Source organism: Sphaeramia orbicularis, chromosome 1 (genome assembly GCF_902148855.1).
Source record: "Sphaeramia orbicularis chromosome 1, fSphaOr1.1, whole genome shotgun sequence".
Taxonomy (NCBI): Eukaryota; Metazoa; Chordata; class Actinopteri; order Kurtiformes; family Apogonidae; genus Sphaeramia; species Sphaeramia orbicularis.
In genome coordinates this window covers 14,837,405-14,950,165 of record NC_043957.1, presented here as the reverse complement: position 1 = coordinate 14,950,165, position 112,761 = coordinate 14,837,405, and the positions used below count along the sequence as shown (strand labels likewise).

At 40.1% G+C, this 112,761-nt stretch overlaps 3 protein-coding genes across 5 annotated transcripts; all 3 read right to left on the bottom strand.

Moving 5' to 3' along the window:
• Window positions 1–9,129: 9,129 nt before the first annotated feature.
• Window positions 9,130–36,366, bottom strand: LOC115434833 (phosphofurin acidic cluster sorting protein 1). Its single transcript, XM_030156987.1, has 24 exons — window positions 36,051–36,366; window positions 33,355–33,442; window positions 22,749–22,838; window positions 22,044–22,169; window positions 18,478–18,640; window positions 17,883–17,974; window positions 17,148–17,237; window positions 16,991–17,050; window positions 16,760–16,911; window positions 16,322–16,415; window positions 16,047–16,124; window positions 15,881–15,969; window positions 15,426–15,555; window positions 15,194–15,298; window positions 14,776–14,876; window positions 14,538–14,692; window positions 14,348–14,458; window positions 13,211–13,313; window positions 13,093–13,135; window positions 12,651–12,696; window positions 12,484–12,577; window positions 10,949–11,157; window positions 10,217–10,327; window positions 9,130–9,549 (listed from the first exon to the last, which is right to left on the bottom strand). Exons 1-24 carry the CDS (start codon window positions 36,173–36,175, stop codon window positions 9,425–9,427), a joined length of 2,580 nt encoding a protein of 859 aa, XP_030012847.1. The 5' UTR covers window positions 36,176–36,366; the 3' UTR covers window positions 9,130–9,424.
• A 14,662-nt stretch (window positions 36,367–51,028) lies between these two features.
• LOC115417361 (transmembrane protein 121-like) lies at window positions 51,029–54,365 on the bottom strand. The gene has a single exon (XM_030131292.1). It carries the CDS (start codon window positions 52,064–52,066, stop codon window positions 51,029–51,031), a length of 1,038 nt encoding a protein of 345 aa, XP_029987152.1. The 5' UTR covers window positions 52,067–54,365.
• A 584-nt stretch (window positions 54,366–54,949) lies between these two features.
• LOC115433868 (NACHT, LRR and PYD domains-containing protein 12-like) lies at window positions 54,950–95,308 on the bottom strand. 3 transcript variants are annotated; one of them, XR_003937448.1, is made up of 15 exons: window positions 95,146–95,308; window positions 82,428–82,704; window positions 79,823–80,059; window positions 77,296–79,207; window positions 76,827–77,000; window positions 74,787–74,960; window positions 74,493–74,666; window positions 74,172–74,345; window positions 71,336–71,509; window positions 70,912–71,085; window positions 70,585–70,737; window positions 67,051–67,097; window positions 66,888–66,958; window positions 55,744–55,843; window positions 54,950–55,310 (listed from the first exon to the last, which is right to left on the bottom strand). XR_003937448.1 is itself a non-coding variant. In XM_030155533.1 (14 exons), the coding sequence occupies exons 2-14, from the start codon at window positions 82,693–82,695 to the stop codon at window positions 55,796–55,798; spliced, it is 3,780 nt and encodes a 1,259-aa protein (XP_030011393.1). In that variant the 5' UTR covers window positions 82,696–82,704; window positions 95,146–95,308; the 3' UTR covers window positions 54,950–55,795. The 3 variants fall into 3 exon arrangements, 2 of the variants coding, with proteins under 2 accessions (XP_030011393.1, XP_030011315.1); XM_030155533.1 differs by having other exon boundaries at window positions 54,950–55,843; XM_030155455.1 differs by lacking the exons at window positions 54,950–55,310; window positions 55,744–55,843 and having other exon boundaries at window positions 63,847–66,958; window positions 95,146–95,306.
• Window positions 95,309–112,761: the final 17,453 nt, after the last annotated feature.

The following is a 112,761-nucleotide window of genomic DNA, read 5'->3' as shown; positions in this document are numbered from 1 at the left end:
ACAGTCTGTGGTTTGGTCTGTGTGTGCGTCGGTGGGGTAGGTCGGCTGTGGTTGTGTCTGAGATGGCAACGGTTTCTCCTCAAAACACCACCAGACTCTAGCTCAACCTCGTATGATCTTGGGCTCAAAGGTCTGAGCACAGTCGCAGCTTTCCAGATTTTGCAAGGATCGACAGGTTGGACTCGCACACTGTCCCCTGCTTTGAGACAGTCCAAGTCCCTTGCAGTGCGATTGTTGTATTTCTCTTGTCGTCTTCTGTTGTTGATAAGTCCGTGTTTGTTGTTTGTCACTTTAGGCTCCAACAGCGACTCCGTTGTAGGAAGAAGGGTCCGCGTCCTCCTACTCAAAAGTCTCTGGGCCGGGCTTGTGTTGAGGCCTTGGCTTGGAGTGTTTCGATGATCCAGTATAGCCAAGTATGGGTCTCGACCCGCAGCTGCGGCTTTCTGCATGAGTCGTTTTGCTGTTTTAACTGCAGACTCTGCCTTTCCATTGCTTTGTGGGTATCCAGGTGAAGCTGTTCGGTGTTCAAATTCCCACTTTTGGCTGAATTTCCTGAACTCACGAGACGAGTACTGCGGTCCATTGTCTGAAATCAGCACATCTGGAATCCCCTGTCGAGCAAAATGTGCTTTCAGCTTGTGGATTACTGTGGAACTCTTTGTGTCTGGTAGACGGTCGACTTCCCAGAAGTTTGAATAATAGTCTACAGTTACCATATAGTCTTTGTTATGCCATGAAAACAGATCAGTTCCTACTTTGGACCAGGGTCTGTAGGAAACATCATGGGGCTGCAAGGTCTCTTTTTGTTGTTTAGGTTAAACTGACCTGCAGATGTCACATTTGGAGATGAAGGTCTTTATCTGTTCATTCATGCCCTGCCAGTATACACATTCACATGCCCGTCTGAGACATTCTTCAACTCCCAGGTGTGATGAGTGTATACGGCAGGTAAGGTCGGCTCTGAGAGAGAACTGCTCTTTCTCCCCTGAACACAATACCGTCCTGGAAGCTCAGCTCATCCTGAAAGGTAAAATAGTGTTTAATGTCCTGATCAATGTCTCTTTTGTTCGTAGGCCAACCTGTTAGGATCAGCTTTATCAGTCTTTGCAACTTTCTGTCCTCTTTTGTTGCATCCCGGATAGCAGACAGTCTCTCTACAGAAATAGGCAGGTAGGTTATCATGTTTACAGTCTCTAGTTCTGACTCTGTGTCTCCCTGGTAAAAGTCAGGTAAGTACGCTCTGCTCAGTGTGTCAGCCAGCAGCATGTCTCTACCTGGCACATAGGTCACATCAATGTGGTATTTCTGCAGTCTCAGAAACATTCTCTGTAGTCGTTTTGGTGCACTAAGTAGTGGCTTTCTCACAATGTTTTCAAGTGGTTTATGGTCACTCTGCACTGTCACCTTTCTACCATAAGTATACTGGTGGAACTTTTCCATCCCAAATACAATGGCTAAGCATTCCTTTTCTATCTGGGCATAACCTCTTTCTGTGGGGGTCAGTGCCCTGCTCGCGAAGGCTACAGGTTTACCTTTCTGTGTCAGGGCTGCAACTAGACCTGTCTCTGAACCGTCACATTACAGTGTCAACTCCTCTGTCTGGTCATAGTATTTCAGTAGTGGTGCATCACTTATTATCTCTTTTAGCCTCTTAAAGGCTGTCTCGTGCACCTCAGTCCACTCCCACATATTGTCCTTGTGTGTGAGTTGTCTCAAAACTTCACAGTCATCTGAAAGGTGATCACAAAACCTTGACAGGTAGTTCAGCATCCCTACAAGTCTCTGTACACCTTTAATGTCTGTGGGCCTGGGCAAGTCTGTAATCGCCCGCACTTTCTCAGGGTCAATCCGAAGGCCCTCTGAAGTCAGCAAATGTCCAATGTAAGGAACTGACTCTCTCCTTAACTTAAACTTGTCCACATTTAACTTAATGTCCTTTTGCCTGCATCTCAGGAAAAAGTCTCTCAGGTTTCTGTCGTGACTCTCGTTTGCCTTTTCCTGTGTGTCTGCCTCCCCTGTGATAAGTACATCATCTGCGATAACATACACTCCCGTCAAGCCCTCCAGCGCTTGCATCAGTTTTCTTTGGAAGACTTCTGGAGCTGGGCTGATACCCATCGGCATCCTGAGCCAACGGTACCGTCCAAATGGGGTTGAAAACGTGGTGAGATAGCTTGACTCCTTGTCCAGTTTAACATGCCAAAATCCATGTTTTACGTCGCAAACAGTGAATACCTTGGTCTTTGAGAGCTCCGGCAAGATGTCATCAATAGTGGGAAGAGGGAAATGACTCCTCTTCAGCGCTTTGTTCAGTGGTTTGGGGTCGATGCAGATCCTTGGTTTTCCATTTGGTTTAGTCATTGACACCATACTGCTTATCCAGTCTGTACTGCATTCAACTGGTGTAATGATGCCTTTCTTCTCCAAGTCCTTTAGTTCTTCCTTAAGCGGTGCCATCATAGCTACAGGCACTCTGCGCTTTGGTAGCTTCACTGGTGGAACACTTTTGTCTATTTCAATCTTGTACTCTCCTTCCAGACAACCTATACCAGTGAAAATGTCTCCAAACTCAGTCTTTATTTTGTCCATGTTTAACAGTTCCTCCTTTCTTTCTTGTGTCTGCTCAGGACACTGCTTTGTCACTATGCTGTCTATCGCCAGGATGTTCTCATACTGAACTTTGATTAACTTCATTCCCTCACTGGCCTTTCTCCCAAGCAAGGGGATCCTGTCATCCTGGTCTACAACTTGGAACTCGAGTCTGTACAGTTTATCATTTCTTGGATTTCTGAGCTTGACTTTACACATTCCGAGTGGTTTTAGTCTTGTTTTATTGTACATCACTAGTACTTTTTCTGACTTCTCTAGTTGCGTTTCTGGATTCAGCAGGTGCACTGGTATCACATTACAAGTAGCGCCACAATCTATCTGAAAGTCAATCACTTTTTTATTCAACATCATACCAGCAAAGAGCTGTTGACTTTTGATGTGCTCCTCTTTCACTTGGTTTATGGTCTCATGTCTTTCCCACTCGTCCGTTATTGTCATGATGTCCTCACACGACTCACTTGACTCTGAGATTGTGTGTGTTGGTCTGCTTTTCTTACTCTTCTCCTGTCTTGACTTGCACTTTGAAGCAAAATGGTTCTCTTTCCCACATTCCTTACACTTCTTGCCATAAGCTGGGCATTTGTGCTTGCTTTTCTCATGTACGTTTCCACAAAAGTTGCAGTTGATCTCACTCTTCTTGTCTCTCCCTGGACTTCTTTTTATTGCATGTATTTCTTCCACTGTTCTGCCTTGTATAGTTTTGTTGTTCTCTCTTGACAGTTCTGCTGCTCTGCATATTTGCATGCACTTATCTAGTGTCAAGTTTTCTTCTCTTAACAGTCTTTCTCTCATAGCAGAGCTGTGTGTGCCACATACTATGCGATCTCTTATTAATGAGTCTTTTATGTCACCAAAGTTGCATGTACTGGCCAAAACTCTCAAATCTGTGACGTATTTGTCTATATTCTCGTCTTGTCCTTGGTTTCTGACAAAAAAAACTTGTATCTCTCAACAGTCTCGTTCAGTTTTGGACTACAGTGTTCATCAAACAGCGTTATCATAGAACTCACTGTCCTTCTGGTCGTCGTCCTACCGCTCTCCAGCGTTGTCAAAAGCTCCCTTCCTCTCTCTCCGAGGAGGTAGATGAACAGCTTTACTCTGGTTGTCTCCTCCGCGCCGGGCATAGTGAGGTCTGTGTACAATGTGAACTCTTCTTTCCAACTTTTCCACGTCTTCGCCAAGTTGGCAGAGTCCAAAACTAACGTGGGTGGCGGCTTCAAACCTTCCATCACGAAGTCCGCCGATCTCCGCTCCTCACGTTTTGGCTCCGACATTGGCCAGTCACTCGCTCGTACTCACGGGCTAGGCTAACAGCTATTAAGCTAGCGGCACTTTTCTCTCACGGCACAACTTTTTGCCTCGGGTACTTTCATAACCGCTGCCACCATGTTTCATTCTGTTTCTACTCACTTTGACGTAGACTCAACAGAATGGACGTTAAGCTTTAGTTGCTTCACTGTAACTTTATTAAACATCAGGCACATACATGTTACTTCAGCCCTCACTAGACCCCGGTGAGTCCCACACGGAATATGGTCCCCCTAGGAACATGTAATAATATATTCCGCTTGACACAGAGGAGACCAGACAGTGCACTTTAGAGAAATCATGTCCTGTTCTGGTTTGATAAAAATTTTGGAGGATCCACAGTCCTGGGGCCTCATGTATAAAGCGTGAGTACGCACAAAAACCTGGCGTACGCCCTTTTCCACGCTCACGTTCAGATGTATAAAGACTGAAATGACCGTGGAAATGTGCGGTCCTTCACGCCAAGTCCATAGCTGGCGTACGCATGTTTCTAGTGCTTTGGAACCTTTGGCGACACTTAGAGGTGACACTGGGAAACTGTTAATAATGTGACAAAGATCATTCCTTCGATTGATGTGCACATCGGAGATACACAGAAGAACAATGAACACACCGGCACGTCATCCTACTGTCAGAGCAGCACATCCACCACCAGAACCAGAACCAATTAGACCCTGTATCCATCAATGCCAATCCTGCCCGGGAGGACATTCAGCAACAACCATAGAAAGAGACAAGGACACAGAATTCATTGGTTGATAAATGCATTTACTGTAGTGTTCATGTCTGTGAAAACATTTATTAGTCGGTCCAGTCGCTCATTGACGCGTCTGATTGTCCTCACGCTAACGCCGGGGAGTCAACAGGAAGCCTCTGTGACAGGAGGATGACACTGCGTCTGACCGTCTTCTGTCTCATGGTTGGAAAATAATAATTTGAGTGATTAAACAGGAGTCAAAGTCTTTCATTTCCTCTTTGATATCCTGACATGATTACGCATGAACCATCATCTTGTTTGGCTGTGATCAGACTATTGTACGACTCGCAGAATAAACTATGTGTGACTTACACAAATACTAAATATATTTTTACCTTGGGGGTGATCCGCGTCGGCCCTGTGAGAAAAGTGTCACCCAAAATATCGTCAACTTTCTGCTCAAACAGGTTAAGTTCGTCTCTTTTGTCCTTCTGCCTGTTTTGGCCTCCGCTTCGCGTCCACCTTGACGTCATCGTCTGATCACGCAGACAGGGGAATCCCAGAGGGAATCCCACCTGCAGACCCCGTTTATACTGATTTGCATATTTAAATGTGGGAGTGGAGAGGGAGGAGTCAGGTATTCCAACATATGCGCTCAATTCCACGCTGATTGAGATGCATAAAGGAAATGTACTTGGATTTGGCGTACGCTCAGTTTTATATATCTGGATTTTTTTTGTGCGTTTGGACTTTTCTGGATTTGGGCGTAAACCAGGTTTCAGTATGAAATCCACGCAAGTCTTTATACATGGGCCGGACTGAGACTCATTTTCAGCCCTGGAGTTTCATACCTCAGACCGGCCCACTTTAGATCACGACCGATTATTATTAAAATCATGGAATTATAACCTTATATGTTAGGTCTACACACTGTTCTGCAAAGCCTTCTACTTCAGTGTATTTTCAAAAATATTTCCAATTCAGTGCAAGTAAAGGTTGCTTCACAATGTGGATTTATTTCAACAGTGAGTGCACATCGACATCTCCAACATTATTATTCCTCACAACACAACAATAACAGAATCTATATTTTTGTTCTTATAAGTGTTAACATTTTTCAAACCTTTGAAATGTTTGAAATGAAATGAAAGAATATAAAAAAATATTAAATTAAAAAAAAATAATAATAATAATAATAATTTAAAAAAAAAAAAAGCTTGCTGCACTTTCTAATAACGATTATTTTTGTATCCTCTGCAACAAAAGATTTCCATCACAACTTACTTGCGGTTTGTTCCATCGTTACTATTGAAAACTTTTGGTATAGTGATATTAGGGGTTTGATGAGGATGATAAGAAAAAACTGTCTGTATATCCTGTGACTGAGAGTGAGCAGAGGAACCAAAGCTAACTCAGAGCAGACTCATCTTCATCTGTGTCATTTGTGCCTAGTGGTTCAGGGTTGTGCTGTTGAGCTGCTCCTCTGTCATCAGTAGACTCTACTCTCCCTTTCACACTTCCTCCAGTTTCTCTAGACTCACCTGCACCTGTATCACAATAAAAAATAATATCTACAGACATTTGGACTTACTTTACTAATTAAGATATTTACATTGGCAAAATATGCAGCTTTATTTAATATTACTTTGTGCTATTGCCTTTCAGTTGTGGGCTTTGTGTATTTACTGTCTCACTTTTAATAATAAAAATTAAAATAGGTCAGGACTATCGTTTGGGTATAGAAAGTGGTTTTAGTAGAACTAATGCTTGTTCATACAGTCTGTTACAACAGCTCACCTTTTCCTTCCATCCTGACAGGAACAATCCCCTCATCACTACTGGCTCCTGGCTCTGCTTCTGACACTAAAGCACATTTTAAAAATGCTCATAATTGTCAGCACAAATCTTCTATTTTGCAAAGCCTTGGTGTCAGTTTCATTCATGTAGTGCTGAATCCTGGAGCATCTCAGAGCACCTTTCATACTGAACAGGCCTACACCATACTCTTCATTGGAGCCTATTTATTCTAATAATCTTCCCTCTATGAGCAGTCCTACCTGCCCACTCTGGACTTGTGGGCTCATGGCTGGTGCCTGGTGCTGAATGTTCTTTCTGACTCTGAGAAGCTACAAGACAAAGTTTCCCAGTTCTGTGGCGTCGCATCATACTATTATTTAAAATGCATGACGTTATGTTACACGCCACAATGCCACACAATTCACTGACTTGATAATTAACTAACTTGAAAGGTGGTTTACCCTGTTCATCGTCCTCATTAGTTGTTTCCAACCGGGAAGTCGTTTTTGTGACAAAGTTGCAGATTTTGTCACATTTGGCTGCGGTTGCTTCCAGAGCTTTCCTCTTTTTAATTCTTGCCTTCTCCACACCACCCTTGCTCTTTCTATTATCCATGTTTCAAACAGTAAACACAGCTGACCATCCACAGCCTACAGAGCACAGATCATATCTGCTCCACAGCTACAGTACAGAGCTACTAACCGTATGCAAGGACATGTTACGTCAGGTCATGGTGTGTCCGCAAAAAAAGAAGAAAACAAACAGTTTGCTCGTAGAGGGGTGGGGCCCAGGAACAGCGGCTGCAGATTACGTGATCAACTCAGTGCTATGACTGAACACCGGCCCCCAAAAAATAAATAAGTAAAATATTAAATACATATTTAAAGTGAACTCCAGCCCTCGCAGCCCAAATATTATACTGGCCCACTGGGAATTGTCCCGGTCCTCCCGATTAGCCAGTCCGGGCCTGCATGAGACCCCAGGACTCTTCTACTATGAGGTCATGCTGTTGGAATAGATGCATCTGTGGCTGAACATGGTCTGGAGGAAATATTCCAGGTGTTCTCTGTAAAAGAGAAGACAGGGCCGATTCTGGATCGTGTTCACATATGGCTTCTTCTTTACATGACGGAGTTTTAACCTGCAATTGTGGGTGTGATGGTGAACTGTGTTGAGACAGTGGTTTGTGGAAATGTTCCTCAGCCCATGCACTGATTTAATCACAGAATCATGTGTGGTTTTAATGCAGACTGATTGGTGAATCCTGCCATCATGAACTTTACTTCCACTCTGGTTCACAGTGTCTTCGCATACTTTTAACCAGGACTGTTTTTATCTACTCCACCTGTGGATGTCTCAACAGAATCAACCAGGAATTAATCAGAAACAACAGGAAACAGCTCTGTATCTGTATTATGAGGAAATGATGATTGATAACTGGACCAAGACAGTGATGTGCAGTGGGGTTCATGGCTGGGGAGGCACTGACTCTTTCAGAGCCAGATCTACAAATACATGGTGGCCTGAGAAACTGGAATAGAGAGTGAGCAAAAGGAATGGCCTGGGTATATGGGCTCTGCATCAAGTCAGCATACGAGGGCCGTTCAATAAGTTCATGGCCTCACCCAGAACAGAACAACACAGACTGATAATTTATATTTTATTTTTCAACATAATCTCCATTTACAGCAATGCACTTGGTCCATCGATGTTCAAGCATCACTATCCCATCACGAAAGAATGTAACATCCTGTATTATAACAACCAGTATTTCTGGGTGAGGCCATGAACTTATTGAACAGCCCTCGTAGGTAGACTGGCAGGAACTCAACAGGAAACCTTCAAAAAGAGCCATTTCAAACTAAAAATAAAAAAAGTTTATGGTCTTACTTTTATTTGTACATGAAATCCATGCGCCGATCCTGGTGAATTAAAGTGTATAAAAAAGAACGAAGATTATAAGCGCATGAATCTGTGGACTCACTGGCGCCATCTATTATGAGGCAGGGGTACTGTTTGCCTCCCCTAGTGACTTTTTCACTGCGGTTTTATGATCAATCTGCGATCCTAAACACATTACAGAAATACATTCCATACGTTATGTAGATTATGGAAGGATAGAGCACATAATCAGAGTGTTTGAAAGCATTTTAACTGCGATATACAGAGGGACAGCGACACAATATTTTCATCGGATACCAGCAGAGTTCATGAGGGGAGTAGACAGCTCCCCGGGAGGCACAGCACAGCGCTGCCTCACAACGCATCTCCTCCCTGTATTTGAACGGAGCATGCAGAAATTCTGCTGTTCTAATTGACAAAAAAATAAAAAATAAAATAAAATAATAATAATAAAAATATTGGATTCAAACGGAAAATGAGTTTATAGGACATACCAGCTTACAACTATCAACAGTTATTATATTTTATAGTCAAGTTTTTTTTCTTTTCAAGATTGACAAGGGAGGCTCTGTCTCCCCTGCCTCCTCTGACTGCATGTCACTGGACCAAGACCCTTTAAGATATTTTAGTAACTGTTCAAACATTATATATATCATTTAATACTACATTTTTCTCCTTAAATGTTGCTGTAGAGACTATGAGTGTCAGTTTATTTATTAAATTAATAGAAAATATGTAAGTGAATAAATCAACTTCATTTATTAAACATGAACCAGTTAAACATGATGGCAATTGGGAATGAAGAGAAAAAAATGTATTTTATATATTTTATTCTTTCATTAAAACCCTTCAGATAAAACTTTAAAACTATATTTAACAACTGATTCATACAATGTGTTATTATAGACTGAGTCACTTTCATAGTATTTACAATAATAAATATCCAGTAAAATACAGTAAAATTATACACAATATGAAGTATTCTGATTCTCACATCAGATAAGATGAGTGAAAGGTTTACTGCAGATAATGGAGATGAAGAGGAAGGAGAAGAAGAAGAGGGGGAGGAGACAGCCCTTAAGGACCACCCACTGGCAGGTCACATGATGACTAGGAGGAGCTTCCGGGTTTGTTGTAGCCAAAGACGCCGATGGGAAAGTGTTTGACGTGAGTCGGCCACTGAGCAGCAAGTTGGAAAAACTTCACATCATTCCACTCGATGCCATCCACGGACACTGGGATACACACAGTACTATGAATACTACTACTAGGAGTAGCAGGAGAGGTAGTAATAGTAGTAGTGGCAGTAGTGGTGGTAGTAGTAGTACTAATAGTAGTACTAGTAGTAGTAGTAGTAGTAGTAGTAGTAGTAGTAGTAGTGGTGGTAGTAGTAGTAGTATTAGTTATAGTAGCAGTGGAAGTAGTTACTAGTAGCAGTAATAGTAGCAGTGGTAGTAGTAGCAATAGTAGTATCAATGAGACACTGAAACACAATGTACCTGACATTACATATTTGTAATATTTATACAATTGATATTGATATAATTCCTCTGTATGTTTTATTTTATCAGGCTGATTAAAACAGATCTGAGTTGAGGCTAATGATGTTCATTTTGTCTTCTGTTTATGTAAATATACTATTTTCTTTTGTTCAGACAAGGTCTCCACCAGAGACCACCCAAGGCAGAGGAGGCACGGTCGGGTCGATGGGCTCTGATTGGTCTGTCAAGCCGACTAGCGGATAAATGACACATCAGCAGCCCGTCAAATGACACTTCTGAGGAAGACTGGAGTCACAGTCAAAGTTGTCAAGCTGGTAACATCTAAAAACTATACCTTGTCTAAACAAAAGAAAATAGTATATTTAGATCTGATTTGAGATCAGTCAGTTAGTGTTTTTACCTCTGAACGTGTGCTGATGCTTCGAGGTGCAGATCAGTCGACTAATCCCTTCAATCACCTGGCTCCTTGACTCCGCCTCCTTTTCCTTGGTCTTCTTACTGAGGAACATGACTGTCAGACAGACACCTTCATTATCATCACCATCATCATTTTCACTAATTGTTTTTAAACTGATTTTCATAGAGGTCACAGTCCAGGTCCAGGTTAATGTTTACTCTAACACCAGCTGTGATTGGCTGTCAGAGTTTATGCTGTGATGTTATGTCAGATGGTTCCAGAATGACCATCCTGAGACACTGTGGGCGTGTCCAAAAAGTCTAACTACTTACCTCCTATTTCCTTTTGATGTCCATGAGTGAAGATTTTTTTACTGTCGATTTTCACAAATCTGACTTCAAACTTTCAACATTTGAGCTGAATTATCTGTTTCTACCGTGAACTAGGACAAAAATAGGCCTCAGTTCCATAAAGCTGATATTATCCTGGACATTTGGCTATAAAACCCTTGGGTACTGTGTGATTTTCAAGTACATTAAAAAGATGAATTTAAGAAAGTGTAGAAATTGAGAAAACACCGTTAGACCTGAGTGGATTTAAAGGAGAAACTTCAACATGTGACCTAGAATCATCATCACCATCATCAGTTGAACCAGGTCCAGATCACAGCTGATGTGTCCTGTTCATTTCTGCATATGATGATGAAACAATGTGTCTGCGCCCCCTTCATCTCACCTTTCTTGTTCTTCTCCTTCGTCACCACCGTCATACTCATCAGATCTCCAGGACTCAGCCTTGACACCTGAAGGCACCGGAAGTTACTCTTCAGTGTGTTCTTTGTCCCCACATCCCTCCTCCGCTCACCTCCTCCTCCACCTGCCACCGCCGCTGTGCTCTGATTAGTCCAGTAGTCAACCTGCAAGCCCATCACCTCTCCCGGACCGCTGAGGAAGATGAGGAAGAGAAGCAGATGGCCACGTTAACTGAAGTCCACCTTTTATTTTGATAGATCAAAGCTGAGGATGATCTCTAAAGACGGCCTTACACTGTGCGAGTTTAGAGACGATTTCTCACTCGTGCGACTCTTTCTGGGATCGGGCCCGATGTGCCTCTAATCGTGTGTCGTGCTTCGTGCAGTGTACATAGGGTAAAGAGAAGCGATTAGCACCTCACGACCAGCAATCGTGTGTTCGCAAGGAAAACAGAGCTGTTTGAAATCCTGCTCGCTCCTCGTGAGTGTATCGTACTGTCAAAGCAGTGTCACGAACCGATGTGCCTCAAATTCTCACACTGTGCATGCGCGAACACAGACGCGTACAGTAGCGTACAAGCTAACAGTAGCTGGCTATTGTCCTAGTGCAGTTTTAGCTGTTGCAGTTTACCTCTAGTTCCTGGATGACAGCCCATACTGTCCACGTCCGGACAACCAATGCCTGCACCAAACACATCGTTGTCTTTTCTTCTTTTTTGATTCCTCACAGATAATGGCACATATTACCAAAGCAGCTCGTTGGTTTTTGTTTAGCACTACCATTTCGTGACTCACGCCAATGCACAATCGTCTATGCACTTTTACGGATTCCTTGGTATTTTAACGTTGTATTTCCGGATACAACACTCAAACGTGTCGTGCGTCCTGTGGTGTATGGTCCTACAGTGTGAGCAGTCAGGTCGCATACGAGCGTCGGTCCGTACAGTGTGAGAACAGGAATCGTGAGCCTGACTGTACGACTGATTCGCACAGTTTGAGATGGAGCTGCGTGCAACGATCGAAATAATCGCACAGTGTATGGCCGCCTTAAGAACTGTAACTGTCCTACAGCTCCACCTATAGACTGGAGGCTGAACTGCAGTGACAAAACACAAACCACCCCAAAGAAAACCTGACTTCAAACCTCTGGTGATTCTGTTCCACAAACAGCAGGTTGAAGTTGCTCATCTGACAACTCATCACCTCATGACGGACGCTTGTTAAAGGAAGTTTAATGAAGAAAATGCTACCTTGGCCACACCCAAACTCCTCCTCTAACCTCCTGGTTAACCTTCTTCTACTTGCTCCCCCCTTAGCCCAGTCCAAGCTCTCCTGACTCCGCCCTCTGACTCCACCCCCTCAGAACCTGTAAATGTACCTGTTGTCACACAATCATCAAAAAGAAAATTAAAATGACGTGTGATAGTGGATGATGATGACTCGTCAGTGACAGGTCTAATATGACGTGTGGAGGAGGAGGGGCCAAAGCTGACAGACAGACAGACAGACAGACAGGTACCTGGTGGAGGGGGAGGGGGGAGGGGTGGAGCTGATGCTGATTGGTGCTCCAGACTGGTAGGGTGGAGATCCCAGCATGACGTCATCAGAGTCCACTAAACAGAAACACAAATGTCAGAAACTCCAGCTAACCAAGGGGTATCATCTCGACAGGTGAGTCCAACCTACCTGAGGTGGACTGGAAATTCTGCTCCACCACACCAACCTTCACCAGCTGAGAACAAACAGAACAGCATGCGACCAGCATGTCATCAGATGGCAAATGAGTAAAAACTGAACCTGGATTAAAACCACAGACTGATTCTGTTTGATTCATCTACAAATAAAGAAAGAAAACTAGAAAAGAAAAGTCCAACTCCTCAAGATCATAAAACAAAACAAACATACAGGAAAACCGGTTCCTGAAGATAAATGAACAGAAGAATGTGAGCTTTATCTTGAGCTAATGAAAATGTAATTGTTGGAGTTGTCGGTTTCCATGTAATGTATCTTTATAAGTAAAAAATAACTGGTGAAAAGTGTAACTACACACTCACCATGAGGCTGGAATGTGTGTAACATAATAATCTATACAAATCACTGTGGTAAAGGTTAAAAGAGATGTTCTCACCCCGATGAATGGAACAAACTTCTGGTAGGAGTCGTCATCAAAGCTGAGGACAAACAGTCACATGTTAGTTGAGGTTACAGTTTTAGTAGGAAATCTGCTAAAGTGAAACATGAGGCACCTCCTATGTTTGCAGGTCAACATGGCCTCTGAGATCGGACACATGTGAGACACACAAGCTCCACCCACGTACTGTGACACGCGGCTTGCCACACCCACCATATCTAGATCAAACGGGACCACAGTTGTCAACACAGTGAGGTCACACAGGATGCTGTGATTGGTCCACAGGTGAGTCTGCTTCTCAAAGCAGAACAATCAGTGTCAGAGTCAATGAACCCCAAAACACCAAATATCATTATTTATTATTAGTACTTTTATTTTTTTAATCACTATTAGTATTTCTAATGTGTAGTTACCTGTTTTACTACTCTTTTTATAGTTGTTTTCATTATTTTCTTTTCCCTTTTATCTTCTAATTCTTCTTGTTAGTACATATGATGTTGTGTTGATACTGAAACCTTAATTTCCTGGAGGAATCAATAAAGTTCTATCTGATCTACTCTTGTATAATCTAATCTAAAATAATATAATATAATTGAAAATAATATAATATAATTTAATTTAATCAAATCGAATCTAAATTCCTATTTTTGTGGGACTAACAAGGGATTATCAGATCTTGTCTTATCTTTCCTTGTTTCATCTGTCTGTTTTATTTTGTGCATCTTTGTTTATTTCACTTATTTTGACCAATGTGCCTTCAGTTCTACCTCAAAAAAAAACCAAAAACATTTTATTTTCAGGGAACTGGTTAAATTTATTTATTTATTAACTTGGATTTACTGAGATCAGATTACATTATTTTCGGCTTATTTTTTCATTAAATGAGTTGTGGGTGAAACACATCCATTTTCACATATTAACAGATAAACTGTTAGACTGGAAAACATTGGTTGAAAAAAAATGTAACTATGACTACTAATTTTAATAATCATAATTTCTATAAAGATACACAAAAAAGCCACAAATGAGTAAAATGTTCTTTTTCTCTCTTAGAAATAAAAATATCTGTCATATGTACAGTATATCATGATATTTTACCTTAAATCTATATAAAATTGTAGTGAAAAATCACCTTATGTCAGTTAATGTTTATCATATGACATTTAAAATCTTTAAATGTAGGCGTGTTTTCTCATGGTGACATCATGCAGGCAGTGTTTTGTGATTGGTTGGTCTGTCAGGTGCGTTTTACCCAGAGGGGGGGGCTCCAGGCGTCCGAACAGCTCCCTCCAGCTGCTGTCCATGAACAGACTGTTGAATTTACCATCCAGCGTTGCCAGATACTTCGCCAGTGGGTGGGACCCTGGTCAGGTGATAGACACGTGGAGCATCATGAGAAAGTTTGCAGTGAGTTGTGATGTTCATAGAAAGTCTGAACGTACCGACAGGGAGGATCAGGAAGCGCACATAGCTCAGCCAATCAAGCGTCTTGCTGGCTAGCTGTTCCACAAAGCAGCCAAGGATGGTGTTCAGGTAGCTCTGGTCTCCGCCCACCGCCACTTTCACCGTGGGCGGAGTCTGAGAGTTGCAGTTACAGCTAGAAACACACGGTTGAACTGTGATGTGAGTCAATCAAAGGTGGGGTCGGGTAAAGGGGTGGGTCGATAAAACGACTCTTACAATCTCTGGATGCGGCTGATGATCGCACTGAAGGCGGCATGGACGTCGGCCGCCGAGATGGTGCACACGATTGGCTGGTCAAACAGAAGCTCTGACAGGTACTGAAGGGGGTGGAGTTTAGACACAACACACAGGCAGATGAAGAGGTGTCAGTAATAAATGTAATGTAGAGGAGACAAGGTTGAACGGTTGTGATTCACTGGTTCACTGAAGGCATTGAACTCGACATTAAATATTAAACTCGGTGTGTTTTGGGTTTTGGATTCATCTAAACCAAACTAATGTAAAATAGGGTTAACAACTTTGGTCACATTACTTTCCTTTTGTAAAGGTGTTTTACTCTTTTCGATTCAATAACTTTGCGACATATGGACAGAGAGATGGACAGACTGACATACACACAGACAGATGAACAAACCTGTCCCTGCCAGTCTGTGGTGTTGATGAGGATCACAGACTCTGGGATCTGATCGTCTGAGAACAGGATGTGGTTCAGCTGATCCAGGACCGACTTCCTGGCGACCTGCAAACAAACACACAGCATCCAATGGAAGAAGCATCTGAAGGTCAAAGGTCAACACCTTTAGGTTTTTAAAGCTGAACTAAACATCCTCATTCCTCATATCACAGTTTCATTTAGCGAGTCTCACCTGCAGCGGTGTTCGGTAGTCACATGACGTCTCGCTGTCCACGCTGCTCATCCGGTCAGTGCTTTTCGAGTTCTGTCTGTCCTTCATGGAGATGCTCCACGGATGATGAGATGACGGAACCGCTGTCCGACTGCAGAGACACAACACTGTACTGGAATTGACACACTGAAAAAAACACATCACAACTCTGATCTTGAATCATTTCAGGATTTATTACTTGGACGTTCACCTCAGCGGTTTTATCTGGTTTCTTGGCAAATCAAAAATATTACAAACAGATTCGTGAGCCTTTAACAAAACATCTTTGCACAATGTGTGACTTTTAATAAACACCACATCTGACATCATACGTTCTTACATTTGACCTAAATCATACCTGAAAAAATGATCTAAATTAAGCTCAACCTAATAGTAGAACAAAAGAAAACCTCAGTTAAATCAACTCAACACTGTACCTCGGTGACATGTGTGTCAGAGACTCGGTTTTATGGAGTTTGGCAGCAGGTCCAGCATCTGTTGCCATGGAGACGTCCTCCTCCACATCCTATGGACAGAACACAGGACAATGAGACACGAAGCAGTGGGAAAGCAGACAATTCTGTGACTCTGAACCAGACCCACCCCAGGACCAGAATCCTCTCCTCTGGACTCATCTGGGGGTCGGGGGCCCTGGGTCCCAGGGGATGGCAGCTCCGGTGCCTGGTAACAACCAACACACAGCAGTTAGACAGTGGCACCAGCAGGGGGTGGCAGAGGACCACTCCTACACCTGAGACACACAGGTCCTGAATAAAAACACTTCTGCACAACACAGAGCCTTCAATGAACGTCTGAGAACACTTTGGTTTTCAGAACATGGTTGGGTTGTGTTTCCTGGTGGGCGGAGTCAAACTTACCACCACGGGTTTTGAGTGGAGTTGAGTCTTCTGGTTGTGAATGCTGGAGAGCTCAGTCTGAGAACTGGACTGAGAAACACCCTCAAAGAATGGCCTGAAAACAGAACCCAAACCCATGAGTCTAAAGACAAATGAATGAATAACTGGATGACATCGTTATCATCACATCATCTGTTCACTCATATCAGTGTCACATGTTTATCTGTTATGTTTTATCAAAGGTTTTTTTCAATAATGTGCCGGTTTTCGTCTGTGATGAATGAATTAAAGATTTAAAATATGAACTATTTTATGCTTAAAATAAAGATTTATGTGTTAATAGGGATAAATAACAACAAAAACTAAAAAATATAGAAGGGAACATCGGTATCAGCAATGGGTCATCATATTGGCCCGGATTCTGTGGTAGCTGAACCTCTTTCACCCTGTGGTTCTGACCGGAGTTTGGGTTTGGGCGTGCTGATGATGCTGTCGTTGTCGTCCAGCTCAGGTCCACTGTCACTGGGGTTGTACACCTCCAGACTGTCATACAGAAGGTCCAGGTCCTCCTCTGCCTCCTGACCCTGACCCACTGGATCTGAGTCCAGAACCTGCAGGACATTGGTCAGTCAGCTGGTTTATTTCAGAGATCAGAGCTAAGATAACCGTTTCCTGTTAGTCTAAACAAACCTCATCAGACACTTTGAACCTCTTTAACAGAGCCACAAACTTCTGTTTGAAATTTGGCTGCTGAGAAAAAAACAGAAGAATACCCAGAGTAGTAACTGTATGATGATATGATGTATTACTACATTATTATGTTCCTGAGGATCTGATTGGCAGTCACCTGAGTTAGTGATGTCGTTTGGATCAGTTTCCGCTCTGACTTCTTTGTCTTTGCTTGAATTTCATCATCGTCATCATCCTCAAACATGTCCTGAGACAAAAATAAATAAATAAATAAATAAAATAAAGAGTTAAAACTGGTATTACAGTGACGACAGGCGGAGTTCACTGGTTTTATCCACATTAAACTAAAACATCTCAGCTGCTTTTGCCTTAAAAACAAACTTACATTTCAAAATTTCATCTCACAGCAGGATTTCATTAAACATCTACTAACACAGCCTGTTCATACGCTAATCCCATTTAAATTAGTAAAGTGAAGAAGAAATGCTAAATGCATCAGAATGTTAACAGCCAAATACGAGTAAATATAAAATGTCAACATATCCAGAAAATCCACATATTAGCAGCATTAGAGCTGAATGCTACATATGCTTATATCACTACCTGATCTGCACCATACATGTGGAAAATACTTTCTTATGCTCATATTTCTGATAATTGACAGCATTTTGTAGGATATAACCCTGCTGTCGTCAGTTTCTGAGGTTTACTGATGAACCTGAACTCAGATCTTGTTCAACAGGAAACAGTTCAATCATTTTAATGCATAAGATGAATCATGTTGCTCCAGTTTATGTCTGACTCTTCGTATATTAAATATCATATATTGATGGTCTTCATTGTCATTATTCAGTAATGGGATTCGTTGTATCGTTGCTGTGGGTTTAATGACCTGTGTCTGCACGGCATCGTCACTTCCTTCCTGTCCAGATGAAAAACTGTCATCGTCATCCTCCCAGTAGTTCTCCGTGTCAGGAGAACGATCTGAGACGAACCGACCAACCAGCAAACAAACAAAAAACAAAGAGACACAAAGGGAAGAGATGACTGTAAAAAAGGTTTTAAAGAGATTCACAAATTTAACAAATAAACTGATAAAGTTCAATAAACATGATGAATAATCTGTTCAGTTTGTTAATGTTAATGAAATTTTATCTTTATTTCATTTAGTTTGAGTTGGTTTTATGAGTCTGTAAGTCATTTAATTTTTCTTTAGTTTTAGTAAAAATGATCAGATGCAGAAATGAACGATGTGATTTAAATCTGATTTTATTGTTATTCAACGTGAATCATAAACACTGGAAGAAACACCAAACTGTGTTTAGTTGAGGTGCTTCTGTCAATGTAGTTTTGTTACTTTTATTCCTCATTGTTTTTTCAGTTCGGTTCAGTCTACATTCTGGTTCTGAAGTCGATTTCCATCTCACCTCCTCACATTAAACGTGCTGTTCAGCTCAAACACAAGGTCAGCATCACCACACTCTTACCCGAGGCCTTGGACTTGTTGCCGTGGTGACCGCTGGTGTCGTCCTGTTCAATTGGCTGGCTAGAGAGAGAGTGAACGCTCAGCTCTGCTGCGCGCACGGATGCATCCTTGGGGTTGCTATGGAGACTGAGGATGTGAGCTCTGTCTGTCGGATGCTGCATTACCTGAGACACAGAGAGGAGGCCCACCCCATGCCACAACACGCCATGCAAACACGTGAGCACATGAACACATGAACCTAACAACACATGAACACACATATGAGTGTGACGCTGCAGCTCAACAGATCAGGTTAAACACGAGCAGAAGAGAACAGCTTCAGCCTCTTACTGCAAAAAAACAGTGATGAGAATTAAGGAAATGAATGAGTCTGTTCACAGTCTGAGAAAAATAAACAACTAAAACTACAATGAAAACTAGCAAAAAAAAATGTAATAAAAGTATTGATTGCAACCTCATGTGATCAGAGGCAGCCATAGAGTTCAGAAGACATTGTGTTTTTTTATGTAAATTTTTCATGGCGTCGGATTTCACCCAGAGTAAAACCTATGATCCTGTGCAGAAGATAAACCAGCAGGTAGTCTGCTCCGGTTGGGGGCACTGTGAGTCACTGTGGCCACATTAACAGGTGAGTTAAAAACCTCATTAGTTTAACGTCATGGTTTTATCAGTTTTCATCTATAACTGGAGATTCAACTGGAGAAAAGATGCACAACAAGGTCAAAGGTCACCAACAATGAGTCTGTTTACATTCACATTAACACTGATCATTTTCTGATTTGTGTTTTCAGATTATTATTGATCATATAGAGTATAATCTGATTTTATATATATACATATATATATATATATATATATATATATATATATATACATATACATATATACATATATATATATACATATATATATATATATATATATATATATATATATATATATATATATATATATATATATATATACATATATATATATATATATATATATATATATATGTGTGTGTGTGTGTGTGTGTGTGTGTGTGTGTATACAGTACAGGCCAAAACTTTGGACACACCTTCTCATTCTTCGCATTTTCTTTATTTTCATGACTATTTACATTGTAGATTCTCAATGAAGGCATCAAAACTATGAATGAACACATGTGGAATTATGTACTTAACAAAAAAGTGTGAAATAACTGAAAACATCTCTTATATTCTAGTTTCTTCAAAGTAGCCACCCTTAGCTCTGATGACTGCCTTGCACACCCTTGGCATTCTCTTGATAAGCATCAAGAGGTAGTCACCTGAAATGGTTTCCACTTCACAGGTGTGCCTTGTCAGGGTTACTTAGTGGAATTTCTTGCCTTATTGATGGGGTTGGGACCATCAGTTGTTTTGTGCAGAAGTCAGGTTGATGCACAGCTGACAGCCCTATTGGACAACTGTTAGAATGCATATTATGGCGAGAACCAATCAGCTAAGTAAAGACAAACGAGTGGCCATCATTACTTTAAGAAATGAAGGTCAGTCAGTCTAGAAAATTTCAAAAACTTTGAATGTGTCCCCAAGTGCAGTCGCAAAAACCATCAAGCGCTCCAACGAAACTGGCTCACATGAGGACCGCCCCAGGAAAGGAAGACCAAGAGTCACCTCTGATGCTGAAGATAAGTTCATCTGAGTCACCAGCCTCAGAAATCGCAAATTAACAGCAGCTCAGATTAGAGACCAGATGAATACCACACAGAGCTCTAGCAGCAGACACATCTCTACAACAACTGTTAAGAGGAGACTGCGTGAATCAGGCCTTCATGGTCAAATAGCTGCTAGGAAACCACTGCTCAGGAGAGGCAACAAACAGAAGAGATTTATTTGGGCCAAGAAACCCAAGGAATGGACATTAGACCAGTGGAAATCTGTGCTTTGGTCTGATGAGTCCAAATTTGAGATCTTTGGATCCAACCGCCGTGTCTTTGTGCGACGCAGAAAAGGTGAACGGATGGATGCTACATGCCTGGTTCCCACCGTGAAGCATGGAGGGGGAGGTGTGATGGTGTGGGGGTGCTTTGCTGGTGACGCTGTTGGGGATTTATTCAAGATTGAAGGCAACCTGAATCAGCATGGCTACCACAGCATCCTGAAGTGAGATGCCATTCCATCCTGTCTGCGTTTAGTTGGACCATCATTTATGTTTCAACAGGACAATGACCCCAAACACACCTCCAGGCTGTGTGAGGGATATTTGACCAAGAAGGAGAGTGATGGAGTGCTGCGCCAGATGACCTGGCCTCCACAGTCACCGGACCTGAACCCAATCGAGATGGTTTGGGGTGAGCTGGACCGCAGAGTGAAGGCAAAAGGGCCAACAAGTGCTAAGCATCTCTGGGAACTTCTTCAAGACTGTTAGGAAACCATTTCAGGTGACTACCTCTTGAAGCTCATCAAGAGAATGCCAAGAGTGTGCAAAACAGTCATCAGAGCTAAGGGTGCTACTTTGAAGAAACTAGAATATAAGATATGTTTTCAGTTATTTCACACTTTTTTGTTAAGTACATAATTCCAAATGTGTTCATTCATAGTTTTGATGCCTTCAGTGAGAATCTACAATGTAAATAGTCATGAAAATAAAGAAAATGCAAAGAATGAGAAGGTGTGTCCAAACTTTTGGCCTGTACTGTATCTATATATATATATATATATATATATATATATATATATGTGTGTGTGTGTGTGTATATATATCTTTCTTTTTATCAGATAACAACAGTAATCCAATTATGAGAAATCAGATTAAAACGCCTGGATTTCTCACCAATACTGTCTTCATGCATGTTTACCTGGTAATCTGATTTATTTCATTCTTTTATATCTGCACATGTGGAAAAACAATTAAATAATAGAAAACAGAAGTGCCGTTAAAGACAATACACAGGAAGTTTGATTCTACTGTTACTTCATACGAATGAACTCCAAAAGAAATCCAATAATGGACTGAAACGTCTATACCAGGGTTTGTCAGTTATCCTATTTCTGAAGTACATGTAAACACATCAGATCTGGTTATTACAATTATCTGATTACTATTTTATATGGTCATGTAAACAGACTCAGTGATGAAAACTTCCTGCTGAGTTTCAGTCATGTGACCAACCAGTTTAGTAGATGTTATGTGTTCTGGATTTAACCTGTAGGCGAAACTCAAAATCTAGGATACACTAGGTTGCACTAATGAGACGTTCGTCATACTTCCATGTTTTTCACTTGATCTGTGAGACAAAAATAATCCTCACAGGTTGAAGAGGATCTTCACAGAACAAGAGGAAGTAGAAGGAGTAGAAGAAAATGACAAATGTGTCTCTGATTACAGACTAATTTTACTACAAAGCTGTGTGATTCAACATTTCTGCTGAAATTTTCAAGTTTTAGTCTTAAACTTTTCTTCTTCTCCTATGTGACCAGAGTATGGAGCAGATGATTGAACACAAAGAACCAAAACAAAGGGGGAATGAGGAGAATAACAATTATATAATAAAATAAAACTATGCCCATGTGGACTCTGTTACCCATGATGCCACTGTTGTACCTCGGCCATGTTGATGACCCCCACCGCCAGCGTCTTGTAGCCCAGGATGGTCCGGTTCTTGTACCGCTTCCTCCTCTGCAGCATCACGTGCAGAAGGTTGGCATCACGTTTCAGAAAGTGAGGATACTGATGGACAAATGGACGGAGAGCGGGTTCAGGTTCTATCGACCATAAACTAGAACACCTCAGATTTATGACCATGAAGAAAAAACACTAAAAGAAAAGTTTTAGTTTTTCACTTCATTTGACATTGACAGGACTTAATGAGAATTCTCTGTTCTCTCAAACTCAGGTATTTTTTTCTTATTTAATGAAAACTCTTTATTTGTGATGTTTGATGTTCTACAGCTTCAGTAAATCATCTGTAGAACCAGGTCGTTGAACTGGACCTCTGTCGGTATCACCCTGACTCAGCTCAGTTTTGGTTCCAGTGATCCAGTATTTGATCATATTTTCAAATTTAAAAATTAGATAAAAAATTTGAAAATTAGACATTTCCAGACAAAAAATTCTCCATTTCTGTTTGAAAAGAAGCCTATCATGGCCCTGGAGCAGTTTAATACCAGGTTTGGTTCTAATCCCGGAACCTTCTGGAACCTCCTCCTAACCAATCCAGGCCCAATCAGAATCAGCTGATTGGGCCTGGAGGAGGCGGTTTTACTCACATACAGTAAAAAAAAAAAAAAAAAAAATCAACCATCACACCTGCAGAGAGAACGTGAGCTCCAGGTCCGTTTCCATTGTCCCGTCTGGACGGAGAACATACTCATTGGACCTCAGAGTCCTCTTAGAACCCTGACGACAGGAGAACTACATTTAGACCTTAAACAGGTTAAAGTCCACCAGTAAGATAGAAACGACTATCAACGGAAAACTAAAACAAAGCAGATGTTAGAAAAGGGCTGTCAAACTCATGATAGTTCAGGGGCCGGACATATAAAATAATAACATAATAATATATAAACAATGTCAACTACAAACTTTCCTCTACGCTTTAGAGTAAAAAAAGTTAAATTACATGGTGAAAATGTTTACATCTACAAACTACCCTTTAAAACAATGTGACTAACATATACAAAATGACATTTCTTAAGAAAAATAAGTGCAATTTTAACAATATTCTGCCTCGGTTTATCATTTACACATGTGCATTACATCTTACAGATCACAGTGGATTCATATTTGTTCAAGTTATTCACATTTTTGGTTTGTTTTAGTGTAAATACATTAAAATTTCATGACAATATTTACATTTACAAAAAGAAAAAAATGGAGTTCTCAGTATTTATAGGTTAGTATGGTAATCTTATCTTACCAATGATCTTATTTTACTGGTCTGACACACTTTAGACTGAATTAATCTTAAGGTGGAACCTGAGGAAAAATGATAGGTAAGATCTTCAGTGTAATTTTTGCATTTCCCAAATTCATCCCACGGACCGGATTGGACCCTTTGGCGGGCCGGATTTGGTCCCCGGTCCACATGATTAACACCCGTGTTAGAATATCCACAGATCCACCAGACATTCTGATGTGCTCTGTCAGTAGATGAAGACCTTCTGATGTATTCTACGTGTTGATGAAGATGTTCTAATGTGTTCAATGTGGTGATGAAGACCTTCTGATGTATTCGACGTGTTGATGAAGATGTTCTAATGTGTTCAATGTGGTGATGAAGACCTTCTGATGTGTTCTATGTGTTGATGAAGATGTTCTAATGTGTTCTATGTGTTGATGAAGATGTTCTGATGTGTTCTACGTGTTGATGAAGATGTTCTGATGTGTTCTATGTGTTGATGAAGACATTCTGATGTGTTCTACGTGTTGATGAAGACGTTCTAAAGTGTTCTACATGTTGATTAAGACGTTCTTATGTGTTCTACGTGTTGATGAAGACGTTCTGATGTGTTCGACGTGTTGATGAAGACGTTCTGATGTGTTCTGTGTGTTGATGAAAAAATTCTGATGTGTTCTACGTGTTGATGAAGACATTCTGATGTGTTCTATGTGTTGGTGAAGATGTTCTGATGTGTTCTATGTGTTGATGAAGATGTTCTGATGTGTTCTATGTGCTGATGAAGACGTTCCGATGTGTTCTACATGCTGATTAAGATGTTCTGATGTGTTCTATGTGTTGATGAAGACATTCTGATGTGTTCTACATGCTGATGAAGATGTTCTGATGTGTTCTACATGCTGATGAAGACGTTCTGATGTGTTCTAAGTGTTGATTAAGATGTTCTGATGTGTTCTACGTGTTGATGAAGACATTCTAATGTGTTCTATGTGTTGATGAAGACATTCTAATGTGTTCTACGTGTTGATGAAGGTGTTCTGATGTGTTCTATGTGCTGATGAAGACGTTCCAATGTGTTGGACGTGTTGATGAAGACGTTCTGAAGTGTTCTACGTGTTGATGAAGATATTCTAATGTGTTCTACATGCTGATAAAGACGTTCTGATGTGTTCTACGTGTTGATGAAGATGTTCTGATGTGTTCTATGTGTTGATGAAGGTGTTCTGATGTGTTCTACGTGTTGATGAAGATGTTCTAATGTGTTCTATGTGTTGATGAAGATGTTCTGATGTGTTCTACGTGTTGATGAAGATGTTCTGATTTGTTCTACATGTTGATGAAGAAATTCTGATGTGTTTTACAAGTTGATTAAGACGTTCCGATATGTTCTATGAGCTGATGAAGACGTTCTGATGTGTTCTATGTGTTGATGAAGATGCTCTGATGTCTTCTATGTGTTGATGAAGACGTTCTGATGTCTTCTACGTGTTGATGAAGACATTCTAATGTGTTCTATGTGTTGATGAAGACGTTCCGATGTGTTCTACATGCTGATTCTGATGTTTTGATGTGTTCTATGTGTTGATGAAGACGTTCTGATGTGTTCTACATGCTGATGAAGACATTCTGATGTGTTCTATGTGTTGATGAAGAAATTCTAATGTGTTCTACGTGTTGATGAAGATGTTGTGATGTGTTCTACGTGTTGATGAAGGTGTTCTGATGTATTCTATGTGGTGATGAAGACCGTGTGATGTGTTCTACGTGTTGATGAAGATGTTCTAATGTGTTCGATGTGTTGATGAAGATGTTCTGATGTGTTCTATGTGTTGATGAAGATGTTCTGATGTGTTCTATGTGCTGATGAAGACGTTCCGATGTGTTCTACATGCTGATTAAGATGTTCTGATGTGTTCTATGTGTTGATGAAGACGTTCTGATGTGTTCTACATGCTAATGAAGATGTTCTGATGTGTTCTACATGCTGATGAAGACGTTCTGATGTGTTCTACGTGTTGATGAAGACATTCTAATGTGTTCTATGTGTTGATGAAGACATTCTAATGTGTTCTACGTGTTGATGAAGATGTTCTGATGTGTTCTACGTGTTGATGAAGGTGTTCTGATGTGTTCTATGTGCTGAAGAAGAAGACTTCCAAGTGTTTTACGGTGATGTACGTTTTTCTGATGGTTCTAGTGTGATTGCAGATATTCTAATGTGTCTACATGATGATAAATACGTTCTGTTTGTTTACGTGTTGAGAAGATGTTCTGATGTGTTATGTGTTGCTTGACCGAAATTCTAATGTGTTTACGTTTTGTTTTGGATGCAAGATGTTGTGATGGTTCTACGATTGATGACGGTGTTATGATGTATTATATGTGGTGATGAGACTGTGATGTGTTTACGCTGTTTGATGAGATTTATTCCATGTGTTCTATGTGTTGATGACGACATTTTGAAGTGTTCTATGTGTTGATGAAGATGTTCTGATGTGTTCTATGTGGTTATGAAGACATTCTGATGTGATCTACATTTTGATTAAGATGTTCTGATGTGTTCTATGTGTTGATGAAGACATTCTGATGTGTTCTATGTGTTGATGAAGACATTTTGAAGTGTTCTATGTGTTGATGAAGACGTTCTGAAGTGTTCTATGTGTTGATGAAGATGTTCTGATGTGTTCTACATGTTGATGAAGATGTTCTGATGTGTTCTATGTGGTGATGAAGACATTCTGATGTGTTCTACATGTTGATTAAGATGTTCTGATGTGTTCTATGTGTTGATGAAGACATTCTGATGTGTTCTACGCGTTGTTGAAGACATTCTGATGTGTTCTACATGTTGATGAAGACATTCTGATGTGTTCTACGTGTTGATTAAGATGTTCTGAATTGTTCTATATGTTGATGAAGACATTCTGATGTGTTCTACGCGTTGATGAATACATTCTGATGTGTTCTACGTGTTGATGAAGACATTCTGATGTGTTTTACGTGTTGATGAAGATATTGTAATGTGTTCTATGTGTTGATGAAGATGTTCTAATGTGTTCTATGTGTTGATGAAGACGTTCTGATGTGTTCTACATGCTGATTAAGATCTTCTGATGTGTTCTATGATTTGATGAAGATATTCTAATGTGTTCTACATGCTGATGAAGACATTCTGATGTGTTCTACGTGTTGATGAAGATGTTCTGATGTGTTCTACGTGTTGATGAAGACATTCTGATCTGTTCTACGTGTTGATGAAGACATTCTGATGTGTTCTACGTGTTGTTGAAGACATTCTGATGTGTTCTACATGTTGATGAAGACATTCTGATGTGTTCTACGTGTTGATTATGATGTTCTGATGTGTTCTATATGTTGATGAAGACATTCTGATGTGTTCTACGTGTTGATGAAGACATTTTGATGTGTTCTACGTGTTGATGAAGACATTCTGATGTGTTTTACGTGTTGATGAAGATATTGTAATGTGTTCTATGTGTTGATGAAGACATTTTGAAGTGGTCTATGTGTTGATGAACATGTTCTGATGTGTTCTTTGTGTTGATAAAGACGTTCTAATGTGTTCTACATGTTGATGAAGATGTTCTGATGTGTTCTACATGCTGATGAAGACGCTGATGTGTTCGATGAGCTGATGAAGATGTTCTGATGTGTTCTATGTGTTGATGAAGATGTTCTGATATGTTGTACATGTTGATGAAGACATTCTGATGTGTTCTACGTGTTGATGAAGACATTGTAATGTGTTCTATGTTTTGATGAAGACATTTTGAATGGTTCTACGTGTTGATGAAGAATTTCTGATGTGTTCTACGTGTTGATGAAGATGTTCTGATATGTTCTACATGTTGATGAAGATGTTCTGATGTGTTCTACGTGCTGATGGAGACTTTCTGATGTGTTCTAAGTGTTGATGAAGACATTCTATTGTGTTCTACATGCTGATGAAGACATTCTGATGTGTTCTACGTGTTGATGAAGATGTTCTGATGTGTTCTACGTGTTGATGAAGACATTCTGATGTGTTCTACGTGTTGATTAAGATGTTCTGATGTGTTCTATATGTTGATGAAGACATTCTGATGTGTTCTACGTGTTGATGAAGACATTCTGATGTGTTCTACGTGTTGTTGAAGACATTCTGATGTGTTCTACATGTTGATGAAGACATTCTGATTTGTTCTCCGTGTTGATTATGATGTTCTGATGTGTTCTATATGTTGATGAAGACATTCTGATGTGTTCTACGTGTTGATGAAGACATTTTGATGTGTTCTACGTGTTGATGAAGACATTCTGATGTGTTTTACGTGTTGATGAAGATATTGTAATGTGTTCTATGTGTTGATGAAGACATTTTGAAGTGGTCTATGTGTTGATGAAGATGTTCTGATGTGTTCTATGTGTTGATAAAGACGTTCTAATGTGTTCTACATGTTGATGAAGATGTTCTGATGTGTTCTACATGCTGATGAAGACGCTGATGTGTTCGATGAGCTGATGAAGATGTTCTGATGTGTTCTATGTGTTGATGAAGATGTTCTGAAATGTTGTACATGTTGATGAAGACATTCTGATGTGTTCTACGTGTTGATGAAGACATTGTATTGTGTTTTATGTTTTGATGAAGACGTTTTGAATGGTTCTACGTGTTGATGAAGAATTTCTGATGTGTTCTACGAGTTGATGAAGATGTTCTGATATGTTCTACATGTTGATGAAGATGTTCTGATGTGTTCTACATGCTGATGGAGACATTCTGATGTGTTCTAAGTGTTGATGAAGACATTCTATTGTGTTCTACATGCTGATGAAGACATTCTGATGTTTTCTACGTGTTGATTAAGATGTTCTGATGTGTTCTATGTGTTGATGAAGATTTTCTGATGTGTTCTATGCAGTGATGAAGACCTTCTGATGTGTTCTACGTGTTGATGAAGATGTTCTAATGTCTTCTATGTGTTGATGAAGACGTTGTGATGTGTTCTACATGCTGATTAAGATTTTCTGATGTGTTCTATGTGTTGATGAAGATATTCTAATATGTTCTACATGCTGATGAAGACATTCCTATGTGTTCTACGTGTTGATGAAGATGTTCTCATTTGTTTTACATGTTGATGAAGACATTCTGATGTGTTCTACGAGTTGATTAAGACGTTCTGATGTGTTCTATGAGCTGATGAAGACGTTCTGTTGTGTTCTATGTGTTGATGAAGATGCTCTGATGTCTTCTACGTGTTGATGAAGACGTTCTGATGTCTTCTACGTGTTGATGAAGACATTCTAATGTGTTCTACGTGTTGATGAAGATTTTCTAATGTGTTCTATGTGTTGATGAAGACCTTCTGATGTGTTCTACGTGTTGATGAAGGTGTTCTGATGTGTTCTATGTGGTGATAAAGAGCTTCTGATGTGTTCTACGTTTTGATGAAGATGTTCTAATGTGTTCTATGTGTTGATTAAGATATTCTGATGTGTTCTTTGTGTTGATGAAGACGTTGTAATGTGTTCTATGTGGTGATGAAGACCTTCTGATGTGTTCTAAATGCTGATGAAGATGTTCTCATGTGTTCTATGTGTTGATGATGTTCTGATGTGTTCTACGTGTTGGTGAAGATGTTCTCATGTGTTCTATGTGTTGGTGAAGATGTTTTAATGTGTTCTATGTGGTGATGAAGACCTTCTGATGTGTTCTACGTGTTGATGAAGATGTTTTAATGTGTTCTATGTGTTGATGAAGACATTCTGATGTGTTCTTCATGTTGTTGAAGACATTCTCATGTGTTCTACGTGTTGATGAAGACATTCTGATGTGTTCTACGTGCTGATGAAGACATTCTGATGTCTTCTACGTGTTGATTAAGATGTTCTGATGTGTTCTATGTGTTGATGAAGTTGTTCTGATGTGTTCTACATGCTGATTAAGACGTTCTGATGTGTTCTACGTGTTGATTAAGATGTTCTGATGTGTTCTATGTGTTGATGAAGATTATCTGATGTGTTCTATGCAGTGATGAAGACCTTCTGATGTGTTCTACGTGTTGATGAAGATGTTCTAATGTGTTCTATGTGTTGATGACGACGTTCTGATGTGTTCTACATGCTGATTAAGATGTTCTGATGTGTTCTATGTGTTGATGAAGATATTCTAATATGTTCTACATGCTGATGAAGACATTCTGATGTGTTCTACATGTTGATGAAGATGTTCTGATGTGTTCTATGTGTTGATGAAGATGTTCTGATGCGTTCTATGCAGTGATGAAGACCTTCTGATGTGTTCTACGTGTTGATGAAGATGTTCTAATGTTTTCAATGTGTTGATGAAGATGTTCTGATGTGTTCTACGTGTTGATGAAGATTTTCTGATTTGTTCTACATGTTGATGAAGACATTCTGATGTGGTCTAAGAGTTGATTAAGACGTTCTGATGTGTTCTACGTGTTGATGAAGGTGTTTTGATGTGTTCTATGTGTTGATGAAGACATTCTGATGTGTTCTTCGTGTTGTTGAAGACATTCTCATGTGTTCTACGTGTTGATGAAGACATTCTGATGTGTTCTACGTGCTGATGGAGACATTCTGATGTGTTTTTCGTGTTGATGAAGTCATTGTAATGTGTTCTATGTGTTGATGAAGACATTTTGAAGTGTTCTATGTGTTGATGAAGATGTTCTGAAGTGTTCTATGTGTTGATGAAGATGTTCTGATGTGTTCTACGTGTGGATGAAGACATTCTAATGTGTTCTACGTGTTGATGAAGATGTTGTGATGTGTTCTACATGTTGATGAAGGTGTTCTGATGTGTTCTATGTGGTGATGAAGACATTCTGATGTTTTCTACGTGTTGATTAAGATGTTCTGATGTGTTCTGTGTGTTGATGAAGACAGTCTGATGTGTTCTACGTGTTGTTGAAGACATTCTGATGTGTTCTACGTGTTGATGAAGACATTCTGATGTGTTCTACGTGTTGATGAAGACATTCTGATGTGTTTTACGTGTTGATGAAGTCATTGTAATGTGTTCTATGTGTTGATGAAGACATTTTGAAGTGTTCTATGTGTTGATGAAGACGTTCTGAAGTGTTCTATGTTTTGATGAAGATGTTCTGATGTGTTCTACGTGTTGATGAAGATGTTCTGATGTGATCTATGTGGTGATGAAGACATTCTGATGTGTTCTACATGTTGATTAAGATGTTCTGATGTTTTCTATGTGTTGATGAAGACATTCTGATGTGTTCTACGCGTTGTTGAAGACATTCTGATGTGTTCTACATGTTGATGAAGACATTCTGAAGTGTTCTACGTGTTGATTAAGATGTTCTGAATTGTTGTATATGTTGATGAAGACATTCTGATGTGTTCTACGCGTTGATGAATACATTCTGATGTGTTCTACATGTTGATGAAGACATTCTGTTGTGTTTTACGTATTGATGAAGATATTGTAATGTGTTCTATGTGTTGATGAAGACATTTTTAAGTGTTCTATGTGTTGATGAAGAAGTTCTAATGTGTTCTATGTGTTGATGAAGATGTTCTGATGTGTTCTACGTGTTGATGAAGATGTTCTGATGTGTTCTATGTGTTGATGAAGATATTCTAATATGTTCTATGTGTTGATGAAGACATTCTGATGTGTTCTTCGTGTTGTTGAAGACATTCTCATGTGTTCTACGTGTTGATGAAGACATTCTGATGTGTTCTACGTGCTGATGGAGACATTCTGATGTGTTTTTCGTGTTGATGAAGTCATTGTAATGTGTTCTATGTGTTGATGAAGACATTTTGAAGTGTTCTATGTGTTGATGAAGATGTTCTGAAGTGTTCTATGTGTTGATGAAGATGTTCTGATGTGTTCTACGTGTGGATGAAGACATTCTAATGTGTTCTACGTGTTGATGAAGATGTTGTGATGTGTTCTACATGTTGATGAAGGTGTTCTGATGTGTTCTATGTGGTGATGAAGACATTCTGATGTTTTCTACGTGTTGATTAAGATGTTCTGATGTGTTCTGTGTGTTGATGAAGACAGTCTGATGTGTTCTACGTGTTGTTGAAGACATTCTGATGTGTTCTACGTGTTGATGAAGACATTCTGATGTGTTCTACGTGTTGATGAAGACATTCTGATGTGTTTTACGTGTTGATGAAGTCATTGTAATGTGTTCTATGTGTTGATGAAGACATTTTGAAGTGTTCTATGTGTTGATGAAGACGTTCTGAAGTGTTCTATGTTTTGATGAAGATGTTCTGATGTGTTCTACGTGTTGATGAAGATGTTCTGATGTGTTCTATGTGGTGATGAAGACATTCTGATGTGTTCTACATGTTGATTAAGATGTTCTGATGTTTTCTATGTGTTGATGAAGACATTCTGATGTGTTCTACGCGTTGTTGAAGACATTCTGATGTGTTCTACATGTTGATGAAGACATTCTGAAGTGTTCTACGTGTTGATTAAGATGTTCTGAATTGTTCTATATGTTGATGAAGACATTCTGATGTGTTCTACGCGTTGATGAATACATTCTGATGTGTTCTACATGTTGATGAAGACATTCTGTTGTGTTTTACGTATTGATGAAGATATTGTAATGTGTTCTATGTGTTGATGAAGACATTTTTAAGTGTTCTATGTGTTGATGAAGAAGTTCTAATGTGTTGTATGTGTTGATGAAGATGTTCTGATGTGTTCTACGTGTTGATGAAGATGTTCTGATGTGTTCTACGTGTTGATGAAGATGTTCTGATGTGTTCGACATGCTGATGAAGACGTTCTGATGTGTTCTACACGCTGATGAAGACATTCTGATGTGTTCTACATGTTGATTAAGATGTTCTGATGTGTTCTACAGCGTGGGGAAGCAAAATCTACAATATTTTGAGGCAGGGATTGAAAGACAGTGTATGATCAATTAGTTTATTGAAAGTCATGAGAATTTATTTGCCACAAGAAAATTTACATCATAGAAAATGTTTTTATTCTATGTTTTCTCCTTCTTTCTCAATAACTGCCTTCACACGCTTCCTGAAACTTGCGCAAGTGTTCCTCAAATATTCGGGTGACAACTTCTCCCATTCTTCTTTGAAAGTATCTTTAAGAAAGTCGACATTGTTGTGTGATGTTCTATTGGTAGCATGTTCTAAAACGCCCCAAATAGCATAATCCAGAGGGTTTAGATCTGGGCTAGAAGGCGGCCATAAACATGACTCCCAAAAATTGCTAAAGTTGGATTTGTTGCTGTTGGCAACAAGTGTTTTGGTGTTCTTGTGTAAGATTTTAACTTCAAATCATATTTTACTGCATTTCTAACGGTCTTGTTGTCTACTTCAAGTTCAATTGCCATTTTTCTCATGGATTCTGTTGGATCCTTTAGGATTTTGGATTTGAGAGCTTTAATAAAGGCTTTGGTACGTTTTTTGTTGCTTCCTCCACTTCCAGACTTTCTCGTAATAGTTTTGCTCATAGTCATTCTCTTCTTTACATTATAAACAGTCTTCATGGACACTCCAACTATTTTTGAAATCTCCTTTGGTGTGACGAGTGCATTCAGCAAATCACACACTCTTTGACGTTTGCTTTCCTGATTACTCATATGGGCAAACGTTTCTGAAACGGTATGGATAATAGTGTTAGGTATGATTATGACATCAATATATGTTTGGTTTCAAAACAATTGACGTAGTGCCTGCTGAGAAAAAACAACTAAATGTTCATTGTAAATTTTGCTTCCCCACCCTGTACGTGTTGACGAAGACGTTCTGATGTGTTCTACGTGCTGATGAAGACATTCTGATGTGTTCTACGTGTTGATTAAGATGTTCTGATGTGTTCTATGTGTTGATGAAGATGTTCTGATGTGTTAAACTTGTTGATGAAGACGTACTCATGTGTTTTACGTGTTGATGAAGACATTCTGATGCGTTCTACATGTTGATAAAGATGTTCTGGTGTGTGAAAATCTGCAGAACATGATGGTTCACCTGGATCTTCACTGCGATTACGATGGAGCTGAGCTCTCGGTCCAGTTCTCTGAGAACCATGAGCTTCTTCAGAGTTAAACTGCAGAGCCTGGATGGGAAGGTGAGGACAGAGACATGAACCAGGAACATAGACCAGGAACATGGATCAGGTACATGGATCATTTCAGGTTCTCCGAGGTTCTCAACATGCATGCTTCCTGGTGGTTCAGAGAATCTCCAAAAGTAGGACAGGGGCCAGAGCCTTCAGTTATCAAGCTCCACAATTGTGGAACCACCTTCCTGCCTCGGTCTGGGAGGCAGACACCACCTCTATGTTTAAAGGTTAAAAACGTTCCTTCTTGATGAGTTGGAGCTGCTCAGGCTGCTCTTAGTTCTGCTGTTATCGGCTTAGACTGCTGGGAGACTCATTATGATACACTGAACTCTTCTCTACTCCTCCTCCTCTCTGACCTCCTCTCTGATTCTCTTCTTCTCTGACCTTTTCTTTCCTAATTTTCTCCTCTATTTACACCCCAGAGAATACATGTTACTGACTTGACTTCTTCCCCAGAGTTTCTGTACTTTATCGCCTCATAGGTTTTCCGTAGATCACAACAGGTTTTCCATGGACCGATTCTGGACCTGCTGCTGTGGTCCTGCCCCTCTCCAGCCTTCATCGTCATCACTCATTTATCCATATAGTTGTGATAGCGTTTATCAGACAGTTCAGTACATTTTAAAAGTATCATGGAGAATGCAGTGAAGGAAGAATGTCAGTGTTTTTCTTGATGCCATTACGGCTGAATAGTTGTTATTGTTAATTGTGTATCATGTATGTGTTTTATTTTGTTTGGACTTTGTATGGCTGCTACTTTGGCCAGGTCTCCCTTGCAAAAGAGATTCCTAATCTCAATGGGACTTCCTGGTTAAATAAAGGTAAAATAAAAAAATAATTGAAAAATATATGGTAGAGGTTTCTATTATTTGTACTAACTGTTGTTGTAGTAGTAGTATATCTACTGTTAACACTTCTTATGTAGTAGTAGTATTAACAGTCATGGACTTTTGTTCTGTTTTTTAGTAATTATACTAGCACCAGCTGATCTACTTTTGACAGTTCTAGTTCAATTATCTGTGCATCAGCTGCATCCATGTGTCTCCCTCTACTTCCCCCCCTTCTCCCCCAGTCTCTCTCTCTCTTTTTTTCTCCTCCTTTACCCTCTCTCTTTTACACCAACTAGTCAAGGTAGACATCCATCTTCTAGGAGTCAGGATCTGCTCCAGGTTTCTAACTGTTAAAAGGAAGTTTTTCTTCACCACTCTCACCAGTCACAAGTGTTTGCTCCTGGAGGATTCTGTTGGGCTTCTGTAAATTGGCTTCAGAGTCTGGTTTCAAGTGGCTCTACATGTAAAGTGCCATTAGATAACTTGTGTTATGATTTGGTGCTCTGTAAATAAAATTTGATTTGATTTGATTCTCACTGTTTTTGAGGGACATATTCTTTGTGTTGAACCCTTGTGTTTTTAGGGGGTTTTCTTCTGACTGATCTCGGATAAACCTTGTCTTCATCTTTGCTGCTCAGAGCCACAGGTTGTCAGTTCCTCTTCTAAGAGGATTATCTCTGACTGGGCCAGATCATTAACCCTTCGCTGACACTAATCCACCACAAACAGACAAACATGGAAGGAAACACATGTCTGGTAGATCTGATTCAGTTACAAGACCACAGACAACATCTGTAAACATGAAACCCACAGGACCATGTTCTCACACATCATTAAATTGGATACATCAGATGGAAGTTCAGTTTAGTTCATGAGCAGGTTTTAGTCTCCGACACTGTAGAAAGAGTTGAACCAGATTAACCCGCAAGAACATGTTCTTCACCAGATCCACAAACACCATTAACCAGCTGGTGGTCTGAGGAACTCAAAGTATGACTTCTGATGAAGACGTCTGCAGCTTCATTATGACCAAACTGAGAAGTTTTAACGTTTTTGAATCTGATGACGCTTTACAGACCAGTGAAGTCATGGTGACGTTTCATATTATGTTGCACGTTAAAGAATGGTTCTGCCATGTCACCCTCACCTTTGACCTCCATTCATGTTTTATCTAAACTGATGTCCCAGGAGGCTTAGTAGAGGGGTCAGGGCTCTGTGTGGATCTGGGTTTGTTTTTTAGACAATATTATAATTTTTCTGTGGAAATGAACTAGTAGTTTGCACAATCTCATCTCCAATATGTTTTTAATCACTAATATGAGATAAATACATAAATAGAGGATGCTGCCAGTGTTTTATCTATAAAACAGAAATGGTGGAAATAGTGACAAACAGAAACAGATCCATCCACATATGTTATAATAAATTAAATCTACTTTAAAGTCAGAGTTAACGTCAACCTCATACATGTTCATTCTTGAAATAAATCCACTTTTCTCATAAATCTGAGACAATGATATTCAATGAACTGAATGACTTTATAAGAACTTGTTGATGAAATGACTTAAGTTAATTCTGTTCATAAAAAAACCTACTTATCCTACTGTTTCATATTTGGATATCTATGTAGAAATGAGCTTTTTCTTCCAGATAAATAATGTTCAGGTGCAACATGTGTCTCCCTTTTCTTCTGGAGATTTTGTGAACTTTAATCCAGTGCAGATGAAGCAGCTGATGGACTGAACCAGAACCAGAACCCCTGATCCTCTTACCTGGGTACGCAGCTCGGAGAAGACCGATCCACCTCCCAGGTCGCGAACAGGTTCATGGGCACCGGGATGCGGCCGTCCTGTTCCCCGGGCACAGAGCACACGGAGCCGGCCCCCGCCGTGTCCATCGCTGGGGTCGAAAGGAAAGCGGTTCCTTCTCGGTCCGCAGCCACACACAACGGCGTCTCTCCCGGCAGCAGGTCGATCTGACGCCGCCTCCAGCCCAGGGGGGCGGGGCTCGGACGAAGAGGATGAGGATGAGGAAGAGGAGGGACGGAGGAAGAAGAAAACACACAAGGAATATATTCACGAGTATTAAGAACATAAAGGATTACATGTTGAACCCCACAGACCAGACTGCGGTCAAGCCAGCTGACTCTTCTTTTTCCGCGGTCAAGCCAGCTGACTCTCCTTTTTACGAAGTCAGTCCAGCCGCTCCAACATTTCCAGTGCTCCCGTATTACAGACTTTACGGTAAAAACACGGAGGTGGTTGAGAAAGTCAGCGCAAGGATGCTACAGCGTGGATCATCTTCCGGTTTTCAAAATAAAATGTGGGTTATTGATGGGCAATAAACAGACGTGTCAGTGTGATTCTTCACTGGTTTTTAACCATTCTATCGTCCGCGGTGACTTACCGTACGTGTTTGCTGGTAGCGGTGATTCAGGATACACCCCAGACCCTTTGAACAGATTAAAACATTTTGTTTCAATCTCTTCAATAAATGTTTATCTTGTATTGAGCTGCAATGCTAACATTTACAATGTTAATTTCATTAAAAATAGGGAAATTATTCAAATGTAATAAAAAGAGGTGTAACTCAACCAGCCCATGTAGTACTATGATCCTGCAGTGATTTGGGGTCAATAGGTCACATGACCTGCGAGCTATTGAGCTAAAATGCTAATATTTACATTTAAAAAATCATTAAAAATAGCAAAAGTGTTAAAACATCAAAACAATGACTGTAACTCATTCAGCCAGTACCATACTACAATCCTGCAGTGATTTTGGGTCAATAGGTCACATGACCTGCAAGCTATTGAGCTAAAATGCTAATATTTTCATTTTAAAAAATCATTAAAAATAGCAACAGTGTTAAAACATCATAAAAATGACCGTAACTCATTCAGCCAGTACCGTACTAAAATTCTGCAGTGATTTTTGGGTCAATAGTTCACATGACCTGCAAGCTATTGAGCTAAAATGCTAATATTTACATTTAAAAAATCATTAAAAATAGCAACAGTGTTAAAACATCAGAAAAATGACCGTAACTCATTCAGCCAGTACTGTACTACAATTCTGAGGTGATTTTGGGTCAATAGGGCACATGACCTACAAGCTATTGAGCAAAAATGCTAATATTTACATTAAAAAAATAATTAAAAATAGCAACAGTTTTAAAACATCACAAAAATGACCGTAACTCGTTCAGGCAGTACCGTACTACAATCCTGCAGTGATTTTGGGTCAATAGGTCACATGACCTGGAAGCTATTGAGTTAAATGCTAATATTTACATTAAAAAATTCCTTTAAAATAGCAACAGTGTTAAAACATCACAAAAATGACCGTAACTCATTCAGCCAGTACCGTACTACAATTCTGCAGTGATTTTTGGGTCAATAGGTCACATGACCTGCAAGCTATTGAGCTAAAATGCTAATATTTACATTAAAAAAATAATTAAAAATAGCAACAATGTTAAAACATCACAAAAATGACCATAACTCATTCAGCCAGTACCGTACTACAATCCTGCAGTGATTTTGGGTCAATAGGGCACATGACCTACAAGCTATTGAGCAAAAATGCTAATATTTACATTAAAAAAATAATTAAAAATAGTAACAGTGTTAAAACATCACAAAAATGACCGTAACTCATTTAGCCAGTACAGTACTACAATTCTGCAGTGATGTTGGGTCAATAGGTCACATGACCTGGAAGCTATTGCGCTAAAAGGCTAATATTTAAACTAAAAAATTCCTTAAAAATACCAACAGTGTTAAAACATCAAAACAATGACCGTAACTCGTTCAGTCAGTACAGTACTACAATTCTGCAGTGATTTTGGGTCAATAGGTCACATGACCTGCAAGCTATTGAGCTAAAATGCTAATATTTACATTTAAAAAATAATTTAAAATAGCAACAGTGTTAAAACCTCACAAAAATAACCGTAACTCGTTCATCCAGTACCATACTACAATTCTGCAGTGATTTTGGGTCAATAGGTCACATGACCTGCAAGCTATTGAGCTAAAATGCTAATTTTTACACTAAAAAATTCCTTAAAAATAGCAACTGTGTTAAAACATCATAAAAATGGCCGTAACTCATTTAGCCAGTGTACTGCTACAATCCTGCAGTGATTTTGGGTCAATAGGTCACATGACTTGGAAGGTATTGAGCTAAAATGCTAATATTTATATTTCAAAAATCATTAAAAATACCAACAGTGTTAAAACATCAAAACAATGACCGTAACTTGTTCAGCCAGTACAGTACTACAATTCTGCAGTGATTTTGGGTCAATAGGTCACATGACCTGCAAGCTATTGAGCTAAAATGCTAATATTTACACTAAAAAAATAATTAAAAATAGCAGCAGTGTTAAAACATCACAAAAATGACCGTAACTCATTCAGCCAGTACCGTACTACAATCCTGCAGTGATTTTGGGTCAATAGGTCACATGACCTGCAAGCTATTGAGCTAAAATGCTAATATTTACATTAAAAAAAATAATTAAAAATAGCAACAGTGTTAAAACATCAAAAAAATGACCGTAACTCATTTAGCCAGTACAGTAATACAATTCTGCAGTGATTTTGGGTCAATAGGTCACATGACCTGGAAGCTATTGCGCTAAAAGGCTAATATTTAAACTAAAAAATTCCTTAAAAATAGCAAAAGTGTTAAAACATCACAAAAATGACCGTAACTCATTCATCCAGTACCGTACTACAATCCTGCAGTGATTTTTGGGTCAATAGGTCACATGACCTGCAAGCTATTGAGCTAAAATGCTAATATTTACATTAAAAAAATAATTAAAAATAGCAACAGTGTTAAAACATCACAAAAATAACCGTAACTCATTCAGCTAGTACCGTACTACAATTCTGCAGTGATTTTGGGTCAATAGGTCACATGACCTGCAAGCTATTGAGCTAAAATGCTAATTTTTACACTAAAAAATTCCTTAAAAATAGCAACTGTGTTAAAACATCATAAAAATGGCCGTAACTCATTTAGCCAGTGTACTGCTACAATTCTGCAGTGATTTTGGGTCAATAGGTCACATGACTAGGAAGGTATTGAGCTAAAATGCTAATATTTATATTTCAAAAATCATTAAAAATACCAACAGTGTTAAAACATCAAAACAATGACCGTAACTCGTTCAGTCAGTACAGTACTACAATTCTGCAGTGATTTTGGGTCAATAGGTCACATGACCTGCAAGCTATTGAGCTAAAATGCTAATATTTACATTAAAAAAATAATTAAAAATAGCAACAGTGTTAAAACATCACTAAAATAACCGTAACTCGTTCATCCAGTACCGTACTACAATTCTGCAGTGATTTTGGGTCAATAGGTCACATGACCTGCAAGCTATTGAGCTAAAATGCTAATTTTTACACTAAAAAATTCCTTAAAAATAGCAACTGTGTTAAAACATCATAAAAATGGCCGTAACTCATTTAGCCAGTGTACTGCTACAATCCTGCAGTGATTTTGGGTCAATAGGTCACATGACTTGGAAGGTATTGAGCTAAAATGCTAATATTTATATTTCAAAAATCATTAAAAATACCAACAGTGTTAAAACATCAAAACAATGACCGTAACTCGTTCAGCCAGTACAGTACTACAATTCTGCAGTGATTTTGGGTCAATAGGTCACATGACCTGCCAACTATTGAGCTAAAATGCTAATATTTACATTAAAAAAATAATTAAAAATAGCAACAGTGTTAAAACATCACAAAAATTACCGTAACTCGTTCAGCCAGTACAGTACTACAATTCTGCAGTGATTTTGGGTCAATAGGTCACATGACCTGCCAACTATTGAGCTAAAATGCTAATATTTACATTAAAAAAATAATTAAAAATAGCAACAGTGTTAAAACATCACAAAAATGACTGTAACTCATCCAGCCAGTACCGTACTACAATTCTGCAGTGATTTTGGGTCAATAGGTCACGTGACCTGCAAGCTATTGAGCTAAAATGCTAATATTTTCATTTAAAAAATCATTAAAAATAGCAACAGTGTTAAAACATCAAAAAAATGACCATAACTCATTAAGGCGGTACCGTACTACAATTCTGAGGTGATTTTGGGTCAATAGGTCACATGACCTACAAGCTATTGAGCTAAAATGCTAATATTTACATTTAAAAAATCATTAAAAATAGCAAAAGTGTTAAGACATCCCAAAAATGACCGTAACTCGTTCAGCCAGTACGGTGCTACAATCCTGAAGTGATTTTGGGTCAATAGGTCACATGACCTGCAAGCTATTGAGCTAAAATGCTAATATTTATATTAAAAAAATAATTTAAAATGGCAACAGTGTTAAAACATCACAAAAATGACCGTAACTCATTCATCCAGTACCGGACTATTATCCTGCAGTGATTTTGGGTCAATAGGTCACATGACCTGGAAGCTATTGAGCTAAAATGCTAATATTTACACTAAAAAAATCATTAAAAAGAGCAACAGTGTTAAAATGTCACAAAAATCACCGTAACTCATTCATCTAGTACCATACTAATATTCTGCAGTGATTTTGGGTCAATAGGTCACATGACCTACAAGCTATTGAGCTAAAATGCTAATATTTACATTACAAAAATCATTAAAAATAGCAACAGTGTTAAAACATTTTAAAAATGACCTTAACTTGTTCAGCCAGTACTGTACTACAATTCTGAGGTGATTTTGGGTCAATAGGTCACATGACCTGCCAACTATTGAGCTAAAATGCTAATATTTACATTAAAAAAATAATTAAAAATAGCAACAGTGTTAAAACATCATTAAAATGACTGTAACTCATTCAGCCAGTACCGTACTACAATCCTGCAGTGATTTTGGGTCAATAGGTCACATGACCTGCAAGCTATTGAGCTAAAATGCTAATATTTACACTAAAAAATTCCTTAAAAATAGCAACAGTGTTAAAACATCATAAAAATGACTGTAACTCGTTCAGCCAGTACCGTAATAATATCCTGCAGTGATTTTGGGTCAATAGGTCACATGACCTGCAAGCTATTGAGCTAAAATGCTAATATTTACACTAAAAAAATTCCTTAAAAATACCAGCAGTGTTAAAATGTCACAAAAATGACCGTAACTCGTTCAGCCAGGTCATTTTTTTGATGTTTTAACACTGTTGCCATTTTAAATGATTATTTTAATGTAAATATTAGCATTTTAGCTCAATAGTTGGCAGGTCTTGTGACCTATTGACCCAAAATCACTGCAGGATTGTAGTAGGATACTGGCTGAATGAGTTACGGTCATTTTTGTGACGTTTTAACACTGTTGCCATTTTAAATGATTTTTTTAATGTAAATATTAGCATTTTAGCTCAATAGCTTGCAGGTCATGTGACCTATTGACCCAAAATCACTGCAGAATTGTAGTACTGTACTGGCTGAACAAGTTACGGTCATTGTTTTGATGTTTTAACACTGTTGGTATTTTTAATGATTTTTGAAATATAAATATTAGCATTTTAGCTCAATACCTTCCAAGTCATGTGACCTATTGACCCAAAATCACTGCAGGATCGTAGTACGGTACTGGCTAAATGAGTTACGGTCATTTTTGTGACGTTTTAACACTGTTGCTATTTTTAATGATTTTTTTAGTGAAAATATTAGCATTTTAGCTCAATAGCTTGCAGGTCATGTGACCTATTGACCCAAATCACTGCAGTATTGTAGTACGGCACTGGCTGAATGAGTTACGGTCATTTTTGTGACATTTTAACACTGTTGCTATTTTTAAGGAATTTTTTAGTGTAAATATTAGCATTTTAGCTCAATAGCTTTCAGGTCATGTGACCTATTGACCCAAAATCACTGCAGGATCGTATTACGGTACTGGCTGAATGAGTTACGGTCATTTTTGTGACATTTGAACAATGTTGCTATTTTTAAGGAATTTTTTAGTCTAAAGATTAGCATTTTAGCTCAATAGCTTCCAGGTCATGTGACCTATTGACCCAAAATCACTGCAGGATTGTAGTACGGTACTGGCTAAATGAGTTACGGTCATTTTTGTGATGTTTTAACACTGTTGCTATTTTTAATGATTTTTTTAGTGAAAATATTAGCATTTTAGCTCAATAGCTTGCAGGTCATGTGAGCTATTGACCCAAATCACTTCAGAATTGTAGTACGGCACTGGCTGAATGAGTTACGGTCATTTTTGTGACGTTTTAACACTGTTGCTATTTTTAAGGAATTTTTTAGTGTAAATATTAGCATTTTAGCTCAATAGCTTTCAGGCCATGTGACCTATTGACCCAAAATCACTGCAGGATTGTAGTAGGATACTGGCTGAATGAGTTACGGTCATTTTTGTGACGTTTTAACACTGTTGCCATTTTAAATGATTTTTTTAATGTAAATATTAGCATTTTAGCTCAATAGCTTGCAGGTCATGTGACCTATTGACCCAAAATCACTGCAGAATCGTAATACGGTACTGGCTGAATGAGTTACGGTCATTTTTGTGACATTTTAACACTGTTGCTATTTTTAAGGAATTTTTTAGTTTAAATATTAGCATTTTAGCTCAATAGCTTTCAGGCCATGTGACCTATTGACCCAAAATCACTGCAGGATTGTAGTAGGATACTGGCTGAATGAGTTACGGTCATTTTTGTGACGTTTTAACACTGTTGCCATTTTAAATGATTTTTTTAATGTAAATATTAGCATTTTAGCTCAATAGCTTCCAGGTCATGTGACCTATTGACCCAAAATCACTGCAGGATCGTAGTACGGTACTGGCTGAATGAGTTACGGTCATTTTTGTGACATTTGAACAATGTTGCTATTTTTAAGGAATTTTTTAGTGTAAATATTAGCATTTTAGCTCAATAGCTTCCAGGTCATGTGACCTATTGACCCAAAATCACTGCAGGATCGTAGTACGGTACTGGCTAAATGAGTTACGGTCATTTTTGTGACGTTTTAACACTGTTGCTATTTTTAAGGAATTTTTTAGTGTAAATATTAGCATTTTAGCTCAATAGCTTTCAGGTCATGTGACCTATTGACCCAAAATCACTGCAGAATTGTAATAGGATACTGGCTGAATGAGTTACGGTCATTTTTGTGACGTTTTAACACTGTTGCAATTTTAAATGATTTTTTTTAATGTAAGTATTAGCATTTTAGCTCAATAGCTTGCAGGTCATGTGACCTATTGACCCCAAATCACTGCAGGATCGTAGTACTCCATGGGCTGGTTGAGTTACACCTCTTTTTATTACATTTGAATAATTTCCCTATTTTTAATGAAATTAACATTGTAAATGTTAGCATTGTAGCTCAGTACAAGATAAATATTCATTGAAGAGATTGAAACAAAATGTTTTAATCTGTTCAAAGGGTCTGGGGTGTATCCTGAATCACCGCTACCAGCAAACACGTACGGCAAGTCACCGCGGACGATAGAATGGTTAAAAACCAGTGAAGAATCACACTGACACGTCTGTTTATTGCCCATCAATAACCCACATTTTATTTTGAAAACCGGAAGATGATCCACGCTGTAGCATCCTTGCGCTGACTTTCTCAACCACCTCCGTGTTTTTACCGTAAAGTCTGTAATACGGGAGCACTGGAAATGTTGGAGCGGCTGGACTGACTTCGTAAAAAGGAGAGTCAGCTGGCTTGACCGCGGAAAAAGAAGAGTCAGCTGGCTTGACCGCAGTCAGACCAGACCAGGGCCAGATCAGACAAGACCAGGGTCAGTCTGTGTGTTCTGCTGTTTTCAATCAAAATGTGGATGTGATTGATTCATTAAATGTATTAAAGAATTAATAAAGAATTAAGCCAGTTTTGGTCACGAACCTGCATACGACTCCTTTAACGTCTGCTAAAACTCAGTGGTGTATATTTAGTACCTGAGCCTTCAGTGGGTACTCACTCAAATGATCCACTTCTTAATATCACTACTGTGATGTCACTATAATAAAAACCATCGAAACTATACCAAAAAATGTAAAATAACAAGGCATGGGCATTTCAATTATTGAAGGTGTATATTGTTATTACTAAAGCAAGAAACCCAGTTAAGACAACTACAACCACTACACTGTAACTGCAGCTGCACCATGTACATCATCTGGAGAAGTTCAGAATCAATATTTATCTAATAACATGACAAAAATACGGAAGCTGAGAACGGCCATGGCTAATACATAATTTTATGGTCGTTATCTCGTGATAACGACTTAATTAACTCGTTATCTCGAGATAACAAAGTTCGTTTTCTCGTGATAACGACTTAATTATCTCGTTATCACGAGATAAAGAAATTTGTTCTCTCGTGATAATGACTTAATTAATTCGTTATCACGAGATAACAAAGTTCGTTATCTCGTGATAACAAATTAATTTATTTCATTATTTCATAGTAGAAGATGCTAACAGGTACCACTTCCTCCACATCGCTGCCTTCAACAGCTGTTGCTGACATGTGCTGTGCAGTTTATTAGAAAATGTCTTACTGATTAATTTTTCCCTGGTCTACAAAATAAAAATGACATTTTGTTCAAATTCGACAAAAGTACAATTTCAAAGCTAAGAACAATGTATTTATCCTTTCCTGTAGCTCCCAAAGCCAAGGAAACACACTTCAAAATAATGAATGATATCTACCCATCAAAAGAGTTACTTAGACTTCGTTTCAATGTACAGGATAACAGTTGTACATTCTGCAATACCGATATTGAAACAACAGACCTTTTATTTTTCTTTTGTCGTATGGTGCAAGTGTTTTGGACAGACTTACAAAATTGGTTTAAAGAAATATTTCCTTCATCTACATATTATTTTACAAGAGATGACATAACATTTGGTGTTCTGGTAAATAACAAAAAAGAAGAACTCTGTATTAATGTGATTTTATGTATTGCTAAATTCTGTATTCACAAATGCAAATGTCAAAAATGCCCACCCAACTTTTGTGTTTTCAAAAATGAACTCAAATTGTACTTGAAATCCTTAAAATGTATGAAAAGACCAAAAGCTGTAAAACTTCACTCTTATTTATGTGACATTCCCCTGGATTCAAATGAACAATGAACTAACCTCCCCTTGCAGACTGATTTTTTTTCTTTTTTCTCTATCTCTCTATTTCTTGAAATTTAATTGTTCCCATTCGTTGCCGATGCAAATTCACAATGCCATGTTTGTTATAAGGCACTGTTGTACTGTTATTTTTGAATGTTTTGCCAATAAAAAAAAAAACGTGCTGTGCAGAGCAGAACACACATTCAACACCAAGTTACCGGTAAGTTACAGTAACTACAAGTTCTGTTAGTTTGGTTACTGCGTGTTTAAGGATCAAGGGGTCATATGTTAGTCTGAACAGAAGAGAGTTTGACCAAGTTACCAACTAACATCTATCTGGTTGCTTCAGCTAACGAAGTGTTAGCTACTTGCTATTGCTCCAGTAATGCTCATGGACACTTCACTGTCAGAATCACAACCTAACTTCATGTTAATGTTATTGAGCTGACAGACACCAGTCGGGCTTTTCTACCCTTATGACCAAATGTGTTAATGTGTTACAAGACGAGACCAGTAGGGAGAGCTCTATGCTAATGTTTAGGCCAAGAGTCACGTGTCTTCTCAGTCATAAAGAAATGTGGGAAGAAGAAAGACGTGTCCTTGCATCTATTCATTATTATTCTCCTGTTTCAGGTATGGTAACGTTATAGAAATGATAGAAAACAGCCTCAAGTAAAAATATTTAGAAGTTTAGGCAATTGCAAACTAGTTCTTAAGAATTGCAAAGTGTTGTTTGGTCTATACACTTTATTACAGAAACAGCTTGTTGGCTAGTTAGCATCCTACCACTATGTTTATTACACTGAATTAGCTTTGCTAGCAAAGTTAGCATCCTAGCGCTAATGTGTTGAATAGGAGTTGTATGCTCGTATGTGCTGGACCTGATTGTGTGGTGTCATGCATGGTCATTTATTTGTTAAACTTATATTCATGTCCATGTTGTACAATTTAACTGTAACATAATTTCAGTCATAAAGAAATGTGGGAAGAAGAAAGACGTGTCCTTGCATCTATTCATTATTATTCCCTTGTCTCAGGGCATTGACACACTGGCTTATGTAGGCTATCTTAAATGTAGCGGGATGTGTTGTGTAACGTTTAATCAAATGTTTATTTATTCCCCCTAATAGTGCTTTGTGTCGTACATGTCATATGTACGCTGTGCTTAGTGGTGCAGTACAGTGCGTTACAATTGTCAACTCAAAAGCAGATGTGGCTATTAAATACGAGGGCTGTTCAATAAGTTCATGGCCTCACCCAGAAATACTGGTTGTTATAATACAGGATGTTACATTCTTTCGTGATGGGATAGTGATGCTTGAACATTGATGGACCAAGTGCATTGCTGTAAATGGAGATTATGTTGAAAAATAAAATATAAATTATCAGTCTGTGTTGTTCTGTTCTGGGTGAGGCCATGAACTTATTGAACAGCCCTCGTAAGCTGGAATTATGACAAGCCTTTTGTATTTACAGTTAATGAGGGGCCAGCAGTCAAAAGGTGAACAACTTTTTGCAGCTGGTCACAAGTATGACTACATTAACTTGTTTTGGGTTTTTTTGTTTGCTTTTTTTATTTTACAGATCATCATGGACCAGTTTCTGTCAGGCTTGAGGGAAAGGGCATTCTGAGGAGAGCCTAACACAAATGGCAGAGGACAAGGTAAAGTACACAAACTGAGTATCTCTCTCTCTCTCTCTCTATCTATCTATCTATTTATCTATATCGGCTAAAATTTACTTAGGGGGTCAAATGAGTGGCCATTTTTGTAAAAAAAAAAAAAAAGTTGTAAGAAATGCATTGAACTGTGTTGAAATAATGCTAATACATTTGTGCACAGACTACTGATGTTATTTGACAGTGGAAGCTCTATTTTCAGAAATATTAGATTTTGAATAGCATGTGTATGTGAAAATTTTTGCTGGTGGACGGACGTGACAGTGGACGGACATGACATTACCCATGATGATCTGGTCAGTACCAGTACTTTATTAGTAATAAACTTATATTCTTACTATTGCTAATTATCCTCTTATTCATAAATGTTAGTATTATGGATCTAAAACAATAACAGCTTAACAAAAACACAAAATGTGGCAGTGGACGGATGTGACATGGTTGTTATGGATCCCATCATACTGATGTTCGGCAGCCATGTCACCGTTTCCAGAAATGATCCCTGTGCAAAAACTAGTATCATAATTATTTACTGTATAGTTTATCATCATACTAATGATTTAAAAAGTGACGTGTGACATTCTTAATGTATGTATTGGCGTAACATAAGCAGGATGGATCAACACGATACTCCATATTGCAACCTGTAAAAATAAAACGTGATATGTAGTATATAATCTTGTAAGAAAAATTGGGGAATCTAAAATAATAGAATATTTATTTTTCAGGTAAATTCAGTTAAAATATAACTTGGCCATTTGTGACATGAATATATAGCATTAATTGTGATGAAATTGGACATATTTGACCTGAAAACATAGTTCATATGACCATCAACATGTTGCAACAGAACTGAAATCCTGTAAATTTGCATAACTTGCATTTACCAACACAAAGTTCCTTTGGGGATTCACTTATATTGATTTGTTATGCACAAAGACATAAATAAGACCTCTAAGCAAATTTTAGCCGATATGTATGTATGTGTGTGTGTGTGTGTACATATATACATATATATATATATATACATATATATATATATATATATATATATATATATATATATATATATATATATATATTTTTTTTTTTTTTTTTTTTTTTTTTTTTTTTTTTTTTTTTGTTGAGATGCAGATTCACTCCTTAATGTTCATTTACACAAAAAAGATTTACATTCTTATGGTGCAGATGTTTTTGAAGAGTTTGTCAAATATTGTTCTTGTACATTGCACTGCCATAGTACACTGTATCTGGATAAAGTTCAACAAATACTGTAATGTGGTGTGTAGCTGCCTTATTTTAGGCATGTGTACCTTGTCATATTTACCTTATTCCAATACTCAGTTACAGTAGTTGCTTCATTCTGACCTCTAGATTATTTCACAGATTAGATGGTTTACTGTGCTTACCAGGCTGCTGGCCACTAACATTTTATGACTGGCAGTTTGTGAGTGAAGAGTCTTAATCCATGAAGTCTTAGGCTACTCCTAAGTGTGTTCCACAGACGTCCAACATGTACAGACATTTGGCAGATTTGACAGAGAGGTATGAGGTGTTCCCCTTGTGTATAATTGTCAATTGCATTCTGAAATGTATTTATTATTTAATGCCTGTTTTTTATTCATGTTTTATCATTCTGAATATTGCATTATTTTAATGCCTTGAGTTTTTTGTAAATACTGATGTATGTAGTGCCTTGCCATGTCCTGTTGTCTCTATGAGAAATCGTATTTTTGCAATAATTAAAAAAAGAAAACAAAATTATCAATTGTGTTGATGAAAACTTGCATGTTGAGTGATTCCTGTGGGTGCTTTCATTAAGTCTGTTGTGTAGGTTACAATGGATTGACTGAGAGGGGCACACGAGTTATTCATCAAACAAGATACAATTTATTTGAATAATCTGTAAAGTCAAAAACCATACAACATACATGCATATGTACACACATACATACATACACACGCATGTATACATATACATACACGTGCATACATACACATGTATGCCATTTGTGTTAGGTTCTCCTCACGATGCTCCTTTGCCTCAAGCCTGACAGAAACTGGTCTATGGTGAGCTGTAAAAAAAAAAAAAAAACAGGAATATAGTCATACTTGTTAGCAGCTGCAAAAAAAGTTGTTCATCTTTTGACTGCTGGCCCTTCATTAACTGTAAATATAAAAGGCTTGTCATAGTTCCAGTTTATTTAATAGTCACATCTGCTTTTGAGTTGATGATTGTTACGCACTGTACTGCACTACTATGCATAATGTGCATCCGATACATAGGACACAAAGCACTATTACGGAAATAAAAAAAAAAAAAATTGAACATTTAAACGTTATACAACACATCCTGCTAAATTAACGTTACTCTATATAAGCCGGTGTAGAAAAGCCCGACTGGTGTCTGTCAGCTCAATAACATTAACATGAAGTTAGGTTGTGATTCTGACAGTAAAGTGTCCATGAGCATTACTGGAGCAATAGCAAGCAGCTAACACTTCGTTAGCTGAAGCAACTGGATAGATGTTAGTTGGTAACTTGGCCAAACTCTCATCTGTTCAGACTAACATATGACCCCTTGAACCTTAAACACGCAGTAACCAAACTAACAGAACTTGTAGTTACTGTAACTTACCGGTAACTTGTTGTTGAATGTGTGTTCTGCTCTGTACAGCACACGTCAGCAACAGCTGTTGAAGGCAGCGATGTGGAGGAAGTGGCACTTGTTAGCATCTTCTACTATGAAATAACAAAATAAATTGATTCGTATCACGAGATAACAAAGCGATACATCACTCAGGCCTTTTCAGGAATTTTGTCACGAAGTGCACTGTGGGAATGGTGACCAAGCAAAAGTGGTTTCTCACAGATTCGAACAAGCCAGATTGCTACAACGTAAAATTATACAGTCCACTAGAGTTGTTTTAAAGAATAGAATGAGTATAGTCGGTGGATGGAGGTAAAAGCAACATTTGAGTTCAGCTCTCACAAAGAGACAGCAAAACTGCGGCTGCGTGGAATTCCCATTCCCACAATGCACTTTGCGACAAAATTTCCAAAAAGGCCAGAGTGACATTTCGGTTTGTTATGTAAACAAGTGGAGTGTGTTTATGATGGGGTCATCTTCGAAGTTGTTCACTGTGAGGGAAGTGATTAAGGGGCGTAAGCACAGAAAGACTAATGCATTAGTGATAATGAGGCTATCACTGGGGTTTTACAAATTTGAAAATGAATTTTTGATGAAAACCATACATTGCTTTAACTAGTATTCATTCACACATTAAAGTTTGTCCATTATTTTGAGTTTATTGTCTCTGGTTTGATGTCAAAATGTTTTAATTGTCTGATTACAGATCACAGTGGATCTATGAATACATGAAACATTCAGTAACAGACAAAATATTGTTCAAATTAATTTTATTTTTCTTTAGAAATTTCTGGTTCTTCATATTTGTTCAGGTTATTCACATTGTTGTTGAAGGATAGTTCATAAATGTAAAAATTTTCATGTAATCTTATATATATATATATATATATATATATATATTTTTTTTTTTTTTTTTTTACACTAAAACAGTTTGTAGTTGTCATTATTTATAAGTTCTTATGTTATTTTACTGGTCTGATCCACTTCAGATCATATTGTTTTGTATGTGGAACTTGATCTAAAATGGGTTTGACATCATTGGTTAATCACTGATTAATATCTTCAGTGTAATTTTGGCATGTCACAAATTCAGCAGACTGGATTGGACCATTTGACGACCAATTTTGACCCACGGGCCATATGTTTGACACCCCTGGTTTAGTGTCTGGTTCTTCTTCTACTCTGGTCAGTATCTGGAGGAACCAGAGTGAAGTTCAAAAGTGGAATTCTGAAGATAAATCTGCTCTCCATGCTCGTGTCTAGACCAAGTTCAGATCAGGGGTCACCCTGGTTCTGGACTTCTGTGGATCATTGTTGGTTCTCCCGACTGTCCTCCTCCTCCTCCTCCTCCTCCTCCTCCTCCTCCTCCTCCTTCTCCTCCTCCTGCTCCTCCTCCTCCTCCTCCTCCTCTGGTATGGAGGTGAAGTCTTCAATCACCACTCTGGGCACCAGCACTGTCTGGACGGCAGCGACGGTGGTTGGGGCATCTTTCTTCTGCTCCTCATCCTTCCCTGGGGGAGGAGTCTCTGGCTGGTGCTTCCTGTACTGAACCAAACTGCAGCTCTTTACAACAATAGCGATGATGTTCTTGGCCATCATGACCCCCGACACTCGCAGGTCGTGGAATATGAGTAGGTTCCCCCCCCGGATCAGCAGCGTGGTGATGTTGATGGAGGCCAGGCTGACCAGGGGGTACAGCATCATCTTATGTGGGACGATGTTGACGCCCTGCAGGCTGATCTCACTCAGGGAAACACATGGCAGCACCAGCAGCAGGATGTAGCAGTAGAAGAAGGTCAGCCCCTCTACCCACAGGGGGCGCCCATCTCTCTGCAGCTCCCACAGGTTGGCCTGGACGTCCAGAACATCCAGCAGGTCCACCACCACCCAGAACAGTCGGCTCCGAATCTCCTCTCTCTTCTTGTACGGTCGTAGATACTCCAGATGGTCAACAGCGGCCAGTGTCAGGAACACAATGGGTGTAAACACCGACAGCAGCAGCGTCAGCACCCTCCTGTTTACACCAGCCGACTCGTTCTCAGATTTATAGTTCTGATACACAAAGTAGACTTTAATCTCCAGGATGAAGATGTAGAAGAACCAGAGGATCATGGCATAGCCTCGGCGGGCCGTGTGCACCTCCAACCCCACCCAGACACCCACATAACGGAGCACGACAAGGAAGCAAGCATCTCCCGCCAAAACGGTGATGCAGACGCTGAGCCTCCTGGGACCAGGGTTCTGCTCCACGAGGTAGGCGTCCATCAGCGCCAGACTGGTCATGATCAGGACAGAAAGGAGGCAGATGTGGGGTTTGTTGGCGGTTGTTGATGTTGGAGGCACCATCACCAGGTCAGAGACAAGAACGTTTTAACAAGTTATATCAACTTCAATCACATGATGAGTCCACGTGGTCCAGCTTTGGTCCAGATCTTCTCTGAGAAATTCTGCAACTCAGTGGCATTATCTAAACTCACAGGTTCTTAGAAGGAATGGACCAAAATTTAATTAGATTTCAGTTAAAATCAGACCAGAAGGAGCCAAAAAGCAAAGGTAGAAGCTACAACAGCCTGATGAACACAAAGCCATCTGACATTATGAGCCACCATGGATATAAAGCTAAGCTAACACTGCATGATCAAACAGTTTAGCATTTAAAAGAAAGCTAAAGTAGCATTGTAAGTAACGGTGGATATAAAACCTAAGTTAACTTGTCGAGTGCAGTGCATGTAAAAGGTAAGCTAATGTAGTAGCCACATAGGAATTAAAAAGTAAGTTAACATAGTTCTATCAAATACTGTGGCATTAAAACATAAGCTAATGTAACTCTATCGGTCACAATGGACATGTCAGGTACATTGACAAGGCATTATAAAATTATATTATAAAAGCATTAAAAGCATTATAAAATTATATTTGTATTCAAAAGGAAATGCAACATAATTCTAGTGACGCACAAATTTCACATCTAGGGCTAGAAGGATAAAAGGTAAGCTAAATGTAGTAACATCAACAGCAAAAAATAAGCTAACATAATATTAGCCACAGGGAAAGGTAACCTAATACAATATCTTAAATAAATGTCTATATTAAAGGAAGCTAATGTAAAGTTGTTAGCTCTGTAGATGAATAGTATACTTTCAGTTTAACATCTTATGTCAAGATATAAAAGTAAACTGAGAAATAACATCAAAAATAAATATTCAGCGGTTGTTATTCAGTATTTAAGCCTCTTTAAGCCTAATGTGAACAGTTTCTCTACAAAATTAAAAGAATTAAGATATTTAGGTGATTAAAACCAGCTTAAAATGTCTTTTACATCGACCGGAAAGGAATAAAAATCAGTAGAATAAAGTGAAAATCATGTGACAAAACTGACCCTGGATCTGGTCTAGATTCACACACTGAGGTTTTTCTGGTTGAAACAGGTGAGGTCACCTGGTGAAGCTGCTCCAGGGGGTGGGGGTGGCATCCGCAGGTAACAAACACCTCTGTTCTATTTGTATCCGTTGTATCTGATTTCCTGGTTTAAATGACAGATGTTTTTGCTCCAGGCTGAGGTGATGTTTTACATGAGCATCCATGTCCTCATCCTCAGATGTTCTTTGAAGAACCATCACATCCATTTATGACTCAAATGCTGTGGATGTAGATCATCTGTTTTTATCTGAACCTATTCAGATACACCAGAGTTATGCAACATGTCTTTGATGATCATTCCAAAAACTGTCGGCTTGTCCAAGTGTTTTCTTAAGAAACCTGAGGAAAATCAGCTCCTCTACAGTTCTGGAAGGCTGTGAGAATATGGAAAAGTTTGTCATGTTATAAAAATTCAAATAATCCTGAAAAAGAAAAAGAGAAGAAGAAAAGTAAATGATGAGTAATGTCCCAGTGCTGGTGGTGGATCTAGACCAGAGTCTGTTCCAGTCTGGTCTACGCAGGTCTGGTCTATGTGGGTCTGGGGTTGTCGTTTTCTATCTGCAGGCGGTGCATGTCCAACCCCCACCCCCTCCATCGCTGCCTCGCCAGTGCCTCGGAGCTGCTGGGATTCAAAGCCAGTGTCGTAGAGTCTCTTTCCATCTCAGCTTCTCATTCGTTTTCCAGGCTCAGCAGACAGTGCCCCCCCCAGAAGGTGGAGTCACAAGAACAAATATTCCAGAGAGTGTGTCCTCACACACAGTCCAATGAAACCATCATCAGCTCAGTGACATCTATCTCAGAAGTTCCTGCTGCTGTTAATTTTGGGTTTACCTCACTGTGGAGTCATAACCAGACGATGGAGACATTCACCTCCTCATCCTAGACCTAGACCTGGAACTGGACCAGGTTGTCTCCAGGACACGTCTTGTCTGCCCCTCATGTCCTTAGTTTGAGTCAACTTGAATCTGTCCATGGTTATAATAATAATAATAATAACAATAATAATAATAATTTGTCTGGTCCTGGATGCATCTCCTCTCATCTGATGTCTGTCAATGAATCATCTGATGAATGAGTAATGTCTTTACATGTCAGACATTTGCAGGATTTTTTACTGAATACAGTGTCTGATTCCTCTTGGTTTAATGTTCAGTTTAGTTTCATCACCTTTGTCGTCCATTTAATGACCTCATTCATTGTCAGATTTGATTCATCTCAGTCTTCTCTTATTACATGTGATCTCATCCACAGACAAACACAATAACAGCATTTCAACAATTTCAACCAATTAACAGTAAGAGTGAAATCAAGTGAAACCAAACCATGTGCATTGATTCTAATCTTTCAGATGTTTCTGACTTCCATCCCAAATCTTTTTATAGTATTATTAGTATTCAATCTAAGTCTTAATATGTTGAATTTATTTATTTCCCATTGCAGCAGTGTTGGGGTTTCATGATGAAACAGCCTGTGTTTTAGGTGAAATGATTAGTTTCTATTTGGAAACATTACACTAGACTTATCTGTAAAAAGTGAGTGGATACAGTTCTCAGTTAACAGTTTAATCCATGTTCTCAGTTAACAGTTTAATCCATGTGTGATATATGAAGATATCAGACGTCATTTCATCAATCACGTTTGTCATGTTTTATTAAACATTTTATTAAACAATGAAAATGTACACATATGCTTTGTCATTTTCATTGTTTTCATCTCATTTGCTATGTTGTTTTCTTGTTTGTATTTTTTAGGTAAATTTTGTTCCGTCATGATCTTTGTCATTTTCATGTTTTTACATCTTGGTGAGTCTTTTTTTAATGTTGATTTTTACATTTCTGTGTCATTTAAAAGTAAAAATAATCTTTATTTTTACTCCTATATTTTATATAGGAGTAAAAGTAAAAATAAAGAACAGATACATCCAAACTGTACTGGAGCCATGAAGTATTTCAGTCTTTCCTGTTAATGCAGCCATCTCCGAGTGTCTGTGAAGTGCTCAGTGATTCGTTCAGGGACTCCTCATGCTGTACAGTATATAGGTCTGTGTGTTGGCGCCTTTGCCCTGGTTTGAGGCTCATCTACACGTCAGCGTCACGTGGAATTCCTGTTTGTTTGCCAGTTGATGGAGGTGCGGACGAGAAGAAACATCAAAGCGATTCCCCATATTCGCCTTTAACCACAAGTCATGAATATTTAACACGAGGTGCGTTGGTCGATTAAAAGCATAGAATTAACATCTGACTGAATAAAGTGATGGAGGCCGAGGCCTGTGGGTGGACATGGGCACATTTGGACATGAGCAGATGTCTCAGAGCTGCTCTGATCTTTCTGACCTAACTTTTAACTAGGCTGAGCTTTTTATAGGACCAGCGCATTAAAAAGTTATGAGCAGATGCATATGAATGAATCCAATTAGCCTAATTACTGAACTACACTGTGGTGGTGCATTCGAGGAGCCTCTTTGAAGCTGCTGGTGAGTTTTTCACTGCTGCAACACAACCTGATTCCAGAAGATGAGAAAACTGTGTACAACTACAGTATTAAGTGTTTCATTCAGTTTCATTTCATAAACCATACAGAATGGACGGTTAAAGCTTACTTACTTGCTTACTCAGAACTTCTATTAAATGTTAGTCATTGCTTCATAACAAGTGCTTACAGCCAGCCCTGCTTCGGGTCTGCGTCACACTCCAACCAGTCCCCCTGGAAACAAACAATACAATAAACCTCATTACATCCTTTCACTTTTTATTTCCAACCTGCACATTTTCTTTGTAAAACAATAAACATTATTCACAGTACAACAACATTTCAACATCAATACTTCAGCAAACTTATTACAGTGTTTCTTCTGGACTCAAAAGTAAGATAATATAATCTAAGGTAATATATCATTTCAGGACCTTACTTCAGGTAACCCATAACAGTCCATAACACTTGCTGTTACTCTAATAATACATTTAGTGCAAAAATAAACTATGCAATCAGTAATTCATATTAGCTTCATCCATTTTTTCTTTTTTTTGTTTTTGTTTTGTTTTTTTGTAACAGCACCATACTGTACAACCAATCTCTGGACCTGCTGCTGTGGTCCTGCCTCTCTCCTGCCTTCATCGTCATCATTCACTTATCCATATAGTTATGATAGTGTTTATTATATAGTTCCATAGATGTTCTAGTTCAGTTATATGTTCATCAACTGCATCCATGTATCTCCCCCTACTTCCCCCCTTCTCTCCCTCTCCCCCAATCTCTCTCTATCTCTATCGCTCTCTTTTCTCCTCCTTTACGCTCTCTCTTTAACCCCAACTGGTCAAGGCAGACAGCCATCCTCCAGGAGTCTGGGTCTGCTCGAGGTTTCTGCCTGTTAAAGGGAAGTTTTTCCTTGCCACTGTCACCAGTCACAAGTGTTTGCTCCTAGAGGATTCTGTTGGGTTTCTGTAAATTGGCTTAGAGTCTGGTATTGACCAACTCTATATGTAAAGTGTCAGAACATAACTTTTGTTATGATTTGGTGCTATATAAATAAAATTTGATTGATTGATTGATTGAACCAAACATTTAAACATCTCATTGCGTTTCTCAGTTAATATAGTCCTTCAGATAAGTAGGTCTCTTAACTTGACGACCTGACCTTGTAGTAGTAGTAGTGCTTTGGTCATGTGTAGTGGTAGGTTTGACAGTTGCAACAGTTTGTGTTTCTGTCTCAGTCCCTCATTGGGCAGTGTGAGTGGGTGGGCACTGCTTATGTCTGAGATGGCAATGGTTTCTCCTCAAAACACCAGCCAGACTTCAGCTCCACTTTGTATGATCTATGGCTCAGGGGTCTAATTACTTTTGCCACTTTCCAGGTTTTGCAAGGCACAAATGGCTGTACACAAACACTGTCTCCTGTCTGAAAACTGCTGTACAATTGTAATATTTCTCCTGCCTCTGTCTGTTGTTGATCAGTTCCTGTTCCTTGTTTGACACTTTCAGCTCCAACAGTGTCTCCTTTGTGCCAGACTTGTGTTGAGACCCTGGCTTGGAGTGTTTTGATGATCAAGTATAGATTCTGTCCTGTGGTTGCAGCTTTTCCATGAGTCTTTTTGCTGTTTTGACTGCTGACTCTGCCTTTCCATTGCTTTGTGAGTATACAGACAAAGATGTTCTGTGTTCAGACTCCCATTTTTGACTGAAAAGTTTGTGGTCCGTTTTCAGAAATAAGCACATCTGTTATCTCTTGACGTGTTTTCAGCTTGTGGATCACTGTTGTGGAAATTATTCTTTGCTGCTGGTGAATAATGAAATAGAGACTTCTGCCGACAAGGTTTTTATTTCTTTGCAAAGACAGGTCAGTTCCGCACACAAGTGGTGATTGTAAAGAAAAGACCCAGAGCTTCTGACAAGATCCACCTTTATAGGGTAGATTCCATTTGTCAAGTGATACCTCCAGTCTCTTCAAAGGGCATTATGATTGAGTGATGTTGTTGATCAGTTCCTGTTCCTTGTTTGACACTTTCAGCTCCAACAGTGTCTCCTTTGTGCCAGACTTGTGTTGAGACCCTGGCTTGGAGTGTTTTGATGATCAAGTATAGATTCTGTCCTGTGGTTGCAGCTTTTCCATGAGTCTTTTTGCTGTTTTGACTGCTGACTCTGCCTTTCCATTGCTTTGTGAGTATACAGACAAAGATGTTCTGTGTTCAGACTCCCATTTTTGACTGAAAAGTTTGTGGTCCGTTTTCAGAAATAAGCACATCTGTTATCTCTTGACGTGTTTTCAGCTTGTGGATCACTGTTGTGGAAATTATTCTTTGCTGCTGGTGAATAATGAAATAGAGACTTCTGCCGACAAGGTTTTTATTTCTTTGCAAAGACAGGTCAGTTCCGCACACAAGTGGTGATTGTAAAGAAAAGACCCAGAGCTTCTGACAAGATCCACCTTTATAGGGTAGATTCCATTTGTCAAGTGATACCTCCAGTCTCTTCAAAGGGCATTATGATTGAGTGATGAGCCCCAGGTTTTAACAGTCATCTTTTGTTACCTGAAAGTTAAGATACAGTAGGGGGCGTTTGGGTAAGGACACGAGACAAAGAAGGGAGTTAGACAAAGAAGTTAAAATGGTTTTAATCTGCTCTTGTTGTACATAAGTACTTTCTCTGTGTTTTCTAGTTGTGTCAGGATTTAGCAGTTGCATAGGGACAATATTGCATGTTACGTCACAGTCTATCCGGAAGTTAACTATCTTTTTTCTAACAACATACCTGCAAAAAGTTGTTGACCTTAATTGTGTGACTCTTTGATTTGGTTTACTGTCTCTTGTCTTTCACTTACTTCTGTTATTGTCATGATGTCCTTACATGACTCACTTGACTCTGAGTGACCATAGGGTCGCTTATAAGATGGGGGATCAATGAATCCTAAGATGGGGGTGCTGGGAGGAGATGAGTAAAATGGGGGGAATAATTAACAAGAGCAGGGGGAGGGAGTTCTCCACAAATACAGTGATGTACCTCTCTCTCTCTCTAGGTTTTATGTTCCATTTTACACTCTGATTGACTTGCCTGTTGGCCATAAATCCTCTCCCACATTGGCGTGATCAGCCCTTATCCATGGTCCTGAAACTTAATTAGACCATCTCCAACATTGCAGGTGTGGCCGTCACAGAAAATTAAATGTTTCAAGTATTTTTAGTTTGCATTAAAGATAAATGTCCAACTGTTCTACATGTAATAGAGCCTACCATTAATTTAAAAAAGACTTAGGCCTATTGATTTCTTCTTTTTTTTTCTTGATTTAAAAAAAAAAAAAGATCCCCTCCTCTGTTTTTTTGACAAATTGCACCCTGCCTTTATGTAATAAGCTGATACATAAAAAAAGAGTAAGGACTGTAAACTATAAACTCTGGAGAAATGTCTTATTCAAATATATCAAGTATATAAAGTAGTTACTGTAAAAGACACAGTTCCACTGATGATTCACCTTTTTCCTCAAGGTTTCAGGCCTTTTGCACCTTGTTTATTTATACTTCAGATTTTTATTCTAGATATTTATACTTTACATTATATTCTGAGAATTTTTCTTTTACAACTGTGTATTTATTCCTATTTCTTTTCATACTGTGAATTCTATTTAACTTGAAAATTCTCTTGCACTACTACACACTGTACCGGACTGAGAACCCTAATTTTGTTGCACTGACTGTTGAATGAAATCTATTTGTTTGATTTCAGATGACCTAATAACAGTGAAAAGTGTATAATAGACTGATTCAGTTAAGTAAAATATATCACGTTTATTTTCTGATGACACGTCCTACAGAGTCAGAGAAGAAGAACATTCCTCCACTATCTGTTTGTGTTTGAGTTTCATGACATGGTGTTATTCCAGTTCAATAGCAGAAGACCCTTTCATCAATAAACCAAACTAGAAGCACTTGGAGAGCGCAGACCTCCGCCAAGGCTGATCAGTGCCCCCCCCCCCCCCGATCACCACCAAAATGTAATCATTTCTTCCTTATCCCATTTCCAACAAACCCTGAAAATTTCATCCAAATCTGTCCATAACTTTTTGAGTTATGTTGCACACTAACGGACAGACAAACAAACAGACAGACAAACAAACAAACCCTGGCAAAAACATAACTTCCTTGGCGGAGGTAAATACAGGTTTAGGATTCCCAGTATATTGTATTTCTTCAGCTTCAGGAGGTACCAGGCCTTTATCTGCATGTTTGTATGTGAGTCGGGCCTTTATTTAGTTTCCTCTGTTTAACAAGTAGAAATAACACCACAGGACCAACGACCAAAGAATCAGAAAGAGACCAAAAGGGACTGAGAACCATTAGGAAATGACTTTTAGAATCAACGAAAAGATATGATAAAAATACAAGCGTCACCACTGTAGTGGACTATAAATGTAGCAAATAAAGGTGAGTTTGATTCTGAGGCTTATGAAGGTATAAAGTTATAATGGGATGTTCTTATCTTTGCCAAGCTGCTGTTTGTTGATCCACGGTTCAGACTAAACTGTAACAGTTCTGACTTTGTTTGATTCCAAACAGATCTTTAGTTCAGCTACTGACAACACAAACCAAGCAGAAAATAGAGATGATTTGTGATTTTACTGTGGCTGTTTTCTGTCTAAAAACAGCTAAGCTAACAGAACGATAATGTAAACTATCAGCTGATGCAGCACATGTACGGAAGCGTATTGCATTCACAAAAAAAAATAATTTCGGCTCTGTTTTTCTGAATTAATGAGATAATTATCTCATAATTACGAGAAAAAATAAGTTAAAAAAAAAATCGGCGCTGTTTTTCTGAGTTTATGAGATACTGTTTCCTGAAAAAAAAAAAAAAAAAGCTCTGTTTTTATGAGTTTATGAGATACTGTTTCCTGAAAAAAAAAAAAAAAGCTCTGTTTTTATGAGTTTACGAGATACTGTTTTCCGGAAAAAAAAAAAAAAAAGCTCTGTTTTTATGAGTTTACGAGATACTGTTTTCCGAAAAAAAAAAAAAAGCTCTGTTTTTATGAGTTTACGAGATACTGTTTTCCGGAAAAAAAAAAAAAAGCTCTGTTTTTATGAGTTTACGAGATACTGTTTTCCGAAAAAAAAATAAAATGTGGCTGTGTTTCTCTGTCAGTGGGACAGTGGTCCCTGGTCCAGGCAGGAGCTCCTTCTATCTGTGCTGCTGAAAGCTTCTCGGGGGAGCGTGAAGTTGTTTCCGTTCTCGTAACCGGTTCCGATTACGGATCATGGAACTAGTTTCGTTCACAGAAATCAGAACCAAGCCCCGCTTCGTGCACGGATCAAGCCCTTCAAGCACACCGGCGCTCGGAGCCTGTAACCCGGCTTCCTGACAGGGCACGACCGCGGTGATGGGAGTTGGCATTAATGAAGTCAAATAAAATGACATTCACCAGCATTAAAGAAAATATACACAGCAGAAGAGTGCAAATGTGGATTCATTTATTTGTCAGACCTGATGGAAAGCATTAGTCAGAACTAGATCCATGGAGGAGCGGCTTGGTGTACCGGTTCGTCCCCCCTCCAATAACTTTCCATCAGGTCCAGGTGGACAGCTATCCGCTCCCCGGTGTGTAAGCCGGACTGGAGCGGGTGGACGGAGCAGCTCAACTCGACAGAACCCCGGCGCTCGGAGCCTGTAGCCCGGCTTCCTGACAGGACAGGACGCGGTGATGGGAGTTGGCATTAATGACTACCACTACTACTAGGACTCCTGCCATGGGGCGGGTGTCCCGTCCCGGTGCATTGGGCCGACCAGGTGAACCAGTGTTTTCCATGGCTGGTGGTCTTGTGCCAGCTGCTCTGCGTCCTCCATGGTAACTCCATGTTGTCGGAGGTCGCCTGCAATGACGTCGAGCCATCGGGTGCGGGACTTGCCTTGTGGTCGTTTCCAGTCTGCGGCCTTTGGGTCAAACTGAAGGATGGCTCTTGTTGGATGGTCAGGAGGGAGGCGGAGGACATGACCGAACCAGCGGGGGCGACGTTGCGCGGCCAGGCTGGATGCTTTGGGCTGGCGTGTGCGGGCTCCAAGCACCTGATTGGAAACCCGCTGGGGCCACCTGATGTTTTCGATGGTTCTGAGAGCCCTGCTATCAAAGCCATCTATTCTGGCAGCCAGAGTCTGGTTTAAGGGCCATGTTTCCGAGCCATAGAGCAGGATGGAGAGGACGGCAGAGTTGTAGATCCGGGGCTTCGTCCTGCGTGAGATGGTCTGGTTCCGCCACAGTGGTTTCCAGAGAGACATCAGAGCTGATGCTGCCAGGGCCCTTCTGTGGGTAATCTCTGGTTTTAGGTCCCTGTTGTCTGTCATCACCCCAGATACACAAAGCTCTTGACAGGTTCTACAATGTCATTACTAAGCTGCAAGGGAGGTGGATCTGGCCCATCACTGACATGTGTGAGGTTGGTTTTTGTCCAGTTCACTTGGAGGCCAAGCTTCTGTGCCTCTTCACTGTAACTGCCCAGAGCATCTGTCAGCTGACTGTAGGATGTGCTGAGCAGGATGGTGTCAGCAGCGTACTCCAGGTCCTGGCATTAATGAAGTCAAATAAAATGACATTCACCAGCATTAAAGAAAATATACACAGCAGAAGAGTGCAAATGTGTATTCATTTATTTGTCGGACCTAATGGAATGCATTAGTCAGAACTAGATCCGTGGAGGAGCTCTTGGTGCCCCGGTTCACCCCCCACCCCCATAGCTTTCCACCTGGACCTGATGGAAAGCTGTCCGGGGGTGGGGGGTGAACCGGGACACCAAGACGCATATTTTCTTTAATCATGGTGAATGTCATTTTATTTGACTTCATTAATGCCAACTCCCATCACCGCGTCCTGTCCTGTCAGAAAGCCGGGTTACAGGCTCCGAGCGCCGGTGTGCTTGAAGGGCTTGATCCGTGCACGAAGCGGGGCTTGGTTCTGATTTCTGTGAACGAAACTAGTTCCATGATCCGTAATCAGAACCGGTTACGAGAACGGAAACAACTTCACGCTCCCCCGAGAGGCTTTCAGCAGCACAGATAGAAGGAGCTCCTGCCTGGACCAGGGACCACTGTCCCACTGACAGAGAAACACAGCCACTTTTTATTTTTTTTCAGAAAACAGTATCTCGTAAACTCATAAAAACAGAGCTTTTTTTTTTTTTTCCGGAAAACAGTATCTCGTAAACTCATAAAAACAGAGCTTTTTTTTTTTTTTTTCGGAAAACAGTATCTCGTAAACTCATAAAAACAGAGCTTTTTTTTTTTTTTTCAGGAAACAGTATCTCATAAACTCATAAAAACAGAGCTTTTTTTTTTTTTCGGAAAACAGTATCTCGTAAACTCATAAAAACAGAGCTTTTTTTTTTTTTTTTCCGGAAAACAGTATCTCGTAAACTCATAAAAACAGAGCTTTTTTTTTTTTTTTCGGAAAACAGTATCTCGTAAACTCATAAAAACAGAGCTTTTTTTTTTTTTTTCAGGAAACAGTATCTCATAAACTCATAAAAACAGAGCTTTTTTTTTTTTTTTCAGGAAACAGTATCTCATAAACTCAGAAAAACAGCGCCGATTTTTTTTTTAACTTATTTTTTCTCGTAATTATGAGATAATTATCTCATTAATTCAGAAAAACAGAGCCGAAATTATTTTTTTTTGTGAATGCAATACGCTTCCGTACACATGAGCATTATAAGACATTATTTATTTTGAGCGCCTGTTAAAATAAGCATCTATGAGTTTTAGTTTTGCAGAAAACTTGATACCATAACACAGATGTGCGGAAACGAGGAGCTTTATACTTTATTCAGTGACTGATAGAGTCTGTAGATCAGGGGTCTCAAACTCCGGTCCTCGAGGGCCACTATCCTGCATGTTTTAGATGTATCCCTCTTCCAACACACCTGATTCAAATGATAAGCCTACCATCAAGCTCTGCAGAAGCCTGATAACAACCATCAGGTGTGCTGGAAGAGGGAAACAACTAAAACATGCAGGATACCGGCCCTCGAGGATCTGAGTTTGAGACCCCTGCTGTAGATACATAGAGCTAATTGGTTGTTGGTTTTGGTACCAGACTGACCCCTACTGGCCAGAGTTTGGAATATCAGTACTACATATGACCACTTCTTGATTGATTGATTGACTGAAATCTTTATTTCGAACATGCAGACAGTGAAATCAAAACAAAATCAACCAACAAAATATCAGTACTGGTACATAAAAGGTTAAGTAAATGAAAGAAAAAAATAAAATAAAATAAATGAAATGAAATCATTCATGCTCAAAAAAGAGCAGGAAGAATTAAAAACTTATATACTCCTACTTAACTGTAAATGTGTTATATGAGACTCCTTATGTTCATCGATATAATTTTTTATTCTCTTATGTTATTGTTTAAGTCAAGACCAAACTTGTAATTATCGCCTAGTTTTTGATTTGGATATAAAATAAACCAACCTACTCACAGAAATAAAAATATAGACCCATTTCAAGCAGCCCAAGCAATATGTATTTATATGTATACACAAAGTCTATTTTCAGTGACATTTTTTGGTCTAACATACATGACTGATGCTTCCTGCAAAATAACAAGCCCATTTATAAAGTAATACCATGCATTGTCAAAGTAATTCCAGTTTGATGAACTCCATGGTTAATTTACAAAAAACCATCAAGTTAAAATAGTCTTTTTTCTCATTTTGTTTTATTTTGCTTCAGCTAATGTTCTACAAGTATGAAAATGAGAAGTAAAAATCCAGCATATATAGCACATGAACTCTAAAGAACATACATATAGTAACTGTACAGAATACAAATGAAAAAGTAGGCAGAGCGTATTAATACTCCTGCCCCTCCTGCTCACTGATGCCCTGTCTAGTCACTGATCAATGGTGAATTTTAAACTAATTGTAAATGAGATTGAACCCAATTACTGTCCTTTTTTGGATACTTCAATCAAACCAAGACAAGCATTATTTTGCCCAAGTGTTAACTTTCAGTCTTTTCAAAAAAATTTGTAAAAAAATAAAAAATAAAAAAATTTCAAAAATGAAGTCATTAAGAAATTCTGCAGTTAAACTTGTCACTGCCCCTCTTGTGGTGATAAAGAAAATGTGTGTCAGTTTAAAAAGAATCAGGTGAATAGTCTTTGAGAAATCGGTTGGACAAAGATCTCGGATGGACGGAAAGACAGACAGAATTCCTGGAATTACTATATACCCCACCCTATGGGCAGGTGGGGGTATTTATATATATATATATATATATATATATATATATATATATATATATATATATATATATATATACATACACACATACATACATATATATATATATGAGTGTGTGTGTGTGTGTGTATAAATATCTATATAAACCAAGGACTATATTTTCATGTCCTGACCAATAAAACTATAATTACCATTACCATTGTGTTGTATTTTTATATTGTGATCGATCCTGATACATATGTCTTTTGACTTTAAGGTTCATTTTGTACATGTTGTATATGCAATCAGGTAAAAAACAGACTACAGTGTGTTTTATGTTGTGTTTCACTTGTTGCATCTATATTATGTTGTTTTCATCTTGTTTTGTTGAATTATGTCTTTTACACAATTTTCATATTATTACACTCAATGTATCTTGATTAAATGTTTTACATAATTACCCTTGGCCACACTGGCCACAGGTTATTTTCATCAGTGGGTCGTTCATCCATCTGTTCAAAAACTTTGGCATGCACTGATAAGTCAAGCCACTGGGTGGCAGTAGTGCACCTGATAAGTCAGGCCAAGGGTTCTCAAGTTTGGCGCACGTTATGTTTTTCATCTTATTAATTTTATATTGATTTAATTATTTTTGTACTTTGAAGAATGTTGTTCCTTTTTTACAAATAATTTAAAATCACAACCACCTGGTTTCTTCAACTATAACTCAGAGCTTTCAAACTGGAAAGAAATTATTATGATATGATTATAATAACTATTGATGCAGACTGACTGACAGCATCCATTACCATGTAAACAATGGTGGGTTCAAGTATAACTTCCTGTATTTCCCTTAAGCAACTGAAGTACCATGTTAACCTTTTGCATGCAGCGATACCCATATGTACTGACACCTGGTTACCCCAACCCTAATAAAGATAACTACTAAAGGCCCAGTTATGCTCTATATTAAATACTCATATGTATACGGAAAGAGCGTTCATAGTCTGTACTTCTGTCTGTCCTCTGGAAGGTTGTGGATGCAAACCCAAACAGAATATGGAGCAGTACCACCAGAACTGTGGGGACAGTGTTGAGATTTGAAGAGAATAATTTCCAAAAAAGGGCAGACATTTTCAAAAATCAAGTCTGTGAGTTAGTGACTACCTAACCCTTTTCAATATCAATATTAGTAATACCTCCTCTGTCATCACCATGTTTGCAATTATTGGTTAAGTCTTCTTTTTCTCTAAAAAACTCTACTCTTATTTTTGGTATTTGGCCAATATGCTAATTCAGAGCAGTGCCCTCTGGTGGATTGATCGCTAAACACACATTCCAATGCAATAGACGCATGGAAGAACAAAGGCAGTGATGACTGACCATGTTGGAAATGGACGTACCTCTTTACATTTGTAAAGTGAACGTAGATGGGCCTTTCAAGTGGTATAAGTGGATTTGTTGTTATTGTATTTTCATCCTCTTTATGACGGAGGCAGTTATACTAAAGTTAACACAACCGACAAAAGCCTCCATCAAAGTGTTATGGTTTAACCCATGGCCTTGGTGTATGTGGACTCCCTGTGGGTCTGGGGTCAACACAGAACCAGTGTGGATTGAGGCTTGAGGCCAAACGCCGGGTAGAGGGGTCCTGTGAATGTGGTCCTGAAAGTGTAAAGATGGACCAGAGGGTCTGAATTGGCTCTGTAGAAGGACAGAGTGCCAGCAGGACAGTCCACATACACTGCCACTTTGTTACAGACGGATAAGAAGGACATTCTGTCTGTCTTTACGTTGTTGTGGCATAATGTGTAATGTTCACCAGAGCAGCTCAGACTCCATGAGTGATTATTCTCACCCAGTTTGCAGTCGGCACTGTTCCCTTTCCTTCTCAAGACACTGTATGCCACAGCTATTTCGACCTCCCCTTCCCACTCCACCTCCCAGTAACAGCGACCAGTCACCCCGTCAGTGCAAAGAATCTGTTTACAGTGGTCAAATCTGTCTGGATGATCCGGACACGTCTGCTTCCCATCAGCCCATTTCACCTTCTTGTTGTTGTCCAACACTTCAAGGTGTTTGTTCATCGTGTTGGTGTCCAGCGTGAGTTCACAGGTATCTGATAGAAGCAACAAACATAACACAGCTGACAGGGCCCAGGGGAAGGTTATGAACAAAACCATTAAAAAACGGGCAAAAATTAACACTTACACTTTTTCAGCCCACGGGTGAGCCTCTGCTGTCCACCATTGTCCATCCTAGAAAACATGCACAATTATATGCACCATTAAAAATGAAAGTATCAGACCATAACAGAATCAAATACATAAAAACAAGGACAGACTAAGTACCTGAATAAGTACTTGAAGCCCAGCTCAGACCAAAGCTTCCTGACAGTAATAGATAATTTATGTGTGAACTGTCTGGTCTCAGTTGGACTGTAGCTGCCTAGTGGTGTGTACTGGTGGGTACTGGGGTGTTATTGTATTGATTTAGAGGGTGAATACTAATAAGACTACAATATGACTACAGTCGGGGTCTGATGAGGTCATAGGCACCTGATGCTGCTGGGAGTTTTTACCTGATATCGTTATGCTGAATGTGGAGAGTCAGAAAATAAACACACTCACATTTACTACAGTTGGACTCATGTTTATGTTATTCAGTAACACAACATGGTGTCAGAAGTGACTATGAATTATAGTAACAGAGTGTAGCAGTTCAGACAGAAAAGTGTTATTTGGAGCTCATAGTGCACAAAAGAAAAACAAAGCAAAGACATGCCGGGAAATGAAGAAAACAGTAAAGAAGCAGGAAATGCAGCACAGTGAATGGCAGCGGGGCCAAGTGCAACTTTCAGCATCCAGCCACTGAAGTCCTTCAACTTTTCAAAACTGCAAGAGTGGTCCAAATGGTTATGCAGGTTTGAAAGATTTCACCTGGCAAGTAATCTGAATGCTAGCTCCAAAGAAAAATAAATCAACACGCTCATTTACTGCATTGGGGACAATGTGGATTATATTTTGTGAGGACTGAATCTAACTGATGGACAAAGAGACACTTACCAAGGTATGCAGGATGACTTTCAGAGCTTTTTTTTATAGTCGAGAAAAATGTCATCTATGTCATTCAACCAGTGCAAACATGGAGAGGGAGAGACTGTCAACTCCTTTGTGATTGCTCTATATGTGCTAGCTGAGCATTACAGCTATGGAGTGCTACATGACAAGCTAATTCGGAACAGACTGGTTGTTGCACTGGCAGACCAGCAGCTGTCCGAACGCATGCAGCTGGACTCAGATTTAACCCTTAAGAAGGCAATAAACATAGCAAGGCACATGGTGGAGGTTGCCATTCAAAATTGACACTGGCACTGATTTCACAGTCTATCCTCTCAACATGTTCGAACAAATTTACAAAGACCCATCTACTCTCCGGAAAGCAAAGAAACCACTACTGGGCCCAGGGAGAAACCCACTGGATGTGGTGGGTGTGACTGGTCTATTGCTGAAGAGAGGAGAGAAAAAGGTGATGGAGGAGGTATACGTCACTCGACACCTGCACACTACATTGCTGGGTAGGCCTGCTGCAACTAAGATGGAGCTAGTCATGTGTATGTACAGCGTCACCACAGAAACATTGAAGACAGGCTACCCAAGATATTCAGTCATCTGTGTGAGATGCGACAGCTGTACACATTCAAACTGAAACCAGGAGCCCAGCCAGTCTTTCTCAAAATGCCCAGGAACATTTCAAGTCCTCTCAGGGAGAAAACAAGACACGAACTGTCCCGCATGGAGAACCCTGGGGTGATCAGAAGAATTGAGGAGTCAATGGACTGGTGCTCTAGCATTGTGGTGGTGCCAAATCCAAAGACAGATGCAGTACGGATATGTGTGGATTTCACTCACCTAAATGAGAGAATTACACACTGCCCTCAGTGTAGGAGACACCGGGGATGCTGGCTGGAGCCAGCATATTCAGCAAGCTGGACTGCAACAGGGGATTTTGGCAAATTCCCTTGACTGAGGACACAACGAAGCTAACGACCTTCACCACACTCTTTGGTCATTACTACTTCAAGTGTCTATCTTTTGGCATCGCCTCCACTCCAGAACAGGATGGTGACTGCGGTCACAGAGGGGCTGGAAGGCACTGTTTGCCTCATGGACTATGTGCTAGTTAGGGGCAGAACTGAGGAGAAGCATGATGCTCGCGTGCATGCTGTGCTGGGGAAAATGGAGAAGGCCCTGAACATTGACAAATGTGACCTGTCAAAAGGCAAAGTGACCTTCCTAGGCCATGTCATCTCTTCCAGTGGCATCAGCTCAGACCCTAGCAAAATGGAGGCCTTAAAGAAGATGGAGGAGCTGCCCAATGTGAGCGAGCTACAGAGCTTCTTTGGCATGGTAAATAAACTAGGGAAGTTCATCCCGCAACTGGCTGAGAGAGACAAACCTCTGGGAAACCTCCTGTCAAAGAAAAACAGCTGGCTGTGGGATGTCAACTAGGCCAGAGTCTTTCAGGATCTGAAAGATGCACTGACATCCCTGCCAGTGCTGGCCATATGTGACCCAAACAGAGAAACCAAGATCTCTGCTGATGCATCATCATACAGCCTGGGGAGTGTGCTTCTACAAAAGTGGGAAGGAGAGTAGAGACCCGTTGTTTACGTGTCGCGATCTTTCAGAGCAGAGATACGCACAGGTTGAAAAAGAGGCCTTGGCCCTGACATGAGCATGTGAGAGGTTCTGTAAATTCCTCACTGACTAGCACTTCCAACTCTAGACAGTTGACAAGCCTTTCAGTCCATTACTGGATTTCTTTTGGACTACGTATATACATGGTGATAGTAGAATAAAACCTCCTGTATTGTCTTCATCTCACGTTTGACTACATCACTTCTGTTTTCTATGGTTTAATTGCTTTTACATGTGCAGATGTGAAAGAACGAAATAAGTCAGATTAATAAGTAATATACAATAATATACAAAAACAATATTCATGGGAAGACACTGGAGCAGTGGTGCCGGATTCATTTTAGAGGTAGGGGGGCCGTGGGGGTTATTGAATTGAAGGACTGTCAGGCGCACATAATTTTGTCTCACTGTAGCTTAATGTCGTTGCATATTTTCTGTCACAATCATCAGATCAAGTGGAAAAGTAGCACTGCAGCACTCATGAATATGAAGTTGCTGTTTTTCCACAATATGTTTCCTGATCTCACTCATTGGGCTTGTGTGCATCACTGTCTCTCTTTGAAAATGATGTCGTAATGAGTGAGCGAGTGCTGGTGAATGAAAACTTTTAAGCCCAATCAAATAGAAAACCCTGCACATCAGTGTTTAGCCAGTTCAAGAGTCCAGTTACAACACGCCTGCAGCTATGCGTACTCTACTGAAATTAGAGAGAAACAGAGAAGGTACTTATGGAGATCCCCCCCCCCCCCTTCGAGGACAGGCTTCATGGTGGTGATGTTGTACCAGTCATAGTTTGATATAATTTGCCATAAAAAAGCCATCTGACCATACTATTTATTTTGAGTTTACAGGCCTCAGATATGGCTCAAGGTACAGTATGTTGCATAAAAACACTGACTGGTTTTAGGTTGAAGATTTGTTGCAGTTTACTCATCTGACCAGGTACACATTTCTCATTTCACAATGAGATAGAAATTGGCTCTAACACAGGTTTAGTTTGACCTGACAGTGTTTGAAGGTGCAGATGGTTTGTGTATGTCCAAACCTGAGGGGGGCACCAATGGCTGAGAGCAGCTTCACCTCAGATTCTCCGGGATGGTTGTAACTGAGATCGACCTCCCTCAGATTGCGGGATTGGGATTTCAGAGCCGAGACCACAGCAACACAGCCTTCCTCTGTGATCTGACAGCCTGACAGTCTGCAGAAAGATGATCATGATTTGGTTTATGGCTCAATGACAACAATTGTTTACATGAAGTAAAGCACAACCATTATCTGACACTAGTACGTGGAAGTGTTTAATAATGTACAGAGAGGGCTGAAACAGATTTCGTACAGGTTTAACGAGTTAGAAGAAAAAGAGTCGACTAGCCTTAGAATTTCCAGTTTACAGTGTGGACTCCTGAGGCCTTCAGACAATAATTTCACTCCTGAGTCCTGGAGGTCATTATTGCTCAGGTCAATCTCTGTGAGACTTGATGAATGGCAGCTGAGAACGGAGGACAAAGCCTTGCAACTCTTCCGAAACAAATTAGTGCCACAAAGCCTTGAAAGACAGATGCAAAACATGAAAACCTGAATGTAAAGATGCTGGTGTACTGGATACATAACGTAACTGAAGGTGATTACAGTAAACTAATGATAAGTGTGCAAGTAAAAAGTAAATGTTTGCATGTAACAAACTACACCGACTGTTCTTTAGATTGTTATTTCTTCTCTAGTTTTTCCAAAAGGGACATTTTCCATTTCAAAAATATCAAACTCAGTACACAATACATGATATTTCCCATTCTGACCTGAGAATTTTCAGTTTACAGTTTGGACTTCCCAGTGGAGTTGAAAGCAGTTTCACTCCTGAATCTTGCAGGTCATTGTAACTTAGGTCAAGTTCCCTGAGGCTGGAGGACTGGGAGCTGAGAATGGTCGACAGAGCTTCACAGTAGGACTCTGACAGATAACAGCCACTCAGCCTGAATAAAAGTTGTGGATAAAAAAAAAGAAAAAGCTGTCAATATTTTTGTTCTGTGGTGATTCTTAATCATTCAGATCATGTTACGTTCAACAGTGTTTGGTGAAGGGAACTCCAATTCCTTGAAGACATTCAGCCTTTGGTAGTCAGCTTCTCCTGGAGTAGATAGAGCTGGATGGTATCAATCACTGAGGCCACCCTTCTTAGGAACTGGGACAAAGAAGGATGTTTTACATAGAAAAGATATCTTCCCAAGATGCACACTCAGATGGTAGATATACTGAAGAGTTCCCTTTGCACCTTTCTTATCTCCTCATAGTTTTTCCTCCTGTTAAGGATGGCCGTCGCCTCACTGGTAACCCAGGGTTTATTGTTGGTGAAGCACCGTACCATCCCAATATGGACAGTCGTGTCGACACAAAAGTTCCAATAATCTGTCACACTGCCCCCTCTATGTCCTCCCCATGTGAGCCCATCAGTACACTCCAGTCTGTGGTGACAAAGTCTACATAGTCTACTTATTGGTGGAGAGCAGCCAGAGTAGAGTCCAGGGTAGGGATGCAAAGTATTGATTGATTCATTAATCGTTAGTTGGTGGCCCTTATCGATCGATTAACGATTAATTGATAAGCAGCGATTTTCCTGAGAACCTGAATTCCTTTTTCAATATGGTCTATAAGAATAAAAGCTAAATATTGTTTATACACTTCATGATAAAAGCATGTCATATTCCTTAATGACTGATTTATTGAACCATTGGATACAATCAGTGTTTCCTGTGGAATTCATCTGTTGATGTGGCGGTGTGTAATGGGGGCATGCACACGCATGTGTTTCGTCGGGGGAGGGGGGGGGGGGGGGGTACTTGCACACACGCAGTACGGCCAGGGGATGCGTGCGTGTAGGTTGGTAACCACGCACGTGCGTGCGTCACTTTCTGTCCTACTTCTAATACTATAGGGGTATGGGGCGGTGCAGTTTGAGCCCCCGCAGAAGTGAAAGTGAAACTTTTCGCTCATTTATCTTTTTCCTACCTCCTGAAGCGTCACAAATGCTTTACATACCTGTGGCCCGAATCAGGAGCCTGGAGGATGTTTTCAACTTCTGTCTCACTGACCGTGGACTAGACCAACCTCCAGGAAAACACTCCGATCCAATACGACCCTACATTTGTGCATGCATTTATTCACTGCTCCCACAAACAGATGGGCAGGTCTGTTTGGCTCCACCATGTCCATAAACACATTCTAACTCATCAACGCCATGATCCGATTTGATGATTGGCTATCCCAGCCACAGCATCGCAGCGCGGACAAACTGGCAGCCTTCAGACAGGTGTGGATAGGTGGACAAGGGCAATTAACCGACAATTAATAATTTAATCGAGCAAATTCTTATCGACAATTAATTGTTAGTCAATGAATTGTTTACATCCCTAGTCCAGGGCTATATAATCCACAGAGATGACAACGTATACACAACATCATCCACCTGCTGCACAGCAGCAGTTCCTGTTTCATTAGAAGATCCTGTATTTAAGGGTCTAGTCTGTGCAGTGCTGGGTCATTGTCTTCACTGCACCTCATCACCTGGGCAGACTGTGCCATACTGTGCGCGGCATGGACTCCACACACTGTCCATAGAAATCTGAAGTTTCAAAGTCGATACATTTATCATCCTACATTGTGTGACACCATATATGTGTATGTGGAGTCCCGCGGTCATAAAAATTTAGCTTTGGGTGGATGTGTCTGCGGACTCAAATACGCCAGACTCCCAGACTTTATCACCATCCTTCATTCACTGGACTCTGACAGCTGCAATCGGGTTTTTCTGTGTTTCCCTTCGTTGTTGTTTCTATTAATATATCCATTTTTTTCCCTTCAACACCATGCATTTGAGTCCTATCCAATAACACCCCTAGAGAGGAGGAGCAGCACAAATGAAACATCAGATTCAGAGGCACTGGTGTCAGATGTGGGACTGCAGCAATGGATGACTGACAGAAGGCTCAGCCAGGCTCAGCCAATTATTTTATTTAGACCAAATAAAATGATTGGTCTGACTTTTATCAGAAATACATGAGAATTAAACATTTTTGAGTTTCAAAACCTGATGGATTTCTTTTACATTTTAGTTTGCCACATGCATATTAGGAGCATTTTAAGATTATGAAAGAAAAGTGTAAAAATGCCACATCATACAGTATAGCTTTAATCAGCAGCATCAATTCATCCAACTTTTTAGGCAAGGCATTGACATTCCCCATCCGGACAGAAGGAATGGATGGCCAGCTTCTCCATTCCATCAAAACAACAGTAACTCCACTCTCAAGTAGGCAGGTCTATTAATACTGGATTGCATTAGCAGAGTTGAGTGAAGATCACCAGTATCTAACAATAACACACATATGTAATTACACAACACACAGTGCAACAGGTGTGAAGCCGAGCTTACACAGATGCGAACTGAGTGACAAACATACATGTTTAGATGGTGTACCTGGAGGAAACACAGGGATCAAACTCTGAACCTTCATGCTGTCAAATCTGTGTAAATATTCTAGGAAAGTTGCTGGACACAATATGCCAATCTTAAGTGGCCTTATCTAAAACAATCTTTGTCGTTGCTATGAATCTACCACAATTAACCCATGTCCATACCTGAGAATGTCTAGTCTGCACTGTGGATTCTCCAAGGCTGCAGACAACTCCTTTATTCCAGACTGTTCTGGATGGTTGTAACTCAGATCTAACTCTCTGATATTGGAGGGATTGGACTTAAGAGCTGAAGCCAGAGCAGTGAAGCCTTCTCTTGTGAGGAGACAATCAGATAAGCTGCAAAAAAAAAACAGTAATCAGAACACCAGTTGCAGAGTTTTTTCATATAAGAAAATTCTACATCCCATAAAATCCTACTGCACCTGTTAAACAAACTAAAACAGTACAGCATCAAATAAAAGGGTGCCTTTTCAAATCTCTCACCTGAGAGTTTTTAGGATGCAGTTTGGATCCTGCAATCCAGCCAACAGTGACTTCAATCCGGAATCTTGCAAACGGTTGTTACTCAGGCTGAGCTTTAACAGACTGGAGGTCTCAGAGCTCAGGACTGAGGACAGAATTTCACCACTTCTGTCTGACAAATGGCAGCCACTCAGGCTAAAAAAAACAATGGACAGGACATAAACAAATATTACTTTAGAACATGCAATTTATTCAAGGATCAAAAATGCGAAGAAGACTCTTTGGTTCTCACTTTACATATTGACAAATTCTGACCTTAGAGTTTCCAGTGAACATTTTGGACTCTTCAGTGCAGAAGACAAGCACTTTACTCCTGAATCTTGCAGGTTGTTGTAACTCAGGTCAAGACTTCTCAGACCAGAAGACCTGGAGTTGATAACTCCCGCCAAAACTTTACAGCTTCTGTCAGAGAGCTTACAGCAATTTAACCTTAAAAAATATGAAAAGATCATACAGAGTATGAAAGCTTTTCTGATTAATATGAGCCTGTATTTAGGGGAAGATGATCTGATAATGTTATACATAAGTGTTTCCCAACCACTGTGCCATGGCACATAAGTGTGCCATGAGAAATCATCAGGTGTGCTGTGGAAGATTATCCAATTTCACCTGATTGGTACTCTAAGCGAATGGTGTGATATGTATGACTGCATGTGCCAATGATCCTCTCTGCAACAACAGTTTCTCTTTCCAAAGTGAAAATGAATGTGATCCGGCCCTGATGCAGTGCATTCTGTTGATAAAGCCCCCCTCACTAGTGATGTGCAGACCCGCGGATGGGGTTAAGGTGGGGGGCATATGCCTCTGTTATATGGATCTCAATCCATAAGCCAGGGATCTGTTCGAGGGGTCACTGACACACCCGTCTCAGCTTTCTTGTTCCAAACGCCCCGCGCCTTTCTTCAGTTCCTGCAAGAATATTAGCTTTGCGTTCAACTTGACAGGCCCAGGTTTCACACTGTGTAAGTAAATTGAGACTAGATTTGCATTTAATTTCAGTAAATATACTTTTTGTGACATTTTTGTTTGGTGGTGTGCCTTGTGATTCTTCTAATGTATAATATGTACCGTGGCTCAAAAAGGTTGGGAAACACTGTTATACGTGACAGGCTGTTTCAGACATACATCAACATCTGTCATTTTATTAAGCTGAAGAAATTGTTTTATGTTGTCCCTCCTGGGGTAGATCCCCTGGAGTGAAGATAAAACACAATCCACAAATAGAACATAGAAGACCTTCCCTGCCCAGAATAAGGACATTGGAGTTGGAAGCTGGAGCAGGCCTGTTCACAATGTTTGGTCGTTATGTGAGCCCATGATGGGCTGGATCCAGAATAGTGGGTCACTGAAAATTAGGGAAAGTGGACACATCTTACTCTTCTGCAATGGAAATGGCTTCTTGGTATGTGACACATTACCCTCACTATGGGGGAAGATACAGATATACCTGTGGTGTGCACATAAGCACCAACAGGCAGAACAGAGAAGAGAGAGGCAGAGCTGATCAAACTGATCAACAGACAGCAGCTGGTAGAGACTGCTAGGCATCTCTGGCAGACCCATACCATCAGTTGAGTTTGCTGGAAAGGAAAAGCCAAATGTAGATGACTCTGGAGTGATTTATGGAACCTCCAGTCCAAATGGAGCCTGTTCAAAATAGTCAAAAGCTCATCGGTATGTCATCATGTCACCCCAAGAACCTCTAGTGGAAGTGAAGGAGGTCATTAGGTTGAAGAAGGCTTCTTGAGCCTGATTGGCGCAAGGAAGTCCAGATTCAGAAGATAGGTGCCAACAGGCAAAGCTACACAGAACTGATCTCCCTTATAGATTCAGGTTCCATTTCTGGATGCAGCATGGGAAACTACTGAATGAGAATGGTTTTGCAAAAAACACTCCATCTATGAAAAACTAGTCCTTTCATGGATGCTCTATGAATGTCCAATTATAATCCCCCACTTGTTACCAACTGACCTGCCTATTGTATATACTGACAAAACACTGTTACATGTTCTAAAAATCTTTTAGTGTTACTTTTTCTGTCCCAAAGGTTGAACATCAAAATCTACATTTTAATATATTAACAAAATGCAGTTCAGGTGGTCAGTGAAAATGGTTCTAATTTTTCTGGACACGGGAAGAGAATTCAATTATAATATTATAATTAAATTGTATAATAGGAGAAAGTACAGTAAAGAAACTTACAAAACTGTTTAAAAACACCATCATTCGTAACTCCTTCCCAATCTTAAACCATGTCTAAAAACAAAACCATACAAAGATATCCCTCATACTTACATGATATTCTCAAGTTTGCAGTGTGGACTCTCCAGCCCAGAGCATAATTCTTTGACTCCTGAATCCTGCAGCTCGTTGCCACTCAAGTCAAGTTCTCTCAGAGAACAACTCTGGCAAATGAGAACTGAGGACAAAGCTTTACAGCTTCTCTGTGCCAGAGCACAGCATCCCAGCCTGTAGAGCCAGAGTTCACAGTGAATAAATACACAATACTCACAACAACATATGATTTTTATAACGATAACAATATGTGCATTGTTGCATACATAAACACATACTAAAGAAAATCTGATCCTGTTGTTTCCTTGACAGAATCACTAATATAATAATAAGTGACAATGTTTTCTCATTACAAGAGAAAAACTGCTTGGCATGGGCATTAAATTAATCTAATAAATGGACAAAGACCTATGTTTTTCTGCTATGATGTGAAATAACCATTATTTTATGCAATTTTGTGAACACCTACAGAGCTTTTTTGGAGGCTTTGACCACTGGCAGCAACTTCAGAAAAGCCTCCTCTTTGGCTGAGAACTTCTTCAGCTCAAACACGTCCAGATCTTCTTCTGATGTCAGTAAGATGAAGACCAGAGCTGACCACTGAGCAGGAGTCAGCTGGTCAGTGTTGAGGCTGTCTGAACTCAGGTACTGTTGGATGTCCTCCACCAGAGAGCGATCATTCAGCTCATTCAGGCAGTGGAACAGATTGATGCTTTTCTCTGCTGACAGATTCTCGCCAATTTTTTTCTTTATGTACTTGATTGTTTCCTCATTTGTCTCTGAGCCATCTTCTGTATCTGTCAACAGATGTTGCAGAAGAAACTGGTGGGGTTGGAGGCTACTTCCTCTCTTCTGCAGCAGCATCTGTAGTTTATCATTATTGTTTTGCAGTGAAAGACCCAAGAGGAAACGAAGGAACAGGTCTAGATGTCCATTTGGACTCTGCAAGGTCTTGTCGATTGCGATCTTGTGAATCTTTGTTGTGGATGTTTTTTTGGCAAACTGTTGCAAGAACTGGAATCTAATGTGTCGCATGGACATCACATTTTTGTTGCGTAAAACTAGTGACATCCTTACATGAACTGCAGCCAGAAACTCCTGTACACTTGCATGAACGAAGCTGAACATCCTGACTTCATCCTTCTTTCTTCCACGCTCCTCTTTAAAGACCTCGGTGAAGACTCCTGAGTACACTGAGACTTCACTGACGTCAATGCCAATCCCTTTTAGATCTTTTTCATAGAAGATCAGTTTGCTTTTTTCCAGCTGCTCAAAGGCCAGTTTGGCTAATGCCTGTATGTACAGCATGCATCTTTCTGGACCATACTTCCCTTTCATGTGAACAATCTGAAAGACCAGGAACTCTGTGTACATCTCAGTCAGGGTCTTGGGCAACTCTCCATCCTTGCTGGTCTTCAGCACATCCTCCAGAACTATAGCAATGATCCAGCAGAAGACTGGGATGTGGCACATGATGTGAATGCTTCGGGAGGCTTTGATGTGGGAGAAGATTGCCCTAGCCTGATTCTCATCTCTGAATCTCTTCTTGAAGTAGTCTTCCTTCTGTTGATCATTGAACCCTCTGACCTCTGTCATTCTGTCAATTAAATCTCGTGGGATCTGATTTGACGCTGCAGGTCGTGTGGTTACCCAGATGCGAGCTGAGCGTAGCAGTTTCCTGTTGATGAGTTTCCTCAGCATGACATCTGATTTAGTTGGCTTAGTTAGATCGAAAGGGAGAGTATCCATGGCTTTGAGATTCAGGTTAAGGTGACACTCATCCAGTCCATCTAAGACAAACAGAAGTTTGAACCCACTTCTGTCATAGTTGGTGTTTCCTGATGCATCTAGAGTTGTGAAGATGTAATTCAGTGCCTCCTTTGTGATGTCTTTGGATTCTGGGATGCATTCATGAATGAGCTCTGCCAAACTAAACTTCAGTCCCTTCAGTGAGTTGAGTTGACGGAAGTTGAAAGGGAACAGGAGATGTATGTCCTGATTGGCTTTTCCATCTGTCCAATCCAGGATAAACTTGTGCACGAAGAAGGTTTTGCCAATTCCAGCGACTCCACTGGTCACCAGATTTCGGATCGGTTTGTATTTCTCAGAAGGGGGGGTGAAAATGTTTGAGAGGTTAACTGACTTCTCTGTTCCTTCAAAGTTTTCAGCTGTTTCAATCTCTCTGACCTCATGCTGTGAGTTGATGTGGACATCGCCTCCAGTTGTGACATATAGCTCCATGAAAACATCATGCAGACATTGCTCATCTTTCTTATCAGTCCATCCTTCTTGTGCACACATAAACCTGTCATGGAGGTTTGACTGAAGCATTTGTTTGTAATAAGTGATGGATTGTGGCTCTGGTACTGGAACCATCAGATCTGGAAAGGAGTGGTCAAAAATATTAAGTGTGTTTCAAGATTTCTCTGACTAATAGTAAATATTTCTTTAGTACAGCTTTTTATAGATTATATTATGGTGGAGTTAACTATTTATACACATATGATACATACACACATCATGTATACAGTACACATTGTCTTCTGTAACTCATTTGACATTCAGCACCGTGACAAAATTACAGATGATAAAAATGACGAAGAGCTCCTTAAATGAAGTCAGATTATGTTAACAGACCCCTAGTGGAAGGTTTGAGTACACAGGAATTAAATCCAGTAAATGTTTCCCAAAGACCTCTTCAGGTAGGGTTTATCAAGTCATTATCTTTCTTTTGTCTCCAAGTAATGACTGGCAGCTGTAACAACCACTTTCCGAATTCTGTCAGATTCATGGGAGAAGATGAATCCACCCAGGGAATAAATACAAAAAAGGTAATAAATGAAGAATCAGACAAGGGACCACACAACCACCTGCTAATGAGGATAATCTCAATCTTGCTGTCATGTTATCACATTCCTTCCTTAGCTTTAACTAGAACACAATGAAAATGTCTCACATTTCACATGTCATAAGTACCAAAGAATATGTAAGTTTACCTTTAGTCTCGCAGAAGTCAGGGGAAAGTTGAGGAGAAGGAAGGACAGCAGAAGAAATGGGAGGAGAATCTGTTGTAGGAGAAGTCGGAGAAAGAGCTGTGGGAGAAGTGGGAGAAGAAGGTGCTGAAGATTTAGGAGATGGTCTGGGAGAAGGTGTAGGAGTCTTGGGCCGAAGAAGTTCAGAAAACCTCTTCTTCACTGTCTCTCCAACATCGGCGTCACCCACTGAGAGAGACACTAAAAAAGACAGGACTGTGTTACATATCTGAATGAGTTCTTATTTATTATGTCACGTTGTTCTGCTTTAGTGGATCTTGACATAATATCCAGACTAGCTTCTCTCTTATTACAGCCTGTAACTCAATGAGTTCATCTTTAAATGTTTTAACATCTTTGCTTAGTTCTGAGGGAGGTTACCCACTGATTAGCTATGGAAAATACAATGGACAGTGAACATCAGTAATGTGACCAGGGAGTGATTTATTGCTGAAAACATTGTGTGTTTTATCTTATAATCTGGTTTGATGTCCATCTGGATTTGCATTGCCTATCGTCTTTTCCATCGGCTTGGTGGCATTGTGTAAAATGGCTGCTGCCAGATTGGTGAGTGGAGTTCTGAATGAGGTTTTGGATACTGTGTCGTGATACTATAATACTCATGAGCCTCAGCTGCTATTGCCATGGAATGAGGTTTCTAACTGTTGCTTTGACTGGATCTTTGTCGCTCAAATGCACATGGGGAGTAACATGTTAATGTGGCGTTTATCCTTTCAGTTAATTAAAATATGTTTTCAATGTGGTAAAGCTCAACACAGATCAATATTCAAAGGCTGAATTTTTATTTCAACAAAAGGTTGTTGTGTTTCAGATTCTGGTTTCCTGGAGTTCAAGAGAAGAAATAGAGTTTATTATTATAGAGAGCATAAACTCATTACAGCTCAGCTCAGTCTTCACATCTCAGAAAGTGTCTGAATGTTACGGATAATTGGTGTATTTGTGTCTAATGAAAGCACTAATAGACAAATCAAGGTGAGTAAAAGCGCTTTTCTAAGATCTGATGATTATGGTTACAGTTGACTTCTTTGTACTTCTTGTACTGGTATTACATCCACTGTTAATATTTGTTATGTAGTAGTATTACGAGTCATGGACATTTTCTTCAGTTATTGGTAATTATACTAGCACCAGCTGACCTACTTTTTTACAGTTCTAGTTCAGTTATTGGTGCTTCAGCTGCATCATATCTCCCCCCACTTTCCCCCTTCTCCCCCAGTCTCTCTCTCTATCTCTCTCTTTTTCTCTTCCTTTACCCTCTCTCTTTAACCCCAACTGGTCAAGGCAGACGGCTATCCGCCAGGAGTCAGGGTCTGGTTCAGGTTTCTGCCTGTTAGAAGGAAGGTTTTCCTTGCCACTGTCACCAAGTGTTTGCTCCTGGAAGATTCTGTTGGGTTTCTGTAAATTGGCTTCAGTCTGGTTTCAACTGGCTCTATATGTTAAGTGTCATGAGATAACTTTTGTTATGATTTGGGGCTATATAAATAAAACTTGATTTGATTTAATAAATATTAATTGTCAAAAATATTTTTTAATTCTATATATCTCAGATCTTTCAACTAAAGAAAAACAAACATGACTAAAGTAATGTAAATGTTACTGGTTTTATTTCTCAAACAGTCCTTCCTTCCAAGCCTCTGAAACCTGACAAAACTCTGATCACATGGATGAGCTACAACATGCACAACATCAACTCATAAATGACCCAAATGCTTCACCGCCGCTGACATGGTGGATGTTAAAGGTGCCCTGCTACAGGTATTTCATTACTTTTGCGGTAACATCTGAAGTTCTACCGTGGAATATTTTTTGTGGAAAAAATGCCTTGGTTACATAGTTTCAAGCCATTCTAATGTGGTAATGAAAGCCTACAGGAAGACTCAGCTCAATGTGCACCAGTTTTCCTGAATACTCAACATGTTAATCTGCTTGACTCTGATTGGCTAACAGCTAGTCTATGAGAGCCTGGCTTTTCAGCATCCTTTACCCTGTGCAGCAAGTAGAGGAACTAGCAGAAACTGAAAGTGAAACTTAACATGCTGGGAACATCTGACTCCCGGCTTATATGCCTCTCTTGTACGACAGACCTTACACAGAATTTTCACAGCTTCTAAACTGTATCCACTGGGCCCCCTCCACTGCTCTATGGGCCCCCCTGGGAATGCTGGGCCCATGAATTTATCACGTTTAGCCCCCCTTTACGATGCCCCAGCTTGCTGTATACGAAAACTGTCACTGAGCTGGGCAAAGTCTGTGGGCGTGGTCTCACCCAGTTGAGCTCATGAATAGTAATGAGCTCAGGCATTAATGTATCACACTGACCAGCTTTTCTAATTGACCTGATTTCTCCGCTCATTTCTTTTCAGTGGCAATAGCAGAAAGAGGAGGTAGTGGTTCATTTTCAAATTCACTCATAATGCCAACACCTATGGACCTAACATTTCGGGTTTTTTTTTTTTTTTTTTTTTTTTTTTTAAATATAAACGCAAAAATGGTTTTGTGTGGCAGGGCACCTTTAAAAGGGTTAAATTTCTCTGTCCAGATGACTGACCTTTTGTTTGTGGACTTGTGGCAGACAGGCGCTGCACCAGGTCATTCCTGGGAATATCCTTCAACAACTGCTTGGTCACTTCCACTGCTTCAGGAAGTTCATATGTCTGTATCAGCAGATCCACTGTTTCACATTTTTTGGCCTTCTCAAGCTGACCTTTCCTGATGACACCCTTTGAACTCTGCACTTGCAGCAGACACCATCGGAAACGCTCATACTCCTCCTCCCCCAGGTCGTCCAGAATGTCCAGGAGGTCCCTCGCCGTCATTGTGGTTCACTAAGAAAATCGAGCATTTACATCACAGATACAGAAAATGAACAAGACTCCACGATACTTAAACTTCTCCACTTGGAGCAGCAACTCTTCCCCAACCCAGAGGCGGCAACTTATCAACTTTCATCTGGACCATAGACTGGACTGGACTGATAACACCACTGCACTTTATAAAAAGGTCAGAGCAGACTCTATCTGCTTAGCAGGCTGAGGTCCTTTGAGGTGTGGGGGGCACTCTTGAAGTCCTTTTAGGACTCTGTTGTGGCCTCTGCCATCCTCTATGGTGTGGTCTCCTGGGGGAGCAGCATCACAGCAGCTGACAGGAAGAGGCTAGACAAACTTATTAAGAAGCTCTGTCCTGGTATGCCCTCTGAAAACTGTGGAGGAAGTGGGGAAGTGGAGGTTGACAGCCAAGCTGTCCTCCATGTTGAACATGGTGGGAGTCTTTCCCACCCCCTCCAACACACACTCATTGCACTAAAGACCTCCATTAGTGACAGGATGTTACATCGGAAGTGTGTGAAGGAGAGGTTTCGCAGGTCTTTCCTTCCTGTAGCTGTCAGGCTCCACAACAGAAACTGCTCCAAAGAATTATGTGCAATAAACCATACAATAAACAGTGCAACAAACCATAACCCTATCCAACCTATGGCATGATCAGAATGTGCACAGCTGTAAATAGTATATATAGCTTTTCTGATTTGTCTTCATTTTAATTTTGCACTTTCTTTTGTTCTTGTGTGCTTTTGTGCTTTGCTGCTGTAAATGTGGAATTTCCTCATGTGGGACTAATAAAGGCATATCTTATCTTATCTTATCTTATCTTATCTTATCTTATCTTATCTTATCCTTTTCCGACTGAGAACCGTAGTCGGCAATTTGGAGGTGCTAATCTTCATCCCAGCTGCTTCACACTTGGCTGCAAACCATCCCAGTGCAAGAGGTTGCAGTTTAAGGAAGCCAACAAAACCACAACATCTGCATAAAGAAGATGTGCAACCCTGAGGCCCCCCAACCAGACCCCCTCTGCTCCCTAGGTGCCCCTTGAAATTCTGTGCATAAAGATTATGAGCTGAATCGGTAACAAAGGGCAGTCCTGGTGGAGCCCAACCCACACTAAAAACGAATCCGACTTACCACCGGCTAGGGCTGCAAGGACTAGATGACTAGTCCACTAATAGTCAGTGGCAAAATTAGGCAATGACCAGTTTGGCTGTTGATGGGTCGTTAGTGACATCATCATCATATGTATTTCACAGCATGCATTCCCATGCTAAACAATGTTTCGCATTGCAGGTTAAAGAAGCTCAGAATGAGACATCTCACTTTTCCCAAATCTTTGATGCGCTGACAGCACATGATCAGGAACAGAAGGGACAACAGTTGAAGCCAATTGAAGCAAGGTTACGAGAAACAAATGATCCAAAGTTTGGGAACATCTCATATGTGACACAACCAAGAAAACTGTCATGCGCACAATCTGTAAACTGAGCCTGGCCTACCATAGGACCACTTCAGCTATGCATGAGCATTTGCAGAAGAAACATATTTTGGAAGATTTAGATGCACCTCGTAAGATAATTAGCTCCTGTGCTGCTACCAAGCCTATTACTGTAAGTGTGTATGTGAAGGATCATGACAGTTTGAAGAGTAATGTTGTCATTTTATCTGACAATTTCATGATAAAAAAATTAATGCAGTGTTAAGAAGAGTACAGGAGCCATGGATGGCTTTTTGCAAGCAGACATGTATTCCGTAACACACTACTGATCTTTCCAAGTTAATTCTTAACATGAAACATGAAATGTGCAGTGTTGGAAATAACAGCGTTAAAAATAACGGCGTTACTAATGTTTTATTGTTTTCCAGTAACAGAAAATCTAATTAATTACTATTTGAAACGTCACAATGCCATTACCGTTACCGACAGTGAAATATAGCACGGTATTATGCACTGATATCTAGCAGCTGTTATCTGACCTGGCTCGCTCAGCCAGGCACAGGACAGGAGCTGCAAATAAAAGGTGTTTTTTGTCTGATTATCCTTCTTTGGTGAGGAGGGAGAGGTGACAGATCCATAAGTAATGAATACAATTTCATGGTAAGCCAATCAGTGCCAGAGTTCAGGTAGATGGGTGTTGTTACAAACCTCAACACATATAGCCACATAGGAGAACTAGATACAACAATGGCAAGTATGGAACGGTCTGTCGAGTTAAAAAGTGGCGTTTTCAGGATGGAAGTACAGGCACTACTTGAACATCATTGGTGTAAAAGGTAAAAACATACATGTGAAGTGTACATTACATAGTTGAATACCTTCACCAAATCCACAAAACACATCTCGAGGTTTTGTTCATGTGTGATGAAAGAATGGAATACAAGACTGACAGGCGGATCGGGGAAGTGTCTGCAGTAATGTGGATACTGTACCGGTCTCTTGTGTTGAAGAAGGAGCTGAGCCAAAAGGCAAAGCTCTCAATTTACTGCTCGACCTACATTCCCACTGTCTCCTATGATCATGAGCTGTGGGTAGTGACTGGAAGGATAAGATCACAGATGCAAGCAGTAGAAATGGGCATTCTTTGCAGGGTGGCTTCGTTCTCCACTAGAGATAGGGTGAGGAGTTTGGCCATGTGGGAGAGATTCTGAGTAGAACAACTGCTCCTCCACATCGAGAGAAGCCAGTTAATGTGACTGGGGCATCTGGTCGGAATGCCTCCTGGACGCCTCCCTAGTGAGGTGTTCCAGGCATGCCCAACTGGGAGGAGACCCCAGACCCAGGACACGCTGGAGGTGACCTGGATAAGTGGGAGAAAATGGATGGATGGGTGGACGGATGGATGGATGGATGGATGGATGGATGGATGGATGGATGGATGGATGGATGGATGGATGGATGGATGGATTATCCATGGAAATCATCTGTAAGACATGCTGCTTGTTATCTGACTTCTTGAAGCTCACTCACTAAAAAATTCAATGTGTGATGAAACATTTTGCATCAAGATAGTTCATTTCTTTGTAAATTAATGTATTGCTTGTAATGAAATAGTTTATAAATTTATTATAGATATAACTTGGATTCAAAAATATTTCATTGATCTTTGAAAAACAGTCAGATATAAATATATAACAGATTAAATGCATTGTTCTGTCAAGTGAAGCTGTGATTGATGTTTGTCATGATCTTTGGAGGTTTTAACACTTATCCATCAACAGAAATGTCTCTTCTCATTCTCCATTCACAAATCATTAAACTGTAAATACACAGTTTTGTGTGGCCAATAGACAAAACAAGGCAAGGAGTGTTTCTATCCCCCCACCCCCCAGAAATCAGTGGCACGGCTGTGAATATCCTGGGCTGTGATGCCACCTGTTGGTGAACAGAATTATCGCATGTCAGAATTAACACCCTACCCTGTCTTGACCTGGGGCCTCATGTATAAATGATTCGTACGCCCAAAAACATGGCCTTTTCCATGCTCATGTTCAGATGTATAAAGAATGAAACGACCATGGAAATGGAAACTCCATGGCTGGCGTATGCATGTTTCCACCACCAGACCAACCAGACCCTGGACCCATCAGTGCCAATCCTGCCATTCAGGCAACATGTGATTTCAGCCATATAAAGAGACAAGTACATAACATTCACTGTATGTTAAATGCAATGTAGTGTTAATGTCTGTGAGAACATTTATAAGTCAGTCCAGGTGCTCATTGCCCTCACGATGTCCTCTTCTGACGCAGGTGAGCACAGGTGAGGACATGGTTGGATGGGCATCAGCAGCTGTTGAGGCGGACCGGAGAATTTGCTGATGCTGGGGAGGCTGGAGGAATCCCACAGTGTGTAACATGAGGCTGGGACGGGATGGTCTAAAACGCTTAATGTAAAAAAGCCTAAAGATGCAGGAGAGTTTTGGCACCAGTTTTTCAACAAATCTGCCAAACCCCAGTCATAGCCTAAGTATCATGAATCCATAAGTCTTTCTGTGATTACTCACCTGAATCCCTTCCCTCATGGTGAACAATTTCATAGTGTCATCCACCATAAACAAACCATGTGTTTACAAACAGAGCCAGCAGGTAACTCGGGCATCTTCGGAATTTTGTTGCGACGTGCATTGTGGAAAGCGGAGCTTCGCGCAGCCGCCTGGCAGAAGCAGCAGAAACAGCTAAAGCCTAAAGATGCAGGAGAGTTTTGGCACCAGTTTTTCAACAAATCTGCCAAACCCCAGTCATAGCCTAAGTATCATGAATCCATAAGTCTTTCTGTGATTACTCACCTGAATCCCTTCCCTCATGGTGAACAATTTCATAGTGTCATCCACCATAAACAAACCATGTGTTTACAAACAGAGCCAGCAGGTAACTCGGGCATCTTCGGAATTTTGTTGCGACGTGCATTGTGGAAAGCGGAGCTTCGCGCAGCCGCCTGGCAGAAGCAGCAGAAACAGCTAAAGCCTAAAGATGCAGGAGAGTTTTGGCACCAGTTTTTCAACAAATCTGCCAAACCCCAGTCATAGCCTAAGTATCATGAATCCATAAGTCTTTCTGTGATTACTCACCTGAATCCCTTCCCTCATGGTGAACAATTTCATAGTGTCATCCACCATAAACAAACCATGTGTTTACAAACAGAGCCAGCAGGTAACTCGGGCATCTTCGGAATTTTGTTGCGACGTGCATTGTGGAAAGCGGAGCTTCGCGCAGCCGCCTGGCAGAAGCAGCAGAAACAGCTAAAGCCTAAAGATGCAGGAGAGTTTTGGCACCAGTTTTTCAACAAATCTGCCAAACCCCAGTCATAGCCTAAGTATCATGAATCCATAAGTCTTTCTGTGATTACTCACCTGAATCCCTTCCCTCATGGTGAACAATTTCATAGTGTCATCCACCATAAACAAACCATGTGTTTACAAACAGAGCCAGCAGGTAACTCGGGCATCTTCGGAATTTTGTTGCGACGTGCATTGTGGAAAGCGGAGCTTCGCGCAGCCGCCTGGCAGAAGCAGCAGAAACAGCTAAAGGGAAGCAGAGCTCCAGCCATTCCCGCGTTGTGTTTGCTGCTGCTGACAGGCGGAGCTCCGCTTCCCTCTGGCTGCTTCCACATCATGTTTGTTGCAGCTATATGATATCATATGGTTGCACTGCTGCTGCCAGATGAATGCTGGTTCTAGGACTAGACTGTTCCCGTACTCACCATCTTCAGTGTTACTTCATTATAAAATTGCTCCAGTCTCATCTTTTTCTGTAATGTGTTTTTCCTGAATGTGATGAATGGATGAATATGTAAACTTGAATCAAATAAATTGTTTCACATTGTGGAAAAGGAAATTCAGGTCAAATAAACTGCAAGTGAACATGTTTCTGCATGAAATTTTTCTGTTAAATTATTCCAACATGTTGAGACAGTTTTGTAATCTCAGGTGTACACAACTTTGTTGTTCTTGGCAAAGTGAGACATTCTTAGAGCAGAATTCCATAGAACAAAACATTTCCAGTGAAAGCAGTGAGTCATCTGTTTGTTCTATTGAAACACCCCAGGGCTTTGTGAGTGTTAATAAGTTTGTGTTGGATCAGTGATATCAATCAAAAGTACTGTTTACACAGAACCAAACTATTATTTTTCTTTCCTTGAATGCTACAGATAACTAACTTTATTTAAGAAACATAACAGAGGTAGTGCAGACTGAATAGATAAGATGGAACAGATAAAATAACTTTCCCTTCAGGTATCTGTCACTGGAGGTTTAGGGCCACACTGAGTTGTAATAGAAGCTACAATGCTGCCGATGAAAGCCCTCATAGTCAGGTTGTTTAATGCTATTGTTCAAATTTACCATTACCAGGTGGAGAAAAGCATTGTATTGAGCATGAGCCTTCTTCAGACTCTAACAAAGGATTTTAGCCTAGGAGCCAACGAGAGATTTCAAAAACTACGCCCAAAACACACAGCTTCATGTGGTTAGCATCTAAGAACAAATACTGCTCTTCAGGAGTCTCAAGAATAACACTAATGACATGTGTAATTTTTAGGCTACTGAATGAACTGAATCTGATTTTAATTTGTGCAGTTGGCAATAAACACATCAAATTTTCACTTAATGCGCACGACTAGGAAGGGTTTTTGTGTTTCAGTCAGCGGGGTGAGACTGTAGAACAGATTTAATATAGAATTAAAGCAATGTCCAAGCATTAAAGAATTTAAAAGGAGGTACAAAGACACAATTTTTCAGAGGTACAGGGATGAGGGAGGTGTCTGGTATCACTGGGTGTTATAAAGATGTACAAGTATGTGGTATGTGTATGTATATGTATGTATAGGTGTGTATGTGTGTGTATATATATATATATGTAGGTATATGTGTATGTATGTGTATATGTGTGCGTATAGATCTGTGTATGAATATGTACTTACATTAGAGCTGGGTAAAAAAAATCGATCTGATCGATCTTAGATTGATTTCGTTTTAATTTTGCATAATCGATTAATAGTGGATGAGATTGATTTTTCAGAGCGGGACCGGGAGCTCCGTCTTGCGAACCCCTGGGGAAGACGGGGTGACTTGGTCTCGCTCGCAACGGCTCTGGCACGTAAAAGACATGCAGGACGGGTGGGGAAAACCCCTCCACTGGAGGTCCTCCCAGCCTCAAACTTGAACGTGTGAAGGAACTGGCCGCCCGGAGGTTCTCCGAGGTGAGTCGTGGAAGCCGGTCATTCTTGGAATAAAAACTTGGATCCATACTATCACCTATGGCCAAGTATGGAGTAAAATGACGAACTAGTCCGTTCTGAGCCACTGTAGTCCTGTTCATTATTTAAGAGCACATTCAGCAATTTACTGCTGAAATGTCATATTTATTTCCTTTCTAATATCAATATTGATACCAGTATTGATGAGTTGCATGACTGCGGAAGTCAAATAATCAGGTTCCAACTCAAAATTGTACTTTGGTATGACTAAATTAATCTGAATCAATCAATTAATACTGAATCAAATTGATATTGGATCGGATCAAATTGAATCGAATCGTGATTAATCGATTCAGAAACTTATGAATCGAAATCGAATCAATTATGGAAATTGGCCATGATACCCAGCCCTAATTTACATAAATGTGTTATTGTATTATGTGTTTATGTAAATCATATTATATTTGTTCATCATAATACAAAGCCAGAAACCAGAGATGAAGACTTTGAGTGGCAGGTTTGATCAGTCCATAACACCTTCTTCCAGTCTTCAGTAGTCCACTGGTGGTGTTTCACAGCCCAGGCAAGCCTCTTTTTCTCATTCTGGAGTCTCAGCAATGGCTTTCTTGCTGCAACTCGACCCATCAAACCTGCAACTCAAAGTCTTCTCTTCACAGTTGAAACTGAGACTTGCTTACTACAACCACTATTGAGCTGTGCTTGAAGCTGTTGTCCTCCGAGTCGCCTATCATGCAAGCTGTTGACTCTCAGAAACTTGTCTTCTGATTCTGTTGTAGCTTTGGGTCTGTCAGACCTCTTCCTGTCAGCATTTCCCCCAGTTTCTGAGTGCCTTTGATGGTGAAGGAAACTGTATTTACTGACACCTTGACTTTCTTGGCAATTTCTCTGTAGGAAAGACCTACATTTTTAAGTGTTATGATGGTCTGTCTCTCTTCTATTGTTAATTGCCTTTTCCTCGCCATTTTTATCGTAACACACTACTTTCCACAGTACAATACTGTTCAAATAATGCTCACAACAGTATGGTACCAAAGTGTATTCCAACACTACTTTTATGGGACAACTGTAGGAATTGGTAGCACCAACTTTCGAGGCTTGATCAACCTCCATTGCTGCAGAGCTGCTTTAAGTTGTTAACCCACTGCTTGTTCGCCTTTTTGTATAATTCTGAAATGTACATTATTTTTCAGTTTTGTTTAACCTTACCTTGTTTTCTTTTCTTTCTTTTTTTTTTTACCTCTGTCAGTTCACCGCTTACCTTTGTACCATTTCAAGCTGTTAACTGGACATTGGACTTGAACTGCTTGAATTTCAAAACAAAACTGGAAAAATTGGGGTGTTCTAAAACTTTTGACCGGTAGTGTGTGTGTGTGTGTGTGTGTGTGTGTGTGTATATATATATATATACATATATATATACACACACACACAAACACATATATATATATATACACACACACACATACACACATATATATATATATATATATATATATATATATATATATATATATATATATATACACACACACACACACACATACATACATACATACATACATATATATATATATATATATATATATATATATATATATATATATATATATATATATATATATCTCAGTGGTTCTTAACCTTGTTGGAGGTACTGAACATCACCAATTTCATATGCGCATTCACCGAACCCTTCTTTATTAAAAAATACAATATGATTTTTTTCAAATTCAAGACACAGGCATATGTTTTACTAGTGCACAAAATGAACCGTGCATTAACATCACTGTGCTCAAAGAACAAAACCAATACAGTGCATGAACTTACAACAAATTACATATCTTTTCACAAAGACATGACCTTTTTTAATACAACCACACTGAAATGGTTTTAATTTTTAACCTTATGTATTCCAATAATGAACTTATTGTATTTATGCTATTTATCATTTTTATCATTTTAACACACACCCGTCACCTAATTTCCATCAGGCTACAATAATAATGAATATTTACTGCAAATCAGTGGGACTTCTGCTGTTGTGTATAAGTATGTGTAGGCCGTCAGGTAAACCCGGGTTTCGTTTCATCTCGCTCCGAACTTTCTGATCCACGCAATTTTGACATAAAAAAAGATAATTGCATGTAGTGTATCAAAAAAAAAGTTCTCATTATACTCCTTCAGTATTTGTGTGATCGTTGTTTTATTACGGCACTAGCTCGGCTTTAGCGTAATACGATTTCTCCATCCGCGACGGTGCGTCGGTTGTCACGTGATTGTAACTGAACGGTGCAGTGACCGAAAAATGTAAACAAACGCTACACATGGCTGCCTCTGTGGTTAACAGGAAGTAGCAAAAGTCATAACAACGATGTGGAAAATACTCAAGTAATTCATCGTCAGATGAGTGGAAGAGATTATAAACACTTCCGGATGTGTTGTAGTGCTATAAGCAACAACAATACACCGCGTATATTGGATGTCAATCAGAGAAAGAATCTCCGAAGCGGTTTGTTTACATACCCGGACCTAGCCGACACACACACCCGACTAATCAGTCGAGTGTGTGTCTTGACCTCCACCGAACCCCTGAGACTGACTCACCGAACCCCTAGGGTTCGATCGAACCCAGGTTAAGAACCACTGAGATATATATATATATATATATATATATATATATATATATATATATATATATATACACTCCTAGTGGCACGCTGAGACCATTTTTCTGTCCGGGAGTTTCATTTCCAACTGGCCCACAGACTGGGAAATAATACTTAAAGGGTTAGTCATTTTTCAAGTTATAAATATGCACACACTGTACACGTAATGATGCACACCTCTTTCTCACATAGGGATCATTAGTGAGGCACTTATGTCAAAAATCCTAACAATAGAAACAAGGAAAAGTATTCCCTTTTCAGGAACAAACTCACACTTGATACGGAAAAGTAAAAGAGATCACTACACTGAACATCTTCAGTTAACTCAGGGTGACAAGAAAACGTGGCTGATACTAAATGAAGTTCTTTGGAGAGAGCACAAAGGCACTGTGCTTCCCAACACTGACAGAAAAGACAGTAATGATATACTAAAATTAATAAACCACTTTAATGACCAGCTTGTTTCAATTGGTGAGAACCTTGCTAACAAATCCCTCAACATCAGGGCACTTCTTATAATCAATATTTTCTTGGACACTACCCCAGCTCATTTTTCCTGAGGCCTGGATGGAGATGAGGTCTATAATATCATCATGAACAAGAAAAGTTCACATACAGCTGATGCTGATGGAATCTGCAGCACATCCTAAAGGCCATTGTGAATGTTAACCTGGAACCACTTGTTTCAGGTACTAGCTAATATGGAGTTGGAGAAAGTTCATTTTTGGTTCAAATGCAACAAGTTATCACTCAACATCAAGAAAACAAATTAAATAGTATTTCATTCCACTAGAAATTAAAGTAACACTCATCATATCTATCTCAATATTAATGGGCAAAACATCAACACAGTAAATTCAACTAAATTTCTTGGTATTCATTTTGACAAATTCATCAATTTTAGGTATCACATCACTGTGTTAATCAACAAATGATCAAAATATACAGGTTTATTCTCCAAACTAAGACATTATCTTCCACTTTCTGCTCTTCTTACTCTGTATAGATCCCTCATTGAACCACATATCAACTGCTGTAATATAATATAGTGTAACACTTTTCCAAGTCATCTCATCAAACTACACTCTTTAGAAAAGACAATATTCGTGCATTTATATGGTCTGCTTTTACAGCTTTCCCTGGCCCCATTTTCCACTCTTGATTTCCCGAGGCTTCCTGATTTCAACATCTATCACAATGCCTGTACAATGTATCAGGTTATCACCCAACTCAATAAACACTTATGTGAGCTCATCCCAACCTCCCGTACCCTGCACACTCACAACACCAGGAAAAAAACCTTTATATTGGGAAAGAAGCGTAAACTTAAATGTACCAGCCTGAGTGTTGTTTGCAGGGGTCCTGGGTCGGGACAATGGGTTAATTGAAAAGTTGATCAAAAACACAGGGTTGACATTGGTAGAATGGAGTATCATAGGGTATCTGTCATGCAGAGGCAAATGGAGGGGGTTCACAGTTTAAAAGGGATCCCATTGTTTATAGGAAGCCCCTGACATGCAAACCTTTGTTGCCATGTAGGTTGTTGTATTTTTCACTTTGTTCCCCACATGAAGCTGCTTTTCCAAAACCCAAAATGTTTATTGGGTCACCAGCTTTGCACAAAAAATACATACGATGTGTAAATTTACGTCAGAGACATTTCATACAGATTAAATTCTGACTGTAAAGTGAGCTGCAGAAAACAAAATGGATCAATCAAACAGCTGCTCTCAGTGCAGATCCTAGAGGACAAATGAATGCAACACCACTGCCTCAGGGTCAGGATCGTCTTCTCTAAAACCTGGAGCCATTTCAAAGAGTAAAATGAACAAGCCCAGACAAGAACAGTAATCAGGTCAACAGTAGCAAGGAATGATGCATCTACAGAGATCAAACTGCTTATGTGTCACAGTGGATAAAATATACGACACATAAACCCATCATCATCCTCATTGTAACACTTTAAAACAGTGGTTCCCAGCCTTTTTTGGCTCATGACCCCATTTTAACATTACAATTTCTGGCGACCCCAGACATTCAAAACAGAGACTTTTTTTTTTTTTTTGCAAAAATTAATTTGTTTTGATCATGTTTCCTTGTGTCTCTAATGTCGGTTGTCTGTTGGGATGGGTCAGTGTGTTTTTGTTTTTTGTTTTTGCTGCTGTCGTAACCAATCAATTTCCTGCAAAGGATCAATGAAGTGTCTGTCTGTCTGTCTGTCTGCCTCTCTCTCTCTCATAGTTGAGGGAATATTATTGTATATTATTATTGACAGAGGCTGAAAAGCCAGGTTGAAAACCCATCGGTTAGGAACATCAAGAAAAGTGGAAGAAAATGTCTAATTTTCTTCTAAAAATAACATTTTAAGGCAAGGCGAGGCAAATTTATTTGTATTGCACCATTCATACACAAGGCAGTTCAAAGTGCTTTACAAAAGCATAGAAACACATAAAATTCCATAGGACAATAGCAGAATAAAACATTAAACAAAAGCAAAGTGCAGAAAAGATGCTCCACTCCAGTGGAAACCACCGCCCCTCATCATGAGTGCATTTCCTTACTTGCAACTCCGGGGACTCAAAGAATCCCAGAAGGGTTGTTACTGCTTGTTAACAGCTTCTCTGTGAACAGCAGGTTAATCCTGCAGTCTGAAAAACCTTGAAGCCCAATCCAGTTGTTCCCCCTGCACAAATTGTGAAACCCTGGCAGCAGCCAGAGCTGCCTGAAGTACCTTTAAACCTGCTATACCACACACTTTTTAAACCGTGTGGTGGAAAGAAAATAATTAAAGCAAAAATAAGAGACAAAAGCTCAGAGCAGTCTTGATTAAAATTAAGAATTTAATGTTAAATCAATCAAAACAGTTAAAATTGTGAGTTGCAGTGCAGTTATTAGATCTGAGAAAGAAAAAAACTCCAATCAAAGGCAGCTGTCAACAAAAGAGTCTTTAACCTTGATTTAAAAGAACTGAGAGTTTCAGCAGACCTGCAGTTTCCTGGTAGTTTGTTCCAGATGTGCGGAGCATAAAAAGTAATTAAACTAACTAATTAAAGTTTCACTCACCAAATGTCTCTGCAGAGAAGAGTGCTGATTGTGTTGTGTTGAGACAAAATGTAATGTCAGTTCCATGGGTGGAGGTTTCAGACCCCTCTGGTCCTCCTCGTTTCTCTGTGGATGGTCTACTCAGACAAGATGGTAATATTCATTATAAATTCACTGTGTAACTATGAAACTATGCAACTGTGATTTCCAGAGAAATCTGCCTTGGTGTCGTGTTACAAACAAACAAAGAGCAGGTTCTTCAGGGTTACACCTATGCTGGGAAGGAACTCATTACTTTGACTGAATTTCAGCAGAACCTGGAGGTAGTGAAAGTATTTACAGTATTTTCTGCTGATTTGTACTTCACTCCACTACATTTCAGAGATAAATATTGCACTTTTTACTCCACTGACAACTGCACTTCTTTAAGTAACAAATAGAATGTATAGAATACTATAATTTCATTAGATATGAGATGTTAAGTGAAAGCATTGGTGATTTAGTTACATCCTCCATCTAAAATACTACAACATATTTCAAAGTTGTTTGAGGCTGAACCTCGGTAAAAGGATTGCTGGTTGAGGTGGCAGATTATGGACTATGATTCCGGTCAGAGAATCAAGGCACGTGGAGAGAGATATCTATTCAGTTCCCTTTAATGAGATTGCAGGACTTGGACATCGGTTGACAACATACGGTTGTGTCTGAAAGAGTGTGTGTATGTGTGTGGTCTGAAAATAAAGAAAGGCAATAAACTGTATAAGAAAAAACACTCTGCACATTGAACAAACATCTAAATGAATAATAAACTGCTATATGAGCATAAGATTACCAAAATTACGATTAGCAGAGGCAAAGCATGCTAAGCAACATGAGAACATTACATACTGAATGTTGAACCAGGCCCGGACTGGCTAATCGGGAGGACTGGGACAATTCCCAGTGGGCCAGTATAATATTTGGGCTGCGAGGGCTGGAGTTCACTTTAAATATGTATTTAATATTTTATTTATTTATTTTTTGGGGGCCGGTGTTCAGTCACAACACTGAGTTGATCACGTAATCTGCAGCCGCTGTTCCTGGGCCCCACCCCCTCTACGAGCAAACTGTTTGTTTTCTTCTTCTTTTTTTGCGGACACACCATGACCTGATGTAACATGTCCTTGCATACGGTTAGCAGCTCTGTACTGTAGCTGTGGAGCAGATACGATCTGTGCTCTGTAGGCTGTGGATGGTCAGCTGTGTTTACTGTTTGAAACATGGATAATAGAAAGAGCAAGGGTGGTGTGGAGAAGGCAAGAATTAAAATGAGGAAAGCTCTGGAAGCAAACACAGCCAAATGTGACAAAATCTGCAACTTTGTCACAAAAACGACCTCCCGGTTGGAAACAACTAATGAGGACGATGAACAGGGTAAACCACCTTTCAAGTTAGTTAATTATCGAGTCAGTGAATTGTGTGGCATTGTGGCGTGTAACATAACGTCATGCATTTTAAATAATAGTATGATGCGACGCCACAGAACTGGGAAACTTTGTCTTGTAGCTCCTCGGAGTCAGAAAGAACATTCAGCACCAGACACCAGCCATGAGCCCACAAGTCCAGAGTGGGCAGGTAGGACTGCTCATAGAGGGAAGATTATTAGAATAAATAGGCTCCAATGAAGAGTATGGTGTAGGCCTGTTCAGTATGAAAGGTGCTCTGAGATGCTCCAGGATTCAGCACTACATGAATGAAACTGACACCAAGGCTTTGCAAAATAGAAGATTTGTGCTGACAATTATGAGCATTTTTAAAATGTGCTTTAGTGTCAGAAGCAGAGCCAGGAGCCAGTAGTGATGAGGGGATTGTTCCTGTCGGGATGGAAGGAAAAGGTGAGCTGTTGGAACAGACTGTGTGAACAAGCATTAGTTCTACTAAAACCACTTTCTATACCCAAACCATAGTCCTGACCTATTTTAATTTTTATTATTAAAAGTGAGACAGTAAATACACAAAGCCCACAACTGAAAGGCAATAGCACAAAGTAATATTAAATAAAGCTGCATATTTTGCCAATGTAAATATCTTAATTAGTAAAGTAAGTCCAAATGTCTGTAGATATTATTTTTTTATTGTGATACAGGTGCAGGTGAGTCTAGAGAAACTGGAGGAAGTGTGAAAGGGAGAGTAGAGTCTACTGATGACAGAGGAGCAGCTCAGCAGCACAACCCTGAACCACTAAGCACAAATGACACAGATGAAGATGAGTCTGCTGTTAGCTTTGGTTCCTCTGCTCACCCTCAGTCACAGGATATACAGACAGTTTTTTCTTATCATCTTCATCAAACCCCTAATATCACTATACCAAAAGTTTTCAATAGCAACGATGGAACAAACCGCAAGTTGTGATGGAAATCTTTTGTTGCAGAGGATACAAAAATAATAGTTATTAGAAAGTGCAGCAAGCTTTTTATTTATTTTTTTTTTTTTATTTAATATTTTTTTATATTCTTTCATTTCATTTCAAACATTTTAAAGGTTTGAAAAATGTTAACACTTACAAGAACAAAAATATAGATTCTGTTATTGTTGTGTTGTGAGGAATAATAATGTTGGAGATGTCGATGTGCACTCACTGTTGAAATAAATCCACATTGTGAAGCAACCTTTACTTGCACTGAATTGGAAATATTTTAAAAAATACACTGAATTAGAAGGCTTTGCAGAACAGTGTGTAGACCTAACATATAAGGTTATAATTCCATGATTTTAATAATAATCGGTCGTGATCTAAAGTGGGCCGGTCTGAGGTATGAAACTCCAGGGATGAAAATGAGTCTCAGTCCGGCCCTGTGTTGAACAAGTAATTTAACCTTTAACAACAATAAGCAGGGTCATAATCACCACATACTAACTCAAACCTGCACATCATAATTCCATGCAAATACAAACTGTAATAGTGAACAAATTATCCATCATTAGAAAGCAGAAAACACTTACTTTCTGTCAAGAACACACAGATAATAGAATAAACACACCAAAGTCCATTACACACAGTCCGCTGCTCCTCAGTGTCACTGGGCTCTGCAGCTTGCCAGTGTGTCCGGACATGCCCAGACATGTTTTTGCTGCCAGCCCTCTGTACCAGTAGATGGTGCTGTTGAGCACTTAGATGAAGCCTTACTTTGTAGGGCTTTCTCACACGGCCGCCCCCATATGTCTGTCTTGGGGACATTTGTACTCCTAGAGAAAGTCCATCAGTTTATGTCATTCTCCGAGTCACTGATCTTGGGTAACTGGATGAGCCGGGCGACAGGTCGGACATTGGTCTTGTCTTTGACCTTGACAGTGGCTGTCCTGATACGTCCATCTGCTCCAGGGTAAACCTCAACCACTTTTCGCACCAGCCAGAGAGCCCTTGAGAGTTGTGGATCAACTATCAGAACTACCTGGTCCACAGCCAGCAGGTTTCCATCGGTCTGCCATTTCGATCTTCCCTGTAGGCTTGGCAGGTACCGTCGGATGAATGCGGACCAGAAATTGTCAGCTAGCACCTGAATATGTCTCCATCGTCTTGTTCCCAAAATACTGCTGGAGTCATACAGGGCCTGTGGCAGTGAGGAGTCATGACGTCCCATAAGCAGAATGTTTGGCGTAATGGGGTCAGGGTCAGCAGCGTTGGCTGAGACGTATCCGAGTGGCTTAGCATTTAAAATCCCCTCAACTTCTGTGAGAACGGTGTGCAGAACTGGCTCTGGCACTGACTGCTCTTGGAGGATGACCCTGAGCGCTGTTTTCACAGATCGGACCTCCCGCTCCCAGGCCCCGCCGAAGTGTGGAGCACTCGGGGGGTTGAACTGGAAAGAGATCTTCTGTCTCACCAGCTGATCCCGTAGCTCAGGTGCCATGGCATCAAAGGCCTCCCGTAACTCCCGTTCTCCACCAACAAAGTTGGTCCCGTTATCACACAGGAGTTCAAACGGTGTGCCACGCCTGGCAATGAATCGATGTGAGGACAACAGGAAAGCCTCCATGTCAAGGTTCTCTAGCAAGTCGAGGTGGACACACCTGGTAGTTAGGCATTTATACACGATTCCCCATCGCTTTTTGGTCCTGCGGCCAATCTTCACAATGAATGGACCAAAACAGTCCACTCCTGTTGAGTAGAATGGCGGCTTGTAGAGGCGCAACCTGCAAGGTGGGAGATCCGCCATCTTGGGAACATTTGGCTTGGCACGCCATAACTGGCATTCCCAGCAGCTGCGCTGATGCCTCCTTATTGCCTCCCGGCCACGCAGGACCCAGTACTGACGTCGCATCTCGGCTAACACCTGTTCCGGTCCCGGATGGAGGAGCTTGTGATCAAAGTTCTGGATCAGTAGTTTGGTGGTCTGGTGTGCTGGGTCCAGAATGATTGGATTTATGGCATCTGCTTCCAGATTTTTCGCATGCCGCAGTCTACCTCCAACGCGAAGTAGTCCTGTGGCTTCATCATACTCAGGTGAGAGTGTGACCAGACGACTGTCAGCTGGAATGGGTTGACTGGCCTTGAGGGCCTTTAACTCATCAGAGAAAGAGTCCTGCTGAGCCTGAGCCAGGAGTAGCTTCTCTGCTGAGATGTAGGTGGCCGCGTCTGCAGTCTGACAATCACTGGAGGCAGCCGCCCCATGATGGGAAGTGACAGTAGTCTTGACTAGATCGTCCCAAGTGTGAAACTGAGTTGGATCAGGAAGATCTGGGTTCCGAGCCACCGAAGTAATACAGACAAGGGTGGACTTCCTGAGTTCAGCAGAGTCAGGCTCAGCTGTGGCTGGTGTGGGTATAGTCGGCCACTGGTCAGGAGGCAGATGAAGGAAATCCGGGCCATTAATCCAGCGGTGAGGATGCACCAAATCTGAAAGCTTCAGACCTCGTGTTATGTCATCTGCTGGATTTCTTGCGGAGTCCACATACCTCCAGCTTGCTGCCTCAGTAAGGGTTTGAATCTCTGCTACACATGTGCCAACGAAGACCTTGTAACGGCATGACTCTGATCCCAGCCACTGGAGCACTGTTGTGGAGTCTGACCAGAGGAACGTCTGCTGAATAGGTACAGTCAGCTCTGTCTGAATAAGCATGGCGAACTGGGCGCCAGTGAGCGCTGCACTGAGTTCCAGACGTGGCATGCTCAGGCGTTTCTTTGGTGCCACTCTGGATCTGGCTAGCACGAAGGAAGTATAGACATGACCTTGATCATCGACTGTGCGTAGGTAAGCCACTGAACCATACGCCCTTTCTGACGCATCACAGAAGATGTGAAGCTCCCTGTATGCTGTAGGTTCGTCTGCACATAGAGGTATGTAGGCCCATGGGAATTCAAGGTGAATGATATCACAGAGCTCATTCACCCAAGCTGTCCATTGTTCCCTCAAAGACTGGGTTTCGATCCGGTCGTCCCATCCAATGTCTTGCTTCCAGATATCTTGGATGAGGATTTTAGCCCTGGTTGTAAAGGGAATGATAAAGCCTAGTGGATCATACTGGCTTGCTAGGGCTTTATAAATGTTCCTCAGGGTTGGCTCAAGGTGGTCTGCTGGATGTAGCTTAAAGCCCAGAGAATCACTAAGGCAGTTCCACTGGAGGCCCAAGGTTGACTCTTGCAGGTTGCTACTGCCCTTAGACAGCCAAAGGTCACAGCTCTCTGCTTTGGCCTCTGGGGGAAGATGTTCAACCACTGCTGGCACATTACTCGCCCACTGCCTGAGGTCAAATCCTCCTTCCAGGAGTAGCTGGCGTAGGTCGTCGATGAGAGCTTTGGCTTCAGCCGGAGTACGGGTGCTATGTAGACAATTGTCCACATAAAAAGAGTGCTCCACGACCTTGACCAAGTTGGACTGGTCACCACAGGTGTCCCGAACATGACGCTGAAGAGCATATATAGCGCAACAAGGGCTGCATGTAGTGCCGAATGGCAGCACCTTCCATTCATAGATGGTTGGCTCCTCCTCCTTCTGCATGTACCTCCAGATGAACCTCAACACTGGTGTGTCAGTGGGCTGCAGGCAGATCTGATGGAACATAGCTTTTATGTCCCCGCTCACATCAACCGAGTGCTGACGGAACCTTAGCAGAACACTAAGTAGGGAAGGCCCTAAGGTTGGCCCGGGCAACAGTAGCTCGTTCAGGGACTGTCCTTGGTGTTGAAAAGAACAGTCAAAGACAACTCTGTCCTTACCATTATGGTGGACCATGTGGTGTGGTATAAATCATGACTCTGTTGACTGGCCCGCTTCTCCTGGTGAGACCTTTGATATATAACCGGCTTCTTCCAGCCTCCGGATCTCAGCACAGTAAGACTTAGCTTGTGTGGGATTCTTACTTAGCCTCCGCTCTGTGCTGCGAAGCCTGGGGATTACTGCTTCCACAGAAGCATGGAGAGTGATGTCAGTCGTATGACGCAGAAGAGGGGTGGCGTAGCGTGGGATACCATGTACTGTTACTCTAGTGGTGGCTGTCTGGAGTAGAGTGAGAGCTTGCTGGTCTTCCCGTGAGCGAGTGGCAGCCTTCTCATTGTAGGGTAATGTGTCCATTTGCCAGAGGCGCTCCACGTTCCTGAAAAGCTCACTGGAAGCTGAGGCGATAGCGATATGCAGGCATTGCTGGACCCCAGGTGAGAGATGGACAGCATCAACTGGCCCTTGAAGTGACCAGCCCAGCTGGGTGCAAATGGCAATGGGTCCACCTGGTGGTCCTGCATGCACTGGTTGGACTGGGGTAATCAGGTGAGGCATGTCAGATCCAATTAGCAGTAGAGGTTGGGCACGGTTCACCGGCTGGAACTCAGCACAGTAAGACTTAGCTTGTGTGGGATTCTTACTTAGCCTCCGCTCTGTGCTGCGAAGCCTGGGGATTACTGCTTCCACAGAAGCATGGAGAGTGATGTCAGTCGTATGACGCAGAAGAGGGGTGGCGTAGCGTGGGATACCATGTACTGTTACTCTAGTGGTGGCTGTCTGGAGTAGAGTGAGAGCTTGCTGGTCTTCCCGTGAGCGAGTGGCAGCCTTCTCATTGTAGGGTAATGTGTCCATTTGCCAGAGGCGCTCCACGTTCCTGAAAAGCTCACTGGAAGCTGAGGCGATAGCGATATGCAGGCATTGCTGGACCCCAGGTGAGAGATGGACAGCATCAACTGGCCCTTGAAGTGACCAGCCCAGCTGGGTGCAAATGGCAATGGGTCCACCTGGTGGTCCTGCATGCACTGGTTGGACTGGGGTAATCAGGTGAGGCATGTCAGATCCAATTAGCAGTAGAGGTTGGGCACGGTTCACCGGTGGTAAGGGCAGCTCTCTGAGATGCTTGTATTTCTGCTGCAGCATGGCGACGGGATAGGTGTGTTCGGTGAGAGCCAATCCCTCTGCGGTGAAGGCATGAGATATCAGATGCTTCTCGGATGGCCGTAATGGTGATGACACCTCCAAGGAGACTGATGCGCCATTGATTTGCATAACACTTTGGTGCACAGTCTGCAGGGGTAGAGTCTCTGGGTGGCATTCGAGGTTGAGCTGTTGCACCACTTGCGGAAGGACAATGCTCCTCTCTGATCCATCATCGAGAACTGCATAAGTTTCCATCTTCCAGTTGCTGTTATGAAGGATGACCTTGACCACTTTCAGCATTACTCTCTGCAATCTGTTGGGCCGGTCCAGATACACCTTGGTGGGGAGTAGACTGACCATGTACACTTTCTGCTTGGTTTCCTGAACTGACTCGTGCAAGACAGTGAGGTGCGTTTCCTTACAGGTCTTACAAGGGCGCTTAAGAGTACAACGGTCCTCGGTATGATTGCGTCCACATTTCCAACACCGTTTGCCATCCTTGAGCCACTTTAAGACCTGGTCAGTGTTCAGCTTCTTGAACTCCTCACAGGAGTTAAGGTAGTGGTCACGACTGTCACAATATGGACAGTAAGGTTTAGGCTTCGATTTGAACTTTGCCTGTGTATGCTCTGCCCCAGTTGTCTCTTCCCTGGTTTCCTTCTCAGCTACATTGAAGTACACAGTCGTTGGCTTCTCTTTGCGTTGGGCAGTTCGCTGATCTTTCCTAGCTGGTCGGGGGGTATCAGTTTGATGCAGTGCTGCTGCTCTACTTGAAATGCGCTTTGCTTGAGACTTGGTTTGGAGCCAGGTAGCCAGGTCCTGAAGGGTGTAAGTCCTGTCAGTGCCAGTCTGCAGAATACCGTATCACAGGCAGTACTCAACAAAGCCATCGCGGTAAGTAGGAGGCATCTTACTTAACAAGCGATCCACATGGGAGCCACAGTGGAGCTCATATCCATTTTGTCCCTCAAGGGTCTTTAACATGCCAACCAAGGACTGGACGGGCAAGGCGAATGAGTCAAAGGCATTGGTGTCACCCATCTTGAGAGCAGGCGCATTCAGTATGGCACCTAGCTCGCTCTGGACGAGCTGTCGTGGCTGCCCGTACTTATCTTGTAGAGCCTGCAGTGCACTCATATATGGTGCTGGGTCATGCATGTATGACTTGGCAAGCTGTAGTGCGCTTGGGAGCTTGATGAGTCCTATCAACACGTGATATTTATATTGCTCACTGAGGTGAAAGTTGCTTCCCAGTATGTTGTCTAGTGCAAGCTTAAGCAGAGCAAAGTCGCTCTCCCGGCCACTCTCAAACATAGGCAAGGAAGGTCGAGGGATTCCAAGGGTTGTTGTCAGAAGTAACTCAGCTCCGGGTAGTGGTGTGTAACCAGAGTAGGGAGCGGAGAAAACTGGAGCAGTCTGCTGCCCGTGGTGAGTCGAGAGAGGTGGTGGAGCTCCTTGGCTGGCATGCTGAGCAGTGCTGAATGGCTCCATGGCTGGTTGACTGTAGCTGTAAGAGGGTTGGTATGCTGCTGAAGACTGGGACTCTCCTTGCTTGACAGGAGGTTGGTTAAAGTATGAACTAGCTGCCTGTGCTGGACCACTGGACCCTCGTGACTCAAGAGACGATGCCACCTGAGGTGTTGTATAGGCCAGAGGTGTTGAAGTGAGGACCTGCACTGAAGGTTGTGGTACAGGTTGTATCACAGGAGTGATTGCTTGGGCAGGCTGAAATCTCCCAGATCTAGGTGCCGTGGGTACTGGACCCTGGAGCTGTGCTGTTGGGTTTGCCAGAGGGGCAGGTATCACTGGGGTGGCAGTAGGTTGCAGCATCAGTTGTGGTCCAGTCGGAGGGGCAGTAGAGACTGGAATGACGTGTTCCATCACTTGTGAGGGAGGAATCGCGATTAATCGCAGAAAGCCATGCGATTAATCGCGATTAAAAATTTTAATCGCTGCCCACCACTAATATATATATATATATATATATATATATATATATATATATATATATATATATATATGTATTGTAGTGGTGGGCAATATACTATTGGGGGGGTTGAGAATATATATATATATATATATATATATATATATATATATATACACATATATATATATTAGTGGTGGGCAGCGATTAAAATTTTTAATCGCGATTAATCGCATGGCTTTCTGCGATTAATCGTGTAGTTGTTGGGGGGGGGGGACGCATCAACAGCCTGTATTGCCTTTCAGTGATATTCCAGACTGGAAGTACTCGGGTGATAAAAATAATTGCATGTCAGTGCTTCCAAACAACTGTGTCCTTCTCAACCCCACCATCTGAAGACATTTAAAATGAAAATGTCCATGGAAAAAAACACTACTTTTACACATGTTTATGTCCCCACCAGTGTATTTACAGTTGTGAGTGACTGACAGGAGTCTTAAGCCCACTAATCAGTACTAATACTAATAAGCCCATTAACTCTTTCCCCGCCATTGACGAGATATTCCGTCAATTGCTTCCCAACGCTTCCCCGCCAATGACGAGATTTTCCGTCAATCCGTGTTTTCACTGTTATACTGTAGTTGGAGGTGTTGTGGATCATGTGAATTACTTTCCTTAGTCCAAAAACAAACAATTAAGCAGCTTTTTCGGAAAAATGACGGGCCGGGTTTAACGTTTTTGCACTGGAGTCTCCGTATCCCATGGCAACGCATCCAGCGGCAGTCACTGAATGAGGAAATGAAGACTGCAGGAACCGCGCGCAGTTTCAAAAGCCTTAAAGATGATTATGGAGACAGAGTCTGACAATTCAATATATGATGGAGCTACAGAAGAACCATTTAGAGACAGGAACGGAGAAATAGAAGGTGAGGGAGACGGACACGGAACACGGGAAACAAGGAGCGGCTCAGGTCCGACACGGAGGTGCGGGTGGGGGGGGCGGGGGCACAGAGCGACACGGAGAAAATGACAGACAGGAGGAAGAGAAAAGAGACATTTGTAGAGGACATTCAAGGAGAAGACAGACATACAGACATGGGACAAGACAAAGGAAAGCTAGTCTGCATCTGTTAGAGTGAGTTCAGATTCAGACAGAGGACACAGAACATATTCAGCTGTAGAATGTCAGCAGGACACATGGAAGACACTTTTGGATTTGGCTTTTGTATGAAATAAATAAATACATATATTCATACAGAGATAAATAACTAGATGTCCATATAATTATTTACAGATCAAACACAGCAGCTGGTCCAACAGGAGGACCTGGTGCAGCCAAAGGCCAGAAATCTACAGTATTTAGTGCATTTGTTTCTTTTTTTCTTGAAAATGAGGAATATTGAGGTGTTTATATCCAAAAGCTAAACTACTATGTGTTAGACTTATAACTGATGTATGTAAATGTGCAAAGTTTAGAAGGAACCTGGTGCTTTACAAGATGTTCGGTCTAAAGTTTGGTGTGGATTCCCCTAACATTTTGTGGAATGATGGGATATCTTAGAGCTGTTTGTTACTATTATTGCTGTTATTATTATTTTATTTTGTGATTTTGAAGACAGTGTTACTGTTGGTAAATAAGAAAGAGTCAAAAATGTAAATAGGAAATCAGTTTTCTCTTGAAAATCAATATCTTTGAAAAAAATGCAATTTTCTCAGCTTTTTGCTCAAAATTCAGTTTTTTCCTGAAAATGACCAATATTCAAATGTTTATATCTCACGAACGAATAAAGATAGAATAAAATAGTTTTTTGTGTTTAAAAGTTGAAGTTCTGTTCTTTCTTTTGATGTATTCAGTGTTCACATACTCCTAACACAACATTTTCAGTGAGCCTCCAAAGATTAGTGAAAATGACCAAAACGGCTGGCGCTGGCTACCAACTCGCTGGAAAATGCTCTGGCGGGGAAAGAGTTAATATGTGATGTTCAGTTGTTCAAAGCAAGCAAAAGGGGCCCTGAAGTGGTCAGAATAAGTGGCACTAACGTATGTTTTGTCCTTTCCGTGTTACCATAGTCAGTTCGGACATAGAACTAACAGACATGTTTCTTTCACTCTTGTTTGTATGGCCCAAAAAACATTTGCCTGTGAGTATTTTATGTTCAGTTGTTGTAAGAATGAATAGTATCAAATATCTCTGATGTGAACCTTTGTTGCTGAATAAAAAGACGTTGTAAATCTTTAATTAACCTGTAAATGCTAATCGTTAGCGTGTCTATGGATTTTCCCATTCAAGTTAGCATCGAGACAAAATGACTGCTAATACAACATTCACATCGTAAATGAGTAAAGGTTAGTTCAAAGGCTGACATATTAGACCTAAACACAACCAATGAATTTACATAAACTTAGCATGAGCCTGCATAAAGAATTAGCAACCCATCTCCGACTGCTTGCATAAACAAATTAGCTTAAACATAAGCATTACTTGTTAAGTTCGGCGGTTTTCTCCTCTCAGCCGGCACATACACACAGCACCGGTGTGGACCGGCAAAATAAAAGCATGAGTTTCAAAATAAGAGTCCGTATGTATAAATCAACTAAGACTTGCTTGAAAGGCAGAACAATAATAAAATGGCGTTAACGTGAGATAAAAAAAAATTGTCGGCGTTATTTAATGAATGCGTTAACGCGGTAATAACGCGTTAACTTGCCCACCCCTAATATATATATATTACGCCTGTAACGGTACACAAAATTTTCGGTTCGGTACGTTTTCGGTTTTCAAAGCCACAGTTCGTTTTTTTTCGGTTCGGTACGGGAAGAAAGAAAACCCCTCAAAATGTCTATTAATGCATTTATGAATTTTTAAAACATTTTTCCCTCAATTTTTGGAGATAATAGAATATAGAAAAACAGGAATAATATAATTCTGCTGCTACAAATCAAATAGAAAATAAAATAAATTATTAATATTACTAAATGTATTTTAAACATTAGTATTGCACTTTTCCCTGAAAGGTAGTTTTGAACAAACAAGAAAAATCTAATCACAGTTCTGTCAGTTCACATTCTGCATAAAAACAACATAAAATTCGACATGAAGTGCAACATTAACAAGAGGGTAAACTGGTATTCTGTTGAAACAAACTGAAGAGAAACTTCGACAACACAATGAACCAAATTATTTATTTTAGTAATAATAATAATATAATAAATTTTATTTGTAATGCACTTTATATTTTTATCTAAAAATCTCAAAGTGCTACAGGCAATAAATAACAGAATAAAAATAGAAAATAAGTCAGCCAGATTTTAGGACAGAGAGCAAACTGTTTAGGACACTGTGTATTTGTGTGTGCCTGTGCGCACGGGGGAGTTTTTTTTTTTTTAATTTATTTATTTTTTGTCGGAGCTGGGGGGTAGGGGGGCGCGCAGTTATATACCTGGGGGTGCAGTCCATAACTAACGTAACGAACGCTGTTGTGAAACGAAAGTGAAACTTCACATACTTTCAACGTTCTATTTATTCCTCTATTATACAGCGTGCATGACAGACAGACACACAGATAGACAGAGCTAGTGTAAGTGTTTTAGAACTACCGTAGTTCCTAGGGGCCAAACAACATCCGTCTTATTAACATCTCTTTCCTCGTTGTTGTCTTTCACCTGAACCTGAACTGATCCAAACTGGACTGTAATCATGGTGGAGGGTCTTCAGTCTCTTCCTTCCAGGTTCACATCATATTTGTTGTTGTTTTTTTAACCTTATATGAACTGCTATTTCATATTTCGGGTCAATGTGTGCTCCTTTATTAAGTCCGTGTGAAACTTGCGCGGATTTAAAGTTCCGCGTCGAACGACGTCTTTCATTCCTTTTTCTTTTTGTCATCATACTGTGCCGTTTCAGTACAGCTGTGTACCGAACCGAACAGTTGTGTACCAAAACAGTTTGGTTCGTGTACCGTTACAGGCCTTATATATATATATATGTGTACATATATATATATATATATATATATATATATATATATATATATATGTACACACACACACACAGCGTTATTCATGGTATTAAATACTGTTAATTTTGTTCATAGATATACATACTGTTAATAATGTAAATTGTGTCTATTCATATTTTATAGTTTTATTTTTTGTTATACTAAGCTCTATTCTTATGTTACTTTGTTAAATTGTACATTTTTATTATTTTTTCTTATCTTATTTTTAGTTTTGGAAATGTTATATTTGCCCTGTAGTGCAGCAGATTAAGTCAATATACCATAACAATCTTTCACTTGGTGATACAAGCACCAAATTTGGTACACATATGCTTTAGAACCTATATTTTCAGAAAAGCCCACTATCCAGGTTGAAAACAAGATGGCCGCCATTTTTCAAGATGGCCGCCACGCTGAACATGAAAAACATCGTTTCCACCACAGAATGCTTATAGATATACAATCATTTGGATAATGAAAACTTCAAAATGAATTTTTTTGTGAAAAGGAAGTAACTAGCATCAGTCAAGTCCAAAATACCCCCTTAGTTTTTGAATAAGTGGCATATTTACTCCAAAATGTGTGTTCTAGGCGCAACACTCTAATTGCAGATATAGCGAAGTACCTTTGTACCATCAACTCCACCATCACTCTTCAGGATAGGCCTACTGTATTAAGCTTCCTTTCTTTCATTTGTTCAATATTAGAGTGATGTCAAAGCACAACCAGGGCACACTGATGACATCACTGCTGTGAGACTCAGCATGGGAACAATGGATCAAGAATCAGTTATTCAAGAATGGATCAAGCAACCATTACCCCTCTTGAAACACAACCTGAATGTGATACCATTGTCATTGATGGTTCCTCTCTTGTGTATTCCCTTTCTCCTAGGACATCTAAAACCTTTGAAGAATATACTGTCCAGGAAGTAGTTCCCAAAGTACAGATGTACTCATCAAAATATGAGAGGACAGACATAGTTTTTGATGTCTACTGGACTTCAAGCCTGAAGGCTGAAACTAGGTCAAGGAGGGGCAAAGGAGATCGGCGTAGGGTGATGAACAACACCAAGCTCCCACCAAATTGGAAAAGGTTTCTACATGACAGCGACAACAAAACAGAACTTTTCGGATATCTAGCTGAAAAGATAGTAGCTCTGTGTCCTGACAGCGTCGTAGTTGTGACCAAGGGTGATCTGGCTATCTCTAACAAACCCATCAGTCTTGATGAGATAAGCCCATGCAATCATGAAGAAGCAGACTCGCGAATATTTGCACATACGATGCAGTCAAGCAACAGGCAAAATCTGTATTGATCAAAGCATGTGATACAGACATTCTTGTTATTGCTATCACTGCTTTCGAAACACTTAAGGCTGCTGGCCTTGAGGTGTTTTGGGTTGAATTTGGCCAGGGCAAGTCAATCAGGTGGTTGCCAATACATGATATAGTATTGCATCTTGGTCCAGAGAAGTCAAGTGGAATGCTTTTCTTTCATGCTTTCACTGGCTGTGATGTTGTTTCCGCTTTTCGAGGAAAGGGCAAAAAAACTGCATGGCAAGTATGGGAATTTTTCCCTGAAGTAACCCCCGTGTTCCAAAAGCTGAGTAGATATCCAGCTGTCATAGATGATGCCGACCTGAGTATTCTGGAGAAGTTTGTTGTTAACCTGTATGACAAGAACAGCTCTTCACAGAAGGTTGATGAAGTCAGACTGGACTTGTTTGCACGGAAGCAAAGGTCCTATGACGCTATACCACCAACAAGTGCGTCACTTCTCCAACATATCAAGCGGTCCATCTTCCAAGCTGCTTGTATATGGGGCCAGGACACTATTTGCAAAATGCAAATGGAAAGCCCTGCCAATTGGGGGTGACAGAAAGATGGACAAGTCTGGCAGATTTTGTGGACCGAGCTCCCTGCAATTGCTGAGAGTTGTCAACAGTTGACAAAATGTGGGTGCAAGACAGAATGTCGAGGCAGATGCAAATGCTATCGTTTCAGTCTGAAGTGCACACAGTTGTGCACCTGCAAATGTGAAGACTGATGTCAAACTTTTGCATAAGAGAGAGCTGATTCCTGTTTTCCTGTGTCAAATAACAAACCTATTTCGATAAACTATTTTTTTCCCCTTTTTTTACGACATTGAACTTTCAAGACATACAAAATACAGTGTTATTTTAATCATATTCTACCCTAGTTGCCATGATTTCTTCATTTTGTTTTTTTAGAGATGCTGAATTTCATTTTTTTGCATTCTAAAATGATATTCAGACCTTTAAAGGGCTGTCAAAATATTCAAATCTTGCAAAAATGACGGTTCAACCAGTTCAGAAGTCGGACATCTTGAAAAATGGCGGCCATTTTGTTTTTCAACCTGGATAGCGGACTTTTGTGAAAGAGTAGCTCCTGGAGCATGTTTGTGCCAAATTTGGTGCTTGTATCACCAAGTGAAAGATTGTTTCAGCTGTCTGCTGCACTACTGTTCTTTTTTTCTGTAGCACTGGTGTTTGTTAATATTACTATTCTATTCTGTTCTATTAAATGTAGATAATTTGAATTTGAATTAATTTGAATATAGTGTCTACATTAGGTATAACTGCCATAAGTGTCATAATAGTAACTAAACAAATGTTCCAATTTCAGGTATGTCAATTGTTTTACTGATGCTGCTGTTAATCAGTTATTTGAGTCAACATTCCAAACAAAACAGAAATGATTTAGAAAAACAAAACACCAGAATGTCATGAAATTAATAACACTGTTATGGTCTTGGCAAATATGTAACTGTGGATGTTCTTTTATAGAAGTTGAAGATATCTTGTACCTTTGATCACCTCCTGAAAATGTCATGCATCTATCATTACTTTTCAACTATCAGAGCAGTTGAAAAGTAATGATTTATTAACTTTATGTATATACATTTATATATATATATATATATATATATATATATATATATATACACACACACATTTGTATAGCGCAATAACAAAATATCAAGAACTAATAAGTTATCAGTTACGTGGCTAAAGTTTTATATGGTGTTTACTAGGACTAATAACATTTTATGAAAGTATGAAGCAAATCAGAGATGCAGGCCTCCAAAGATTTCACCTGGACTGACCCTGAACAGGGCACTAACATTCAATCAGTCAAATCAATCACATTAACCATTATTGTAAAGTGATTCCATTGTTTTATGGTCAGTTACAACACCTGTGTCTATTTTTTGCCCTTCTTCCTCAAAAAAATCTTAACTAAAACTAAAAAAAACCAACAAAAAAATCCCCAATGTTATAGAAGCAGGGTGTTGAAATTGATCTGTGAACGTCAGGGATCATAGATAACCAGGTAATATATACAAGTGTTGAATAGCACCTCATAAACATTTACTGAAGCGACACAACAATAATCTACAAGGAGTTAATGCTGACACTGTATTTATGGAAATGTATTCTTATTTCTCTGAATTTGTTCTTCCCTTTTCTTTTGCCTTCTGGCACTGGTCACTTTCTGTTTAATAGTACAATGTGTTTTTCAACCTTAGGGTCGTGACCCCATGTGGGGTCGCCTGAAATTCAAATGGGGTCGCCTGAAATTCCTAGTAATTGATTAAAAAAAAAAAAGACTAATAAAAAATATTATTTATTGATTCAATATATGTTTCATTATAATTAAATCAGCACACATTTTTTCCAAGTAAAAATTAAGTTCAAATAAAATGCAGGATTTAATATCTGAGGGGGCATATGTTGATTGACCCAATCATGTGACCATGTGCATTACCACCGCTTCAACACTGTTGCAGTCACAAGTCGCAGCTAAGATATCTCCAAGAGAAACTGAGAAGCAGTCACCAAAAAGGTGAATTATATACATTATATAGCCTAAATGTCATCTAAAATTAACATTTATTTGCAACATAGTATAGCAAACTATTACATGACCAAAAACAAATCGATTTTGGCAAAAAAAAAAAAGTCTCTGTTTTGAATGTCTGGGATCGCCAGAAATTTGTGCTGTTAAAATGAGGTCACGAGCCAAAAAAGGTTGGGAACCACTGCATTATGGTGTGATTTTTTGTTATTATCATCAGGGCACAAATACAGTCTATCATGAAGCAGAACAAACAGGATCCAAGAGTCACTTATTCCTATTGCAATGAGCCTTGTAAATGACGCAGTGTAAGTCACTCAGAATTGTCTGTATTTGCTGTTGTTGAATGACTGATGTTGGTTACTGTCAATACTGGATTATTTTTTTAATTTACTGACTAATTTTGGGACGATTTATGAGTAAAGATACCTTGATGCTTAGAAGAATGGAAATAGTTGAGGTAAATCCACTGAAACTCCACTAAACACTGACG

Bases quoted from the DNA above. Each gene is read 5' to 3' on its own strand.
- LOC115434833 (XM_030156987.1), bottom strand. From the start codon at position 36,175: ATGGACACGGCGGGGGCCGGCTCCGTGTGCTCTGTGCCCGGGGAACAG. The intron at 22,839-33,354 runs GTGAACCATCAT...TCCTGTCGTCAG, and splicing joins TAATCGCAGTGAAGATCCAG to GGTTCTAAGAGGACTCTGAG. The intron at 16,125-16,321 runs GTAAGTTTGACT...GGTTGTTACCAG, and splicing joins TCCACTCAAAACCCGTGGTG to GCACCGGAGCTGCCATCCCC.
- LOC115417361 (XM_030131292.1), bottom strand. From the start codon at position 52,066: ATGGTGCCTCCAACATCAACAACCGCCAACAAACCCCACATCTGCCTC.
- LOC115433868 (XM_030155455.1), bottom strand. From the start codon at position 82,695: ATGACGGCGAGGGACCTCCTGGACATTCTGGACGACCTGGGGGAGGAG. The intron at 74,346-74,492 runs GTGAGAGATTTG...TTTTTTTTGCAG, and splicing joins TGCATCCTAAAAACTCTCAG to CTTATCTGATTGTCTCCTCA. The intron at 71,086-71,335 runs GTCAGAATGGGA...CTGTCTTTCAAG, and splicing joins TGTAAACTGAAAATTCTCAG to GCTTTGTGGCACTAATTTGT.